Below are 144,179 nucleotides of genomic sequence, written 5' to 3'. Positions count from 1 at the left end.
TGTTTTTGAACGTTCGCGAGCTGACTTTGGTTGCGGCATACCTTTCTGCTGCATTCCTTCTGGCCTTCGGACAAGGTATCTTTGACATTTAATTTTCTTTTGTCGCGTTTCTCGACTTTGACTTTGTATCGAACTGGCAAATGTATCTGACTGGCAAATGTCAATTAACAAGGTGAAATCTGTAGCAATTGCAGTAACTAGAAAAAAGCAACCATCAAATTTCTTGCATAACATCAATGGCACTCCACTGGCCTTCGTCAACGAACCCAAATACTTAGGAGTTACATTAACTAACGATCTTAGATGGGGCAAACACATCGACAACATCACTTCAACTGCACTACGAAAGCTGTTTTTTCTTAAAAGGTGTCTTCGTCTTGCGCCAATAGAAACTAAACTTTTAGCTTATAAAACGTTCGTTAGACCTGTTCTAAAATATGCTAACACTGTTTGGTTTCCCCGAGGTGTAACCAATATTTCACGACTTGAAAGAATCCAACGTAAACAGTGAGGTTTGTTCACAACAGGTACAAAAAAAGTGACTCACCAACAGGACTAGCTGTTAACTCCGTGCTCGAAACACTATCAACAAGTGCAAAGCGCGCGCGATTACAATTCCTTTATCAGCTTCTTAATAACACTTTTAAGATCGATTCATCAAAGTACATTTCACTGTCACAAAAACGTGCATTAAGAAACCAGCACGCGTATACGCTAACCGAATATCCTTATTACAGAACACTTTCAAAGATTCTTTCTTCCCGCTGGTAACAAGATAATGGAACCGTCTAGACGCATCCATAGCTAACGCTGATTCATTTTCAAATTTTTGTTCTGAACTAGAAGGCGCGTTTTAAAACTAGAGTTGTGGTTAGAAAGCTTTTCTTAATTTTTGTCTATTTCAGGAAGTGTACGATGTGTTTTGAACATGTTTACATTATGTTTATCTATCTGAACTTGCATGCTTTTTCTTTAGGTTACTTGTGGAAATCTGTCAAACTTCATTTCAGTTTTTCTGTGCTATGAATTGTCTAGATTATAGCTGTCCTTGCACAGCCGCTTTTAGAAATGTTATCCTTACTATGACAGAAGCCAACAGCCACAGAAACCAAGGGGCACAGGGGATTTTTAATTAATTTATTTATTTTGTGGTGTTGATCAGTTCAGAATATTACTGGATATATTATCGCTTAAAGCTAATTGATTAGAAAATCAGAAGAAAAAACAACCACATGCCGCCGGTGGGATCCGAACCCACGAGAAATAACAACCACATGCCGCCGGTGGAATCCGAACCCACGAACTCCGAGTTCGTGGGTTCGGATCCCACCGGCGGCATGTGGTTGTTTTTTCTTCTGATTTTCTAATCAATTAGCTTTAAGCGATAACATATTCAGTAATATTCTAAACTGATCAACACCACAAAATAAATAAATAAATTAAAAATCCCCCCTGTGCCCCTTGGTTTCTGTGGCTGTTGGCTTCTGTCATATTTATAACGAGCCCCTCATTCCCCTTCGCTTGTTTGCTTATCCTTACTATGTATGATGCACGTAATGCCCACCTGCTAAGCTCTCAACCAGAGACTGGCAGTATTCCCCCAAAAATAAAAATAAACAATAAATGTGTGCTTGTGCTTCGTTAAAAGGAACCTATTTGAAAGGCACCGTTTTGTCGTGTTCCGCGCAGTTTTCGTGGAGTCAGTCGAAGTCCCGCTATGGCGTAATGTCGGCTCACTTGTAATATCAATATTGGACCATCGGGTGCTGGATCTTTACTCTTTTAATAAGGCATCATAAAATGTACATCAGTAGGTTGAATTCAAAAGCACGATCAGGGCTTGGATTTCCAAAACACTTCAGAAGCGTTTCCCTTCGCCAAGCCTCAAAACACGCAGTCCTCGCTGTCTGATACGTTATCAGCGAGGCGTGCACTTGAACCTTGTTTGACGAGCAGAACAAGATGTGTGCGTTCACAATCAGCTGTTTATAGTGATAGTTACATTTTAAGCGCTTTTGCCTCACGAGTCAGGCTAGTTACTTGGAGGTGGTACTGATTAGAGCACTGTACAGGCTTTCGTTCTGTGGCCTGAGCCCGAAACTCAAAGTCCGAGCCCGGTCCAGGCCCGGGACTCTACATTGCCTTTCTTCTGAGCCAGGTTTTGGGCCGGGCATGACCCATTCCCGCAGAAACTCAAGCGGTAAATTGCTCACTGTGTGCAAATATATACTCTTACTACACAAGTAGAGAACAGGCCGATAAAGGCGCTCAAATTGCAGGAACGCTTTGAAAGGATGGTTTGGTAAACACAAAAATAAGAGAAGGTAAGGCGGGCTCGCCCACCCGGTTTGAATAGTGATGTATGTAAATACTAAATAGTCAGGCTTGTCCGTAATCGGAGGACCACACACTCCCATTGCCCAGGAACGTCCGGCTCTAAACGTGCGGAATGACTGCAACACATTTTAAGGCATTTTTAACTCGCGTTGAACCAATATTTCACATTTATTAACCTCGCCCTCAATGCTTGTTCCGCTAGCTCTTTTTCCCTCTTGTTCACCGGCCGCCGCGTTGGCTCAGTGGTTATGGTGCTCGGCTGCTGACCCGAAAGATGCGGCTTCGATCCCGGCCGCTGCGGTCGGATTTCTATGGAGGCGAAATTCTAGAGGCCCGTGTGCTGTGCGATGTCAGTGGACGTTAAAGAACCCCAGGTGGTCGAAATTTCCGCAGCCCTTCACTACAGCGTCTAACACAGCCTGAGTCGCTTTAGGACGTTGAACCCCATAAAAACCAAACCAAACCAAAACCTTTTGTTGACCGATAGGCTAGGAGGCGCACATGGAGTACAGGCTAGGAAGATTGCGTATACCTTTTATAGCGCTTGTAACGGCTTGCTCATGTTTGCTGTTTCTGCTTTACCGAACAGACGTGTCCAAGCCAGATGCCTGCTCACCGGAGTCAGCGTTTGAATGCTACGACCAATACCGCCTCGATTTCAGGGGAGCCCAAGCCCTGGCCGCAGAAGGCAAATACCAAGATGCGATCGACGGGAAGTGCAGGTACGTTCTCTATGGGTGTGAACTCTCAGGATAAAAAAAAGTAAAGTCAGTGGCGTCACTCTTTCAGACAAGAAAACTTGCTGTGGATGGTAACTTTTCTGCTGCCTCCTGATGTACTATCGCGCTCAATATGAGTTGCAACGCGCGGTCATCGACCGGGGCTCGTTCCGTGGTGTGCCTCCTCGAAACAGTCGCTCGGAATTCTGGGAGAAACTGCTGTTCGAGGAAACAACAGCACCCCCGCTCAGGAAAAAGTTTCTCCCAGAATTCCGAGCGACTGTTTGGAGGAGGCAGACCACGGAACGAGCCCCGGTCGATGACCGCGCGTTGCAACTCATATTGAGCGCGATAGTACTCCCGTTGCCAAAAGTATAAGGCCAAGGGTGTTTTTCCTTCGTTTTACTCCGTGTGGCCCGTTATCCATACCCGGCGTTCTAAATTCCTTGGAGGTACACTCTAAACACGAATATTCCTATATGGGACTCAAAAGAGAGTAATCTGTCCTGTAGCGCACACCCTTTTATGTAAGGGAGAGCGCTAGTGGACAGATTACTCTCTTTCTACTCCTTTATGTTTAGAGTGTTAGAGGAAGTCTGGTACTCCCTCTTCGAAGGTTAGGACCACCACGGATATTACAAGAGCGCCGATACGCGGCTTAGAAGCAAAGTCCTCTTGGTTAAAACTTTTGACAGAGGCTATACTGCTCACGTTGCATGCGTCTAAACAAATGTTGCGTTAATACGTTACGTTGGAAACCTGCGCGAAACGTATTGGCAAGCAGTGCCATCTCTGTGAAAACTAGCACTGCGCACTCATGTCTTAATTAAAAAAAAAAAATGAAGAGATTCGAAGACAAGGTAAAATAAAGACAGCGTTATTGAAGAAGTCGCCAAGGTTTGTTATATATAGAGTGGACGTCATCAGGTATGCGGAAAAAGGACGGTTCGAACAATCGGACCTACTGCATTTATTACGAGTTCAGAAATGAGTATTCAACAAACGTCGCTGGTTATGGAAGCGATTAGCCTAGAGAAACAAAACTTAGTGAATCTTACAACCTCATCGCACGGAGCGTTAAGAGTTCTGGCCCAGATATATCATCAGTGTGTAAAAACTGCCCTTTGCATCTTTGTTTTGTTCCCCCGTAGTGTTGTAAAAGAGAAGCTACCTTGCCACAAGCAAATATCTCTCTGCCCCGTCACGAAGACGGCCAACTTCAGCCGCCAAGAAGAAGGTTACCAGGCGCTGAGGGACATCATCTGCACTGACACGGAGGCACTGAAAGGTGGGTCAGAGCGTTCGTCTCCGTACTAATAACAGATGAATGGGAAAGCAATAGGTGTGCATAAAAGAGGGGTTGTGGGTACTTTATAAAACATAAAAATCTCTTAAAATGAACAAAGCAACACAAAAGAGATTAAAAAAAAGAAGGATATCAAAGCCTAAAGCAAAACGAAAGTTAGTACCTCGCATTGCCGGAGGTAGATGTGGGCAGCAGTGGTCGAGTTTAGAGTATGATATCCGAGTGGAATCGAAATCAGTTAGGGTCCATAATGGGAAGACCACAGCTTTACTGCAACTCCGGTGTTGTTGGTTTGACAACCGGCCGCCGCTTTTGTGCTGCGCGCAATTTTTTTCAACGCTGTTTAATGTCTCGCGAGTGAATGTGCACAGTGAATATAGTGGTTAATTTCCCGGTGATCTTTCGACCGGGAATTACAGGGGAGAAAAATAAAATGATATGCCAAAGGCGTTTTACTTATTTGCTTGCCACCTGACGTAAAGCGCACGCAAAAGACGCAACTACATGACGCTGTCGCATGTCACACTTCCTTGCAGTGATATCGAAGCTAGAATGAGAAGTGACGGCTTCCAGTCTAATATGGTTGGTTGTTAGGAGGTGTGAGAACAGCACTTCGCACTCTAAGCATGAATACGCCTACGTGGGAGTAAAAACGGAGGACAGCTTATTCCGTATTTTTACTCCCTTCTGTTTGTCTTTCCACTTGACCCGTGTCGCTTGGAGGAGAGCCTGGGCAATCACGTGCGCATTTTTTTTTTTGCTTTGTGTGGGGTGGGAGGGGGCTTTATTGATGCGAAACTGCATCTTTTTCGAAAACTTACTGTGCGCTCAAGTGTGTGTTAACCTGCGGCGGCACCATGCGCAGATTCCTACACTGCCGGTCTTTGTCAGGACGTCGACAAGCTGATCGAATGTCTGGTGGAGCGGAATTTTCGCTTGCACGAAGACGACCCTCCCCGCAACGAGAACATGCGCCTCTGCAGGTGAGTAAAAAAAACAAAAAAGCGTAGGTGGAATCCTCTCCGGAACCATGTCCGGAGCGCTCTAACACATGCCGCTCACAGCGTTGCTTTGAAGGAATTGAAAATCGGTTTTTGATTAAAGGAAATGGCGCAGTGATTGTCTCACATCTCGGTGGACACCCGAACCGCGCCTTAAGGCACAGGTTCAGGGCCTGTTTCACAAGCCACAGCATTCATACACTAAGATGAGGAAAGCACCGTTGAAGAAATCTATGTCCTAGAGGTTACCAGGTGTAGTCTTCTTCCCGACGCTTTGGAATTTATTCATAACGTCCATGAATGCAGTAACCGTTGAATTAACGCGTTCCATTCCTATTTTGACTTGTTTGCTTGAAATTAGATGCCTTTATTGATAGGCCGCCGCATTGCTCAGGCTCAGTGGAGGTGCTCAGCTGCTGACCCGAAAAGTGCAGGTTCGGTCCAAACCACGGCGGTCGCATTTAGATGCGGCCACTACAGCGTCTCTCATAGACCGAGTCGTTTGGTGACATTCAAACAATGAAATCTAATTTTTATGCGAAGCATACTAAAATAGCCCAACCCAGCTCCTCGAGCGTGGCGGTGTCGTTACCCTCGATATGCGGCGTGCTCGATATGCAACTCGGCGACAATATGCTTCGCATCTGAGTAGGCTTAACCTAAGCTAAGCCTCAGCCATTTTTTTTTGAGTGAATAAATTAATTCAGCGAAGTTTCACAGGTTTGTCGGAAGTTATGTCGTATGCATTTTTGTTTGCTGAGCAGCTTATTTGAAAGTCCAAGCGATACGAAATCGCCTTTGTAATTGCAAAAAGCCATCGCAGGGAACATCACGAGCGGCATTACAATTTGCACACGACAGCAAAAAAAGGAGATATTGTCTTGATATCTCTACAATGGAAGTTATTTAGCAACGCAAGTGTGCTTCTTCGCTGAAAAAGCAACTTAAAAACAACCCCATACTGGCACTAGACTGAGCTAGAGCCTGCTTCGTTAGCGTTAATAGTAATTATGGATAAGAATGAGTGAATTGACTGACGAATGGGAAGCTCTCAGTCATTGATCTATATCCTTTTCTTTTAAAGATAAACGCAGAAGTCTATGGTAGGAAAGCACAAAAATATGAAATGACAAAAGGAAAAAGGGATGAAATTAAAGAAACGCGCAGGTCTCCAGGATTTATGTCTCCGCCGCAAAATTGCACGACTATCACTTTTTCATAAACTTTATCATCATCCATCACTTCATAACGACTTTTTTTCTTTGCCTCCTTCGGTTTTTGACCGCCGCGATCATCCCTTTAAAGTTAGGCGTTTCACGTGCAGAACATTTAACTATGCGCATTCATTTTTACCACGCACAATATCTGACTGGAACACTCTGCCTTCACATATCGCAACCACCACTGGTCCTGATAAATATTTTAAAGTTATATCTTCAATAACTACTGCTTAACTCTTCGCATACATTGTTATTTTATTTGTTCATGGCTTCCTTTTTTGCAGGGTATGTTACTAAAATGATTCATTGCATTAGTGTTCTGTTTGTATAATTTTAATACTGCAGTAATCTTCGTTCTTTGCCGCGCTGCCATTCTTTTGATTCTTTTGCCTACTTATGTCATGCAAAGTGCCTTATTTGTGCTTTTGTTTTGATTCTTTTGCTTACTTATGTCATGCAAAGTGTCTTATTTGTGCTTTTGTTGTTTGTTTTATATTTGTGATTTTGTTTTATTCTGTTCAATTGCCTGTGCTCCCCCTCCTATGTAATATCCTCTCGAGGGCCTTTACGGGTATTCTGTATAAATAAATAAAAATAAATAAATTGTGTAAAAAACAGGTCATGTCTTGATGTAACATAAAACGGCCTAAATCGTAGCCTGTATAACCCATATTATGCTAAGCAAGATATAGGGTGTCCGTTGTTTATTATAGCCTGGAAAGAGGTGTCCACTGATGGAAGTAGAAACCGCGTGCTAATGGGCCTATCCTATGGAGTTACCTTTGTAAGTCCGGACGCCATAAAAGTGCTAAGCGTTTAGTGCACGCCTTCAGGAGAAACCAAAGATACTCACAGGCATTTCCGTCTATCCAGACGTTTGCAAGGTTCCCTGGGCTGCTACGAAGAGACATTCAACACGTCCTGCCTGTTCCCTCTGGAATCGGCAAAGCCTGCATTCGCGAAGACTCAGGAGGCGTTCATTTTGCTCGCCGGATGTGACGAGCCGAACGGGTCCGCACACCTGTTCGCGACTCCCCAAGGACTGCTGGTCGGACTAATAGCCCTTTCTCTTGCTCGCTTGACTGCTTCGTGATGGCGGTGTTATTTAGCAATTGAGCTGACAAAACTTGTATCAGTCTTTTTTTTTTTATTACTGACGTCTCTACTCCCATCTGGTGTAGTAGGCTGAATTTCGTGTACGGCTTTTATGAAGGGGAAGGTGGAGGAGGAGGGGGAGGAGGAGGAGCATGTAAGGCTTTAATAAAGAGAAGAAGAGTTGTGCGAGCTTATGGGTGGGGTCCTCAATCCAGGGCTCCACTGACTTGAACTGCCCTGAGGACCTGTTGTGTGAGGGCCCGTTGGTCCTCCAGGTTATCGCTGGTCGGCAGCGCCTCCTACCCTCAAAAGACGTGTTCTCCGTCTGTAGATTGTTTGGTTTGGCTCTACATCCCCACGAAATGTGGAAGAATGTAGGGCGGGCCTGGAACCAGGGACATGTGTCAGTGTATGAAGTCGGATGTATGAGATGTATAGTCTATGGAGGTTTGGAAATGTGTTCGTCTGTATCTTCCGCTAAGAGACGGAATCCGGGGTGTCTATTTCCCATGAGGTGGGGGGAAATGTCTCCTTTGAAGACGCTGAAACTCGAGGACAACTTTGCAGTTAGACTAGTTAGTTAAGAAGGCATGTGCCTGTCGCATTAAGCGGACGTCCTTGCCATAAAAGCTCGCTTTCATTGGAGAGCCTTCTTGCATTTAAAAAGCTGTGAAAAATTGGCTTTCAGGAGGGACAATATTTAATTACTGCAACCCCTTTTTAGCGTGATCGAGTCCTTTATTATACTTGTTACTTAATCACCTTCCCGCTCGCGTTCCACAGAGCCCATTTTGAGCGAATTTTCATGACGTCACAACAGAATTGCAAGCGGCGCAAGCGAAAGTGCAAGCGATTTTTTCTAGCAGTAGGTCAGGGATCCATTGAGTTGTCTCCTATCCATAACACGCTGCTGTGTTTATCTTGAGCAACCTTTGCCCTTTGAGCCTCTGAGAATTGGCGTTGTTTGTAAAAGCTGTTAAGCCGTTTATACCCGAGTGCTGTTGGAAATAAACTTATTTACTGCGAACTCTGTATGTTTAATTACGTACACGCGCTTGCATCCTTGAAGACACGTTCAAGAAATGAAAGGCTGCTGAGTACTTTATCTTCACAAGTTTCATGAACTGTCGCATTAAAACATGATACCTTAGCCCATGATTTGAGACGGGTACCTTTCTGTGGTGTATTTCGTACCACTTACATTACTCGTTGACGTTTCGTATTTCGTAGTAATTATATTAAAGGTTTCAGTACGACGTTACCGCAGCGTGACCATTACCGCCAGAGCTAATGCTTGAATGGGCTCGTTTGAGACGGGTACCTTTGTGTGGTGTATTTCGTACCGCTTACATTACTCTTCGACGTTTCGTACTTCGTAGTAACTATATTAAATGTTTTAGTACGGCGTTACCGCAGCGTGACCATTACCGCCAGAGCTCATGCTTGGATGGGCTCGTTTGAGACGGGTACCTTTGTGTGGTGTATTTCTTACCGCTTACATTACTCCTCGACGTTTCGTACTTCGTAGTAACTATATTAAATGTTTTAGTACGGCGTTACCGCAGCGTGACCATTACCGCCAGAGCTAATGCTTGAATGGGCTCGTTTGAGACGGGTACCTTTGTGTGGTGTATTTCGTACCGCTTACATTACTCCTCGACGTTTCGTACATCGTAGTAACTATATTAAATGTTTTAGTACGGCGTTACCGGAGCGTGACCATTACCGCCAGAGCTCATGCTTGGATGGGCTCGTTTGAGACGGGTACCTTTGTGTGGTGTATTTCGTACCGCTTACATTACTCCTCGACGTTTCGTACTTCGTAGTAACTATATTAAATGTTTTAGTACGGCGTTACCGCAGCGTGACCATTACCGCCAGAGCTAATGCTTGAATGGGCTCGTTTGAGACGGGTACCTTTGTGTGGTGTATTTCGTACCGCTTACATTACTCCTCGACGTTTCGTACTTCGTAGTAACTATATTAAATGTTTTAGTACGGCGTTACCGCAGCGTGGCCATTACAGCCAGAGCTCATGCTTGGATGGGCTCGTGCCGGTGCTTGCGCAACTTGCTTTAGCGACATGTGCCGGCTCACACCTGTCGTTACGTAATCATTGTTGGTTGCGCGCGTAAGCGGGTCGCGACAGCAGCTTGCGCATTGCACCATGCTAACACTCTGTATTACTACACACTGCACCTATTACTTCGCGCTGATCATATCAGAGGTTTACCGTAGCCGACGGTTGCCTTGGGACGTTGAACACCACATGCAAGCACATGAACTGACACGCTGGTTAACATGCTTCCTTTGGTTAAGGCCCACCTGTACAACATTATCTTTCGGCCAGAAGGTCAACTCTGGAGTTTTCGATCACGACATACGACGCCGACGCTGGTAACCGCGGCGAATGACCTGTACGAACTACTTCTGCATGTTGCGGTCACATGTACTGTATATAGTTCAGTATGCCGTCCAGTATGAGTGTTTTAAAAGAACGAGTAAAACTGCGCAAAGAGCAGGACATGTTGTTAGGCTAGTTGGTTTGATTCCGTGCTTTCAGGGCTCAGCGCACGAAAACGAAGCACAAGAACAAGAAGGACGACAGGACGGAGCGCTGAACTAACAACTTTTATTTCGAAAATAGGGCGGTCCAGCTCCGTCCTGTAATTCTTGTTCTTGTGCTTTGTGCACTGAGTCCTGCACTGAGAGAGCAAAGAGAAGAGAAGAAAGGCACAAGTAAGCACAGACAAGGCGCAGGTCTTTTTTTCGGGGCTTTTTTGAAGAGTAAAGCGAACTGAAATCGAATTTTCTTCAATATGCCCTTGCCATGTAGTAATTCTATATATGCCCCACACTAGTTCTTGTGCTTACTTGAAGTGCCCTGTCCCCAGTGACGGCGCCAAGGGGAGGCGACGGGTGACTATCGCCACGTCAATGATTATCCGGGTCACAGAAAAATCCACCGACCGCTTCACTGAAACCCTTAAGAGGCAGAAGTTTAGTGATACTGCAGCTCGCATTTAACTCCTTCGATTCCGGCCCACCACATTTTGTTCTTTTATTTTATCTTTTATAAAAATCAATGCCACAGAGACAACCGAACAATTTATGTCTCCTGTTTAGTTCCAGCTACGCCCCACACCACCACGAATGTCCTGAGCCGCCGCGGTGGCTCAGTGGTTGTGGCGCTCGGCTGCTGACCCGAAAGACGCAGGTCCGTACCCGGCCGCGGCGCTCGAATTTAGATGGAGGCGAAATTCCAGAGGCCCGTGTACTGTGCGATGTCAATGCACGTTAAAGAACCCCAGGTGGTGGAAATTTCCGGAGCCCTTCACTACGGCGTCCGTCATAGTCTGAGTCGCTTTGGGACTTAAACCCCATGAACCAAACCAAACCAAACCAAACCAAACCGAATGTCCTGACGCCGTCTCTGTTCCGCCCACTGTTCCGCCCACGCCTCCAGGCGCCGTCTACAAGAGACGAGCAGGCCCGTCTATTATGCACGCAGGCAGACATGCTTCCTTTTGCTATGTGCGCTGGCGATAAGCGCCGCTCCGACGGGGCATCCGCTTCAGTGACGAAATGCCTTCCATCCGTATGCGGCGCGGTGCGGTTTTTGCAGCGCAGCTGCGGCAAAGGTGGACGCGTCGCGCTCGTGACGACGACAGCAGTCGCCGCGGTGACTCAATGTCTGCGACTGTCCGCCCGCTGTCTCACGAGCGGATGCATTCGACAGGTCATAGACAGTTGAAACCGAGCTGCAATTTATCTGCAGTGGCGGTACTTAGTTGCATACGATTAACAAGCGGCCTATGTGGGCACGAAAAACGCCATCGACAGCAACTATGCGGCTGAGGTTATATTAACTCTATGGCGGCTGACCTGCTTCAAGCGCTGCGTAAGCTGTTTTCAAAGCGAACTCACAACCTTCCCTGGGAGGGATTTTTCTGTTCGAGAGGAACACATGCTGATATCTAAAGTGGAGTACTTTTTATGGTAGGTTGCGAACGCAGTATAGTGGGATATAACTCTAGAGTGCATTGGGAATGCTCCTAAAACATGAAGGAAAGAAGGAAACCTCCATGCCTTAAAAGGACACCCTCCAGCCAATGGCGTAGACCGATTGCCGTGACGTCACTGTCCACCCCATTTCACGGAGCCCCCTGCATCTTTGGAAAGCTTGTCTGACAATATTCTGTTTCGAAGCCAGTGTCAAGACGTTGAAACGTTTTGTATGAGAAAGGAATTTTAATGAGGGAAAGGTGGAGAGGTCGGCCGGTGGTAACATGACCCTGGCCTGCTACTCCACACAGGGGAAAGGAAAAAGGAAAGTGCGAATGAAGGCTGATGATGGCATAATGCAATGAGTTTCACGGGTGATGTCTACACACACACACACACACACACACACACACACACACACACACACACACACACACACACACACACACACACACACACACACACACACACACACACACACACACACACACACACACACACACACACACACACACACACACACGCGCACACACACACACTGGCTGTCACTCGCATCGCGGTTAGTACATGCACATAAAACTCATAAAACTGGTGTCTCCAACACAAACACCGACACATGTCATTAACCATGTAGGTTGTGCACAGGCAGTCACAGACGAGTATCCAGGCCTGTTTCACACAAAAAGTTGAGCAGGGCCTTTATCACACGCCACCAATCAGAACGTCTCGTCCTGGCGCCCAGAAGAGTTTCCTCAGAGAGAGGGCGAGAGTCCAGTTGTTTCACGGTCGCCTCCAATGTTCTTCTTGCAGCAGTATAGTTCGGGCACTCGCAAAGAAGGTGTTCAATAGTCTCTGGAGTGTGGCACTGTGCGCAATTTGGGTTACTTTCGTATGAAATAAAATAATGAAGTATGTGGTGCGCAAGCCCGACACACATAAATAAAAAAAAAGGTTAACATCCCCTACAAAGATGCAATGATGTTAGTAAACTCTAAGCTTAGAAGTAAATGGCAGTCTAAATAGAATACAGTAGTAAATAATTAGCTACACACAGAAAAACCTACCGCAGAAGAATGGAAGTCATGCTCACATCAAGAGCGATTCATTGAAGTCATTTTATTTGGCCTTCGCATTGGACACACACGCCTTACACGCAGTTTTATTCTTGCAAAGGAATGCACTAGCATGCGAGCTGTGCGGAGAAGTGGGCACCATAAACCACATTTTACGCATGTTCATGCGCAAAATTGGACAAACTGAGGAAATAACACTTTCCACTTTTTTATTCTGAACGTGTATACGTTTTCAACCCTGTTTCTCATAGGAGAATATGCACTTCTGGGCATGTCTTGTGTTTTTACATCTTTAAAAATAAGCCAAGTTTCTTAACAAATATGAGATTTTAGATATAATTTAGAGGTTCCCCACAAAGTCAACAAACCCTACCCTGCGGTTGGCACATGATAGCTTAATCGCTTATGTGGCTTAAAACACAACAATACACTTTTTATTAAATTTTGCACATATGCCTATTTAAAATTTATAATGCAGAAATTTTTAGCTGCGAATTTAACTGAATAGCTTCCTGTAGGCGTGCATAGACTTCCGGCGGGCAAATATTTTTGAAATGAACTTTTTAAACGAGCACGCCGAATCGGCAGCTTTGAACGCCAGCCTGTATGCAAGGCTGCTTAACTATCTTTCGGGTATTACTTTTTTTTATGGAACTGAATGCGACTATAAAATTTTATTGCACCCGCAGTAACTGCGTTTCTGACTTACTGTTCCGTCCTAGACATACGGTCCGAATTTTTGTAACCGAGTAGCCTGTTTCTGAGGTAACACCCTGTTGTAGTCGCTTAACGGACAGTTGATACTTTTGACAATCGTTAAAAAGGTTCTAGAGAGCTGCCTTTGTGGCGAGACTTGTTTGTATTACGACGCACTTCAGTAAAGTGTTTCTGTCGTCAAGAGGAAGAAAAATTCTCCCTTCACCCACTGGGATTTGCTTATGTGCCGCGGTGTGTGGCTCGTTCTGGATAGCGGTAGCAAATCTCTCGAAGTTGGGAGCAACTCTCGTCCTCAGTCCTCCGGAGCATGTGATTTCCAATGGAACAAGACGGACCAACTGAACGGCTTAGAACCAAACCCCTTGGGCTCTATATTTTTGACAAAGGCCATAAGTGTACTGAGCAGTACAGGATCAAATCAGTTAGCATCAGCGCCATTGTTCATCAGATCATGCCGTTACAACGTCTCTGCTTCTACAAATTGGGCATCTTGCATTTAAACATGTATCACCGAGACTTCACCCTAGGTATTTTTCTGGCTAATATAATCTCCAACAGTAATATTACTTGATTTTCAAATAATGACAACCTATTTCTTCCGAAAATTTGCACCATATATGGCCAGCAAACAATACAATTCTCAGCAATTTCATTGGAGCTTCCCAGACACTAACATTAGGCAGTTCATTTCGTTTGACCGGATCAAAATTAAATTAAGAAATTTAATTTAATTCACGCTGCATAGTCTTAGCATGAACCTTGTCCTCGCCTTTAGGTTTCACTGTTGAATACTCACGTGTATTTTGTATGTTTTAGAACTGAGCACATCTATTAAATATTTAAATTTTAATGATTCACGGGGTCGCAGTTAAACTGCCGGTCAATTTTCTCTGAAGCTTTGAGAGGAGTCTCACCTGCGGTGTTTATTTAACCTTGCGACCTGCTACTGTATATTAACTGCACGCTATTACTACGTATAACAAAATGAATAAAATTTGAACTTGAATTCGAATTTTACACAATAGTAAAATACGAGTGAAATACGGGCCATAGCCTGTTGTTACCAAAAGTTTTTTCATCATCATCATGATGGTGATGATGATTAAATAATAATAAAAAAACTTTTGGCAACAACGGGCCATGGCCCACCGGGCCCTGTATCACTTCGCTGATCAACCGCAACAGTAAGCTCATTCCGCTTTTTAATGTTTGAATATATCAAACAAGCCAGAGGTATCAAAATTCTTGAGCTTATAATGTTGTCATGTGAATGCTTCTTGTTTAGGTCGCAAGACAAACTTTAACAACGAACTACTTTTTTGGTGCAGTGGAATTGTGGGTGGCGGTGATGAAGGTAGGCGGAGCTTCACTGCAGACTGAAGTTGTATCGGACCATTGACTATGTAACCTAATTAAACTTGAGTTTTAAGAGACCTGAACTGACCGCCGAAATCCGTCACAGTTGCTTTTACCCTTCGGCAATCATTCCTATGCCTACACTAGAACACCGACCATCTCCATCTACCGATGACCTTAGACTCACGTTATCAAACTATGATCGGCTGCAACTGAAGCCTGCACTGAAGACCCACCCCCATTCATGAACGCCACGCTCTATCCCCCCCGCCGACAAGGAAATAGTCCATTAGCTTTTATTTTTATCTAAGCAAAAGGCTTTTTTATCATAAAACGAGAGAGTTAGTTCAAGAATTTTGATGCGTCTCACTTATATAGTAAATATATATATATAGTCACTTATATAGTTAAATATAGTAAAGCATTGAAGAGTTTGTTTAGTTTACTTCTGTGATTTAGCGGAGTAACACATGACCACGTGGGCAATGACCCATTGTTGCCAGCTGCGGTTTTCTTAAGTTGTATCCCACCACAGGCACCGTATGAGAGGCCTGTGCTCTCGATGGCGCTCAGGATATCCACATCAGCCATCCGGTTTCAAGGGACAATATCTCCGCGACTTCACGCACGCGATTATGACGCTCCTTTCCTCTATTTCGTCAGCGTTTACTTAACGCCTCTTTCCTTCCGTACCAGCTCTTCGCTATAACCGAGTCTTCCATTGCTTGCACATGGGGCGTGGAGTTTCCTGCCGTAGGTGGTGGCGCGTGGTTTTTTCATGCTTACTTTTTGATCAGGCTAATCCCATTCTCGCCGTAGGTGTGCTGTCGCAATGACAAGAGCGAACCACGGAGCGCGTAGGCGCCGCGCCGTTCCCATTTCTGTACGTTGCTGTCATTTTAATATTCTGTTTATCAAATAGTAAATCCAAATAGTAAATAATAAATCGTATCGTAAAAGTCTTCTAAAGTGTACGGCCATAAATCTGTAGATTGTCTATAGACTATCTATAAGATTTGTATTGCTTATAGACTAGTCTATAGAGATATATATACTGAAAGTCTTTAGAATTTGCAGACAAAAGTCTGCAGACATGCTATAGGCTGTCTAAATAAATTTTTGCAAGGGAATTTCCTGAAACTAGCGTTGAAATATTCAGCTACACAGCGGAAAAAGGGTTTTCAATAAGAACGATTCTCGTCAGACTTTCAGAACGCATTTTCACACAGCGTCAGATAACTTATTAATTCATGTGTATTCAAAATAATAAATTTCTGTTTTTCATTTAAATTTTTTAAATTGAATTGAATTCAATTTTCTGACATGTAGCAGTGGTCAAAAGTTTCCGGACCTCACGGCCTTTTATCGAGCCTCATAATGGAGCACTCATGTTACCCTTAAAGACCAGAGCTCACAAAAAGGCAAGGACAAGGGTTCTTCTCACCTTTACAGCGGTTTAGAGATTGACGGGTGCTTCGAGTGCTTCACTACATGATTGGAAAGCGAACTCGGTGGCCTGAGGAATTTTGACAGAGGTCGCACATAAAACTTCGACAAAGAGGCTTCGGAAACTTTGCGCTTTTACCTTAATAAAAAGACGCAAACAAGAAAAATATAGCATTCGTGCATTCTCGAAGATTTCGACTACTAAACCGCGTTCAGAAACTGTCGGGCAAGCTCCATGCGGAGTGTCTGACGAAGAAGCGGTTTAAGTCGGAAAAAAGGAAAGCATAAAATCGTGTTACATACCAACCACTCAACAACGTCACTTGTGGCGACTGCCTGAGATACAGAAAAAGAAACCATAAACAAGTAACCTCAACAGAGTAGTTTAAGAGTACGACATGTGAGCTAGTAGTGAATAGTGAAATAGCCTGTTAACCATACTCGGCATTGATCTGCGTCTCTTTTTAGAAAGCACAACAACGTAAACTGTTTGTTTCGCTTTGGCTCTTCCGAAAAGACCCTGGAATACTTTTACTATACTTCTCCCCCACCTTGCCTGTACGACTGCAAACTTTCTGGCCAGGCCAGAGGATTGCGAGAGCAGCAATCCCCCATATCCTCACCCAAACTCCGTACGAGTTGGCAGCCTCGATAGCCTATATAACAAAAAAGGAAAAAATAAACGAACCCAGAAAAGAAACATAAGCAAACACTCCTGTACCCTCGGAGCGCTGGAGACGTGCCTACAGCTTCGCTTCAGGCCCTACCAGAGCAAACAACTTGATGGCCACAGGAGCGTACTAAGATCTCGAAACAAAAATAAAGATTTCCTTTCAAGGCTGCGCAGAAATAACTTTTGGAAGCCTTCGAATTTCGGGAAAGCGCTGAACCGTCTGTTGTGCATGTAGGGGCGCCTGCAACCGCGGTTTTTGACGAGACCAGAGACAGCTGTTAGCTAACCGTACTAACCGTAATATCCCTTGCAGTACGTTGCTGCTGTACCGTCCCCGTGTGCTAAAAGAACACCGTGAACATCAATGCAGAGATAGTAGCCAAACTCATATTCTTACAGCTTTGTTTATTGATTTAGCTAAGCAATCTTCCTATGCGGTATGTAAGACAGGGACGACGGCAAGGAGAGTGCACTGTAGTTGCGGATCGACATTCAGCTGCCAGCAACGAGAAAGTTTTGTTGTAAGTCGGCTTTAATTTACGGTTATACCCAGCACATATGGACACGTGAGCGTCGACTCTTCTTCAGGGCTGCCTGAGTAAGAAAACAGCGCCGACCGCCATGCGCCTTTTCTGCCCCAAACCACGTGAGTGGTACTCACTGCTTTGCAATTTCTGTGAAATACAAATGCAACAGCGGCATTCTTAAGGCGCAGTGTTCCGAGCGGCATGCAGATAATTCTCAACGCAGTTCCACTACTTGCATAGTTCTCATGAAGAAAGGGCTGAGGAAATAATGTCTTCTAAAGGAGTCTAGGTTAATAATCGTCGCTGCACAGTACGAACCCACCGCACAGTGCAACTGTAGTCACATTGTTCATATTATGTGTTTTTAAAACCCTGTGATGGTATCTGGCCGTGGTATATTAATGCGAGAGCATTATATAGCTCTGTCATGTCAGCAAAAAGTGTCCGCAATTTTATTCCAGACGATTAAGTCGTTCTCTGAAGATAAATGCGTGAAAGTGTGATTGTGACAGATAGTGTGGGATAAAATGTTGCCGTGGGAAAAAATTGGTTGGTGAGGTGTAATTAGTAAATTAATTAAACGCGAAAAAAAGCGAAAATACACACTGAGACGTCAAAATAGCCGTGGACGTTGATATAGTACGTGGACGTCAGAACAGCCACGGACGTTGATATAGTATGTGGACTTTTTGCGTTCGCATTGCTGCAATGTGGGTCGCCGGAGTGATTTCAAAGTTTTTTTTTTTTCGCCGCGCCTTCACCGCTCGCATGCGAGCCTTGAAGAGCTCGTTGGTCCTCTGCTTTCTTGTCGGCTGTTTCTCAGTCATTTCTTATTATTCTCTTGTTTCGTTATTCTCAGTTGTCCTATTCTATATTCATTACCGCGCAAACCACTTCCCTTAGCCTTGCCTACTGATCAGAACTTCAAAAAAAGTAAATAAAAAAAATCCACGCACCAATACGAAGCTGCGCCTCGACCGACAACTCTGCTGTGACAGTTCAAGCGTAGCAGTAGTTCAGAATTTGGTTTAGCCGTTATGAGCACTTAATTACGAAAGCTGACCGCGGCAAAGTGCGGTTAAACACAAAAGAGGGGTCGGAGAAACTCTACACGTATGTAGCGGAATCAGAAGGTGTGTTGTGACGTCGCTTGTACAGCTGAAAGAACACACACAGCTCATCTCACATGAAGTATTTGTTGAAACATTTAAAAATTTTCTGCACTTCCTGAAATACTATGCCTTACATCAAACTGGTCAACTTCGATCCTGAAATCAGTGGGCAAGTTTACTCCACAGAAGGGTAATAGTACTCTTGTGTGGACAGTATATGTATAGCACTGAATACTGCACAGATACATTTGCAATAGGGCGTTACCTTGTACCACCAGAAGGGCAACATTATCCATATTCTGAGTGCATAAGGTTCCACCTCAGGGGTGCGAACTTCGCTTTCTTTATGATGGATATAAGTTTAGTCTTTGATGAAGTAACTTTGCACTTCTAGTAAGGCAAGTAACCGGGGGGGGGGGGGGGGGGGGACTCATGTCATGTCATGCAGTTCATGTCCTGAGTGACTTAGCAACGCAACGTCATCAGCAAATCGTAGATTACTTAGGTACTCTCCATTAACTCTTATCCCCAACTGTTCCCATTTCAGGCCCCGGAATACCTCCTGTAAATAGGCAGTGAATAGCATAGGCGAGATCGTGTCTCCCTGCCGGACACCTTTTCTTATTGAAATATTATTGCTGACTTTATGGAGAACTATGGTATCTGTGCAATCGCTATAAATATCTCCCAATATTTGCACATAACACTCTTCTACACCCTGATTCCGCAATGCCTGCATGACTGCTGAGGTTTCTACTGAGTCGAATGCTTTCTCGTAATCAATGAACGCTATATATAGAGGCTGGTTATATTCTGCGCATTTCTTTATCACCTGATTGATAGCGTGAATATGGTCTATTGTCGAGTATCCTTTACGAAAGCCTGCCTGATCATTTGGTTGACTAAAGTCCAAGGTTGTCCTGACTCTATTAGCGATTACCTTAGTAAATACCTTGTAGGCAACGGACAATAAGCTGGTCGGTCTGTAATTCTTCAAGCCCTTGACGTCTCCTTTCTTATGAATTAAAGGGACACTGAGGAGAAATTGAAGTTGGCTTGTGTCGACAGAATACCAGCTCCTGATTACAAAAACGCCACTCATACTGACAACAAAGCTCTTGTAACGTAGAAAAGAGCAAGAACCAAAATACAGGTATCGCCGCCACAGGCCAAACTCGCAAGTACAAGCGTCATGACGTCATATAACAAAACAGTGTTGCTGGAACCAATGGTTCTAGCAACGCTAGGACACGAGAAGCACAAATCACTGAGGCGCAGCCAATGCATGCGCAAATCTCCTTGACGTCGCCAGATGGCGCCACGTGCCGGCAGCTACGCGCTCGCCTGAAGCATCGGGACCAATCAGCGCCTGCTCGCCGGCGTTAGGCGGGCTCCCGGTATTCCGCTAGCGGTATCAAGGTACACGGTATGCTAAAGGTGTCTATTTGCGAGAACTTCGTTGACGACTTCGAGAACGAGATCCATCGTAACGCTCGCAAAACGCCGGTGCAAACGTAAGCGAAGCGACTGTAGCGACGGCCGCAATAGCCGATAGATGCCTTCAACGTGCGGCCGGCGGTAGCTTTCTTTTCGGCTGCTGCTAGGCCGCACTGCTGGCAGCCAGAAATCACGGAGTCTGCATCACGTCATGTTTCACGTCACTTAGTCCTCTGTCGTCATAGCCGAATCCCAAGTTTGAATCACAGCGGCGGGAAAAACTTTTTCGACTTCGAATCCAAATTTCTTAGAAATAAATGCATTTTTCGCTGCCGGCCAAGTGGCAACAAAGCCATGACATGCCGAACTATCGGATTTTGCTATAACAAATATATTAATAGTGCTCTCCTCAGTGTCCCTTTAAGATAATGTTAGCGTTCTTCCAAGCTTCTGGTACTCTCGAGGTGACAAGGAATTGCGCATACAGGGTGGCTAGTTTTCGCAGCACAATCTCTCCTCCGTCCTTCAACAAATCTGCTGTTACCTGATCCTCACCAGCTGCTTTCCCTCTTTGCATTGCTCCTAAGGCTTTCTTTTCTTTCTCCTTCGTTACTGGCGGGATGTCCCATCGCTGTGCTCTACTGCCTCTCTCAGTAACATTCCGATTGCAATCGCTACTGCATAGATTTGTGTAAAACTCTTCGGCTACTTTAACTATCTTATCCGTATTGCTAATGACATTGCCCTCTTTCTCTCTTATCGCATACAACTGGTTTTTGCCTATGCCTAGTTTTCTCTTCACTGCTTTTAGGCTACCTCCGCTCTTTAGAGCATGCTCGATTTTCCCCATGTTAAACTTCCTGATGTCGGCTACCTTGAGCTTATTTATTAACTTCGACAGCTCTACGAGTTCTATTCTGTCTATGGAGTTAGGCGTCCTCATGCTTTGCCGTTTCTTGATCAGATCTTTAGACTCCTGAGATAGCTTCCCGGTATCCTGTAGAACCATCCTACCGCCTACTTCTGCGGCGCACTCCGTAATGATATCTGTGAGACGATCGTTCATTGTTTCAAAATTACGGTCGTCATCATCAGTTAAAACGGAATATCTGTTCTGTAGCAAAATCCTGAATTCCTATACTTTCCCTCTTAATGCTAACTCGTTAATAGACTTCCGCTTCACTAATTTCCTCCGTTCCCTTTTCAAATCTAAGCTAATACGAGACCTTACCATTTTGTGGTCGCTACAAAGGACCTTTCCGAGGATCTCCACATCCTCTACGATGCCAGGGTGAACGCACAGTATGAAGTCTAATCAGAAAATACGTCGCAGCTCGTGAGTTGGTAGACCATATCGGAAAAAGTGCAAATGCGCTTGTACACAGTACAACGCTGACAATATATAAAAATGAATGCGCCTTCCTAGATCTGTTTAGGAATTTTTCACGTCTCAAGTGTAGCTCCCCTCGCATAAGCACCTTCTTGTGGCGCATCTCCAGGCTCTTGCCGTTCCTATCATAGCTGTACATAATCACCCAGTATCGTTTATGAAAAAAAAGTGGCAAGTACCGCACCGCACCCAGCAATTCTGGACAAAAGCATTTTTCAAATGGAAAGCGCGATTTTTTCGTGCATTGTAAGATTTTACTATAACAATCAAAATACCCGCAGGTCTCCCGTCGGCAGGCTTGCATTTTGTTTTTTTTTTTTTTGCTGTTAACGTTCCTGCTATCGTGCTATCGTCAGAAACGTTCCACCATTGGTTTTCTGTGCACGTCTCGGGCCGCGGCCAGTCTACCCTGACCTCCACCGTCCTGTGAGGGCCAAATTTGGCCAATCAGATTCGAACCGCAATCCCTAAACCAGATCGTGGCGAAGAGTACACTTTTCAGTCACGAATCCGCCTACTTATTCACAGGTTACTGCGGCTATAAGATCTTGTTTAAGGGCAGCTGAGTGGCAGTTATGCTTGATGCTCCACTGTGTTAATCATTTCGTGAACCAGCAAGCGCTGATCGCTCGTTGTACCTTGAGTGTAACTGAATTAATTTTTGCGCGTGGATTTTTGTCCAGTAACTTTCCCGAATACGCATGCAGTGGAGAAAGATTGAAGATCGTCCATTTGTCTGCGCAAGAATTAAAGCACATGAATACTCGTCAAATGAGGCAGGAGACATACAGTCCGTTTGCGTAGCGTAGAGGTTTGCGAAAGAAAGTGTAAAATGTTACGACCGAGAGTAAGGAGGGGTGATGAGATAATGGAATTCGCTGGGACAGGGTAAGACTGATTCGAGATCTGTTCCGGACGCCTCTACACTGCGATAAACGTAGCCTGAAGGGGGGGGGGGGGGGAGGAGGTGATGATAATGACGTCAGCTTTCCAACATACTCAAAGATGGCGAGAGGTGTTCGCAGGAATCAAGGCTGTCGCCGTTCTATTCATGAACCGTCGTACAAAAGCCTGCTCTCCCTCCCGGTCTGCGCAACACCACCCGCGGTAGGCTGCGTGGTTAAAAATAAACTGATCCATGCTCTGTTCGTTCGCAGCGACTCCCAAGGCCACGCGGTGGGAGGGGCCGCCGCTGGTACTCGCCTCGCACGTACTACGCATTGCGCGCTCGCTCTACTCACACTCCGAGCAGCAACAGTTGCGCAAAGGCTGACTGCTCGCAGTTGCTCGGCCGGCGGGATCGATAACAGCCGCGTGGTTTTACGGCCGGCGCCGTCGGTGCAGTGCTCGACTGAACGCGACGTCCGCGCCCTTGGATTTCCACGTGCTCGAGACAGCGCCGCTCTGTTCTGCGCCGCACGGAGACTCTTCTGCTGGGTGCTTTGCGTCTGCTAACCATCCGGCGCTGCATCTCTTGGAAGCTACTGAAGGAGCTCAAGTGCGCTGGAGAGCACGCCTGCCGGCAAGTGACGCCCTACAAAAGGTAAGCCCACACCGGAGGACGTTTTTTATTAAAATTTTTGCAACAATATCAGTGTGAAGTCATTTATCCGGAATAAAAGGCTTCCCCATGGATGTCTTGGTATGGGGCTACAGAAAAATCCCGTGTTCACCTGAAGCGCAGTGAGTACCTTGACGAAGCATGCGTAGAATGAATGAATGAATGAATGAATGAATGAATGAATGAATGAGTAAAACTTTATTGTGGAGCGATACATTGTGAGTGGAGTCCTTAGTCAATGACTTAATTGCAGACAGCTGCTTGTCGCCCCCCGTTGGACCAGTGCTTTCTGATTCTCCTGGCGTCAGCTGATCATCGTTCCCTCCCACTGCTCGCTTGCAAAGATTTTGATAATACCTAGTTTCTGATTCTTTTGGCGTGCCCACACAGTGTGATATTGATTCGGACTTTCCTCACAAAATGGACAATTATCTCAGCAGAACTTCGGATGTACCCTGTATAGGGAGCTAAGATGTAGGTACGCATTAATCCGGTGTTTTCGTAACCCTACCTCTTCGCCTATGCTAGCCAGGAGAGTCTCGTGAGCACGTGTCCGTCCATATTAAAGTGACCATTCCTATCCTTTTGGAATTTTTCTTCGGGATTGTTGCCGCCTTCTTGGTAACTCTTGTGTCTATAGTATGAATGAGGCCTTTATGGAATGAGACACATGAGGGGGAGTGGGCTACACCCTATCCTGTTCTTCAAACCCTCTTTTAGCTAACTCTTTCTGCCTTGGCAATCAGGGACGGATTTAATGGGCCAGTGTACGCAAGACCCTGTCCCCTGAAGCGAGAAACTTTCTGTGCAGCCGTATTGACACTAATGTATTGTTCGAAGGAAGTTCAAAGAATGCAAGGTGGATATAGGGCAGCCTCCTCCAGTATCCTGTACCCCACCCCCAATCGCTCGCGAATGCGTCCGTCACGCTGACCATACGTAGCACCAAACAGTCCGCACCTCCGACGCGGGAAGCCAAGCGAAACCTCGTCACGGGTGTTAAACGCTTGTGTCGAGGTCGTCAGAGCGAGATATGAAAAGGAGGAAAATGATAAGGGTAGCATCAAAGAGGTAATCAGGGCAAACCAAAGTTGTCGTTTGACGCTATGTCAAAGCGAAATGTTTCGTGACTCATGGGTGGCGTGGACGGGATGTGTCACCAGGGGCTGTGGACTCATGAACTGTCGATCATCCAGTAAATGTGTAATTATGATTTTTAATGATTAATAATGACTGAATGGAAAGTTTAAATGACCGAATTACTAGACTAAATAATTAAATAATAAGGCAGCTAACTCCGCTAATTACTCCGAGGGGAATTCACAAAAATGGTGAATTAGTAGTAATTCCTCCAGAATGAAATGAACAATAATATTAACCAATCAATTAAAACGATTTAATTGAATAACTCATGAAATCGTTTTCGCCAATGATTAGTGACATTACTAAGTAATTGAGGAGGCAACGAAACTTCAAATGCTCTCGTACTTCCGCACAAGGGCACCTTTAATTTTTACTGCGCTCTGAAGTCAAAGGGACTATACTCGCACTTATTTATTATTTCTATTCTATTCTGTTCTTTCTTATTTCTTATCTTAATTCTTTATACAACTTCTCTGTTCTGGGATCGCCAATGAGTGCTCCCGATACTTAAACGCGCAATAAGGACAAACTGAAATAGCCTTGTTCTGGCTGATTGCCGCGCTGTAGTAAAGAGGCTGCTTACACTGAAAACTGAGCGTTCATAACCTAGAAAAAGACCACGAAATAAAATCCAGACATCGTCTCCAGACGCCGTCTTCAGAAACGAAGTGCAGAGACGTCGGCGAGCTATCGGTAGCCGGTCGTTCAGGCTAGATCACACCGCCACCCGCTTCGCGCCAGCGATCACGGAATCCTTTTCATCACCAAAGTCAGGAGTTTGTATTGAGGGATGGAGAAGAAATTCACAGGGCGTCTAATTACATTGTGTGTTGGCAATGAGATAGCATTAGAAGCAGTATATGCCTTTACCGGAAATGACGTCACTTCCGATCTGTTGACGCCACTTTTCTTCAGCCAGTGTGAATTACTCGACGCAGTGACGTCACTTTTCTTCAGCCAGTGGGAGTTATCCGGCCTGGTGACGTCACTTCTCTGCAGGCAATGGGAATTATGTGGCCTGATGACGTAACTTCCCTGCAGTCAATGGGAATTATTTGTCCTGGTGATGTCACTTTTCTTCAGCCAATAGGAATTATCCGGCCTGGTGACATCACTTCTCTGCAGCCTATGGGGATTATCTGTCCTGGTGACGTCACTTTTCTTCAGCCAATGGGAATTATTCGGCCCGGAGAAGTCCCTTCCCTCATGCCTATGGGCGAATTTTATGACTGACGCCGCATGATTCAGTTTGAATTCCAATGCTATGACCAGTGAATGTGTCCTCTGCAGCCGAACTACCTTCAGTATATACACAGAGGGCCAAACAATCGATTTTTACCGAGGTCAAAAATTGTGTGGCGCTGTCCTCCGTGTGCATTTAACATCGCGAACCTTTCTGACCTCTGCTCCACATTCACTTAATTTTTTTTTCTTCTCTCGATGTGCGCAGATTTCTGACGACGTGAGGGCTGAACCAGCAACCATCTCACATGGACCGGCGTACCGTTACAGGGCTCTCCATGACAGCCTTCAAAGCGTTCGTACTGCTCAGCTGCACACTGCTGGTCGCGAGCGAGCAAGGTTGGTTCATCGTCAGTTCATCGTAAGTTCAGCCCGGTAGCACAACTACGAATCCACGATGGTGGTACAAGTAACTAACATAATGAACTGTAAGGATGGTCTGCCACTGCAAAAAGTATGGAGCCCGACGGGTTTGTTAATGGGCCGTGCAACGCCAGCGGCTCAAATCGAAATTGAGACTCCTCCGGATGCCACAAGAGTCCCGCTTTCACTACTTAGAATTAAGTGAAACGCTTGGGCTTCGCGCTTTTGACAAAGGCTATTTCGCGCAGTGTCCGACGGTTCAAGTTGGCAAAAAGCTTTCAGAATTTTCACCTCTCTCCGGAAGTGTTAACAAAGGATGTACATGTGGAGCACTGTGCTCTGTAACGAGAAGAGTACGCTGCGTTACGTCTCGTTACATTACATGTAACGTAGTGCAACGCAATGTGACGAGAATGCGCTATGTGGCTACGTGTAACTTCAATATGTAACTTGACGTATGGAACATCCCGAATCACCTTAAAGGGAAACTGAAGATGTATTAGAATTCGATTAGCTTAAAAGAGTTGAATGTTTTCAACACGCAGGTAAAGCCTGCGAAGTCGTTTTGCCCTAGCATTTGAAATGGCGGCGTAATCACCGAACGAAGCGGCGTCGGCGTTGAGCCTTCTCTGCAGTGCACAGCGACGGCGAAGGCTCCGATAATGACGTCACATAAGACGGCGCTACGTTTCCACCATAGGAACAGTTGTTTCATGGAAGAAAACGAACGCCATTGAAGGGGAATCTCACAAAGCATTGTTTCGCGGCATCGTACGGGTCACAGTAGCTTGCAGCGAAGGCAGCGCACATCTGAAGTTTCGGCGATAATGACGTCACAACGAGCTTCCTCGCACTTCCCCAACGCAGTGAGGAGAAGCCTGGAAATCATCACGGGTTTCATCGACGATTACGCCACCATTTCAAATGTTAGTGCAAAAAAACTTTGTACAGGAGCTCCGTGGATTCAAATTCTTGAGTAACCTCGAATTCTCAGAAAACCATTTCAGCTTCCCTTTAAGGAAGTTCTTATAGCAAGGGGGATGTTCGAAGACGACGCGCCTTCTGGGAATGTGTAACTCTCGCCACACCAGTAGATAACATATCATATCCTCGTGGACAGCATTCACAGACAGAAAAAAAAAAAGCTAACAGGCTCTCCACTTGACTGCAGAGTTTACAAGCACTCAACTCTTCGGTGTCTCTCCTGTTCTCATAGAAAACGAGGGATCCGGCTGACCGGCTGCGCGATCGCGTGTATATTGTCCGATGGTTCGGCTTCTTCACTGATGTGGTAGCCGGCCAGTTTGCATACAACTACGAGGCTTAAAACGTCGCTGTCTTGAAGAACAGAGCAGCGACGTTCGCTACTCATCGTACTGTTGGCAATCCGTAGCTATGCCTGTTTTCCTGAAAGCTGGTACTACCGGAGTTCAGGCGCGAAATGTGGGGAGAACGGGAGAAGCAGCAGGGAGAGGCCTCTCCCCATCAAACAAATATTCGAGTAACGCCTCAGCACAAAGGGCGAGAGCTACGAGCTCTTATTGTTTTGCAGGCAGGGGAAGTCAGGGGGTGTTATGTGTTGGTTGAAAAATTACGAAGGGCACTTAAGTTTGTTTTATTTTGATTTACTTGTTTTCTAAATTTTTCTCTTCATTTAATGACACACCTACTCATTAGCATACAGTCTAATGCAGCCTATATACGAGGTTCACCTTTGTTCGCCAAGAAGCAACACAGTTTCGGGGCCAGTGGGTTGCATACTAACTAAAGAAAAAAAATGAGTTGCATACTCGTCTCGCAGTCAAAAAGTTCTTGGTTCTACTGCCAGCCCCTTTGGAGGGAATTTTATTTTCCTTTGACACCACGGTGACGTCATCCGGCATTTTTGGAACCACTACTTCTGGTCAACGCCGACGCCGGATTTCTTTGTAGTGGAGCCATACAATACTTTCGCATTAAAGTCTGAATTGTTTGGCAAAAGTGCCCTTTCTGGTCTTGACCCTGAGTGTAGGCGAATTACATGGTGCTTTCCCATGATGAGCATTTCGGCCATGAAATTGCGCGCTAGCGATGCCTAAAAGAAATGTTGCCATCAGAGCCCGTGAGCTTCATGGCCACAGCCGAATTCATTCGGATGAACGCTATACCAAATAATACTTATTTGACCTGTAGCCAAAAAGTAATCTTTGTAAGCACTATAGCGCCTACAGCTCTGCGATTACCGTTAATTAAGTGCACAGCGGAGATCCTGCTTGCGCCTCACGTCTTCCACTTTACTCTTCGTGTGATTTGAAAGCAGCTTTCGGCTCTTAAAAATAATAAAATCACGTCGTTGCTTTTCTGCACGACCATGAGCATTCCACCGCGCAACTTGGCATCCCTGAGAAAAGTGTGCAGCTATAATGTCATTATAACGCATTCATGGTTCAACCAATGCGTTCAATTCCTTGTTCTTGCCAGCTGCCATAGCCGAGTGGAATGTCCTTCCAGACAGTGTTGTGAATGAAGTTAATTCCCGAAAATTTAAACAGATGTTAATTGATTTATTCCACAAATAATTCCTGTTGAAGGCCCTTTTTCTTTCTCTTTTTTTTCTTTCTTTTTCTTTTGTTTACCTACTTACTCGCTTGTTTTTCTTTTGAAGTGTTCACAGCTGTATCTACATGTGTCTAAGTTTATGTTCCAACTTTGTTCTTTGTGACTTCATTACTGTTCGCCCCACCCCCCCCCCCCCCCTTATGTAATGCCCCCTGGGGCCCTTAAGGGTAAATAAATGATGATGATGATGAAATGAGGACTGATCTGCTGGACCTCGCAGCCAGCGGAATACCACGGGCAACTCTCTGATTGCTGTGAGCAGCTTGTAGGCAGACAGGTCTGTTGTCCAGGCAAAATTAGGACCACGTAACTACTAAGAGCGGCCTTGTTGGGCGCCCAGGAAATAAGGCTGGTGGTATATTCATTTCGCTTGAGGTCAGCAGTAAGTATTCTCTTTTTGTATCCAGTCATCTTTTGCAGCGCACATCGTATACAAATACCGAGCAGAGGCGCCAGTCAAAGCCACCGAGTCTTCGAAGAGGTCGACAAGAGGCGGTTCCGCCCTATATACTACTGCGTTTTAGCTTAGCACGGAGATTCCTGCCTAGTATGTTTACTTTCAGATAGGCCTTCATGGCTTATACACACACGTGTCCAGATAAGGCCAGCAGGACGCTTTGCCGGGCTGTGGTGACGGTCATGGTCATGTTTCCGCGGTCTCCCCTCTCTCTGCTTTCAGCTTCACTTATGATTCCGTTGTAGCTCTTAAATATGTCTCAACCTTGTTCTTCCGCCACCTCTTCCCCGCGAATTACGAGCCGTGTCTCTCTGCTGTTTCGTTTCATCCCTTTGTGCAGCACCTATAGGTATAGCCTTTGTCAGAAATGTAGAGCCCTATGTGTTTGCACCTAACCCGTGTAGTGAGGCTCCAGTAGAATTCCTGGAAGTCCTACCCATTGGTGGGGGCAGGACCAAAGAACTTCCTACCGTGATCAGGAGATTTTAATTACTAAGGTTCCACTAAAAGCCTCAGGTTATGGCTCATAAGCAAACCCCTTGGGCTCTAAACTTTTGACAAAGGGTGTACAGAGTCGATCACACTTGTCTAGAGCGGTCGAGCGGTGCCGTCCGCTGGAAATAATGCGAAATTCTAAAGAAGGCATTGATCTTCGCGGATAATACTCGCGCTGGGGAGAAGCCTAATAGACGTGCACCACACAGACACCAGCGCCTTAGCCCCAGCAAAGCAACTGCGATAAGATTTGACTTCATTTGCTCCCCAGCACACCGCTCGAGTGCTCTAGACAAGTACGATCGACTCTGTACAGTGGGAAAAACATGTCTAGAACGACCGAACTGTGCGTTCCGCAGCTTCTAAAGCCGCTGCGACCAGGAAGGCAAAATACAACGATGAAATCCTGAGTTTAACTGCACATTCCTACACCCAGACCATTTTTAATCAAATGTTATCGCTAGATATCACGTGTTCAGCCCGAAACACACCCATAACGTGTTCTACACAAACGTTTTGAACTCTGTACGTTAGCTATAGGAGGCGCTTTGTTATTTTAGACGGATTATGTATACACGGCACTAGCACATGTCCGCGTCATCAAGCGTTCCAGGGGCCGTGCCACTGAAACAACGAAGCTGTTATCTCCTCGGGAAAAAGGCCATGAGCATGCAGGAGAGGGTTATCACCTCACTCGAGAGGCATTTGTGAGGGCGAGATAAGAGCCGACGCACCCCGTCGGGAGTTGCGTCACAGGCCGATTTCCGAAGGGGATATGGTTCGGGCGGATACAGTACGGCGACAGATGCACGTGAAAACGCAACGCAGCAGCATGGCAGTTTTTGTTCACCCAGGGAAGCTGGTTTTCCTCGCCCTATTTCTTCCCACGGCTATCGAGATTTCACTGGCTCAAGGTACCGTTACTTTGTGCTTTCATTTCATCTTGTACGTATAGCTTTGGTATCGCGAATTCTCTTCTATATTTTTTTATACAGCAGGGGCCGATGCGTTGCCAACTCATTGAAGGGGGTGGTGTTTGGTTTTGTTTTTGTAGGGATTAACGTCCCAAAGCGACTAAGGCTATGAGAGGCGCCGTAGTGAAGGGCTCCGGAAATTTCGGCCACCTGGGGTTCTTTAACGTGCACTGACATCGCACAGCACACGGGCCTCTAGAATTTCTCCTCCAAAGAAATTCTAGCCGCCGCGGCCGGGATCGAACCCGCGTCTTTTTTGGGCCAGCAGCCGATGAAGGGGGTGGTGTGGGGAGGCTCTTATTATACAATTCGTTTTACGAACTGCTTTGGCATAGTTATGCGGGTTAGTCAGATTTTCGCATGGAAAATTTCTCGTTTCGGGGGAGGAATCACCCCTTCCCCTCCCCTTATTTCCGCCCCTGTTCTGAAACGTTATAGCAAGGGGCGATTTGCTTTCGCCGAAAGTGTGAACGCTATAGGGAGGTTTGAAATGAGGAGGTCTGTTCAGAAGGCGGTTACATCACTGCTTGCACCCACACGTTCGCACGGAAACGTCATGAGGTGGCGGGTTGAAAAGCTGAAGCGGCGAAAAATAGCTTCAATTTTTAAGGCGGAAGCCCTTAATGTCTCATCGTTGTAAGCAGCAGTTGTCGACAAAAAATGTCACGCTTTTCAATTGGTGGAAACGGTCGTGACGTCACAGTGCGCGAATTTCAAACGGGGCCAATTGCACTTTGGCTAGTAACCATACAACCAATTGAAGGGATCGTATAGTGATGCTCCAAGTAAGTGGGACTGAGCTTAGTTAATTGCTTAATTACCCAATTAGCCTAATTAGCTTTACTAGTCAGGCCATATAATAAATAAAAGCGATTAAGAAATTGGTCGAGCTCAGGAATCGAACCCCGGTCTTCGGCGTGAGAGACGAGCACGCTATCCACTCCGCCATGCCAGCTCGATGGTTTGGAATGAACAAAGGCGCGTCTAGTGAATACGGTGTCTTCACATACTGCCATCCTCCTCCCTTCCCTTCCGGCGAGGTTTAGGTGTCCACCGAGATATGAGAGACAGATACATTTCCTTTCCTCAAAAACCAATTTACCGACGAGTGAGGCGTACAACCGAATGGGCGATGGCGTTCTATGGACTCCTTGGCAGCGTTGCAAGACGCTGTCGCGTTCCACACTCAGGAGCGAAGCATAACATCTTAACCACACATCACTGACCACACGTTAGGTCAAGAAAGTGCCCCCCTGAATTTTGACGGGTGTCCACCGAGATATGTGAGACAGTTACTGCGTAATTTCCTTTCCTCAAATACAATTTTCATTTTCTTCATTACGGCTCCTCTTTATCTATCTTCTTTCACTCCCACCTCCCTTTCTCTACGGTGCGGTTCAGGTGTCCACCGAGATGACAGAGAATTACTGCGCCATTTCCTTTCCTCAAAAAGCGTTGCGTTCAAAGGGCAAGGCATCGCGCCGAAGGGGTGGTGGCGTTCCGTGGACTCCCTGGCAGCGCTACAACGCGCTGTCGCGTTCCATTCCTAAAGGCGAAGCTTAAGCGTCATTAATTAGCAGTTAATTAGTATTCAGGTATTAATAAGTAATTAACAATTAATTAGTGATTTGCCATCACCTAGCAATTAGTACTCAAATATATGTGACGCCACCAGTGCCACAGAAACAGCGAAGGTGGTGCGGAAAACGCTTCCGCCTCTACCCACTTTAGACAGTCAAAGTGCCCCCTGAATTTTTTACGCATTATATTCCTTAATCTCAAATAGGCATATTTTTAGCTTCCCATTGAGCAACTCATCGATTAGTCCGCTCTTAAGACAGAGGATAACGAAATCGTAAGTTACCCTCGGGGATAGACATCATGTTCCTTTCAGAAAATAAGAAACGCCTGTATTAGTGCGGCCTGATAAGCTGCGTACGGAAGAGACACGCCTTGTTGCCTGATAGCGGGGTGGCTTCACTTTGAGCCTTTGCAACGAGTTTAATCTTGCTCTCATTCGGCGATAAGTTTCGGATGCTCGAAAGGTAACGGCTGTTGACTTCGTAAAATAGTGTTTAAGATGTAAAATTTACGAAGTACCGTGGAGACTTCAGAGACGTACCGTCAATTGACCAGACTGTGCGGTCATGTTATGGTTGCGATGAAGCATTTTTGCCCTGTATTTATAGGATCAGATATGAAGTAAAACGAATCCTAGGAGTTCAATTTTTACTTGAGTACAGTGAAAATGACATAAATCTGAGGGAGCCGACGTTCCGCCGTGAAACTTTGGCACCAAGGGTGTATCCTGATAACCACGTGACCGCAAATCGGTTTACGTCACCTTATTCTCTTCAAATCTGCCGAGCCTATTCGTAAACAATCGATTAGTTGAGTTAAGTTATGATCTTTCCTCCGTGCTGATTACGAAGAATGTTTTCAACGTATTCAATCAATGAATCAATCAATAGAAAACCGGCATGTTTTCCCTTTGACGGGTGGGAAATCTCTCGCAATGCGGGGGCGTTCATTACTGCGTTTTTAGACGTACAGGTGCCGTCAGAATTAAATGAAACGCAATATTGACGAAAAAATTTAATCATTGCCCCCTCAATTGATGCATTCTTGAATACATATGTAGAGACTAATTGTGATTGTGCGAATTGCACTGTGCACTAATAAATGTGGACCACGATGGTTTAGATAAAAGAAATTAATTTTTTTTCGAAAAAGTTACCTCCATTTACTTTTGACGGCGAGTGTACATGCTTTGAGTGCGTACAAGCGTGTACACGTGTATTGACGAAGAACTAATCCATACGTCTAGATATCCATAACATTGCGCAACAAAACACTAAGTTCTCTCAGCTGCGATCGCTTATTTTGTCTGTTTTGTACACTCGTCGACCGCTGTGCGATCAAGCGCTTTAAATACAGATTTTCATTGTAGAAAAGAAAAGGTTTTTGGAGATGAGTTGTCAGTCCCTTTAACTGAAAGTAATGCCTCACGCCTGACGAAAGCTGTCACTAGCGACATATGGTCAAGTCATTTGTTAATGAGAGTAATGTCCACCGAACTCTATGAACATTGCAGTCAGTCGTCCTTTGTTGGGAAGATGACCTCCGAACACTTCCGTTATATTTTCACGTTGTAGTGACGGCAGTCTAGCGGTCAGGAAATCAGCAACAAGACTTGCAAACGAAGCTCTTTATTTGGGCTGACGAGCCCGCACAAGAACTGAAGCACTCGGCGGCGGCGTAAGCAACAAACGTGCTCGTCAGTCGTCGAACTACGAACGCCCGCTGCTCGCGGCATCGCTCAATTCAAAGCCGGCAAGGAAACTTCGAGATAACAGGTCAAGATCATCTACAGTAATCTGGAAAAACGTAGATGCTGCTCTTCATGGCTGTGATCAATCGAGATTAGTCCGGTCGCTTCTCGCGTCACGAACAATAACGATAACACCCCTTTCCTACGGCCTTGAGCGCGAACGAACGGACACACAATGATACGTGGCAATATATATCCAGGCGAGTCTGTAATTAATTCTGTGATTGCCATGAAAGCGAGGTCACATGTCCTAAAACGTGCATCTCTGTGGTATACTTCGCACAAACGCTCCAGCCCACTTGTTTAACCTATTTATATCCAGTACTCCAGTTTTCACAACGATCCTGGCGTTCACGCGGACTTCATTCGTCTGCGCGAAGATCGTAGCGGACTCCCCATATTTCGTCCAAAATTACAAGTCGGACAAAAGTGGCGTTTATATTTGAAAAACTCTGCTTTGCACGTCGGACTCTTCAAAACAGAGCGAACCAGGGCGCTTTCCAACCTCTTCATGCGAAAAAACCCCAGAGGACAGCAAAGAGTTGTCCAAGAAAGAACAGCCGTGGTCCACTGGTAGGGACACTGCGAAACCTGAGGTCAACGAACCGCTTATGAATGTTATCTTCAACATCTACGTAGGCCCCCTTCCAAAGGCGCTTACACTCCCAATCACTTATTCCTAAAACCTAATCCTCATATCCGCTGGTCGTGACTTCCAGCTTCACTACTTTCTCTCACAATTTAGTCTAGCTTGCTTATAACGCTTGTGACGAACCTAACGGTCACTCGAACGGCGTTCCTTGTACCCGAAGTTCGTAGTATGTAGACTTGCCATATTAGAGGGCATTTGTGGATCTTCTTTTAAGTAGACAGTATCGTGGCGCCAACGCGGTAATGTTCCCTTCGCTGCTAACTATCTTCTTTAGGGACATGATATAACTAACCTGAGTTGAAGCGTTTACGGCAGCTGGCGACAGGTCCGCCTCCTTGTCTTCAAAGTATACTGCGCACACAAAAGCAAGCACGTGAAGGTAGTACACGCAACAAGCGCAGACTCGTGGCTGAATTCATACGAAAGGAAGCACATCTTGTATGCCTTCAAGCGTCATATCTAGGACAATGCGCAGTTCAGATATCTGCCTTCTTTCGAAGACATCGTCGGGTCGCCGCCTTCTTGCCCGACTACACATCCAACACACCACTCTCATGGAAGAGCGCGTACGTATTCCATCCCAGTGGAGATGCGCCCTCCACGTGCGCCCTCTTCCCGCGAACATGGACCGTGAGGACCATAATGGCCGGCGCCTGGCGCGGGCGGAAGCCCTGGCCCGCCACTATGGATCGAAACCCGGCGTATTCTACGTGGATGCCTCCGGCCCCCACCATGGGGGATGGTTCACGGCCGCAGTCGTCCACGAATCCAAAACAGTGAACGGCCTTACTTTCCGAGCCCGTGACATAACACACGCGGAGGAGGTCGCCATTGCTTTGGCTGCATCTCATTCCAATTCAAAAACAATTATTTCCGACTCGCGAGGGGCATGTCGGAACGTCGAGCAGGGCTGGGTACCGTATCTAGCCTACCGCATTCTCCAAAACAGCGTCTATACCGGGGACCCCGCTCACCGGCGTATCGTTTGGGCTCCTGCTCACATGGGCCTTGAGGGAAATGAGGCAGCTGACGCCGCCGTCCGCGCGCTCTCTCACCGGACATTCCCCTCCGACCCCGACGATCAGGAACTCGAATTCTCTCCAGCTTACTCGTTTAAAGACATTTCTTTACTTTATCAATCTGGCCATAGTCTTTATCCCCGCCCGTGTAAAGGTCTCTCAAAGGCGGAGGAGCGGCTTCTGCTTCGCCTATATACAAATACTTTGCTGTGCCCGGCAGCTCTAAAACACTTTGACCCTTCTTTCTCTGGCAGCTGTCCGCACTGTGCGGAGAAGTCTTCGGACATCTACCACATGGTGTGGGCCTGCCCCTCCAACCCTGCTATCCCCCCTCACCCCAACCCAACCCGGGAGGACTGGGAGGCGACCCTGCTCGGCTGCTCTGACCTGCAGGCCCAACGGGCCCTGGTCGCGCGAGCCCGGGCAGCGGCCGACGCCACTGGGGTCCCGAACTAGGGACCTCCACCTAGTACTTGTGAGGGCTGGCCCCCTTTGGGTCAGCTCATACCTCACCTCCCGAAGTTTATCTGTAAATAGATGTTTTCCACCACCACCACACCTTTTCGATAAAGGCTGATCGAACGGTCACTTACACAATCATTCCCACGCTTACCGATGAGAAATTTTTTACCGGAAAAAATTTTTAAAGAGAAGCAGAGATCAGGTCGCACGTGAACTTGCCGAGGCGTTTGTAAGTTTGTAAGTGGGATCGACTGGACCTCGCTTAGGTTTGCTCTGCCATGAATTGTTCCCCCGTTCTTTATAATGCAGTCATGTTTTCTTTAAAAGAACAGTGAGGACAAATTCAGGTTAGCCTATGTCTTCCAGAGCCGCTGCGGTGGCTCAGTGGTTATGGTGCTCGGCTGCTGGCCCGAAAGACGCGGGTTCGATCCCGGCCGCGGCGGTTGAATTTCGATGGAGGAGAAATTCTAGAGGCCCGTGTACTGTGCGATGTCAGTGCACGTTAAAGAACCCCAGGTGGTCGAAATTCCCGGAGCCCTTCACTACGGCGTCTCTCATAGCCTGAGTCGCTTTGGGACGTTAAGCCCCGTAAACCAAACCAAACCAAACTATGTCTTCCGATTACCGCATCCTACCGAAAAAGAGGCTTCTTTCCCTGAAAACCAAGTTAAACGAGCGAAAAAACCCCCAGAAAACTGACGGTTGAGTTGCGTAGTTAAGTCAAATCCGAACAAGGTGCGCTAGTACTTCGCTTTTAACTTCAGTTCCGGTGTTAGGATACATTGTTTAAGGATGGAAGTTGTTCGGATAGCGTTAATGGATTAAAGGGTCCCTAAAAAGGGTGTTCGAGGTTGCCTATAATACTCTTGCATTATGTAGAGTACAGGCCACCGAATATTCCTGCCGCGTACCGGACCTCAAAAGAGAACCGATCATTTACAATATAATTTTTAAAATTGCCGCTTCCGCGTCTCGCGGCGACCTGCAGTGCCAAGCTTTCGCCCGAATCCGCGCGCAACGCGCCATGCCGCGCTCTTTACGTCACCAGCTAAGGGATGATGTCATTGGTTCGCCGTGAAGCCTCTTTCTGACGTCACGCCGCTCCCATGGCCGCGGCCTGAGGCCGGAAGAAAAGGCCGGAGAAGCAGTGCTCAAGAATTTTAACTCTGTTGATTTCCGTGCTTCGACCGAACGGAAACAAGCTGTCAAGCTGCTGAACGAGATGAATCTGGACGCTGTCAAAAACTCAGTGTCAAAAGCAGGCAGAGATTTTCTGGAAATTTTCCTCACTGGCAAAACGCGCAAGCTGGACTGCCCGCTACGTGCGATTGTGTCCGAGAGAGACAGTTGGCAACGTTCTGTTAGCTCCTTCCTAAAACGCCACCTCGACCAAGTTTTGGGACATGATCCGTTCCTCATCCGTAGCTCCAGAGACCTTGTGCTGGCTCTGGAACAGGGAATGCGCTCTGCTTACACAGCTATTTCCGTTGATGTACAGGGTCGTCCACTCTTAGTTAGAACGCGCTACCGCGTGGCCGCACTCTTCAGAGGGCCACCGCATGCGACACAGTCGCTCATCGCAGCAAAGTGGCGCAGGAGAAGGTTTACCTGGACATGGTGCTTCGCGTCATCTGCCACTTCGCTTCGATGCGCAGCCGTTTCAGACGCAGTGACCCTCCAAAGAGCACGGCCATGCGCTAGCGCATTCTAACTAAGAGTGGACGACCCTGTACAAGATCTTTTTTATTCAGTACTGCATGAAGGGTTGTACACTGCTGTGAGGGATTGCATTCAAGAGCATGGTGAACTAGTTTTTCGTAATACGGCTGGCATCAGTACCGAGCATTTTTTAGAGCTTTTACAGTTTTACCTGAGTTTTACAGCCACTTTTTACGACGGACGCTTTTATGTTCAAAAGTCCGGAATTTGCATTAGGTCTTCAGTTGCTCCCGTGCTGTGTGACATTTTTATGGCCTTTTTAGACAGACGCTTAGAAAAAGAGCTTTAAAGCATCCTGTATCACGTGTGTTTCTTTATGTCGATGACTTTCTAGTGATTCTAGACAATTCTTCTAACTATGACCTTGACAGTGCTGTCACTAACATTCTTAACGCCTTCTCCTCGGAGGGGCAAGGCTTGCTTTTTACTCATGAACTGATAAGGGACCACCGCATCCAGTTTTTAGACCTAAATCTGCACTTCACTGACGCCCACGTTTGCTGGTCGCATAGCTCAAGGTGGAATAAAAGTCTACTACCCTATAAAAGCGCTCATTCCAAGCTAGTAAAACGTGGCATCATCATGTCTGCCTGCCTCGCTGCCCTGCAGAAATCCTGTACCCACACCATGTCATCCAGTTTTCAGTGTCAAGTTGTGCGCATTCCTTCTGCTGGCTATCCGCGTCATCTACTTCTTGGCACCTGCGAAAGCCTGCTTCAAAGGCTAAAATCTTCACATGAAAAAGATAAAAGTTGCTCGGAACCCAAGCCACCATTTGTCATGCCGTATTTTCATTGCCTTTCCCATAACATCAAGAAGGTAGCGGAAAGGTGTGGGATTCACGTTGTTTTTTCGGCACCCTGCAAACTGAAAAAAGTGTGCCCTCTAGTGACTGAAACAAGAAAGGAACCCACAACTTGCAAGAAGAACCACCGGAGCAAGTTCACAAAATGTGCTTCCGAAGTTGTTTATGAAATACCTCTGTCATGCGGTCGTTTCTACATAGGCCAGACTGGCCGTTGTTTTAATGAGCGCGCTTTGGAACACAGGCGATCCCTCAGCAGCGGCACTGGCAGCAATCTACCCTTGCATTGTAAGAGCTGCGACACCAAAAACTGTTCTCCTTACCTGGAAAAAACCAAGTTCCTTTCTAAGGCCAAAACAAAAACCGAAAGAGAAGTTATCGAGGCCTATTTCATTTCTAAAAGGGGCGATAAGTGTGTTAGCGCGCCTTCTTTATCTCTCTCAAGGCAAGAGAACAATTTCTTAGGTGGACACATCCGAGCTTTTCATGGGTCGTAACCACACATGGTCTTGTTGACACTGTCATTGCCGTACGCACGTTGCCTTTGCTTCTGCTTGTCTCCTTGTTTGCTGTGATAGCCTTTATAAGCACCCTGCTTTCGCTAAATAAAGTCAGTTGGAAGTCTGCGCTTTGTGTGTGTGTATTCGTGCCTTATTTTGTGCCGTCGTCTTCGCGCAGTTCTGTTTCGCTCTAACCATGAACCGACTAGCCCAACATCATGTCTTACTTCTGTATACCGAGCCCCTCATACCCCTTCACGTGTCTGCTTAATAGCTTAAGGAGGGCCTCGGTTCTGGCAGTCTTGATGCCATAGGAAGCCTAAAAGGGTTCTCACACAGCTTCCACCCTCGCCGTTCGATGACGTTCCACGTCACACCAGCGGTAACTCAGGCCGTTCTACGTCCGCCGCTTACGGACGTGGGTGGCGCTGATGAACACTCTCAAGGTTAGGTTACTTGTAAACATAAATACCCCCCGAAGGAGAAGATTTGACAGCTGTCGCCGTAGCTCAGAGGTAGAGCACCGGACGCGTGATTCGGAGGTCGTGGGTTCGGTTCCCACCGGCAGCACGTGGTTGTTTTTTCTTCTGCTGTTCTAATCAGTTATCTTTAAGCGATAGCATATTCAGTACTATTCTCCATTGATCAACACCACAAAATAAATAAATATAAAAATCCCCTGTGTTCCTTGGTTTCTGTGGCTGTTGGCTTCTCTTAAAGGGATATAATGTAATGAAGACAGGACTGGCACATCACAGTTTCAGCAAAGTTCAGCGCACAGCAGAGGACTCAAAAGATGGTTGGTTGGTTGGTTGGCCTCAAGTAGAATGGCACATACCCACTACGGGGGAGTGGCCACGACACAGGCGGTGAACTGTTGGAATGATTAGGAGCTTTAGAGGAAAAGGAGTATTAATAAATTATAGGCTGACAGATTGGACGACGCAACGAAAGGGGTCCTGTTAGCTGGGAGATCGAAGATGGGACGACGGCTTTATGTGCAAATTTGAATGCATCATATGGAATGGATCAATTTTGTATTGACTGAAAGAGAGACAGAAAAAACAATAAAAAATGAAATGAAATAAAATAAAACAAAAATATAATAATAATAATAATAATAATAATAATAATAATAATAATAATAATAATAAATGAAATGTTTGGTAATCAGAAAAATGAAAACAAATGGAAAAATAAATACATAAAATTTACATTAGCATGGGAGTCGCTGTGTTTCTAGAAGAAATTTTTTAACTGCACAGCGCGCACTCCTGTTGCTTCGTCCAAGCGAAGTAGCGCCAAAGGAAAGAACAACCTCAGTGGACACAGGCAGACCCAGCTGGTGAAACGGAATTTCTAATAGGCGCCTCCTCAAAGAAGAGAATCGGCGGCAGAACAGCAGGTAGTGATCCACTGTCTCAGGCTCGGCACAAAATGGGCACAGTGGAGAAACCGCCAGACCAGATCTGTGAAGGTAGAAATTTAGCAGAGGAACTCGGCATCGCAAACGCGTGAAAGAGACCTCCAGTCTGCGCGAACTCCAGTCTTTGCTGCTCCAAGGGTGCAGAAGGTGCTTATATTTGGGAGATGAAGTAAGCGCCGAGGCTGAAAATTCCTGAAATATTGTGTAACTGCGAAACCTCACCGCAGCTGTATATGCGCAGGTTGGCAGGACAGCAATTATTGGGCCACAGAGAGAGGCCCTTGCTAATTAATCAGCAACCTCATTTAACTGAATGCCCACATGACCCGGTACCCAAAGCAACCTCACCGAATTCAGATGGAGCGGGATCAGCTGCTTAAAGAGGCGTAATGTCCGAGACTCAGAGGGTGATGATAATGAAAAGCAACTAGATAGAGAGTCCATCATAACCATGACTTGGGAAACAGCAGGATCTAATTTACGTAAGGCTAGAATAACAGCTAATAATTCGGCCAGATAAATTGGAGTGAAGTCAGGGAGACGGAGAGAAAAGGACCATCCCAATGCAGGTGAAAAAATGCCCACACCTGCCTTTTCACGATCCTGCGAGGCATCGGTAGCAATGAGAATATGAAAAGGAAAGGACCTTAGGTGGTCCTGTAACAAACCGTGAAGGAGAGGAAAGGGCTGGAGCTTGGCATTCGATGGGAAAATGTTATCAAATGCAATCTCGACTGAAGGTGAGATGTTATGCAGTGGATGGATATCTGTGAGCTTAATGTTTAAGGGATCGAGGAGAGACTGCACGAAACATATCTGCGGAGTATGCAAACGAGACCAGGTGGCATTTAAAAAGACTGCGGGTTGACTAAGAAATATTACATTGGATGTGTGGAGAGGAGAGTCGCACAATTTTAAAAAGGTTTGGACTGTTAAAAGGCGAAATCTGGCTAATAAAGATGGAATTCGCGCCTCAAGGAGCAGGACAACATTAGCTACATACTTTGGAAGTCCCAAGCAGAGGCGCAACGCCTCACGCTCCAAGAGCACAAGGGGTCGAAGTTTATAGGCAGGAGCTCCTGAGAACAAAACACATCCGAACTCCAAAATTGGGCGGACATACATTTTATAGATCAGCAGAAGTGTGTGCCTTCTCATCCCTGACCTAGCGCTGCAAAGCCGACGCAGGATGCCAATGGCCCGAACTCCTTTTACAGAAACTTGTTCAATGTGAGCCCGCCAGGAAAGAGTAGAGTCATATATCACTCCAAGATACTTCACTGTTTGAACCTGAGGAATTATATGATTTCTATAAGCAACGCAGATATGTACAGGATGAGAAACCGGGAAGACCAACAAGGCGCATTTGTTCACATTGAGGGACAGATGAATACTTCCCAACCAGTTGTCAAGATGGCTGACTCGCTGACCGAACCACACGCACACTTCGTCTTCGCCGACCGACACACGCACACTTCGTCTTCATCGTCGGCGCGCTCATATGAGCACGCATATACGTAAAATTCCGAGCAAGCGCCCCCCCTCCAGCAAGTCGAAATCACTGGCAAAGTAGGGGGGGGGGGGGGGGGCGCTATCTCGGAACGGCGCCAAAATTCAAGATGGCGGCGATTTTTTCACGCCAGAAAAAAAAAGTGCACTGCACATGGATTTAAGATTTTATTTATCTCCAGCAACATGAACTTCATTGAGTGAAAGATTTATGACTGCTATGTCAATCACTCTCAAAACTATCAAAAGTCTCCTCCAAGTCAGTCGCAAAAGAAAGTTCACAGCATTCCGCTTGAAGCCCACCCCGGTCTTCTGGCGCCATGGCTACAGTGTTTCCCAACTGCGCGTTGTTGACTATTCTGACAGCCTCTTCAGAGAGAAGCCGGTTACTAACTGCACGTCCTGCCCTTGTTTCCCGCTCGAAGAGCGCATCGTCCACGAGTTCACTGAAAACTGGGGCGCCGTTACTCAGCTTCGATGTTTTGCTCTCCCGCAGTTATGCTGAAGCATCTTTTTGAAATTTTCATTTCATTTCATTTCATTTATTTTTTTTAATAAATGAAATGAAATGAAATTGTCCCATTCCCGTATCCGTATGCGGTCGAGCTTGAAATGCCGAGACGTTTGGTGCAGGTTTCTTCCGTTTTATCGATGCCATTGTACGACCTCAACTTTCTTCGCCACTGAGTACGAATGCACCGGCATCGCGAACTCGACAACGCCAAAACAAGACAAATGGCGCGTGCAAACGAGCATGCGAATGGCTTGAAAAGCAGGATTGGATTGGATTCTTGAACTGGATGGGGCAGATCAGTGTTGCTTGGGCGCGGTACGTTACAAGAAGGCGTGCGGGGGGGCGCTTTCCCGGAAAGGCGCGGAAATGTGAAATTGACAGTGAAGTTAGGGGGGGCCCTTGCAAGGGTGGGGCGCTTGCTCGGAATTTTACGGTATATATATATATATATATATATATATATATATATATATATATATATATATATATATATATATATATATATATATATATATTGAAGAACGATGGATAGCTGGGCGAGTTTGTAATAACACATCGTGGGAGGGAACAGCGCGAACAAGAAGACAGACGAAGCAAGAGGACACAAAGACGAGCGCTGACTCGAAACTGAATTTTTTATTGAAAAGAGAAAACATATATACATCTTAATCACGTTAACAAACAGAGCAAAGAACATTGGTCTAGCAGAATCAATATCAACAATCTCACCATATGCCACGTGGTGAACTCCGAACAAAGGCACCCCTGAGAACCCAAAAGAACTCTTGTGCAAAAAAGTCTACATTGGTCAGACAGGCTGCTGTATTAACCTTCGCCTGAGGGAATATCTTAACTCACTTTCAGATACCAGATAATCACATCTTAAAGATCACTGCCGCGATTGTGGGAAAGAAAACGATAAAAAGAAACAGAAAAAGTGCCGCCCTTTGGTCACAAAAACTAAAATTATGTTCACCGGGATAAAATGACCAGGGAGATTATGGAAGCTTATTTCGTAAGGAAGAAGGAATCGCAGTGTATCAGCCAGCCTTATTTGGCATTAGTTGGCAAAGAAGTATCGTTTTTAGATAATTCGTGACTTCTTTCATTTGGGTTCTCAAGGGTGCCTTTGTTCGGAGTTCACCACGTGGCATATGGTGCGATTGTTGATCTTGATTCTGCTAGACCAATGCTCTTTGCTCTGTTTGTTAACGTGATTAAGATGTATGTATGTTTTCTCTTTTCAATAAAAAATTCAGTTTCGAGTCAGCGCTCGTCTTTGTGTCCTTTTGCTTCGTCAGTCGTCTTGTTCGCGCTGTTCCCTCTCACGATATATATATATATATATATATATATATATATATATATATATATATATATATCCACATCACGTCAACATCACGACGTTGAATCGAGTGGTGGGAAAAAAATGTTTCATTCTCAACTCCAAATTTCTCAGCCAAGAATATTTTTAAATTCCGAACGAATGTCAACAGAGCCACGAGAAGTTGAACGATTCAATTTTACTAAGAAGAAAATTAGGTCACGGTTTTCCTTTAAATATTCTGCCGCTTTTGCCGCTTTTTAAGCGAGGCTTGTTTACACTCCTTTTTATAACTTTACTTTCCCTTTTTCCTTATGCCTAATGGCAAACAGCTCGAATAAAAAAAATATTCCGGGTGCTTCAGAAGTGATTGAACGACATTATTTCATGCTATTTTTTTCATCATTACAGGAGTGGTTCCTTATGAGTGCGAGCCACGCACCGTAAGCCTCTGCTACGATGGCTATCATCGCTACCTCTCGGATCCCAGAGCGCGGCCTGAGGACATACGCACGAGCGATGAAGACCTCGATAAACAGTGCAGGTATGCCAGCATATAAATCCCTTCTTAAGAACACACAGCCGGAAGCACTACTTCACGAGGTCACTTGAAACGGACTTTGTTTTATCCTTGACCTTGATAGTGACCTTGGGCAAACCACAAATAAATAAATAAATAAATAAATAAATAAATAAATAAATAAATAAATAAATAAATAAATAAACAAATAAATATTGCTGTGACTGGTATTCGAACCTGTGGCGGCGCGAGTTTAGCTGGCCACTGCACGACAGCGCTTGGGTAGCACGTTAAAGAACCCCAGGTGGTCGAAATTTCCGGAGCCCTCCACTACGGCGTCTCTCATAGCCTAAGTCGCTTTGGGACGTTAAACCCCATAAACCTAACCTAGCCTAACCTCGCCTCTTTTTTTTCTTTATTGTTGGGTATCGCCTCAGCCGGTCAAGCTTCGTGCTAAACTTCAACACACACAAGCGCTGTGCATTGCACATTGTCTTCTTCATCCACTAATTCTGCTGTCAAACTAATATTCGCGTTTAGAGCTATATGTGGCGGCAGTGACAGATAGGTGTGCGCTGCATGCGTTGGCGTGGACAACGTTGGCGGTGCGGAAACACGGCCCTAGAGCAATGCGCATTGGCGTTGTCAACATTGCAGCAGAAACGCGGCACTGGAGCATAGGCCGCCGGAGTACAATGGGCAAGTTGGAACTGACGATGAAAAAGTTGAAGACGCGCATAACTGGTACGTGGCGGTGGTGTCCATCTGCAAAAAATTGGCAGTGGCTTAGCTCTGCTATATCAGGATATACGTAGGGTGAGCAGTGACGTCACGTGGCTCTGCACCGGCGGCAGCAGCGGCAGCGGCGAGCGCGCGCGACGAGGCGCGCCAGCTGTGCGCAATGACGTCACTCGTTCCTCGCGCATGCGCACTATGGTCGACGGAGGGAGCGCGCGAAACGGCGAGACCGTGGCCAATGTAGCTCACGCTACAAAACTGTGCTTTCCCGCAATATTTCATGCTTAGCAATACTGAACCGCCAGCCAACTTTTTTTGTGCCCTAAACGGACCTAGACAAATTTTTTGGGGAGGGGTTTTTTTGTTTTCAAAGTTCTTAACTAGTGGCAAATAGAAATATATATATCTTGCGGAAAAGTTTAGAATTAGTGAATTTGGTTGATTGGGGATATGGTTGATATTCGCTTTTCCCTTCGTCGGCATCCAGATAAGCCCATTTCTGAGACATTTTCTTCAACCGTTTCCCGTTCGTATTTTTTTTTGTTTGGAAGGAAAGGGGAGATATTGTGAAATCATACTTCGTCAGCCCATTTGTCGGACTATGCATTCCATCATTCCATAGGTTACATCAATACTCGCCGTTGCATCCTTAGTACCCATTTCATGGCCGCATCATATCTTCGTTTTTTTTTTACCTCTTCCACACTGCTCTCCTTCTGTCTTTATCTCCCAAATTCCCCTCCCTACGCAGAGTAGCATGCTAGCGATTTTTAAACGCCGGCTAAATTATCTGTATTTCATTAAAGAGTCTCTCTCTCTCTCATACTCTGCAGTTAGACTTTCTACCGTAGAATTCAAATCGTAAAATGGATTAAGCACATATAGGCTAACTGTCGGATAATCAGAATTTGTCATCATCATCGGCGTTACTACGCCCACTCCCATGTCGCCCACTCCCAGGCCTCTCCCATGTCGCTCCAATTAACCCTGTCCTTTGCCAGCTGCGGCCACCGCATCCCCCCCAAACTTCTCAATATTAAATTTTACTGCTTACAAAACCAGAAAATTATTAAGATCGTGTTTCAGCTGTGTAAGCTAGGACTGACAGCTTTAGTATAGAGGGCTTTATGCAGCCTACAGGTCATACACATGACGCACACGGGATACATATGCGATGCACACGGGATACACAAATTGTTCAGCAGCATGTACCATGATTTTCAGCATACTGTCTGCGGGTTATATATAAGTATAAAAGCTGTAATTTTGCTGACTGCAGCATGTTTTGCTTCAATATTGGCCAATATAACATTAAGTTCCCGACCCAGCTCTATATGGAAGTTTTGTGGTACCTCAGCTGTGCTGCTTTCATCGAGTGGCTGACTAGCTGCACGTGTGCTTAGTTGAAGTAGTCGCTGTTTAGATTTCCAATACACAGAAATGGGCGAGTAAGTGGTGGAATCTTGTGAAGTGATGCCTTGCCACCTTATCAATGGCTTGGTTGAAGGCAGCCTGCGGAAGTTTGTGCCCGATGCCCGATGAAGAGATTAGCAACGAAAATCTCGAAGGGAATAACGAGTCTTTCCACATATAAGCGACAGATTTTTATGTGCTTCGAAAGCTCAGATCATATTTATCAACGCGTGCTCTGGCCACTGCGGACTATGTACTGGGTGCGGAAAATGTAGTAAAATAAATTTGTTTCCACTAAAAATTTAACTCGGTGGGTGCGAATCGTATACCGGAAATTACAATGCGCATGATACGCACACAAGAATGCGCTTAGTCTTCCTGTGATCTTTGCACAAAATGACAGAGAATGTTTACAGCATTCGTATGCAGTGCGAAAGCGCGGCGTACTTCACCCCTTGTACTGTGTCATCTGCTTATAATGCGAAAGCATCTCTTGCCTCATGAGTGGCGTGGACAGGATGTGTCGCCACGGCCTCTAGACAAGAATTGTGGACTGAGCGTTTCCTCTTGAACTGTCGATCATTGGGTATAAAAGTGTAGTTATGATTTGTAATGGTTATTAATGATTGAATGGAAAGTTTAAATGACCGAATTACTAGATGAAAAAATTAAATAATAAGACCAACTCCGACAATTACAGCGAGGGTAATTCACGAAATTGGTGAATTACTAACAGTTCTTCCAGAATTGTGCGAACAATGAAATTAATGAAGTAATTAATTGCACAAGAACGTAAAAACTAATTATTGATTTTAATTAGATGTAAACAAATTAACTGCTACTTAAGTAATTATTTTAATCGATTAATTGATTGAATGATTAAATAATTACTATTAATGACTAATTTTAAAACACAAATCATCGCTCTGCTGGCGACCATGGTCAGGTGAGAACTGCAAGTTTCTTAAGAAGCCTGCAATCGCGATCCGCTCCTTCTTTAGAGATGAAAAGCACAGGATGTTAATGCTCACCGACAACCTTCCCAAAGCGCACCAAGCCATGGTAGCCTTCTCAGAGTCACTGGACATCTAAACCGCGCCTCATGTCTTGGCTGAGGTGTCCACCAAAAGTAAGACAATTACTACAATTTTTCACTCTTTTCTTAAGCAAATTTTGTTCATTCATTCGTTTCTTTATTCTCCTCGTTGGCGCCGTTTAGATCCCAGTAACTTCGCCATTTCAGCATTGCATCTTGTCAGTAAATCCTCTTAATTAGGTAATGGTGTAACGACATTCCTGTGCATTTCAATATAGGGGCAGTTTCGAGATTTTTTTCACATTTTCCCACCGGCGTCTTGCAATGGACACATTGCCCTGCGCCGCCGCGGTGGCTAAGCGGTTATGGTGCTCGGCTGCTGACCCAAAAGAAGCGGGTTCGATCCCGACCGCGGCGGCTAGAATTTCTTTGGAGGAGAAATTCTAGGGGCCCGTGTACTGTGCGATGTCAGTGCACGTTAAAGAACCCCAGGTGGTCGAAATTTCCGGAGCCCTCCACTACGGCGTCTCTCATAGCCTTAGTCGCTTTGGGACGTTAAACCCCATAAACCAAACCAAACATTGCCCTGCGACGTATTTCGTAAATAGTACACACTGTACAAGCTTTGCCAGTCACTTTCCCAGTGGCTGGCAGTTTTGCACCGCCAGCACAACTAATACGAACGCAACTTCAAAATAGAGATTAAAGATCCCTGCTGGTGGATAACCTGCTTTCTGTTGACTTGTAAGTCTACCTTTGGCGTCCTACTTGCCATTTATCTGTCTCTCGATAATGACCTCTAAAAAATATAAGGGGACACTTCAGCTCCATCTTAAGTGTATGATGCGATAGCTTAATTGGTTAATGCCCATATATGCAGAATTGGTCATTCTCTACTTAACATTCATAGACCCATTGGAGTTCTTATACCAGGCCTGGCGTATTGGTGCAGCGGTTAAGCGATGCGCCACTGCCCTCCGACGGCGGAAGCTGCCACCGGTGGGGCCTCTGTGACCCAGGTTGCTCTTGCCGAGTGACCTCTAGCGACCAATGATCAATTTAACCTCCAGCGGCCACGGTGCGCAGTTTTCTCAGAATCCGGTTAGCAGGTTGTGATGACGCCACAAGGTTATGCGACCTAGGTATCTCACCTGCCTTCTATAGGCTGCTTTTCTGGGGATATTTCGGGGATTTTCCGCTCATGGTCAACGACCGCGTCTACGGTGACGCCGGAGTTTCTGCGACACGAGTTCCTTAACGTTGTGCTAATTAGGTCAAACCTAAACTCCTCACACTGGCGAGGGAAGGTGTGGAGCTTGGAGGGATGCTTTCCTACCTAGTTCACAGTCCAAAACTTCCGAGTGAGCCATATTATCATCTCTGTGCATTGTCTGTTCATTGTGCGACGTCAGTGCACGTTAAAGGACCCCAGGTGGTCGAAATTTCCGGAGCCCTCCACTACGGCGTCCCTCATAGTCTTAGTCGCTTTGGGACGTTAAATCCCATAAACCAAACTAAACCAAACCAGACTAATGTGCTTCCTTGTATCTTAGAAGTTTGTGATTGATTATTTTTAGTCTTAAGAGGACACAGGAAAGCATGAATTCTCCTCGTAGCCAGTGCGTTTGTGTGAAAGCGTTGTCATCTGTTCCTTTTTCAGAGAAATCACGGAGAAGGAGCCTTGCCACCAGAGGATAGCACGGTGCCCTGAGGAAGTGAGAACTAACTTCAGTCGCCAGGAGAAAGGGTACGAAGCCATACGCGACCTCTTGTGCGACCACAAGGCTGCCCGAGGTAAAGAGTTTTGAAGCTTATTTATTTATTTATTTTTTATTTGAACATACTGCTAGCCTCACATTTGAGGCCGTTTTAGGAAAGGGACATGTAAGGATCGGTAGCGTTCGCGGGGGTCATTGGAACGCGGCTGGGGGCATTCAAAGCGGAGCGTCTACTTTCTTGGAACGCGGCCGCTCGCGAACGCGCCGGCAATTACGGGTGTCCCCCCACCCCGCGGTACCGATTCGCACACGTGCTGGCACGTATGTGTATTTGTGTTTGTTTTATTTTTATTTTGTGGTGGAGGGAATGTTCTCCGCACGTACTGGCACGGCCGTGCGTTTGTGTTTGTGGAAAGGGCGTTTTGCCCTACAGAAGCTGGAGGGCTGTCCATGCCCTTGAAGAGGCAATCATGTTAATAGTGCAACATGATTGGAAGTTACCGAATGTGGGCTGGGCCTTTAGGGCTTTAAAACCGGGCCCCGGAGCTGGAAGCGGGGTTCTGCGCTAAGGTGAGATGCTACGCATCTTCGGCAACGCCGAGTAGGGGCCGCCCCTAATATTAGCCAGATCCACCTTTTTGTTGTTTGGTTTGTCTTCTTGCCGCTTAATATGTGTATAGTGCCTCAACTTGATGTAATGTAAATATCTGTATATAAACCTTGAAGTCTTCGCCTTACCCCTGCGTCTCAACTCATCACGAGAGCGTCTCTGACGTGGCATCCCAGGTGCAGAGATCAAGCTTCAATCTTCAAGTTAGATAAACCGTCTCTGGCGGGGCACCCCTGGTGCGAGGAAGATAAAGAACCTGTGGAACTTTACTGGACACATTACACATTGAAAGCAACAAACTTAAAGTAGGCACGGTCATAAGCAATTTGAACTGGTGAGGCAGTAGATATGCATTCTATCTTCGTTTATACAAACGCTAAAAATGGGCATAAAGAGGGCTAAGTGATAGGTTAGAATATTTAGCACACGAAAACAGCGACAAAAAGCTATAAGTGAGTACATATTCAAGGAGCAAATGATAAGACGCATCATCTTTTTACAAATATCAAACAAACAAACAGACAACCAAATCAAGATGCCATCATGAAAAAAAAAAGACAGAAGCAACATAGCGCGCATGCATCCTGGTCTAAACTATACGGCATAAGTTGTTCATGAGTCAAAACTTCTGATCATTTGGTCTGTTCCTAGATTCATTCCATCGTTGACCAATAATTGGTCGCTGTATACCGAAGCACTTCAATGAACGGGCTGCTGTGAACTTCACGGAGGTATAGTGTACAGGACTGATAAAAAGTCTACAGGTCACGGGCTTCGCTTTAATCGAGCCTTGTATTGGGATATTTAAGACACCGCGATAACCCGTTGTGTATATATTCTGTACGAATTTGTAACCGCTCACTGCCTTCTCTAATGCCCTCCAAGGGCCATGAAGGAACCTGAAATAAATAAATAAATAAATAAATAAATAAATAAATAAATAAATAAATAAATAAACTGAACCTTTGAGGGATGAGTAGGAGTTTCGCTTTCACCCTAAGAGCCTAAGAGCCCTAAGAGTGTCATAGGCATAGTAAATGCGCAACAATGTGGCTCAAAAGCAGAAGCTCTGGCTTGGGAATGTTTGACATACCCTGTATATGAAAGGGTCAAAGGTCGCACGAGAGTGCAAAGCCATAATTCGTATCTCTTTCGGGATTATTTCATCCACAATTTAGGGCACACGAGGTGCAACGAGCAATGCTCATGCTTAATAAACTGTCATAATCAAAATCCCTCTTCTGGACAAAATGCCGCGAAATCTTTTGTCCTTCACTTCTTAATTCTTCAGTACTTCGTGTTCCTTTGTCTTCAGTCTTACTTCCCTTAGTGTTACAAAGTTACAGGCAAGGGCGTCCGCAGAACTTTTACCAGTGGGGGGCACCCGATGTCCGGGGAAGGGGGAGGCGGTAGGTACGTTTGTAGTTTTCTCTACTAGGGCATAAATAATATCCGTAATTCCAGGGGGGGGGGGGTGCAACCGCCCCCTTCGCCCCCCCCCCCCCCCCCCCTCCTTGTGGACGCCCATGGTTACAGACGAATAATACATGGCGTACGGCGTGATGTAGCGGTTAGTTTCTGATAACGCGCATTGCACTGTATACTCGGCCTCGTACAAGTTAGCATCGTTGTTATCTAGAACAGCATCCGTACGACAGCGCACTCTCTCGCACTTGGCGAGGTGGATGATGCTATTTCTTGCTGTGATTGCTCCTTCTTACCGCCGTAAGTCACTCCGGAGCCAGTCCGAAAATATGACTCTTGGCTCAGGATTCCGGATAGTTTCTTTATCCGCTAAGAAAGAGGGGTTTCGGAAGCGACCCTAAGGCTTGCAATCGCAACTAGTGAGCTGTGCTAGCTTTGCGGTCCCAACATCTCCCCTTGATTGGTCCCCTGGAAGCGTTTTAATGATCGTCGTCAAATTGAAAAGAATGCTAATGTTTCACGAAGGAGGGCAAGTGCGCAATAATATGTCCAACTTTAAGTGGACCCCTGAACCGTGCTGTGGAGGTAAAGATGAAGGAGGGAGTGAAAGGAGGCGGAGAGAAAGAGAGGGCGTAGTGGAGGGCTCCGGAACAACTTCGAGCACCCGGAGTTCTTTTGCGCTGACATCGCACAGCACACGGTTGTCTTTATTTGACGGTATTTCAAAAAAACAAAACAAAAAACGCGGGATGTTCAAACGGGTAAACCCTCCTTATGCCAAACCCTTGTCTTTCACGTAGTTAGGTCCTCGCTGTTTGTTATTAGTGCTTTCATTTGCACAGTATATCTTTAGGGCCCTTCGTTTCCGGGTTTCATTTCTTTTTTTTTTTTTTTGAAATTCGGAGGATAAAAATCGGGCGATACTTTTCGAGCTCATACTGGGGTACACAAACGGGATTATTCAGCAAAAGGTACCATATTTATGGTTTTACCGGGGCTATATTTTGTAGCAGAAGACAATCCACTATAAGCTCTCATTTTCGTGCGGTACATTAAATCCTGTATTTTTCGCACATTGTTCTCCAAACAATATGAAAGTAGCCGGTTGCACTGAAAACCTTCTATAAAGTAAGATTTTTTTTCTCATTTATTCTGACTTCCGCGTGCACGTTCTCATCTACTGCGCAGCACTTCTGCGTCCGTGAAACACCCATCTGTCTTTCTTCACTGCAGCAACATTCATTCAACGTCAATGTGATCATTTTAAACGTAGAAGAGCGTTGCAGAAGGACACCGTTAGGGTGCGCAGCGCGGGGGTCCCAGGTTCGAACCCCGGACCAGAAGGACCAAAATTTGTTTTTTTTCGAGGATTTACTTGCACTCGAGGGGTTGCTTTGCCTGCGTGCTTTCGAATGCGCGTGTATTTTCGCAGGATGCAGCCAAATTTTGTCGAGCCACAGCAGCGAGGGTAACCGCGTTTTCGAAATTCTAATTGATATGGCTATTACTAACGACCGGCTACAAATCTCTGATTGCAACTAGGCCTTTCACTCTACTAGTTAAAAGTTATTTATTAAAAACTTGTTAACCAGCCTACTACTTAAGACGATTCACCGGTTTTCTGGTATTTGCCAAGACTGCAAATACTATGCCGCAGAAGCCATATTTTTGTCCCAGAAAGCCTATCTTTGAAAATTTTGGAAAGGGTTCACTTAAACACCCGATATATCCTGAACAGAACTCGTCGAATTTATAACAGAGTTTACCACTTACCGGCATCAGTGGCCAGTACTATCCAGAAGTGCCCAGCCCCTGTTCTGAAAGTCTGCCATTTATGCCTACCGCATGCCGCCGTATGCGACGAGAGAAGTTTCTATTTAAAAAATTTCTTCCGTGGTCTCACTCATCGTGTTGATGCTCAAAAGGGAGTTTTCTGTCGAAGTACGCCCTTGCTGACTCCCTCAGGCTGATGTTGTGTGGTGCGGTGGAAGATTAGGGCAATACTGTGAGCAGTGTTTATAATTTATTTATAAGCTCAAAATACTGCGGGCTATAATACGCCCCAAACAGGAGGGGCATACAAATACGACGAAGCATAAAGGCACTACCATAAATAAAAATGAAAAAAAAAAAAACACATTAGAATATTGCTGTAACCTTCCGCGATATTTTTTTGCACTCTTGTTTCTGTCACAGACTACTACAATGCTGTAACCTGCCAGGATAGCGCGAAGATTGTTCCTTGCCATGACAAGCACAAGAAAGACTTCGCTTCAGTGTACGACAAAAATATCGGCTGCGGGTGAGTACCTTTCTCTTCCCAGATCCGTTACGATTACCGCTGAAATTTACCGGCGCCTGGTCAGTTCAGTCAACGCCTCGTAAATTCCATTGGCAGTCACATATCGTTGGCTTTGCCAATGGGATCCCTGTGGACACCTCTGTTCATTTATTTGTCGCTAGGTGGCGCCACTAATCTAGGGGTGAAGCGAGGGCTTACGTCATAGGAGGATCTTTTGGCCGAGCTCCTGGCTCCCATAAAACGCCGTTTGGCATTGGAAAACAGAGAGAAAGGAGAAATTTCATTGGAAGTTTAGCTCCTGTCCGGGCCTTTCGCGAAATAAATGGGAACAACTTTGTTCGTTTATTTCTGCAGCCCATTATGCGCTCCATCCTATCAGTGCATGTTCGGAGCAGCCGCGATGACTAGCGAATGAAAGAAAGGAAGAAAGGGTGGTAAGAGTTGCGAGTTAGCGCTTGTCTGCGTCGTTTACTTTCCGTCCCGTGTGTTCCCTGTGCGCTATTTTTTACATCATGAGGTAAGAAGGGGCTTTTTTGCCGATAGAGGCTGCTTTTATTGGGGGGGCACTTTAAAATAGTTGTTGTGGCTTGTGCACGTACCTTAATTATAATTATCGTTAGCAGCCTAACTACGTCCACTGCAGGAGAGAGGATCCTCTCCTATATCCCTCGAATTAACCCTGTCGTGTGCCAGTTGTGGCCACCCCATCCCCGAAAACTTCCTGATAACATCCTCCCACCTGACGTACTGCCGCCCCATGCTACGTCTCTCTTCTTTTGGACTCCACTCCGTTAGCCTTAAGGACCATCGGTTATCTTGCCTTCGCATTACATGCACTCCGCCCTCTTCCGATCTCTTAACGTTACACCTATCATTTTTCTTTCCATAGCTCGCCGCGTTGTCCTTATCTAAAGCCGAACCCTCTTTGTTAGCCTCCGCGTTTCTGCGCCATAGGTGAGTTCCGATAAGGTGCAGCTGTTGTATACTTTTCTCTTGGGGGATATTGGTAAACTGCCATTCATGATTTGAATGAGCTTTCCATGTGCGCTCCACCCCATTTTTATTCTTCTTCTTATTTCACACTCGTGATCCGGATCTGGGGTCACTACCTGCGCTAAGTAGACGTATTTCCTTACCACTTCCAGGGCCTCACCACCAATTATAAACTGTTGTTTACAACTTGCAGTGGCATTCAGTTGTCTCTGCGACCCATGCTGCGCTACTCTTTCACGTGCTTTTTTTTTTTTTGCCTTTACTTTTATGCACCACATTACGCAGGTAATGGTGAGGGCTGATGTGAGGGCTGATGTGAGAGGTGCTGTAAGGACTGATGTGAGGAATGATGATGAGAGGTGGTTCAGCTTAATTTTGGGTGAACCCTTTCTCCTGCCGGGTCAACCCTTGGATACGTGCCTTGACTCGCCACAAACAAATTGATAGGGTTTTAACGCACTTAAACCGAGTGGACGTGCGAAAGCTTATGTTCAACCTGATTGGCTCATGGTTTTGCTTTTCTGGGTCGTCAGCACGTCTGGCGACGATATTAGACTCAAGTTAAGCTCCGATCGAGGTTCAAGCTGATCTTATCTGTTCGCGCCGCGATAGAAGTTGATGAAGACGACGACTTGCAATGGATAGCGTGAGAGTTTAGTTTAGTTTAGTTTATGGGGTTCAACGTCCCAAAGCGACTAAGGCTATGGGAGACGCCGTAGTGGAGGGCTCCGGAAATTTCGACCACCTGGGGTTCTTTAACGTGCACTGACATCGCACAGTACACGGGCCTCTAGAATTTCTCCTCCAAAGAAATTCAACCGCCGCGGCCGGGATCGAACCCTCGTCTTTCGGGTCAGCAGCCGAGCACCATAACCACTGAGCCACCGCGGCGGCCATAGCGTGTGAGTATACGCTGTCAAATTCGGTTGTATGTTTCCAAATTCGTACAATCCGCATTCCATCTTCTGCGCTGAAGTGGCTAACTTATACCACATGGTAAGGGCATGCTAGAAGAATGCAGGTATTCCAAGAATCAGATCATTAACCCAACAATTAAAGACTGGGAGGTGGCCCTGTTCAGCTCACATTCAGAAGACCAGTTTTTGCTGGTGAACCGGGCAAGAGCGGCGGCAAGAGACAGTGAGCTTTGCTCTATACATTATACGTTTCTTTCTCTCTCTCTGTTACAGTTTAGCACGAGGCGTGGGCTGCGGCGAAAGCATAGTGCTCTCGTGCACTGATCAGTGAAGCTTGTCTTTTCGCGCCGCCGCCGCTTCGAATTACAGTCGCGGGTTCGAATCCCAGTCGCGGCAGTGTTTATTAAGGCGAAAGCCTTCAATGGCTCATCCTCTCGCCCGTCCGTCCGGCGTCACATCGAGCGCCTGGGTTGTCTCATCGACGAGCGCAGCTGCCAATCTTCGCCGACAGGTGGAGCTGTCGGCGCGGCGGCGTCGAGCGCTGCTCCGTCGTCAGTCGGTGTGCGGCAGCTAGTGGAGGAGGATGGCTCCCAAGCGGTGCAGCCGTAACAAGCATAGGCAGTCATTGGCAGTCGAAGTAGCAAGACAAAGGCTTTTGCCTAGCGCACTTTAGGCTGCCAAAGTGCCCCCATAGTTTTTTTTATTTAGTTCTATATTTATTCAACATCAAGATCGAGGCTTCATCGATGAACCGGCTTTTGCAGCTTTGGTCGGTTAGTTAAGCTTTCGCTCTAAAAGGCAGTGATCATACTTGGCAAAGAAAGCTGTCGCAGCACTTCCGTTTATTCATATCACTGCACAAACTCTCGTGTGAATGCAAGGATGTGCATTTGGATTACCGGCCATTAGGGCATGTCACGGTCATTGCAATACATTCACTTCGATAAGTAAAGGACAATACATGCGCACAGACACTATACGCACAAGTGTATGAAGAGTTTAAGTGATAAATCATTTTACAGCTCCCGTTGAATCATGTATTTCCATTTTGAAAAATGTGACCATTCTGCTGCAGCTGGCTTTGCCACGCCTACTTATTCCAGCCTCCTTAATGTTCGGCAGGCCTGTTTTCTTGGCTGTATTGCATATCGTTGATATATGTGTAGTTAATATTAATATTTACCGGTACTCGCCTATGGGGCAGAAACGTGGAGGCTAACGAAGAGGGTTCAGCTTAAGTTCAGGACAACGCAGCGAGCTATGAAAGAAAAATTATAGGTGTAACGTTAAGAGATCGGAAGCGGGCGGAGTGGGTGAGGGAACAAACGCGGGTTAATCACATCCTAGCCGAAATCGAGAAGAAGAATTGAGCTTGGGCAGGGCATGTAACGCGAAGGCAAGGCAACCACTGGTCCTTAAGGGTAACGGTGTGGATTCCAAGAGAAGGCAAACGTAGCAGGAGCCGGCAGAAATTTAGGTGGACGGATGAGATTAAGAAGTTTGCAGGGATACGGAAGACGCAGCTAGCAAAGGAAAGGGTTAATTGGAGAGATACGGGAGAGGCCTTTGCCCTGCAGTGGGCGTAGTGAGCCTGATGATGATGATTAATAATATTAATATTACGGCCTATTTTATTTACAGGATTGCGCAAGCCGGGATAGCCTGCTACGAGAGTTCGTTCTCATCAGACTGCGCGTTGTCGCTGCAGTCGGCCAAGTCGGTGGTCATGAGGAGCGAGAACGCTCTGCTACAGCTCTACGGTTGCGATGGATCGGCGGCGTCATACTTGGCTCCAGGGCAGCTTCTTCTGGCTGCGGCAGCTCTGATCCTTCTGCGCTGGACTAGTCTGTCATGAAAATGGAATGCGAAAATTGAATAAAGAATTTTGCCTGTCACGCCAAAACAAAAAAACAAAAAACAGAGAACTTAGTGTTTTGCGCCATCGGATGATTCGCACCATTGTTTTGCTCGAACTGAAAGCGGCCCGCTTCAATCAGCAACAGTTTCTCCGCGAGTTTTCTTCTGTCCTTCTGCTCGCTTACCCAACAGTTCTGGAGAAAAGCATTTTTGAACGGGAACCAGTTTATGGACGCAGCTTTCTCATACATAGAAAGATTTCACTATGACAGTCAATACATATCCAGCAATTCTGGAGAAAAACATCTTTGAACGGAAACCACTTTATGAACGCAGTTCTTTCATACATTGTAAGATTTCACTATAACAGTCAATGCATACCCAACAATTCTCGAAAAAAAGAATTTTTGAATGCGAACCAGTTCATGGACGCAGTTTTTGTTTCATATAATGTAAGATTTCACTATAACAATCAAAATATCCGCAGATCTCCCGTCGGCACGCTTGCATTTGTTTGCTATTAGTGTTTTTGATGCAATCAGAAGTGTTCCAAATTGGTTTTTTATTGCATTTTTAACTGCTCGATGCGAGTGATGGAATGCTCTGAAAGAATTATTTTGCTACACATCGGAATAATGGACCATTACCTTCAATATTTCAATATCAATATTTTAGAACATTCCAATATTAAAAATTTTTGTCCAAGAATGTGGGGACATGGGTTCCTTCTGAGAGCCTCCAAAATAATCTTCTCAACTGCGTTGAAACAAGAGGACGCTAAGATTGGTGGCAAACCTATCCTCTTCCTGCAAGTTTCGTGGAAGCTGCGATTACTGTGTGCAACAGCTCTCTTCGCACTGCCTCGGTGCGCATAATGGCAGCGGTTGGCAACCACAGTGCAGTGGTATTACGCAGAAATCAGCCTAAGGAGAGCGCAAGCATGGAGGAAGAGACAGCGCAAGACTCTTTAAAATTTATTGAGTGAGAGAAGCATATCAGAGAGCACCTCACTGAACTGGTTTATACACTAAAAACGCGAATATGCCTATATGGGAGTAAAAAGGGAATAAGCTATCCTCTAGAACACTTCCTTTTATAAAAGGAGTGCTCTAGGGGATAGCTTATTCCGCTCTTATTCCATCCTGTTTAGGGTGCGTGTCCTTATACACTCTAAACAGAAAAGAGTAGAAAGGGGGTAATCTGTCCTCTAGCGCACTCTCTTTTATACACTATAAAAGGAAAGGAGTAGCAAAAGAGTAATCTGTCCTATAGGGTACACCCTCACATATAAGCGCTCCCTTATATGTAAGGGTGTGCGCTATAGGACAGATTACTTCCTTTCTACTCCTTTCTGCTTACTGTGAGTGCACTAGAGGACAGATTACTCCTTTTCTACTCCTTTCAGTTTAGAGTGCATACGGACATACTCTCTAAACAGAAAGGAGTAAGAACGGAGGAAGCTGTCCTCTAGCGCACACCCTTTTATTAAAGTGTGTGCGCTACAGGACAGATTACTCCCTTTCTACTCCTTTCTGTTTAGAGTGTATACGCATATACACTCTAAACAGAAAGGAGTAGAAACGGAATAAACTGTCCTTATAAAAGGGGGTGCGCTATAGGACAGATTACTCCTTTTCTACTCATTTCTATTTAGAGTGTATACGGACATACTCTGTAAACAGAAAGGAGTAAGAACGGAGGAAGCTGTCCTCTAGCGCACACCCTTTTATTAAAGTGTGTGCGCTACAGGACAGATTACTCCCTTTCTACTCCTTTCTGTTTAGAGTGTATACGCATATACACTCTAAACAGAAAGGAGTAGAAACGGAATAAACTGTCCTTATATAAAAGGGGGTGCGCTATAGGACAGATTACTCCTTTTCTACTCATTTCTATTTAGAGTGTATACGGACATACTCTGTAAACAGAAAGGAGTAAGAACGGAGGAAGCTGTCCTCTAGCGCACACCCTTTTATTAAAGTGTGTGCGCTACAGGACAGATTACTCCCTTTCTACTCCTTTCTGTTTAGAGTGTATACGCATATACACTCTAAACAGAAAGGAGTAGAAACGGAGTAAACTGTCCTTATAAAAGGGGGTGCGCTATAGGACAGATTACTCCTTTTCTACTCATTTCTATTTAGAGTGTATACGGACATACTCTGTAAACAGAAAGGAGTAAGAACGGAGGAAGCTGTCCTCTAGCGCACACCCTTTTATTAAAGTGTGTGCGCTACAGGACAGATTACTCCCTTTCTACTCCTTTCTGTTTAGAGTGTATACGCATATACACTCTAAACAGAAAGGAGTAGAAACGGAATAAACTGTCCTTATAAAAGGGGGTGCGCTATAGGACAGATTACTCCTTTTCTACTCATTTCTATTTAGAGTGTATACGGACATACTCTGTAAACAGAAAGGAGTAAGAACGGAGGAAGCTGTCCTCTAGCGCACACCCTTTTATTAAAGTGTGTGCGCTACAGGACAGATTACTCCCTTTCTACTCCTTTCTGTTTAGAGTGTATACGCATATACACTCTAAACAGAAAGGAGTAGAAACGGAATAAACTGTCCTTATATAAAAGGGGGTGCGCTATAGGACAGATTACTCCTTTTCTACTCATTTCTATTTAGAGTGTATACGGACATACTCTCTAAACAGAAAGGAGTAAGAACGGAGGAAGCTGTCCTCTAGCGCACACCCTTTTATTAAAGTGTGTGCGCTACAGGACAGATTACTCCCTTTCTACTCCTTTCTGTTTAGAGTGTATACACATATACACTCTAAACAGAAAGGAGTAGAAACGGAATAAACTGTCCTTATAAAAGGGGGTGCGCTATAGGACAGATTACTCCTTTTCTACTCATTTCTATTTAGAGTGTATACGGACATACTCTGTAAACAGAAAGGAGTAAGAACGGAGGAAGCTGTCCTCTAGCGCACACCCTTTTATTAAAGTGTGTGCGCTACAGGACAGATTACTCCCTTTCTACTCCTTTCTGTTTAGAGTGTATACGCATATACACTCTAAACAGAAAGGAGTAGAAACGGAATAAACTGTCCTTATATAAAAGGGGGTGCGCTATAGGACAGATTACTCCTTTTCTACTCATTTCTATTTAGAGTGTATACGGACATACTCTGTAAACAGAAAGGAGTAAGAACGGAGGAAGCTGTCCTCTAGCGCACACCCTTTTATTAAAGTGTGTGCGCTACAGGACAGATTACTCCTTTTCTACTCCTTTCTGTTTAGAGTGTATACGCATATACACTCTAAACAGAAAGGAGTAGAAACGGAATAAACTGTCCTTATATAAAAGGGGGTGCGCTATAGGACAGATTACTCCTTTTCTACTCATTTCTATTTAGAGTGTATACGGACATACTCTGTAAACAGAAAGGAGTAAGAACGGAGGAAGCTGTCCTCTAGCGCACACCCTTTTATTAAAGTGTGTGCGCTACAGGACAGATTACTCCCTTTCTACTCCTTTCTGTTTAGAGTGTATACGCATATACACTCTAAACAGAAAGGAGTAGAAACGGAATAAACTGTCCTTATAAAAGGGGGTGCGCTATAGGACAGATTACTCCTTTTCTACTCATTTCTATTTAGAGTGTATACGGACATACTCTGTAAACAGAAAGGAGTAAGAACGGAGGAAGCTGTCCTCTAGCGCACACCCTTTTATTAAAGTGTGTGCGCTACAGGACAGATTACTCCCTTTCTACTCCTTTCTCTTTAGAGTGTATACGCATATACACTCTAAACAGAAAGGAGTAGAAACAGAATAAACTGTCCTTATATAAAAGGGGGTGCGCTATAGGACAGATTACTCCTTTTCTACTCATTTCTATTTAGAGTGTATACGGACATACTCTCTAAACAGAAAGGAGTAAGAACGGAGGAAGCTGTCCTCTAGCGCACACCCTTTTATTAAAGTGTGTGCGCTACAGGACAGATTACTCCCTTTCTACTCCTTTCTGTTTAGAGTGTATACGCATATACACTCTAAACAGAAAGGAGTAGAAACGGAATAAACTGTCCTTATAAAAGGGGGTGCGCTATAGGACAGATTACTCCTTTTCTACTCATTTCTATTTAGAGTGTATACGGACATACTCTGTAAACAGAAAGGAGTAAGAACGGAGGAAGCTGTCCTCTAGCGCACACCCTTTTATTAAAGTGTGTGCGCTACAGGACAGATTACTCCCTTTCTACTCCTTTCTGTTTAGAGTGTATACGCATATACACTCTAAACAGAAAGGAGTAGAAACGGAATAAACTGTCCTTATAAAAGGGGGTGCGCTATAGGACAGATTACTCCTTTTCTACTCATTTCTATTTAGAGTGTATACGGACATACTCTGTAAACAGAAAGGAGTAAGAACGGAGGAAGCTGTCCTCTAGCGCACACCCTTTTATTAAAGTGTGTGCGCTACAGGACAGATTACTCCCTTTCTACTCCTTTCTGTTTAGAGTGTATACGCACATACACTCTAAACAGAAAGGAGTAGAAACGGAGTAAACTCTCCCTATATAAAAGGGGGTGCGCTATAGGACAGATTACTCCTTTTCTACTCCTTTCTATTTAGAGTGTATACGGACATACTCTCTAAACAGAAAGGAGTAAGAACGGAGGAAGCTGGCCTCCAGCGCACACCCTTTTATTAATGTGTGTGCGCTATAGGACAGATTACTCCCTTTCTACTCCTTTGTTTAGAGTGCATACGCACATACACTCTAAACAGAAAGGAGTAGAAACGGAGTAAACTGTCCCTATATAAAAGGGGTGCGCTATAGGACAGATTACTCTTTTTCTACTCCTTTCTATTTAGAGTGTATACGGACATACTCTCTAAACAGAAAGGAGTAAGAACGGAGGAAGCTGTCCTCTAGCGCACACCCTTTTATTAAAGTGTGTTTGCGCTATAGGACAGATTACTCCCTTTCTACTCCTTTCTGTTTAGAGTGTATACGCACATACACTCGAAACAGAAAGGAGTAGAAACGGAGTAAACTGTCCCTATATAAAAGGGGGTGCGCTATAGGACAGATTACTCCTTTTCTACTAATTTCTATTTAGAGTATATACGGACATACTCTCTAAACAGAAAGGAGTAAGAACGGAGGAAGCTGTTCTCTAGCGCACACCCTTTTATTAAAATGTGTGCGCTATAGGACAGATTACTCCCTTTCTACTCCTTTCTGTTTAGAGTGCATATGCACATACACTCAGTGAAGTTCGCGGTGCCGTGTTTTGTTTGCTGCATCCGGTCGCTTTATGGGAATGCCTATTAAGTCCCTTTTCTTGGGACCTCCGCACAACCGCACAGAAAGGGGTCAGTGAACCCAGCGGGAGAAGGGAGGCGCCGAATGGCGGGGGACTACAGGAGACGTCAAACTCCCCTCATGGACTGAGTCGTTAGGCGGCATCCTGTGTGCACGTGAGTACGGCGAGGCTGACCCGCGCCACAGTGCGTGGCTCTTTGTACCATGTCTGCAGCGGCATGCTTTGACATATTGTCACGCTAGCTGCAGGCATGAGGAGCGACGACGAGAAACAGATGAGTTGAAATGGCGTTCCTCGAACTTGGCGGCAACCGGACGTTGGGAAAGCGAGTGTTCGCGAAGCTCGCAGCGGGAAAGCATAATTATCCGAAATCGTGATGGTGGAAAGTGTGCATATGTGTACAGTGTCGCGATGAGTTACCTTCTTTCCCCAATCATTCATTGGTTGTGTTATTCTTTCCCCAATTGCTGATTGGTGGTATTTTCCTTTCCCCAATAAGTTATTGGGTGGATGTTTGTATAGTACTTGATTGGTTATTCTCCCACCGAGGGCGGGGACATGGGATTTAAAACCCGCTGCTTCGGCAGGACCGAGGGCTGGATTCGTCACGTAGAAGTACGAGCCAGTCAAGTGTAAATATGTTTTCTCCTTGCTTGTATCTTCCTTTGTGCTTTTAATTGTTATAAAAAGTTTAACCTCTCCAGAAGTGTCCTCTTGCAATGTGATTGAGCAAAACGAATCTTCAAGACGTCAAGAATCCTACAACAATCATCATTAACTAAATTTCCCTCTACGAGATCAAGAGGGAGAGCAACTCACTCTAAACAGAAAGGAGTAGAAACGGAGTAAACTGTCCCTATATAAAAGGGGGTGCGCTATAGGACAGATTACTCCTTTTCTACTCCTTTCTGTTTAGAGTGTATATGGACATACTCTCTAAACAGAAAGGAGTAAGAACGGAGGAAGCTGTCCTCTAGCGCACACTCTTTTATTAAAATGTGTGCGCTATAGGACAGATTACTCCCTTTCTACTCCTTTCTGTTTAGAGTGTGTACGCACATACACTCTAAACAGAAAGGAGTAGAAACGGAGTAAACTGTCCCTATATAAAAGGGGGTGCGCTATAGGACAGATTACTCTTTTTCTACTCCTTTCTATTTAGAGTGTATACGGACATGCTCTGTAAACAGAAAGGAGTAAGAACGGAGGAAGCTGTCTAGCGCACACCCTTTTATTAAAGTGTGTGCGCTACAGGACAGATTACTCCCTTTCTACTCCTTTCTGTTTAGAGTGTATACGCACATACACTCTAAACAGAAAGGAGTAGAAACGGAGTAAACTGTCCCTATATAAAAGGGGGTGCGCTATAGGACAGATTACGCCTTTTCTACTCATTTCTATTTAGAGTGTATACGGACATACTCTGTAAACAGAAAGGAGTAAGAACGGAGGAAGCTGTCCTCTAGCGCACACCCTTTTATTAAAGTGTGTGCGCTACAGGACAGATTACTCCCTTTCTACTCCTTTCTGTTTAGAGTGTATACGCACATACACTCTAAACAGAAAGGAGTAGAAACGGAGTAAACTCTCCCTATATAAAGGGGGGTGCGCTATAGGACAGATTACTCCTTTTCTACTCCTTTCTATTTAGAGTGTATACGGACATACTCTCTAAACAGAAAGGAGTAAGAACGGAGGAAGCTGTCCTCTAGCGCACACCCTTTTATTAAAATGTGTGCGCTATAGGACAGATTACTCCCTTTCTACTCCTTTCTGTTTAGAGTGCATATGCACATACACTCTAAACAGAAAGGAGTAGAAACGGAGTAAACTGTCCCTATATAAAAGGGGGTGCGCTATAGGACAGATTACTCCTTTTCTACTCCTTTCTATTTAGAGTGTATACGGACATACTCTCTAAACAGAAAGGAGTAAGAACGGAGGAAGCTGGCCTCCAGCGCACACCCTTTTATTAATGTGTGTGCGCTATAGGACAGATTACTCCCTTTCTACTCCTTTGTTTAGAGTGCATACGCACATACACTCTAAACAGAAAGGAGTAGAAACGGAGTAAACTGTCCCTATATAAAAGAGGGTGCGCTATAGGACAGATTACTCTTTTTCTACTCCTTTCTATTTAGAGTGTATACGGACATACTCTCTAAACAGAAAGGAGTAAGAACGGAGGAAGCTGTCCTCTAGCGCACACCCTTTTATTAAAATGTGTGCGCTATAGGACAGATTACTCCCTTTCTACTCCTTTCTGTTTAGAGTGCATATGCACATACACTCTAAACAGAAAGGAGTAGAAACGGAGTAAACTGTCCCTATATAAAAGGGGGTGCGCTATAGGACAGATTACTCCTTTTCTACTCCTTTCTATTTAGAGTGTATACGGACATACTCTCTAAACAGAAAGGAGTAAGAACGGAGGAAGCTGGCCTCCAGCGCACACCCTTTTATTAATGTGTGTGCGCTACAGGACAGATTACTCCCTTTCTACTCCTTTCTGTTTAGAGTGTATACGCACATACACTCTAAACAGAAAGGAGTAGAAACGGAGTAAACTCTCCCTGTATAAAAGGGGGTGCGCTATAGGACAGATTACTCCTTTTCTACTCCTTTCTATTTAGAGTGTATACGGACAAACTCTGTAAACAGAAAGGAGTAAGAACGGAGGAAGCTGTCCTCTAGCGCACACCCTTTTATTAATGTGTGTGCGCTACAGGACAGATTACTCCCTTTCTACTCCTTTCTGTTTAGAGTGTATACGCACATACACTCTAAACAGAAAGGAGTAGAAACGGAGTAAACTCTCCCTATATAAAAGGGGGTGCGCTATAGGACAGATTACTCCTTTTCTACTCCTTTCTATTTAGAGTGTATACGGACATACTCTGTAAACAGAAAGGAGTAAGAACGGAGGAAGCTGTCCTCCAGCGCACACCCTTTTATTAAAGTGTGTGCGCTACAGGACAGATTACTCCCTTTCTACTCCTTTCTGTTTAGAGTGTATACGCACATACACTCTAAACAGAAAGGAGTAGAAACGGAGTAAACTCTCCCTATATAAAAGGGGGTGCGCTATAGGACAGATTACTCCTTTTCTACTCCTTTCTATTTAGAGTGTATACGGACATACTCTCTAAACAGAAAGGAGTAAGAACGGAGGAAGCTGGCCTCCAGCGCACACCCTTTTATTAATGTGTGTGCGCTATAGGACAGATTACTCCCTTTCTACTCCTTTGTTTAGAGTGCATATGCACATACACTCTAAACAGAAAGGAGTAGAAACGGAGTAAACTGTCCCTATATAAAAGGGGGTGCGCTATAGGACAGATTACTCCTTTTCTACTCCTTTGTAGAATAAATTACTCCCTTTCTACTCCTTTCTGTTTAGAGTGTGTACGCACATACACTCTAAACAAGGAGTAGAAACGGAGTAAACTGTCCCTATATAAAAGGGGGTGCGCTATAGGACAGATTACTCCTTTTCTACTCCTTTCTGTTTAGAGTAGGTGCACTAGAGGACAGACTACTCCCTTTCTACTCCTTTGTAGAATAAATTACTCCCTTTCTACTCCTTTCTGTTTAGAGTGTGTACGCACATACACTCTAAACAGAAAGGAGTAGAAACGGAGTAAACTGTCCCTATATAAAAGGGGGTGCGCTATAGGACAGATTACTCCTTTTCTACTCCTTTCTGTTTAGAGTAGGTGCACTAGAGGACAGATTACTCCCTTTCTACTCCTTTGTAGAATAAATTACTCCCTTTCTACTCTTTTGTGTTCAGATTGTATATGGACAAATATAACTTTGATGATTTAGATGATCACCCTATAAAATGTATGTCGTTCTGGCACTCGCGCTTTAAATGTGTCCAGATTTGGTTGTGTGTGCTGAGTGTTATGGCAGGTCAAGAGAGCACCCCGTTCATCACAATCTAAGTTTGTGAACATTAATTTACAGAAATGTGCAGGCAGCCTGACTTGATCCGCGGGGCCATGTAGCATACATTTGCAATAAAAAAAAGGAAACCTGCTGTCTCTTTGGTTACACACTCCTGAAGCTGCTCCTGCGAGGGAAACTCCAAGGTTTTAAGCAAGGTACATAAGAGAAGTGATACCGATCAATTCTTAACAAAAGCATTTTTTGCGCGGCTAACAGCTTCTGACCGCAATTTTTCATATAATGTAACATTTCAGTATAAGAATCAATATATTCCCATTGCTTTTCCACGGCAATTTTAACTCCACGATGTGATCGAGGGAAACATGTTAAAAGAAAGATTTTTTTACTCATCAGAAGTAAGGAGTATTACCTTCAATATTTCCGTTACAATATCTTAAATTTTTTTAATATCCAATATTTTGGTCCCAGAATGTTGGACATGATTTAGCACTCATTATTTAAAAGGCCAGCCCTTGCTATTTTCGAGTTGGATGTCCGGTGTGTCGTATAGCCCCAGTAGAGATGAATCGTTAACAGATCTACTGATAATTGTACCACTTGTATGCACTTTACAATCCCGATTGTTTTTCGGTCAAATTAATGCATGATGAATTTGTTTCCTAATGCCGCCGCGGTGGCTCAGTGGTTATGGAACTCAGCTGCTGACCCGAAAGACGCGGGTTCGATCCCGGCTGCGGCTGTCGAATTTCATTGGAGGCGAAATTCTAGAGGCCCGTTTACTGTGTGATGTCAGTGCACGTTAAAGAACCTCAGGTGGTCAAAGTTTCCGGAGCCCTTCACTACGGCGTCCCTCCTAGCCTGAGTCGCTTTGGGACGCTAGACCCCAATAAACCAATAAACCAACCAATTTGTTTCCTAATGTAAGCTGACGTAAGCAACTGTCGCCCGGATGACGTTCGCTAACAAGTCTTCTCTTGTGCTTTCGTGGACAGCTCGCGCGACCCGACCTTGGGGTTCGGACGGACCTAACCTTTCGCATCTGCCCACTGCTTCTCCCGCAAACTTTTAGGAGCACGCGATGATCCATGCTCCACTTGAGAACGCTGTACGATCGTTAACATGCTGCACTCTCTCCCCGACAATCTGCACGACGCTGTTGTTCCACACGAAAGACGCGAGCTTCACCCGCACGTGACAACTTCGGTACTCCAGGAGCGATACGTCGGCACTGTAAGGGATACGTCAGCACCCCTTAGTGACCTGCTATGAAGTTTTCCATGCCGACGGCAGTGCCCTGACAAAGCCTATAGCGACCGAAGGCATCAACTTTGAGACGACTTGAGTGCGGGGTTTCGGCGTCGCCAGTCGGAGCATTGTCATCGACACGAGCATCCCTACTCCGTTGCGGAGGCTGCAACATATTGCTTAAAGCAGCGAGGGACAGCTCAAGCCAGAGTGTGCGTATGAGTCTGACTTATTAGTTATTAGAAAAAAAAAATTGGCAGAGGCTTAGTTTGGTTAGGCCTAGTGGATTGCGAAAGCAAGGACGCTGAACTTGTAGATGCAGCCAGATCAAGAGATGCTGCACGCATTCGCCTGGCTGCATAATATGCACGCCGTTTCGTTGTTCCTGCTCTTCATCCGTTTCTTCCGCACGCCGCCGCTTCTTAGCTGCAGCACATCGTTGCAGCTTCACCTTATACACATCATTCGACATATCGTGAAGGATTCGCTGGGACGACTGCGACGAGCCGAGTTGGGGGGACCGCTTTTCCACAGCTGGCACGACGTCACGTACAGCGAGCGCCCCTCGCGGCAGCGGCGCGCAGCTGCGGCAAGGAGGATTCGCTGGGACGGTCGCGACGAGCCGAGTTGGGGCCCCGCTTTTCCACAGCTGGTATGACGTCACACATAGGTCACGCTAAAGGTCAATGGTGAATTCTCCGGGACGACGGCCAAGAGCGGAAACCTCGAGCAGTATTGCTTTCGCAATAAAAAAGTGGCGCAGTCGCAGCATACAGGACACTGGACTATGCAGTGAACGCCCCCGCATGGCCGCAAGGATTTTATTTGCTGCTTCCTTTAATTAAAGGGCAACTGCAGCGATTTTCTGCCCGTGTTGAGTTAATGGTTGATTGATATTGCTGAAGGCTTTTTCTTCACAGTACGCGACACAGTCTCCTGTCACCACCCTAATCCGAACAGGTATGCGCCTCGACACGACAGATATTATAATGCCGCAGGAAGCAGAATTTTGATGCCTTTTGCGCTCTGAACACCGTGATGCAAGTGGCATATCTCATGAAACAAAGATATGCTATGATTATGCGGGCGACCGAACAATACTGCTAATACACATTCCCTCTATTGCACGTATCGTCTCGAACGCCTCAATTAGCCTCAATTATTTTCGGGTTGAATTTACGCAAATAAGACATATTCTAATCTACTTACCTCTGCTTGCTTCCTCTTCATTGCTCTGCCCTTCGGAATATCGGCGGTTTAGCACGAGTCGCTTACGGGAGCAACGTAAACACAGAATCCGACTTCAACCAGCGCCTGCTACTCGCGAGACCAAACTGTTCCATCATAAGAATCTTGTCTTGGCAGCAGTCCCAAGTGAAACGTTCCGTGCACACACGCGTTCGACAGTTCGGGGACCACAGCTGAAGCTTCGCATAGCATGGATACATTTATCGTGCACCTCTCTGTCGTTAGGGGTTTTGAGGTCAATCACTGCCTTGCTTTTCGCTGAGTGATTCGTATACATCCCACAACACGGCACCATCCACCATCAATGGCTGCAAGGACTTCAGTGCACTAAGTGCCAGATAAACCACAAGGTGAACCAAGCCGCCGCCCGTCTGCGCTTCGACAGGCTGTTCCGAGTAGCGTCGCCATCCCCCAGCCCCGTGCCAGGCTGTTCTAATCATGACCGCAGAGCGCAAGTCAACAGGCGAACCCAGATCTATTTCTCGGAACTGCGCCGACTTCAGTCTTATCGGCAGCAAGTCATGCCGAGTAAAGCCGCTGCATCGTCACCGTCGTCTGCTCTATGCCACTTGCCAACCAGTGACGTCTGCGAGCACAGTGCTGGCCGTAAAACACCCATGTTGGACAGTGCTAGACGCGAGTACGGGGGGGGGCGGGGGGGGGGGGGGGGGCTATCTTTAAAATTACTTTGTGAAAAACCTAAAGCGTTCATAGAAGTGCTGTTTGGCATGCAATATCTTCACAACGAGAAGAACTTGATACAAATTTCATATACACATGTTAGCACCGAAAAGTTACCAGTTGCCCTTCAAGCTCGCATGCAGTCAAATCGCAATGTTTGCCGGCCATGGAGCTGCGATGGAAAGGAAAATGTTTCTGAGTAATGAACGAGCCAAAACAATCATTCGGCCTTGAATCCTACTGAATCATGTTACGGTGGAACAGTAGGACGCTTTGATCAGCAGTAAAAGTGCAATTAAGCAAGTTAGTCCTACAATAAAGAAAAACACAGACTTTAGGAGCCAGATGTTCAGAGGAATGCCCTAAGCTGCAGTAGATTTCTAGTGAGGCAGTAATTACACTTTGGCATCTACCCAAGCGCCAACCATCCACTCATTGGATGGATGCCAGTGAGTAATTACTCCTTTATTAGAAACCTACTCCACCTTGGGTGATTCCCTTAAACATTTGACCAACACTGTTCCCACTTCAAGTTCTTGATCAATTCGCTCTCGCCTTACCATAAGCTGCCGCCCCAGTTAGCTCAGTTGGTAAAGCGACTGCTCCCGTGAAGCAGTGGTCCCGGGTTCGAACCCCGGAGTAGAACCAATTTTTCTTCAACTGCGAAGTTTCTGAGAACGCTGTATAGCTTTCCTTCGTAGCCATATGGCTGCACTCGGGTGGATGCCAATGAGTAATTAGTGCCTTATTAGAATCTTTGCTACATGAAACTTGACTTTCAGAGGCTGAGTTGAACTATTTGGGCTTGCTGAGTGCTTTGACGCGCTTAGCAAGGCAAGAGCAGCCCGCTATCGCGCGAGGCGTTGGGAGTCTCCTGCCCAAAGCGCATAACTAGTTGGTTCCCGAGATAGGTTCTCGTCTACCATGCTCTCGGAGAGATTTGCTATCACACGCGTCCTGCAGCGGATGTAGGTCAGGCGGATGCGGATGTTTGCGGCGCCATCACACAAAGTACTGCGTCGTCGAAACAGCATGGCGTTTCCTCCACACCCTAGAAAGCTGGCCTTTATTGTCGGACTTCTGCCTGCCGCACTTATGTCGGTGTTGGCGCAAGGTACCATCGTTACATCCTCTCATTTTTCTCTTTATGGATCGTTTTCCCGTTCTTTCCTTGTCTGTTTAGATGCATGTGGAGATGCAGATGTATGTAGGTTGTATGTAGGGAACCGCTGCATCCATGTAGTTATATGCCTCTTGTACACTAGAAGACGCTAAAGTACTCGTATATTGTTGACTGTTGACATCTGGTGACATCAGTAACTGTGTTCGAAAGCTATCGTCTGCATCCAACGGTGGGGTGGTCTAGCATACAACGAAATGAATTATTCGAAACTAATGAAAGCCATTCTCTAGGTTTCAAATAAGTTCCGAATAATCGGTAGGAAGATGGCATAGGGTACGCCGTGCTTTCTATTTTTGACGACTGTTTCAAATTCATGAGCCACTCCGACGCTGCACAGCATGTTGTCGCGATCTGCCTCGGGTCAAAGTAGGTTCAGGGCCACGGCGCTCTTCAGTCATGTGGCGGCGTTCATAATGCTCAATAATGTAACCTTCAAGGTTCACTAAATCCTTTCTTCATGCCCGATATCGGGGGCCATGGTTCATACTGTCGCCCCTCTTACCAAAAGATTGGGCGCTATACTTTGTTCCTTATCATCATGAGCAGCAGAACAGAATCTTCTAATGCTTACGGCATGGCAGTCATAACGTGGATATACTGCTTTCGTGTTGCTTGTCCTCCAGAGGAGATTAGTATTGCGTCTTTCGACCTCTAGAGCTTTAATTCCTCGTCTCGTACTATTCAGCCACCCCTAGCCGTTTCTATGTTTCGCATAAATATTTATTTTGCATGAAAGTTTGCACAAGTAGCCAATAATCACAAAAATATTCTATTCCTAATCAATTCGGTTCTTAACTGCACTAATCTTATTCGGTTCAGTAGTATAGCTAGCTTATTCGTCAACACTGCCTCATCGAAACTGCCTGTGACTATTCCTACCGACGGAGCTCTGATAAAGCACGCTGACAGGTTACCATGGAGTTGGCATGATTTCACATTTCTGAAACGAAAATCGTTACTAATGAAGGAAGAAAAAACAGGTCCACGCTAATTTACTGGCGACCGTCAACTCAAACAAGTACTGACACTAGTGAAAACTTTCCTTTGAGTCCTTACAGACTCGAGACCAACTCTGCCATTTCGAGGCTGCAACAAGACAACAGTCTTGTTATACAGGGTACGAAATTTCTACAATACTTTAAGAGCCGTAATATTACATATTGCCGCACCGTAAAGCGATGTAACGAATTGTAATCGAACTCCCCACTAAAGGCTGCGAATTGTGCTGAAATCCATGACAGATTAAGTGTACATCGTGGAGGCTAAAGAAAAGGGTTCAGCTTAAGTTAAGGACAACGTAGCGAGGTATGGAAAGAAAATTTGTAGGTTTACCGTTAAGAGACCGCAAGCGGGCAGAGTGGGTGAGAGAACAAACGCGCGGATTAACGACGTCCTAGTCGAAATCAAGAGGAAGAAATGGGCTCGGGCAGGGCATGTAATGCGAAGGCAAGATAACCGCTGGTCCTTAAGGGTAACGGAGTGGATTCCAAGAGAAGGCAAGCGTAGCAGGGAGAGGCAGAAAGTTAGGTGGGCGGATGAGATTAAGAAGCTTGCGGGGATACGATGTCCGCAGCTGGCAAAGGACAGGGTTAATTGGAGAGACATAGGAGAGGCCTTTTCCCTGCAGTGGACGTAGTCAGGCTGATAATGATGATGATGATCCATTCTCGACAACAGTGTTGCAAGGAATGACGGTGGTGGTCCCTGAGCTTCCATGGCCAGGGAAGGACACTGAAATCGCTGATGAAATGGCAGACAAATGCATTCAGTACCATATGGAGCACACCACAGCTATTAGCGGGTTCCATCTCCGCTGAAATGCAGACAGCGCCACGATATGGCTACCCCAACCGGCGGAATGAGGCAGTAAGCGAATTTGAAATGGTTCGTTCAACCCGTCTTCACGGCGCTGAAGAACGTAAACAATTTATTGGTGTTGCATAAGCTGCTAAAATTGGATGGATGATAGTTGTATTCGTCCTTACTTAAACTGTTGGTTGATATTATGTTGAGATTGTACAAACATGCCTGCTGAATGATACTTCCTTTTCACTGTACTTCCTTTTCTACCTCCCTGCGCAGTTTCAGAACAGCCAAACTGCGCCCCGCACTCATTGTCTCGCTGCTACGAAGACTACCGCGTCCTGCTGTGGGGATCCGGGAGGCAACCTGGCAATGATGGATACGCGGGAATTTGCAGGTACAAGCACTATTAGTTATAAACACAATATGAATCGTGAGGCATCAACTATAGGAACCGCTATCACCCGCGTGCGTATTTATTATCCCCATGATTCCTTTAACGACGAGACCAGAGATACGTATGCAATAGGCTTCTGTTATTAAGACATCGGCTTACTTTACTTCATATTCATACCGTCACCACCAGTGATGCTTTATTCGAGGGATTTTTACCTCCATCGGGGAATCGTCGGTAATAAATTGGGTCTACATGTAAAACATTCTCGGATAAAAATTTTGGATATTGCAAATTGGTAAGGTACTGTTATGGAAATATTGATGGTAATGAACAATTCTTCCGATGTGTAAGAAAATCTTTCTTTTATTGTTTTTGCATCGCTCCCATCGAGCAGTTAAGACCGCCATAGAAAACCAATGGGGAACGCATTGACGATAGCAAGAACTTTAATAGCAGAAAGATGGAAGCCTGCCGTGCGGAGATCTGCAGATATATTGAAATCTTACGGTATATTAAAAAATTGCGTTCATGAATTCTTTCCCGTTCAAAAGTACTTATGTCCAGAATTGTTAGGTATGAGACAATCTACACAAGTTTACAGGGAATTTTAGGAAGAGAAATTTTTTCCGCTGAACTTACTACCGACTAGCTCGAAAATTGCTACCTTTAATGCACGACATCAAGGACGCTGAGAATGTGTATGTGGCCTGGCGAACACTAATAGACCGAAAAGACAGTGGTTCTATCTTACATTCTCTGTCGCACGACTTTAGGCTCGCCCTTGTACTGCGTGCAAAGCCAGCCTTGTATCTGGCGGGGTGCTTCTTACAGTGTCGCTACATGGCCAATTCCGCATATATGGGCATTAACTCATTAATGCGGTCGCATCATGCAATTAAGGCTGAGCTTAAGTGTCCACTACAATTTCTCTTTCCTGCATTTAGAGCCGGGTTTGTGTTTTCCCTGGCCCTCATCTGTATCATTAGCTAAAAAAATGTCTTCCGGAGAAAAAATTCCCCACATTTTCCAGCCAGTTCCCAAAATTTCAAGAAACGGGAAAATTCCCTTTTTTTCTCTTGTCCATACTTGGCATTCAAAATCTCCCTCCGCGCAAGAACGGAATGGAATCTCAATGGTTCAACCGCAAACCATTCCACAATCATCATCATAATTCCAGCTGCGCCCACTGCAGGCCAAAAGCCTCTCTCATATCCCTCCAACTAATCCTGTTTGTGCCGGCTGCGGTCATGTTATCCCCAGCAAACTTCCTATCCTCAGCCGCCCACCTGACCCTGTGTCAACCCCTGCTACACTTGCCTTCCGTCACCTCAAGGAACCATCAGTTATCTCCTCATTACTTTACACGCCTTGCCCGTTCCTGTTTCTTCTTCGTAGCCGCTATCTTTATGATTTGTTAAAAATACTAGAACAATAGACTGGGACGAAGAGCACGAAGCACACAGGTCGAGAGCTAATCTTGTCTGTCCCAGTCTATTGCGCAAGTTTTTTTTTTATTCAACCATGAACCACCAACTAGCGCATCTTTCGTTTTACTCCCCATATCTCGCTCCTCTGTCCTCAATTTAATTCTAAGCCTTTTCGTTAGCCTCAAGTTTCTGCCCCATAGGAGAGTTCTGGCGAGAGGCAACTATTGTGTTGGTACGTTCCTCTTGAGAGACACTATACGCTGCTATCCATGACCTTAGAATTCCTGCCGAATGCAGGCAACGAAATCATTATTCTCCTAGCTATTCCTCTCGCATGATCCGAAATTTGTGGTCATTACTTGCCCTAGACGGATGTTACCCCTTACCAGCCCAGTTCCTTTGCCATCTACAGTAGTCTGGCGGTCACTTCCCACACTACTAAACACCACTTAATTTTCTTCATTTTATTCATCTGCACCAGAGTTCTCCATTTCAAATGTGCAAATTAGCCTTCTCCACGTCTCACAGCATTAGTCACAGGTTTATGCTTTATTTTACACCAGAGACGTAAAAATAAAGAGCCGTTGTCACCGGGATATATCGTCGTGCCCGGAGGTGATGAAAGCCAATTTCAGCCGCCAGGAAAGAGGATACGAAGCTCTGCGCGACATTGTATGCGACCAACAGGCCTTCCAAGGTAAGAATGTGACCTAAGCGTCCGCATGAACTGAGAATCTTTGTGTTAGCAAAGCGTCATTGTTACCATAGTACGCTCATCTGAAATGCCCGTCATCTGCATAGCAATGTAAATTGCAGCCTCCCTCTTGGACTGCTGTTTGGCTGAAATAGGTGCAGCATATTTTGTATCTTTAGTACTTCGTACTGTAGCGCTCTGGGACTTCGCTCCTCGCGAACTTTCCTCATGCGACCTCTCGTTAGTGAACCGATACAGGTTTAACTGCAGTCCATTTCTTACGCCTCATGTCTGTTTTAACAAGTGCCTATAGCTTCGACCACGTCTACTAGTTGTAAGAATGTGGGGCAAATTCGAAAGACAGGTTTTGTGTGCATCACACAGAGCAGTGTACGGTATAGGCGCATTAAATTTACATCATCTGAACCCAAAAATCCTGCTTGTCTTTCTGTGCCCATTTTTAAAGCCTCGGCAACTAGTATTTCCGCGTATGTCGTGGAAAGGTAAAAGACGAGTAGCGTGTGAAGCACACCATGTTATTGTCAGGCTTCGTACAGCAGAGTGACTGTGGTAGCGAGAGCGCCAGAAAGCCTCGTTCGAGCACGAGCGTTTACGTCGTCCTATGGCCGCAGTACACACACACAAACAAGAGAGGTGTCGCAGCAGGCGGGCTTCCGGTGGGTATCACTTAATACGCTGGCTTTCGCACGGCAGACGAGGACACGTTTAGCGATCCTCGATTCAGCAACGAACTGAAGAAAGGTGGAGATGAAGAAAGAGGTTTTTAGAAGAGAACGAGCTCTAAACTGTCTCAGTGAACGTCTGAACAGCTCCAATCCTCGGAGGTGAAGTAAAGGAAAGGAGAGGGGCTAAAGATGTGAAGTGCGAAGTGCTGCTCCCCAAGTTAAACATCAGATTATGACACAACTCTTGAGGTGCAGCTAGAGTTCTTTACGGCTATCACTGCCGCTCTGTGCCGGGGAAAGGAAAAAGGCGTGTCTAGTCGCTATTTTTTTTCCTTCTTTTCGCTTCTTTCTCTCATTTCGCCCTTCGTGACTGCGCCGCAGACTATCGGGATGCCAAGTCGTGCCAAGACGGAGCCAAGTTGCAGGCTTGCGAAGACGAGCAGCTGCCATCATTCCTGCCAGAAAACCCTGCTCAAGATATGGATGACTATGGCTGCAGGTGAGTTTTCTATGCACTCGAGGCGGTAGAAATCCCCCCAAAATTTGGGAGTTCAGCAATAGTAGTTACTAATAGCACGTGTCACTAACAACCCTTATAAAAATTTCTATAGACAGTCCATAGACTGTCTATAGACTTTAGTCTATGAAGTCTATAGACTGTCTATAGACAAATCCTTTAGACTGGTCTATAGACAGTCTAGATTTATGGCCATACACTTTTAGTAAACTTTTGTCTATAGACAGTCTATAGACAAATGTCTACTGAAAGTCTATAGGTCTATAGGAAGTCTATAGACAGGTCTATAGACAGTCTATAGAAGATCTATAGACTTATGGCCATGCATTTCCTATAGAGCTGTCTATAGACACTTGTCTATAGACGACCTATAGACTTATGGCCATAGACTTCCTGTAGATTACTGTCTATAGACAGTCTACAGACAAAAGTCCACTGCTCCAGTAGACATATGTCTATAGACTGTCTATAGACATTCCATAGGTGTGTGGCCTGGCAGTGCTATAGACCTTTGTCTATAGACAGTCTATAGACCTCTGTCTACTAAACTATTAGTAGACCATTATCTACAGAGTGCCTATAGACTGTCCACAATCATTGCAAAAGGTCACCACACAGAGTTCACACATGAAACAATCAATATACTTACAAATTTAGTTTATTTCCATGCTATCCAGGCTGGGAATATGCAATACATGCACCAAAAGAATGCACCACAGTAACATAAAAGTTGAAAGTAACAGTCCGGCTAGTTTCCTCAGAAGCATTCTTGTGGCCTGTTTACTGCAGTAAATCCTCCGGGCATGTTTACCTGTACAGCACAAAGGAAAAAAATAATATAAGAGGTACTGAAAAAAAAAGTTCCCATTCCATCTCTACACATGTGCTTTACAATGCAAGGCATATCCTGGCTATGCCATTCTAGAAAGGCAATCTTGATCTTTTGGTTTGGTTTTATGGGGTTCAAAGACCCAAGCCGACACAGGCTACGAGACGCTAAAGTGAAAGGCTGGGGAATAATTTCGGTCACCTGTGCAGAGTACACAGGCCTTTAGCATTTTGCCTCTAGGCCTAGGCGGTAAGACCGCCTAGGCCGGAATCGAACCTGCATCTTTCAGGTCGCCATACGAACATGATAGCCAATGAGCTATCACGCCGGCTCAATCATTTCAGTAAATACACGACACATTTTAAGTGTCGTCATAAAACATTGAAACAAAGACCCCTAATCCCTGGAGCACTCTACTCTGAATCCAGTACTGATATTGATTTCTGTATGGCAATACTGTTACAGCGAATACTGATCTCTTTATGGCAATCCTTTTACACTATTTGTAACAGAAGACTTCGAACAATTGTGCCACATATCTGCATTGACTCGCAAGGGGCTGTTAAGCATGCCACCTCCATAAAATACAGATTCAGTGCACCTTACAGAGGGATCCAAAAAGGAGAATATTGCAGCATTTATTCTTATAACCGCTATAGAAGAAGCGCTTCAGAATACCCTGCGTGAATTAAGCCTGGTACACCCGGCCAAATGTTTAACTGGCTCGGGTGTTGCATCGCTAAATGCACCTTGTAAAAAATGTGCCTTTCGGCTACACTGCTGGCATATTCATGCTGTAATTTAACGAGTGAAATGTCATTTCGTGGTTCGTTTTGGTTCATATAATGTTTGAGTGCAGTACTTGCGTGTTTAGATCAACGTTATCAGAAACATTCGTCTGCCACTACGAACAGCTGAAACAATCGGCATACGCAGCAATGGATCTTGTCCATATGGCCTCATCCTCTGGGTAAAGTACCACTTCTTTCATGGCGGACAAGTCATTTACCCAGATTAGTGCAAATGCGCCACAATAACCATTGCTGCGTATTCCGCTTGTTTCGGCTCTTCGTAGCGGCAGACGATGAAGATTTCTGATAACTTTGATCTAAACATGCAAGTACTCCACTCAAACATTATATTAACAAAAAAAAAACTATGAAATGCCATCTCACGCATCAAATTACAACATCAATATGCCAGCAGTGTAGCCAAAATGCACCTTCTTACAAGGTGCATTTAGCGATGCAACACCTAAGCCAGTTAAAGATTTGGCCGAGTGTACGTAAGCCGATACTCAAACGGGCACAAGCTATACAAAACCAGCAGGCAGAAGCAACCAGTTCACCACACATTTTCGCCTATAACTTGAAGCACAAAGACGGAACAGCATACTCGTACATCTGCGCGCGCTCTTAGAAACAAGCGGGTTGCAGCGCTTCCATGCCGCGCTCATTATTCAGAAAACTAATACAGCACAGAGAGGCTGCAGCTGCGCCGTTTCAAAAGCAGTCGCGTGGTTGAGACAGCAAATTAGCGTCACGATAAAATACCGCCTGAAATTCACTTAGTTTTTCCTTCAAGTGCAGCTCCAACAGCGCAGTAAAGAGGTGTGTTTCCTGCATGGAGGCAGCCTAACCCAACACTGCTAGAAAAATCAGCGAAAGCATTTAACGTGCTCAAAGTAGGAAGTATTTCAATGAAACAATTAACGCCTTCAACAGGCGCAGCTATAATAACACGAGAGCTTAATTTAATTTTAGGCGCAAATAAGCGGCGAGTCACATCGGCTCTTTCGTAACGTAGCCGTCTGAAATCAGAAACACATACTTTGCCTCTCGCGCCAATGGTATTCGAGAAATCTGTGCACGCGTGAGCGGGATTCATGAACGAACCACTCGGAACGAAATGTAAGCCACCTCTTGTCGAGCCGACCTTTACCCAGCTTTCAAAATGAAGTGCCCGCAAGCCAGCGGCGGCGGCCAACGGCTCTGATGACAGACACGGACGAATCCATACGTGTGCAACGAAGGGGAGATGGGATGGAGCTCGTGGGTTCTTCGCGGTGTTTGAGCACGCCGGCCATTCGCGCCGGCAACGAATTTTATTCACCCATCACACTACAAGCATTCCTCCAGCGCCGCTTGAATACAACTTTGACAAACGTCTCGCGCTCCAGTCTATAGCGTTACAAGACACCTTTGCTGAAACGGCGGCGTCTACGACGCGCACCGAGCGAGCGTCCATACGTAGCAAGCAATGCACACCTCAAAAAGAACAGCACTCCATGGTCCAGACAGGCGATAACACAAAGATAAGAAAATAAATGTAATCCACCACTGAACGAGACTGTATGTAAGTACGTTTTCGGAGGTGCAAAGTAAATTGAGCTCACAGGGCGCTAAATAACACACAGTTCCATTTCGGCCGTCATTCACAGACTAAACGACATTTCTGGATGCGCATCTACCTTGAAACACGAAAAATCTAGTAGACAGCACGCGAGGAGCGGCTTATCATCAAGGGCATCGCACAGACTGCCTTTCCGCGCGTTAGTAAAGACAGCGGGACAGAGATAAGCGGCATTAGTCGAGAACCCGATGGCTTCTGCCTTAGAAACGAAGACAGGACGTTTGTAACTGCGCACATAATCTGTTCTGCACAAACAGCTCTGCTTGGAGTGGTTTAGGAGACCAAATGAATAAAATATAAACGTGTAGACTTACCGTAAGCGGACGATGAAGCTGGATTTTGAAGAAAACGTAATCCGCGAAAAACATCCCAACGCCATTGATGCAGCCACGCACAGGGTTGTTTGCAGCCCGAATGATTTTCCGCCGTCTCGCGGTAAAATGGGTAAAACGTGAAACAGAAACCCATTTCACGGTCGTATCTTTATCGCTCGCACTCTTGCCGTGTGCAGCTTGATCTGATATCCAAGACCACAGAAGGCAATTGGTTTATAAGCTTAAATTCTTCGCTTACCCTGTAAAAATCTTATTGTTTTCGTGAAAACAGAATCGAAATCTAACTTCTTGTCGGTATACGCGCCGCATCTCCCACCGAATAGTATATGGTACAATTCTCAAATAATAATTATAAGGTTGCTTAGCATAACGTCTTTTTTCAGTGTGTTCGTGTTTAGAAAATTGATATGCGCCACATCAGCGTGACATCGGCTCCGAAGCAAGAGGTGCAAGGGTAGGAACGAAAAAATACTGGCTTTGTGATTGTTGCATCGCAGCACTTATTCACGTGAATACAAACTGCAAAGGTAGAAATGGCAGATGTTAATCGCACAGAGGACCATGCAGGCTCTGAGATTAATCTAAAGTGTTTCTAAGGGAAGGGCGCTTCCTTGAATTCTCACACCTGTGTTTTCCCCTTTATTTTCAGGACGTTTTAAAGAGGAATGTAGAACCTTTGATGAAATGTGTCTGATTTCAGCGTGTTGGACAGTAACGATCGAAAGATGGAATGGAATTGTGTTGAGCGATTCCTTTAAGGGAAAGCGTATTCGTTCGATGTAGTACAGTTTGCGGGCGCCCTTACATCAAGAACGGCTGCCTTTCCTCGGCTTACTTGTTGGCATTAATATCTAATTGTATTGACAATATACGTCACGGTATAACGAAAAAGAGCTTGTCAATGCTCCTGAAAACAATATACAGGAGGGTGTTGTAATGGCCTTACGCAATACTTTTTAATTTCCGTAATAGCTAAGGAGGTGGGGGACTCCCGACATAGCTGCGGTCACTAGATGCAGGTCCCCTCAACATGAAGTGCAAAAATGAATTGACATTGTTCTGGACTTAGTCGAAAGTCAGTGTATCGAACATTTTTAGATAAAATTACGATTGTTATAGACTGGTCTATAGGCAGTAGACTATCTATAGTGTACAGTCTATAGCCGAAAGGAAATTGAGGTAGTTGTAGACTGTAGTCTATAGAGAGTCTATAGACCGTCTATAGACAAAAGGAAATTGAAGCAGCTATAGACCTTGGTCTATAGAGAGTCTATAGACCGTCTATAGACGAAAGGAAACTGAAGCAGTTATAGACTTTAGTCTATAGACAGTCTATAGACAAAGGAAATTGAGGCAGCTATAGACCTTAGTCTATAGCGAGTCTATAGACCGTCTATAAACGAAATGAAATTGAGGCAGCTATAGACCTTAGTCTATAGAGGGTCTATAGACAGTCTATAGACGAAAGGAAATTGAGGCGGCTATAGACCTTAGTCTATAGAGACTCTATAGACCGTCTATAGACAAAAGGAAATTGAAGCAGCTATATACTTTAGTCCATAGATTTTCTATAGACTGTCTATAGACAGAAGTAAAAGTCTATAGGATGGCTATAGAGTCTATAAAAAGTCTATAGAAAGTCTATAGACCATTTTTATAAGGGAACGGAAAGAAAAACCTCCTCTTGTCATACTGCCCTCAACGGAGATCGGTTACCTTCGATGAGGCCTTGTGAGCGGATATGCTGAAAATGTGTTAGAGCGAAAATTCTTTATTGGAGAGATTCCGCGGACATCAGTATGATCCCTCACACCCTTCATTTAAAAGTGCACTAAAGAGGAATCTGCACTCGTATTTGTACCGCCGGAACTCATCTACACGTTCCGAGCGTTCTTAGAAACTTCGAATTATTGCCCTGTGCGGCCGATTTCCCTGATTTAAATACGATTGAACGTCCCGGCTCCCGCCTTTTTTTTTTTAATTCCCCGCAGACGGTAGGAGGAGTCAACCAACCTTTCAATCAGTCCAGCGGCGGCTTGCCGCTCTGCCATCAGCGGAGTGATACGCAGTGGTCGGCGAAAGCAAGGAGTCCACGCGTATTTTTATTTCCGTGGGCCTAATTTACATCTATGTAGTCTCTGACTAGATTTATTTATTCACGGAACCCTAAAAGAAAACAACAAAGTCAAAGCGAAAGCAAAGCCGCCAGCGACTGCCTGAACGGCACTCCATGCGTTGGTCGACTCCTCCCAGCGTATGCGGGGTATTCGAAAAAAAGGCGGGAGCCGTGACGTTTAATCTGATTTAAATTGGGGAAATCGGCCGCACAGGGCAATAATTCGAAGTTTGTAAGAATGCTCGGAACGTGTAGATCGAGTTCCCGGGGTAAAAAGACGAGTTTAGATTCATCTTCAGTGCACCTTTAAATCGATTGTAGTACTAACTTTTCGGCTAGGTCGCATTGAACGTTCGCGAAAATGGCGCATTGCTCAAGAAATCAAGCATATACGAAGGGATTTTAAGAACGAATCGGAGTCTTCGTGCAAAGCAGGGTCTGAAGGTGCTTCTTCATGCCCAACAACTCCATTCTGTGAATTCACCGTTACAGGAAGATTTCACGAAACAGATGGGCTGAATGAAGAGCAAAGATGTCCGATTTTGTTACGTTACAAAACCGGTACTTTTACTTTCCAGGCTTTTCCAGGCCGCGACGACATGCTACGACGAAGCATTCAGGTCGGACTGCCCGATGTCCTTGAAGTCAGCAAACGCAGCGTTCATGAAGGGCCAGAGAGCTGTCCTGCTTCTCACAGGCTGCAACGGATCGACGTCGCTATTCGCGGCTCACCGGCAGCTGTTGCTGGCTGTCGTGGCGTTAGTTCTGTTGCGGTCTACCTCGTGGGGCTAACGCGAGAAGCGTCACTGTGTGGTCGCTCTTGAGTGAAATAAACAGTCAAAGGATGCTTTTTCTCAGGCAGTCATCTGAATCACAGTCATTAGGCGGGGGCAACCTAAAAATAATGGAAAATAATAAGTCCCTGCCTACCATCTGGATCACAATAGTAACGAGTTTTACGCAAGCACGTCTGCAGTGGCTGAAAGAAGATCGCTAGCGGTCTCGTTTTAGAGCAGTGCTGCCCGGCGCCAACAAAAAAGAAATACATTTTGATGTTGATTTATTTTCAGCTGTACAATGGCAGCTTAAACAAACAGCACTCAGGTTAACTCGCTTGATCAACACCAGGTAGGGTGGTGACATCTCCGCCATTTTGAATCACGCGCTCATTTAGCCGCGTCAAAATATTTCTTCGGAACTCAAGATTTCGATCGACAGCTTTGACACATGTGAGCGTTCAATACCAATTGCATGCGTCGATGTCTTAGTTCAGGATAAATTTTAGCACCATTCTCGCCATTGCAGTAGTTCGCGCAACCTCTGTGATTCAAAATGGCTTCTTTATATATCGAACAATAGGTGTCACCACCCTGTGTTTCCTGGGAGTTTTGTCCCAGAGAAGACGAGTTCCAGGCCAGCGGGAAATTGATCCAGTGGAAAACCGATAGGTAGCCCGCTGCACTGTGCCACAAGAACAGTGCACGGACCCTCATGTGAGAAGCTTCTTTGAATGCTCAGAAAGCAAGACCCCTTCACCGCCACTACACTACTAGCATTCGAGTGCGAGCCGTCCACATTCTGTCTCCAAGGTGGCGTGGCCTTGCTGAGAGAAGCTTCGTACCGAAAAGAAGCGGTGTACGTCATGAGACACGTCTCCGCAAAAAAATAAAAAAATGTTGGAGGACTCCTATGCTGCGCTTATGAGTTGACGTGATAGCGTACGCCGTTTGGTGCGTCATCTGATGCTGATGCGACTCCTTAGATTTTTAATTGCGTAACTTGATTAATTGATCAATTACACACTTTTAATTTTCTTCATTACCGTCATCAAGCATTGGCTTTCCATTCTGAGTATTTTGACATCTTTGAACCCCCTTTTACTATTTTTTATTATTATATTTCTTAAGTTAATCAATTAATTACAATGATTTCATGAACTCTTCATCGCCTATCACACAGCAATAAATTATCAATCACTTGAGCCAGAAATTGCTATGATGGTTTTTTTTTTCGCAGCCCCCGACTATTTCCGACACGCGGTGCCGACTACTACTACTACGCCGACGGCTTGTCGGCCGAAAGAGCTGCATTCGCTGTCAAGTTGTTGGGCATATATAGGATTCAGTCGAATCTTAGCAGTATTCAGGACAGGTACGACTGGTTGTGTCCCGCCAACGTCGCACACTACGTAAAAGCCTTAGAGGCGCTGCTAACGACGCAAGACGCCACTTAAAATGCCACCGACACTTTTAAAGCCTATCGTATCATCGATAATATCTTCTCCGTAGATTGGAGTTTATTTACCTACCAGCGTTCCAACATACGGCGTCCCTCATAGCCTGAGTCGCTTTGGGAAGTTAAAACCCCATAAACCAAACCGAATATCGACTTCTGTGTTACCAGGATCGCTGCAAACAAATGGAAGTTCTCAGAGGAAATGCGGCTGAGGTTACGTAGTTCTTTTTGGAGATCAATTCAATTCACTTCTTTATTATTATCATATCTTGAACGCAATACATAACATCACTGTCTTTATATTTAGCCAAAGGCTAGTTATAGATCCATGCAATAAAAACAAAGAGATTATTGAGGACAAATGTTTTCTACTGCATGCCAAAATAATACAAATATGGATGGTGGAAAAATGCAAAGCGTACAAGCAAGTTGGTTCAAATTACAGAAACACAGAAGGGCTAATGACAAAATATAGAAGAGTGTGCAAGGGCTGATGACAAAAAACAAAGATATGAGAGCAAGAGCAGCATTCTTTATACAAAACAAACGCAGTTACCTTAAAAGTGATTATTCGATGATAAATGTGAATAGCAGACCCAACATCGACAATACAGAAAAAAATAAGAGACGGGCACTAACCGATTTACATTGTAAATTGTGTAATTATTTGTTACAGAAAAAAGGTCTTCAGTGAAATAGAAGGATTAGACGTTGCTAAGACTGCACAAGGGATTTTATTCCAAATTTTTGCCCCGTGCTTTTCTTTCCGTTGCTTTGCTTTTTCCCATGCCAAATTTCATACCTCTGCACACTATGTCCACGGTCATTTAGGTGCTTGTGTGTATTGTAGCGCTCTTCTTGCAACTGGAATCGTCTTTGCAGGCTGCCATGCTGTTGACAGGCACGCGGATAAATGCATATAAAAGTTTGCAGGACACATGCGTTATTGGGCCCTTTCAGCAATCTTGGGTTCTTTTTGCATATCATTCCGCAAACACGGGCACTGTTTTTCTTTACATTTATTTTTGTTTCGCCACAAGACACACAGGGCCTCCCTTAAACCAAACCGAACGAAAATTCCTCATTGGTCGTCGACGGGTAGCGCTCCCGGTTCACAACACAAGGGTAAGCAATCTAGTCCCGGCTCGACCATTTCTGTTTTCAGCGCAATTGCTTTTGTTTCTTCAGAGAGAAATGGTGGTGGCACAGCGTAACAGTGGTGGAAGGACGTCACGGCAATGTACACCCATGAGAAATTGTGTACGGACGTCATCCCAGTCCTACTGTGTGATCGATGTGGGGGTTATGGGGTCTGGGACGTCGTCGTATGTCTCGGACAATCAGGGAATTTCGTGACGGAGAATGGAGGGGTTTTGGTGCGACAGCTCTAAGGATATCGGATTAAAAAAAATAAATGAATAAATCACACTGGGATTGGCACGCTGGCCGTAACCCCTCTGCCTCTCCACTTTTGCCGCCCTCGTTACCCTCCGAATTGTGCGGTGGTTCTACAACCAACTGGCAGAATATGGCAGAATATGCACGTACAAAAGGTATGCTGTTGATGGTTAGCGATGCAGTGCGCGAGGTCAACCGTGGAACGCAGCGTGTGCGACGGGCCGCGTATTGCGAAGAGCGGTCAGAAGAACGACAAGGAGCAGGACAAGTAGCGCCACCGGCGGCTACCGTCGGAACTATCCTTTGCATGCAGAGTAAAAGTGGCTGTTAAATTTCTATACTAAATGTGCGAGCAGCCTGCTGGCATCCAGCTATTGAGTCAGTGACCATAAGCACTGCGAAGTAACCGTGCCCCCAGCAATATTGACATGAAAGAAAAAAAAATATTTGCGACCATGGAAAAGCTTAAGCATAGTATAAAGCAATAAAGATATTTATTTCAAAGGCGCACACACTCGTCAGACAGCAAAAAAAAAAAAAATGTGACTGGGCGTTTTTCCTTCTCTTAACGCGAACTACAGCGAAAGCTGAAGTGGCGCCAAATGATGATGCCAATCGCAGTGTCCAGTGACTCTGGGCACGGGTGTGGGATGTATGTTGCCTTAATGTCGTGACACACGCATTAGTGCCACGGGAAAGGTCTAGCCTTCATTTGCCTTTTGCTGAAAACTTTGGGGCGGTGGGGGGGGGGCTAAGGGTGTAGAACGGTTGGAGTGCGTTCACGCATGGTCGCTCCCTCACCCAAGGCGGGCACCTGTTGTGACAGGTGCAGGGAGAGGGGGTTTAAGGATGTAGCAGGGGGCAGTAAGCAATCATGCAGCACAGAAGTTCGGTCACCAGTTTGGAGTGGGTGGTTGTAGCTTGTCCGGACACTGATAGCGAATGTGTTTTTGCCGACTGAAGAAGATTATAATAGCTATCGTCATCATAAGCATCATCAAGCCCCGACTACTTCCTGTGCAAGACAAAGTCCTCAACCATCGCCTTATAAATTACCGTGTCTTGCGCCCGCTGTGGCCACCGTATACCTGTTAACTTGCTATAATTTCATACGCCCACCTCATTCACTGCAGCCCTTACAGTATTTGCCCTATCTTGAAATTCGTGCTGTTAAGAGCCGCAGCAGTGGCTCAGTGGTCATGGCGTTCGGCTGCTGACCCGAAAGACCCGGGTTCGATCGCGGCTACGACGGTCGCTTTTCGATTCAGGCGAAATGCTAGAGGCCCGTTTACTGTGCGATGTCATTGCACGTTAAGGTACCCCAGGTGGTCTAAATTATCCGGCGCCCTCCACTAAGGCTGTCCGCATAGCCTGACTCGCTTTAGGATGTAGAACCACAGACACCCAAACCATTAAGTTAAATAGACCACTTGGACACAAACTAATAACCGAAGTAAATATTCGTGTCCGTAATCGCACAGCGCAAAACTCGCTTTTGTGAACGGGAGTGGGGTGTAGGGAGGGGAAGAGAGTCGGCCGGTTTTATTGAGTTTTTACATTTAACTGGCACGAAGCGCCGATCCACCTCAGCAGAGCCAGAGTTGCTGCTGCCACAAGCAGAAGCTGATCTGAGGCCGCGTATGGTCTTGTCGATCCGTTGCAGTCGCTGAGCAGCATGAGAGCCTCCTCACCCCTGAAATACGCTGCCTCCGCCATGCTCAGTGGCATACCGCATCTCGGTGAGAATGCAGTCTCGTAGCACTCCATACCGGCTTCCGAAAGCCTGCAAATAATAATAAGTTGCGCAAGTGTTTAAAGGATTAACCGTCTTTTACTTGTTTTTCCTAGGATCATGAAAAAAATACTGAAAATGAAATCTGATCCAAGCAAATTTTATATGCCGTGGAGCAAAAAAAAAAAAAACGAAGAGATCATGCACTGCAGCAATCAGATGCAGTTGCAACAATATCCTGCGACAGCGGCTGCATCGCGCATATACATAAGAACAATGGTTTTGTTTATAGGGTTTAACGTCCCAAAGCGACTCAGGCTATGAGGGACGCCGTAGTGGAGGGCTCCGGAAATTTCGACCCCCTGGGGCTCTTCAACGTGCACTGACATCGCACAGTACACGGGCCTCTAGAATTTTGCCTTCATCGAAATTCGAACACCGCGGCCGGGATCGAATCCGCGTCTTTTGGGTCGAACAAGAACAAAGAGCCCAATGCTAATTACCAGTGTATGTATCGTTGCTGGCAGAATTAAACGGAGTATACTGGAGCTTTCTCGCGTACATGTGCGCTACCACTGCAGACACTGTTGAGCACAACCATATATTGACGGATTTTCCTCACATAGTTATAACTCATTTATGAAACCCTCAAGTCACAGAGTACATTCCTGAGGAGAAGGGCAGTATGTAGTGATAATCAAATGTTGAAGCATATTCTATTTTTTAAGCGCATTTTAAACAACTTGGTGATTTAAATAGTTCACTTTAATCTGAAAAAAACTTATTACAACAGAAAGCACAAGCCAACGATTATGGTATCGCGAGGAGAACAATAATAAATGGTTACTGCGTGGCCAGGCTGGTTACAGCGTTCTTAAACTCGGCTGAATCACTGGGGGAGATTAATGGAGCAGTCATTAATGCGAAAGCATTATATGGCGATGTTGCGTCAGCAAAAAGTGTCTCCAAAACGTGTCCTCAAATTTTGTCCGCACGATTACGTCGCTCTCTTAAGATAAATGTGTGAAAGTGGGATTGTGGCAGACAGCGTGCGATAAAATGTTTCCGTGGGGAAAATTTGGCGTATCAGGTGTCATTAGTGAATTAATTAAAGGCGAAAAAATGCGAAAAGTACACTTATACGTCTAAATAGCCGTGGGCGTCGATATATTTCATTTCATTTCATTTATTGGTTTTGTTTGGCCAGTACAGAGACTGCAAACAAGGGAGAGCAAGCTAAAGGCGCCTAGTAGCGCCTGACAGAGGCCTGCCCTCCCCATGTAAAAAAAACAAAACAAAGTCGCACTTGGCAATGGTACAAAGTTTCCATAAGTAACAGAAACTAGAAAAACAGCGGATATATTGACAACGAAACAGAGATCAGGCATGCATAGAGCTAAGCACAACAAACTAAGATCAAAACATAACAAAGACAAAAACTGATTAGGTAGAAACACACCACAACTAGCTATAACAAAAATATTCATGAACAGTTTTCCTAAATCTGACCTCGGACATATTTTGTAGTGACAATTCTGTTAAATATGGATAGGTGTTTAATGTATGAGGAATTATGTGAGTTAGTTTTTGGAACCCATAGTTAGTACGGGATTTTGATGCATGGTATTGAGGGTGCCTAAGACTGTATGCTGTTTGGGCAATTAAATATGTGCTCTCGAAAGTCTGCCAGTTTCCTTTCATAAGGTTTCTGATATAAACAGCAAGCTTCTTGTGGTAAGCCGCCGTGATGGTTAGCAGTCTATGGTTGAGGAAGGAAGGACCTGTGCTCTCACTGTAATGTAAATTATCAATCGCTCGTACAGCTCTTTTTTGTAAAGTAAGTACTTTCACAAGATTGGTTGAGGTAGTCGTTCCCCAGATCAACAAACAATATTGTACATGCGAAAAGACTAGAGAGAAATAAATTTGTAGTTTGAATTTTCGAGGCAGTATTGTGCGAAATTTATTTAGGATACCAACAGAGCGAGCCATTTTAGTGCAAACGTAGTTTACATGATCTGTCCAGAGTAAATGTTCTTCAAAAATGACTCCAAGGAACATTGTAGAGCTGACACGAGTTATAGGAGCTTGTTCGAAGTGAATTTGGAAGTTGTTCGGAACTTCCTTATTTTTGGCTCTAAACAGTATGTACTTTGTTTTCCTGACATTAAGCTCTAACCTATTTGATTTTAACCAAACAGACAATTGGGATAACCAACTATTGGAGGCTGCTTGCAAAATATTACTATCTTGCCCTGAAAAAAATACGTTAGTATCGTCTGCATAGATTATAATGTTGTCTGCTGGACGAAGGTTGACGATATCATTAATATATAATAAGAACAACGTTGGTCCTAGAACAGAGCCCTGTGGCACACCAGACACAATCTGACCGATCCCAGATGAAATACCGTTAATGATAGTTGTTTGAGATCGGTTGTCAAGGTAGCTAGCAAATAAGGTTAAAGGAACGCCGCGTATTCCATAACACTGCATTTTTTCAAGCAATATCTTATGGTTAACCGAGTCAAACGCTTTCCTCATATCAAGGAATATGCCAACTGTTAGCAGTTTACTTTCTATGTTTTCAATTAGCTTTTCTTTGATTTCCAGTAAGGCGGCCTCAGTTGTTTTGTTTTTTTGAAATCCGTACTGTTGCTTGGAGATGATATGGTTTTTGTCGAGATATTGAGAAAGACGTGTGTTGATTGCAAGTTCTGCAATCTTAGAAAAAACTGAAAGAATGGAGATCGGCCGATAATTATTTAAATCATTAATTTCACCCCCTTTGTGAATGGCAGTGACACGAGCTATTTTCAACTGATGTGGAAATGTGCCTGTCGTGAACATTAGGTTAACTATATGTGCTAATGGTATCGCAATGACATCTGCTACTTTCTTGGTCGGGACTGGAGCTATGCCATCGACACCTGGAGCACTATTACTGCGTAAGGAGTGAATAATGGTAATTATTTCTGAGTCAGTGCATGGTAACAAAAACATGGAATTACTTTGTTTACTGGTTATATAGACTGAGGCATCTTGATGTGAACCATCAGTTGATTTTGGCGGAAAAACAGATAAGAAATGCCCATTAAATTCATTTGCTAGGTCAGCGCCATCATAGTTCGCGCCATGAATGTGGAGTGAGACGGGTGCATTGGTTCTGTTTTTACCTAGAAGATCGTTAAGTGTATTCCATGTTCCCTTCGAGCCATCAGACATGGAGAACTTTCTCGCGTAATAATCACTTCTTGCTTTTTTAATGTCAGCGCCTAACTTATTGCGGCACGTTTTGAATTCACGGAGAATGTCAGTGTCTTTTGTTCTCACAAAACGAGAAAAACGTCTGTTCTTTTCCTGTATGCGGTCATATAGTTGTTTTGAAATCCACGGCTTTCTTGATTTTCTATGAGTTCTGCGCGTTGCTTGCGGAAATGCAGTATTGTAGTGTTCTTGAATAGTAGATATAAAATTTGTGTACGATTGGCATGCATCCTCCTGTCTTAAAATATTACTCCAATCTGTGCTAGCACAAAGACGTCGAAACTCTGATAAGCTGTTTTCATCAATTCTTCTAAATGTGGAAGATTCCGGTTTACTCCTGTGTTGTTTTGGTTGTACACGGATGTGTACACGGATAGTACACGGATGTCAGAACATCTAGGGACGTCGCCGCAGAGATGTGAAGGTTATTTGAAATTCCTTTCATTACTGGCGCCAGAACAATACGAGCTCTAGTATATTACTGTATTGCATTGGATACAATTACTTTCTTGCTGACGATTGCAGAAGGGAAAAAGGAGGGATGCTGAGTGAACTCATGGTGGAGAAAAGTGATCAATTGCACGTAAATACAGATATTATCATTAAATCTTCAGCTTTCCTAACATTGAAACATTACGTATTTGTCTCCTTAGGGAACCTACAAGGTTCGGTATCGTTTTCTTTATGCTTTTTAAGTTGCACCTTATAGTTAGGCCTAGAACTTTTTTAAAGCGTTGTTTATTGCCTCATGAAATAAAGCAGATTTAGCAGTTACAACAAGGCACTCTTTATCTTAATACGGGGTTTCTTAAGTTCAATTATTAAAGTTTATTAAGTTAATCACTCGTCTAATTATTGATCCACATGAGGGGCATAATTTCCGCCTTCCTGTACAATCCAGCTCAATAGTCTGCACCGACGTATCTCTCACCGTTCTTAAAATGAAAAATCTCCAAATGTTAAAAAAGTCAGCCTGTATAGTGGCATGCTAATGAGCTTCCATTGATTTTCAGTAGCCACCGTTGTGCGAGTCACAAACCACATAAACTTACTTGCAGTCAAAAGTTTTGGAGTTTTCTGGCGTGATGCCCTCCATGTGCATTTTGTGGCAAGGAAAAAACATGTCCGGATCTTGACACGACCTGGCCGTGTAGTAGTCTGGAGTGTAAATAAGAAAAAAAGGACGAGGGCGGGCTTCAGAGAAAACAAACACCGAAAAAGTATTGCAGTACACCATCACACATTGCACTCACTACACAACGTCAGCATGAAGCAGGAAGCGGGCATGTGCACAAGTGGAAACTCCGCAGTCAGAGTAAGCCCGAGGAACAGAAAAAAAAAATTGTAGGGGACAATTAAGCTCCGCCTAAAGGGTATGAACCGGTGGCGCAATGGATTAATTCACATAAATGAAGAAGGGCATTTTCTATATTGCAATCATATATTCCTGGGAGCCCTCATACCCCTCTTGCACAGTGGTGCAGCGGTTAAGCAATGCGCCACTGCTCTGCGATGGCAGGTGCTGCCAGCGGTGGAATTTGTGCGTCCAAGGTTGCTTTGCCCAAGCGACCAATCATTAATTTAACAAGAGACGCGGTTCATGAAATTTTTGTTATCAAATAAATCGTAATGAAATTAAGTGTGTGTATAATTTCTTTCTGTTTTCAAAAATATAATTAGTTTCAGTATATCTCAATTAGTTCTCATATTATGGGAAAATACACTTTCTGCATTTCATTTGCATTGAAATGGGGCTGTAGACCAAGACCTGCCATCTGGAGCTATGGTAATTACGGTAACACAATTATAGTAACATAATTATGAAGCCTAACAATAATAGTTACAAAGTTAACTATTCAGTATTAGTTAACCAGCCTGCTGGTTAGCACATATTAGAAGTACTCTGATGTACTACACCACTTAAAATGCTACGCCGGAAAAGGCGCTCTTCTGGCAAAAAAAAAACTACTTTTAAAAAGCTTGCAAAGTTTAGGTTAAAAACCCTGTTCGTCACCATGACATTTCAGACATGCTACTACCTCATAGTTCCAGCTTAACTCGAGTTTTAATTATTTTCATTCCACAGCTCAACCTGTGACGTCAAAAAAAGTTGCTTGGACACTTTGGCAACTAAAGTGTTGAGAGGCGAAAGCCGAGGACACTATGCCGTGACGACTTCCGGTGGATGTGACGTCACACCGTTTCCGTGGATAATCGATACCCCAGTTGTACATCTTTCGGAGATATTGCCACGTATCATTGTAGTGTTTGTTCGTTCACGCTCAAGGCTGCAGGAAATGGTTGTTATCACTTTTGTTCGTGGCGCGAGAAGCGACCAGACTAATCTCGATTGATCGCAGCCATGAAGGGCTGCATCTAGGTTTTTCTAGATTACTGTAGATGATCTTGTCCTGTTATCTGGAAGTTTCCTTGCCGGCTTTAAATTGAGCGATGCCGCGAGCGGCGGACATTCGTAGTTCGACGACCGCCGAGCACGCCTGTTGCTTACGCCGCCGCCGAGTGATTCAGTTCTTTTGAGGGCGCAAGTCAGCCCAAATAAAGAGCTTCGTTTGCAAGTATTTCTGGTGTCTTCCTGACCGCTGGACTGCCGTCACTATAACGTGACATCTGGTGGAGGTGCTGGGTAGCCTCCCATGTTCCGGACACCCCCTACAAGTCGAGACGCCAGCCCTTTGAGTCATCTACCGCAGGACCTGAGTCCAGTCCACCGCGCAAGCCGACGCCTGCAAGGGGACGCACCTGAGTTCGGGACCCTGCCGGACCCTACCCGGAAGCGAAAGCAAGTACCAACGTCCATCATGACCTTGCCCCAGACGACCACTCCAATCATTCTGCAGCAGCCCCGGGTGCCACCAACCTTCGACGCTTCGCCTGGCGCCGACCCCGAGGAATGGCTGGAGCAGTTCGACCGTGTGGCTGTCTTCAACAACTGAGACGACGCCATGAAATTTAGGTACGTCTTCTTCGCCCTGGAGGGACCAGCAAGAGTCTGGTTCGAGAATGAGGAAGCCAGCCTTGCCAACTGGGAAACCTTCAAGGAACAGCTTCTGAAGACCTTCACAAACGTCGTGCGAAAGGAGAGAGCCCAGCAGCTGCTACAGTCTCGCATACAACACCCAAACGAGACCGTTGCAGTGTATACTGAGGAGATGAAGCGTCTCTTCCGGCGTGCCGACATGAACATGAAGGAAGAAGAGAAGGTGAAGTTGCTTATGCGAGGAGTTAAAGAGCAACTATTTGCCGGCCTCGTTCGCAACCCACCGAAAACCGTCGCTGAATTCGTAGAAGAGGCATCCACAATGGAGAAAACTCTCGACGCCCGAGCCCGCCAGTATGACCGCCAGCAGCGCTTTTTGTCAGCAAGCTGCATGGACACCGCTAACAATGATAACCTGCGGGAGGTTATACGTGAAGTTGTGCGAGAGGAGCTCCGACGGTTGCTGCCAACGGGAACGCAGCCGCAACTTTCATCGCTCACTGACGTCATCCGGGACGAGGTTCAACAGGCCTTGGGTGTGACGCCGACACCCACGCAGCCTCTGCAGCCCCCAGCCATGACTTACGCCGCAGCTGTGCGCCGTCCTGCACCTCGACGACGGGACCCAAGCCCCTATCGCCCTCAGCCAGCTGCGTTGGACCGCCGCCCACTCGCCCCAACCCGCCCGTCCTACGAGCGACGCGCGCAGCCGAGGAAATGCGACGAGTGGAGAACTCCCGACCAGCGCCGCCCACTATGCTTCCACTGTGGCGAAGCCGGTCACGTCCTCCGGCACTGCCCATACAGAAGACTGGGCATCCGAGGCTTCTCTTACGACGCTCCACGGCCCCGACCCGGCCAGCGACCAGCCGAAATCGAGGAGTTTTTACGTCGGGAAGAATACTCATCGCCGAGCCGCCTATCACGTTCCCCGTCGCCATCGTCCCCGCGCTTTGTTTCTCCTAGCCGAGGTTACGCCGTGCGTGGACGCTCCCCCAGCCCACGAAGGTTAAACTAAATAAAGCAGCCTCTGGAGGTGAGGTTGCTTCTAAGCGCAATGACAAAGATCCTCCATCGACGAGTACTCAAGACCATGCCTCAACTACGACGACAACACCGACGACGACAACACCGACGACGACAACACCGACGACGACAACGCCGACGACGACGACACCGACGACGACGCGGCCAGACTTGAAGCTTTTACCGCTGCCCAGTGAAGTAACGTCGCAGTACGCCCACCGCAGCCTCACTACTCGACGAAGCCGAGATCGGACACCGAAGACAACGTACAATACTAGAACGCGAACAAGTGACCTTGAAGTTACGGTCGACGGTCACGCGGTTACTGCGTTGGTGGACACGGGAGCTGACTACTCTGTCATGAGTGGCCCACTCGCTGTCCGACTCAGGAAGGTGACAACAACCTGGGATGGCCCGCTGATCCGCACCGCAGGTGGCAACCTGATTACGCCGTCAGGTCGCTGCACCGCGAGAGTTACTGTAAATGGGAGAACCTATGCGACAACCTTCCTGATCCTACAGCAATGCTCGAGAGACGTAATTTTGGGAATGGACTTCCTGAACGAACATCGGGCGATCATCGACCTTCGATCTAAGTCGATCAAGCTTTCCACGGAAAAAGCCATACCTGTTGCGACGAGCGCGACTCATCACGTTGCCTTAAACGTCCTCGATGAAGCATTGAGCGTGCCGCCCCGATCAAGTGTTCTCGTCGGCATAGGTACTGGAGACATCGAAAATGCCGAAGGTGTTATCGAGGGGAACACCCAGTTACTCCTGGATCGAGGAATGGGCGTCGCGAGGGGAGTCGCCGAAATCCGAAATGGCCGAGCCCAGGTGTTGCTAACCAACTTCACCGAAGAATACCGACATCTAAACAAAGGTACGACGATCGCTTTCCTCGACGAGCTGGCAGACATCAGAGACGTATTTGCCCTACCCGACCAACCTGCAGAACTATCTGAACAAGGCCATCAACCCACGTTCGACATCAACCCAGCATTACCCCGGAGCAGACAAGACCAAATACGCAGTCTTCTTCAAAGGTACACCGATTGCTTCTCATCAGCATCGAATGTGCGACGAACCCGGCTTGCCAAGCACCGCATTGTCACAGACGAACACGCACGACCACTGCGACAGAGCCCCTACCGCGTATCGCCGTTAGAACGCCAAGCTATCTGCAAGCAAGTTGAGGAAATGCTTCGTGACGACGTCATCCAGCCATCGAGGAGCCCCTGGGCAGCACCGGTCGTCCTAGTGAAAAAGAAAGACGGCACCCTTCGCTTTTGCGTCGATTACCGCCGCCTGAACAACATTACGAAGAAGGATGTCTACCCCCTCCCCCGCATCGACGATACACTGGACCGGCTGTGCAACGCTAAGTACTTCTCATCGATGGACCTGAAGAGTGGCTACTGGCAAATTGAAGTCGACGAAAGAGATCGCGAGAAGACTGCGTTCATCACGCCAGACGGACTCTTCGAGTTCAAGGTGATGCCATTCGGCCTCTGCTCTGCCCCAGCGACGTTCCAGCGAGTAATGGATACGGTGCTCGCAGGCTTGAAATGGCAGATTTGCCTAGTCTACTTAGATGACGTTGTTGTCTTCTCCTCAAGCTTTGAAGACCACCTCAGAAGGCTTCGGATAGTGCTGGAAACGATCAAGTCTTCAGGCCTGACACTGAAACGAGAGAAGTGCCACTTCGCTTACGAGGAGCTGCTGTTCCTTGGTCACGTCGTAAGCAAGGATGGAGTTCGCCCAGACCCCAAGAAGACGGCTGCGATCGCAGAGTTTCCACAGCCTAATGACAAGAAGGCTATACGCAGATTCCTTGGATTATGCGCTTATTACCGGCGATTCGTCAAGAACTTCTCGCGCATCGCTGAACCTTTGAGCCAACTTACCAAGGCTGACGTGCCTTTTAAATGGGAAAGGCCGCAAGAGGAAGCTTTCAACGAACTGAAGCGCCGCTTACAGTCCCCTCCTGTGCTCGGGCACTTTGATGAAAACGCCGAAACCGAAGTTCATACCGATGCAAGCAGTGTGGGCTTAGGAGCGGTCCTCGTTCAGAAAAATGGCAGACAGGAGAAGGTTATCGCATACGCTAGCCGTTCACTGTCGAAAGCCGAGGCCAACTACTCGACCACCGAGAAAGAATGTCTCGCCATTATTTGGGCCACGTCGAAATTTCGCCCCTACCTGTACGGACGACCATTCAAGGTTGTGAGCGATCACCATGCACTGTGCTGGCTAGCCAATTTGAAAGATCCCTCCGGCCGCCTTGCTCGTTGGAGCCTGCGCCTTCATGAATTCGACATAACTGTAGTCTACAAATCTGGCCGCAAGCATTCCGACGCAGACTGCTTGTCGCGAGCCCCCGTCGACGCAGCACCGGAAGAGGAAGACGACGACGCTTTCTTAGGACCGGTAAGCGCGAGCAGTTTCGCGCAGCAGCAGCGCTCGGATCCTGAGTTGCAAAGCCTGGTTGATTATCTGCAAGGCAAGACCGCATTGCCTCCCCGAGGGTTCAAGCGCCAACTGTCGTCCTTCGTCCTTCACAATAATGTCCTTCTGAAGAAGAACTTCGCGCCCAACAGGACAGTGCATCTTCTTGTCGTGCCCAAAAATCTCAGGCAAGAAATTATGCAGGCATGTCATGATGAGCCGACTGCAGGGCATCTCGGGATTGCTCGCACGTTGCACCGCATCCAGGAGAAGTACTATTGGCCGCGGCTAGCTACCGACGTTTCGCATTACGTGAAAACGTGCCGTGAGTGTCAACGACGCAAAACGCCTCCGACTAGACCAGCCGGACTCCTGAACCCCATACCACCGCCAACTAAGCCCTTTCAGCAAATCGGGATGGACCTACTCGGCCCCTTTCCTACTTCATCATCAGGTAACAAGTGGATCATTGTGGCCACCGACTACATGACCCGCTACGCCGAAGCAAAAGCGTTGCCTAGTGGTACCGCAACAGAAGTTGCAAAATTTTTTGTCGAACAAATTCTCCTCCGACACGGCGCACCCGAAGTACTCATCACAGACAGAGGAACAGCATTTACAGCGGAACTGACGCAAGCCATTTTAAAGTACAGCCTGACAAGTCATCGGAGGACAACTGCCTATCATCCGCAAACCAACGGACTCACAGAGCGTCTGAACAAGACCATCGCAGACATGCTCTCCATGTTCATCGACGCCGAACACAAGACGTGGGACTCTATTCTGCCCTACGTGATCTTCGCCTATAATACTGCCACCCAGGAGACAACCAGGTTTACTCCATTCCATCTGGTATACGGCAGGAAGCCCACAACAACACTCGACGCAATGCTCCCGCACGTTTCCGACGAAGACAACCTCGACGTCGCCGCCTACCTTCATCGCGCCGAGGAAGCCCGAAGACTTGCACGGCTTCGCATTCAAGACCAGCAGCACACCGACGCCCGACGCTACAATCTGCGCCGACGAGACACGCATTACAAGCCAGGTGATCGGGTTTGGATATGGACGCCAGTTCGCCGCCGCGGATTGAGCGAAAAGTTGCTGCGACGCTACTTTGGCCCGTACAGGGTTCTCCGTCGCATCGGTGACCTCGACTATGAAGTCATCCCCGACGGCACGACAGCATCTCAGCGACGCCGCCCACGCCCGGAAGTCGTACATGTTGTACGCCTGAAGCCATATTATGAACGCTGAAGGACTCGAAGTTTCATTCTCCGTGTTTATTTTCATTTTAAAGCATCGAGACGATGCTTCTTTGGAAGGGGGGTAATGCCACGTATCATTGTAGTGTTTGTTCGTTTACGCTCAAGGCTGCAGGAAAGGGTTGTTATCACTTTTGTTCGTGGCGCGAGAAGCGACCAGACTAATCTCGATTGATCGCAGCCATGAAGGGCTGCATCTAGGTTTTTCTAGATTACTGTAGATGATCTTGTCCTGTTATCTGGAAGTTTCCTTGCCGGCTTTAAATTGAGCGATGCCGCGAGCGGCGGACATTCGTAGTTCGACGACCGCCGAGCACGCCTGTTGCTTACGCCGCCGCCGAGTGATTCAGTTCTTTTGAGGGCGCAAGTCAGCCCAAATAAAGAGCTTCGTTTGCAAGTATTTCTGGTGTCTTCCTGACCGCTGGACTGCCGTCACTATAACGTGACAATATTAAGTGTTAATCACGCTTAATTACACATTTTCCCATCTAATTTGACACAAATCCGACGTTTTTCCGACCATTCTGTGACAATTTTCACTATGCCGTGATGACTACCGATGGATGTGACGTCACATCGTTCCCGTGACTGTATCGACGTCCACGGTATTTCGACGCAATTTCGACATTTTGCCTATAATAAATTAACTAATTAATCTATAGTCATAAAATCTGGCTTCTGGGTTCATTTTTTCCTCCTCTATTGGTTTTATTCCATCTTTTTAGTTCCCGAGTTAGACGCGTGTGACTTAACGGAAGACCGTATGAGCCATTAAAGGCTCTCGCCTTTAAACCCTCCCGACCAAGGCTGAATTAGTGTAATAACGTGCACTGCTTTCCCTCCGAACTTTCCCGTTTGAGGCTTCTCTTCACAGGTGACGCTTATCCTCTCTCCGACCGCCGCCACGGCCCGAAGGCAGCGGAAGGCGCGCTACAGAACGCTTTCGCTGTCCCGCAAGCCGCTCACACCAGGAGGCGATGTCGTCGCAGGACGCGCACCCGGGAGGGGAGTTATCCAAGAGAGCGCATAGTGCTAACACCTTCGAGGATGGACCCAATGGCGCAGGGGAAGCAATACAAGAGCAAAACGCTGAGGCAACGTATGAGTGTCGAGCGTTAGGAATATCGAACAAATATTGCGTCATTAGCCATCTCCGTTATATCCAGTGCAAATGTTTCATTATATTATTTATTTATTTATTTATTTACAGATACTGCAGCCCCGATGGGGCTATTGCAGGAGTGGGAATTTCGCCGAAATGGGCGTTTGAAGTTTTAAGAAGTCGCGGTTTTGGGAACCAAAGTCGTCTGTGCGAATCCCTATACTAGGCTGCGTATTGATTCGACTAGTAATCTTATGCTCCGCAACGCGCTGTATCATATGGTACACTCCGGACATTCTACGCCAATTAGGCGGTCCACAATCTGTGTATCAATGGTAACACCCACTGGTACCACTTGAACTCCTCATACACTGGAGTATATATAGATGAACGAATTTATACTACTATATGCGGGGTGCCCCGCTGCTATAACACACTAAACAACCTGCCAGCCAGCGCTGTACACCCCCCCCCCCCCCCCCTCACACTGGACTGGCTTTAGTCCTTCATGGGCCTCATTGAAGTTTCTTCCAGGAGACCGTGCCACAATCCGTGTGACAGCTCACGGTGCGAAACCTCACAAGGGCCTTGTGGTTTTCATCCATATCTCGAAAGCGTTTCGTAGCGGCTTACCTTAGGTATAACTACGCTTAGTATTTTCTACTCAGTTCTTCCGAGATCTCTTGACTCATGCCACGCCTCTTGAGCCAATAGACCAACATGAACGCGCGTACCGATTTGTGGACCATACTCCGCTTCCGCACAAAATGCCGAGTACACCCTTGAGCGCAAAATTAATCTAAACAAACATAACCTGAGTTGCGTGCTTAAAAAAACGCACCTAATTTTCTCAATGAATGAGCTGGTTTTGTGTCACTATATTTATGGTTGTCTGTTTTGTAACTGAATTTTCCGTATTTTGTTTAGCAAACAGCCGGTTATATAAATGACTATCGCGTTGGTGATGATGTCGAACGGTTTTCTGTCTCAAGAGTCGCGTGGTCGTCAGATGTCTGTTTGGGTTTGACAATTTTATTGTTCCCTTTCCCATTGTTCATTTGTTACTCATGTTCTTCAAAGCATCTTTTTATTAGGAAGTCCTCTTCGTACTTGCATTCACACGAAGCGTTTCGTGAGGTGACATCTTTTCATTTTAAGTTATTTTAGTTTTCTGCTTTCTAAAGTGGGTGTCAAAGTTGGTGCTTTACGTTGGATACCACTTAGGGTAGTTAAACAGCTTTTAGAGCGAAAGGTTATTATGGGAGGAATTTAGGGGCCATAAGCGTGACACCACTAAAATGTCACTTGCAAACAGAACTTCCTCATCGCCATTAATAGTAAGCTTTCGTACACATACTCGACATTAATAGTAAGCTTTCGTATACATACTCGACATTATTAGTAAGCTTTCGTATACATACTCGACATTAATAGTAAGCTTTCGTAACATACTCATGCATGCCAATACACTGTAGCGCAGCAAAAGATGAGGACACAAGAGACGAGAGACGAACACCACGAGCGCCTCTTGTGTCCTCGTCTTTTGCTGCGCTACAGTGTATTGGAACTATGTACCAACAAGCCCAAAAAGCCACGAAACTCATGCTGCACGATTGCTGCTTTTGTTCTTCGTTACCTTTACTCTTGATGGTCTGATGCCCTTCTGGAAGCACATCAAGTGACGATTACTTTCGGAAGCTGACTAAATCGACTTTACCTCACATCGTTTGTTAGTGGTCGTTAGATCATTCAGCGTTATAAACGCAAATGTGAAGACTACCCGCAAGACTGAGGCATGAAGGAGTTAGACGTGTAGACGTAAGAGATTGATGGAGGAGACTGACATGGTATCCCTTCCCAACAAGAACTCAGATTGCACTGGAACTGCGGACAATGCCACTCAATTCTTTCCAATTTTATAACGCTGACCTTGCGTAAAAAGATGCCTATACGAATAATGCGATTATGCGAATTATACGAATGAGACTTTCAATCCGGTACGGCTCCTCTTCTGTCATGTGCATTTTATCTCGAATAACATCGTAAACTAGTCTGTCCGCTACCAGGCTTCAATAAAAAGGAACCAGTTGTTAGCCAACGAACAAATTAATGCGCGACGGAGGAAATATTCGGTAGTATAGAAGTTGTAGAGCAAGTTCTCGCGTCTTTACCTCGGATGGCGTTCTCGTCGCAGAATAGGTCGCGCAGAGCTTCGTAGCCTCTCTCCTGACGCCTCAAGTTACTCCTCACTTCCTCAGGGCAAAGTGATATCTTCTGGTGGCAATGAATCTTCTCAGTTATTTCACTGAAAAAGAAAAGCAGCCAGAAAAACCTGCTCTGTACAAAAATGCATACTCTCGAAAATTCGCACCTTTCTGGAAACCCGGTAGATTGAGTAAGAACAGCGCGGTTTGTAGCTGGGACGAAGGAAGATTCACAAGGACGAACGCTGATTTTGTGTATTTTCCATCGTCCCATTTTGAAATCGCGTTGTGTCTACTGAATGCATTACCAACTCGCAAAAGCTTCGGTTTTATTCTATAGATTGCCGGGAGGTGCGCTACTGATCATTGGCGTGCAACCGAACACTACAGGCTGTTTCATTTGATTCAGTGAAAATTGTTCGTTAAATGCCGTGTTACCTACGCAGCGTGTTTTTTAACTGTCTGGCCTCTCAAGCAGCACAGGTAATTGGCCCAATATTAATGCGAAAGCCTTTAATGGCTCATGCTCGCGGTGTCCGTCCGTGCGCTGGAATCGTGCCAACTGTGGCCTCTCCTCCGCGCAGCAGCGCAACCTCCTCCCCTCCTTAGCGACCGGTGCGCCGGTGGGGGGCGCAGCTGTGCATATCAACCGTGACGTCACTCAGTAGCGGTAGAACGAGCGCGCGCGCGTCGGCGGTGGCAGCTGCACGGCCGCTCCTTCGCCAGTCGTCTCGTTGCAGTCGAGTGAGTGAGACGCATGGCTCCGAAGCGGCCCAGTGATTCCGCGCCAAGCGGTTCGGGAAGCGGCAGTGGGTTGACCACAAGGCTTTCGCCAAGCACAGTTTAGAATTTCCAAAGTGTCTTCGATAATTTTGGAAAGGGTGGTTTCACTTTGGTCATTTGTAGGCCCAGCTTTGCCAATACATTACCAGTATTCGGCCGATTACCTATGCTGCTTGGGGAGGCACTACGTAATTCGTTCAAACGTATTTGTTCATATCTTCCTCTTTACAGAATATATTCTGATTACTGCTTTACAAGCACAGAATTCTTAATAAAATTTAATATTGCAATACTGTAAGGTACTGCTAATGGAACTATTGAAGGTAATGGTCCATTTTTCAGATGCCCAGCAAAATCTCTGTTATAAAGTTTTTCCATCACTCGCATCAAGTAGTTACGGCTGCTAACGAAAAACAATGGTGAACATTTCTGACGATGGCAAAAATGTTGATAGCGAAAACAATACGTCTACCGATGAAAGACTTGAGGATACGAGGGGCGTTCAATAAAGATTTCCCCTGACTCACTTGCAGGATGATTGCAGGATGATAAAACTGCGCATGTGTAATGACTTAAGTCCCTATAGGTCACGTGCTAATACGCAACTCTTAACTAATAACGGTCTTCCTTTCACAGGTGCTGAAGTGGTGTGAGGTGTGATAATGGATACAGTGGAATACAAAGCGTCATCAAGTTCCTGTACTTGAAAGGCCGCACTCCAAGGGAGATTTTCGATGAGACAAAACAAGTTTATGGGGAGGATTCCCCATCATATGGTGTAGTAAAGAACTGGCATCGTCAATTCAAATGCGGTCGGACTCTGGTGGAAACAGCTCCGATTGCAGGGTGACCTCACTCCATTATCGATGAACACACCATCCAGCAAGTAGAGGCCGCCATTTTAGAAATTCGCCTCGTAACCGTTCGAGACCTAACCCAAAATATCAAGATTAGTGTGGGGTCCGTGGAAAAAATCATTCAGAACCATCTTCGCATGGGTAAGGTATCCTCTCGCTGGGTTCCCCGGCTGCTCACACCTTTCCGAAAGCAGGAACGAGTCGAATGCTCCCAGGCTCTTTTTACCATGTGCCATGGAAACGAGGAGGACTTTTTCAATAGACTGATTGCACAGTATGAAAGCTGAGTCCATTACTATGATCCGGAGACTAGTGTCCAGTTGGTGCAATCGAAGCACTTGGACTTACCGCCTACAAAGAAGGCACACGCCCAGCCCTCGGCGGGCAAGGTCATGCTCAAAGTCTTTTGGGACCAGCACGGAGTAGTCTTGATGGATTTCCTAGCAAATGGTGCCACGATTACTGGGGCATACTATGCTTCACTGCGGCGGAAATTGCGGGAGTCCATCAAAAGCAAGAGACGTGGCATGCTCACCAAAGGTGTCCGCCTTCTGAAAGACAATGCCTCAGTTCACAACTCTCATGTTGCCCAGATGGAAGCACGCTGCTGCGGCTTTGAAATTCTACCGCATCCCCCTTATTCACCCGACCTCGCACCATCGTACTGCCTCCTCTTTCGAACAATGAAGTCATATTTGAAGGGCAAGCATTTTCCAGATGATGAGACTCTGATTTCCGAAGTCACAACATGGCTTTTGGAGCTACGTGTTTACTTCTACAAGCAAGGTGTTTACAGATGCATAAAAAAATGGGAGAAGTGCGTGTCCCTGGGTGGCACCTATGTACAGAAGGACTAATAAATCTGCAAAGTTTCGTTGCTCTCCGTCCAAAGGAAGTGGGTCAGGGGAAATCTTTATTGAACAACCCTCGTATATTGATTGTTACAGTGAAATCTTACGGTACGTGAAAAAAAAAATGCGTTCATAAACTATCTCCCGTTGAAAAATGCGTTTCTCCAGAATTTCTGGGTATGCTTTGGCGTCACTATTTTATTCGAAAACACGAAACACCGTGCACATTAGGAATACAGCCTGGCTTACTTGGAAGTTTTGCTGGGGAACTCAGTATAACATCTCTCTTGCTGCACGCTCTACCCTACTAGTATGACAAGTTTAAATTCAGCCTCATTCGCAGGGCATGGAGGAAATATTGATGACGAAGTATCCTCGGTAACGGAGAACTAGAACGCTAAAGACGACCTCAAACGACAACGGAAAGTCGGAAATATATTGAGGCTAGGAGGGCAAAAAGTTGGGCATGTTGGCATTGATTCATACTGGATACTAAAGCACAAAAAGACGAGCACACGTAAGAAAGGTTACACAGGACAAGCGCTTACTACCAACAAAAGCGATTTATTTCCGCGCCCAAAACGACTTGGCAAACGGCACTGGCAACATGGTGTGCCCGTCTGTCCTCTGCGCAAGGCAATCAACATCTTTGGCGGGTGTTTTACACTATGAAGCACCCACCCCTCTCAAGTTGCTTGTTGCACGGAACGCATTCGCCTCGCTCTAAATGTGAATGAAGATTCATGTGTACAACAGGCGGCCAATCAATTTTTCTCTCACCATGACTGCACCTCAATTCTTCCTTCTGGGTTATTGGTTGCTGAGCTACCCAATGAGGTTGCTGCTGACCTTACTATGGCACAACTGATGTCCGCCTGCAGTATATGTTCCTGCCCCATTCCGTAGTGGAGAGCTCCGGATAATTTTCGACAGCTTCGAAGGAATTTGTTAAGGCGCAAAAGTGTCAAAGAGGAGGTCGTACAGAAGAAAGGAAAGGCGGCCAAACTATGTTGCTCTCATTCGTCACCATTCCATAGCGAAGTATTCATTTTCTGTACTTGGAATTTTTTAAACGCAATTGTATCAGCGTGTGGCTTCTGCTCCACGTACTAATTTGCATCGGCCTATGCGTACTAGCATAACGATGATTTACGTGTGCGTACTTGCCCTCCACTATAAAAGAGTGCCCTCCTATAAAAAGTTGGCCTTCAACTTTCCTCAGTATGTGGCATGAGAGATAGCTCGTGCCAATACAGTGTGCATCTAATGTTAGTATTTCTGCTGTTATGTCGCTTTTTCAAATGCTCTGTATGGGGACTTTAGCACACACAACGCTTTCTCTGGGAGTGATCAAGTTCACCACCGCTGCTGCGTGTTAGAGGGAATTATCAACCTTAGTGCTTGAGCATTTTTAACAAGGAATCTGCTCCACTTTTTCAGCTGCTTTATTACTCTAGTTGATAAGACATTTCCCCTTGCCTTGCGCTATCCCTTTACTTTACATAGTCCACAGTGCAGACCTCAGTTCATTTCCAGGCTTTTCGTTAGCTTACAAGTTTTTACCTCATAGGTGAATACTAGCTGGTTGCAACTGTTGTACACTTTTCTTTCAAGGGATATCGGTAGCTCCAGTTCAGAGCTAGAGAGCGTGGTAAATACACTTCAATGCATGCCTATTATCTGGCAGTTTGTTTCTTAGAGGCCTGATCTTCGCTCATGGCTAAGCCTAGATAACGTCCGATAACTCACTGCCTATCACAGACTGCAGAACATTACTTTCGTTTTCTTAAGTAGGCTCAGAACTACTGGACGGGGATATATCGCCCCACGCAGCAATGAGGCGTTCTGGACGAAGACGAAGATGGGGATGAGTATTGCAGATGAAGAGGAAGTGGCGAACTTCACGCGCGGTGCCTACAATATTAGTAAAGTTCGATCGTTTTGTTCCGCGTGTTTAGGTCCTCAAGCAAGCGCTTCAGTTCTTCCGGTCATTTTCACATCAGGACAATATCATCAGGAAATTGAAGTTTTTCGAGGAGTACTCCATTATCTCTTACTGCTAGCTTTTTTCGTTTACCACTCTGAATTCTTATTCAGTTAATAAGTGCAATGACATCGAGTGTCGCGACTCCTAATACCATTCCTGACTGGTGTTCGGCCATTTTTTCAGTGTTGAAATATGGCCGCTGTGCAGTCTTGGAATATTTCCTAGCATAATTACAAAGCCTTCATTCAGGTCTTGGTCACGTAATTCTTTTGAGAGAGAACAAATGTGATATGTGCCCTATACCTGCACCATCTCACGAGGACTTCATTCGGGATGCTGCCTTCGGTGTCGTTCACCACATTTCGCCTCCACAGATGGGCACTGTAGTCGCGGTAGCAGTGACGCACCTGTTCTGGTGCGCATTCAGGTGGCAATGCTTCTGTTTAAGGAAGAAAAAGCAGGAAAAAGCCCTCGTTCACGCTTAAAACACACCGCGATGGAAAAACTAGATATATAGCAGTTTTTTTAGCGAAGGGGAACCAGACTTTTTTTAAAATAGGCTTTTTGAGATATCAAGATGCTTTCAGCGGTGTCGTAATCCCAGTGTTTTTCGCACATCAGAAAGGAGGTGGATGATGTTAACCTGTGAACTGCTAACTAATCTTGAATAATTACCCTTTTAAGTAATGCACTTAGGCACTCGTCATTATTAGGGATTTATAGCCGGTCGTTAGTAATAGTCATATAAATTTTAAGAATTTCGGAAACGCGACTACCCTTGACGTTGTGGCTCAACAGGGATCCACCGCAGCGCGCCCTTTCCAAAAAGCGCGCCACGAAGCGACGTCATTCGCTACGCGTCGCTGTGTGGAGCAAGTTCCACGTGACTTTCTCTGTCTCGCGCCTCCACTGCTGTGCTCGCCGCTGATGACGGCGCGAGCAAGCATAGGAAAGCATACAGTTTCTTACTATTGCCTAGAGGGAAAGCTGGCGGCGCTGCACTTCAGCCTCCATGGACGCCCAAAGCATCATGGGGCGGTGAGCTACTTGTTGCGGCACAGTCGTATTTTTTCGGGAGCACGGAGTGGCACTACTGAGATGTTTCATTCCGAAAACGCTGGTCTTGTGTGCGCAGACGACTTTCGCGCGAACGCAGTGTGCAAACGCCATAGTAGTGAAAACGCAACGACACACGACGCCAATAAAAGGTTTCACTTTTCTGAAGTGCCGTTAAAAACCTCTAATAGTGTTTAAGCAACAACATTTATTTGAAAACATATTTACTTTTAAAAGTGCGCTTGTTAATTACGAAATATTAGTTTTTGTATTGTTCAATATTTGGCCAATAGGAGAGCTAGCTATCTGTTATTTTGGGCAAATTTTGCACTTACATGCTTTTCTGCTCGTTTTGTTACAGTTTATTGACAGGATATTGAATTTTAGGATATTCTTGATTATCGAATAGCGTTTGTTTTTGCATTATTTTTTGGCCAAAAGTTGCAGTTCCGCAACAAGTAGCTCACCGCCCCATGATGCTTTGAGCGCCCATAGTGGCTGAAGTGGTCTCGAGGGATCTCCGGGGTCGCCATGCAAACTCCCATAGACGGGCTGCCAGCTTTTCCTCTAGGTAATAGTAAGTAACTCTATGTAGGAAAGAGACGGTCACGTGACACGTGCGTCATGGAGTGACGTGAGTGTTCGACGTTGATTTGCGCCTGCCGTGCTTTTCGAACAGGGCAGGAGTCGCCGATAGTTGGTTGTTCCATTGCGCCAATGTTAATCGCGCATTCGAAATTCTAGAAAGTGATATGGCTATTACGAATAGACTACCACACGAGCGTTTAAGTGTAATAGTTCCTATAGATAAAAGATACCTATTGAAAACCACTTAACCAGCTTAGAAGTTAACATGATTTACCTATTTTCTGATGGCCGCTAACACTGGTGTTATAACCACCTGCAGAAGCCGTCTCGGTATCTCAAAGAGACTATTTCTAAAAATTGTTGTTCATCTGCTGAAACAGCCGGCATATTATGAGTAAAGGTAGATCGCGAGAAATGTGAATTGAAATGAAAGACGCCTTTTTTTTTTTTATACCGGTCCTTAACACGATCAGTTTTGCTCTCACATCATCGCAGGCGCAGGCCCGCAAAGAGGCCTACGGGCCTATTAGTCATGAAAATCAGTTCCCAGCGCCAGTATGCAGCGTTAATAACTGATTACAAACGCTTTTGTACCGGCAGGCTTGGTCGCGGTCGGCGCCAGCGCTCAAGTTCACCCTGACGTCACTGTTAACCAGCCAGTTTGGTATTCCACAATACTGATGACGTCGGCGTCGCTGGCACGCACTGGTTGTTCCTGTGAACAACCACTGGGTTTGGTGACTTCACAATAATTGGGGCAAGCGCACTTTTGTACTCGGAGCAGGTGAAAGTGCTGAGCGTTTCTTCGGACGACATTCAAAATCGTATTATATTCCACTCAACTCCTAAAACTGAAATTTGCTACAAGGCATCTTCTTACGCCCATGAAGTAAATCATATCGTTTGTTTGTGTCTGAAGTTTCGCGTCTGTACCCCTTTAAGAAACATCATCCGCGTAACACCTCGAGGATTTGTTACTCTTTTGAGCCCAAAGACTAAAACTTTCGTCGTTAGTAGAGCAGTGCACGGGTTCGAGCCAGTCCGAGAGCCTGCGTCGGCACGGCCTGTCAGTCGGGCCGAAAAATGCGCTGTTTCATCGGGCCCAGGCCGGGCTTAGGCTCCTATGTATAAGGCATGTGTCTGCGTTTTGGTCTAAAATTGTACGTTACACTTGGGGCGCTCTAGCAGCGACCACGACTAAACAGAATCATGGTGTGAGTTGAACAAAAAAAGATTACTCAACGCTTACTTGCTTATTGGTTTGTGTCTGCTGTAGTCGCATTTTTCTCACGAGAGAAACAACAGTGTAGTGTGCCAACTGTGACAGGTTCCGCTACCGCCATGCGCCGACACTGCGCTGCGCCTGACGACGACGAAGTTATGCGCCGACACTACGCTGCGCCTGACGACGACGAAGTTGCCCCGCTCTCTTGGTGCTGGCTACGCCCGTCTACGCTGCCAGATCCTGCACGGCGGTTCGGTCTCTTGAGGACGCCTAATAAACGCACCCCTACAATTGGTGGAGGTGCTGGATACAGGGCTGGACGGTAGTTGCCGAATTCGGCAGTTGCCGAATTTCCGAAGCCCACCTCACTGAAGCAGCTCCGTAGCTTCGTTGGCCTTTGCTCTTATTTCCGTCGCTTCATCTTGAATTTCGCCATGATCATCGCTCCTCTGACCCAGCTACTCGCAGGCAGCTCCAACCTCTCCGCTTGGACGCCTGCTTGCGATGACGCCTTCGACACCTTGCGCCGCCTTTTGGTTTCGCCTCCCATCCTGCGCCACTTTGACCCGACTGCGCCTACTGAGATCCACACTGACGCCAGCGGTATTGGACTGGGTGCCGTTCTCACTCAACGCAAACCTGGCTTCCGTGAATATGTGGTCGCCTACGCCAGTCGGACCTTGAGCAAAGCGGAGGCCAACTATTCTGTTACCGAACGAGAATGTTTGGCCATCATTTGGGCTATTGGCAAATTTCGTCCCTATGTCTACGGTCGCCCGTTCTGTATAGTAACCGACCACCATGCCCTGTGCTGGCTGGCCTCTCTCAAAGACCCGTCAGGCCGCCTAGCTCGCTGGGCTCTGCGATTGCAGGAGTATGACATTCATGTCATTTACCGCTCTGGCATCAAGCATAATGACGCGGACGCTCTTTCCCGCTCGCCGCTACCTAGTGCTTCATCGCCTGCTCCTGTGTCTGCTTACGACTTGTCCTCGCTTGCCACTGCCGACATGTCCACCGAGCAGCGGAAAGACTCTTGGATCGCCACTCTTATTAACTTCCTTTCGAGTCCTACGACTGATAATTCGTCCCGTTCCCTCTTACGTCAAGCCCGTCACTTTTCTATTCGGGACGGTCTCCTCTATCGTCGCAATTACCTGTTCGACGGACGCAAATGGCTCCTAGTGATCCCCCGCCATCTACGCACCGACATTTGCGCCGCTTTCCATGCGGACCCCAGTGTGCACACGGCGGCGTGTTGAAAACCTATACGCGTCTGCGTCTCCGATTCTACTGGCGTGGCATGTACCGCTTTGTTCGCCACTTTGTGCGATCTTGCCCATCCTGTCAACGGCGTAAATGCCCGCCTCACACCTCGCCTGCTCCACTGCAGCCGTTACCCTGCCCTGCCCGCCCGTTTGACCGCGTTGGCATAGACCTCTACGGCCCCCTCCCTCCCACTCCCGCTGGTCACCGCTGGATTATCGTGGCCGTGGATCATCTCACACGTTATGCTGAAACATCTCCATTACCATCTGGCTCCGCCCGCGACGTGGCTTCCTTTCTTCTAAAGAACCTGATTCTTCGCCATGGTGCTCCTCAAGAACTGCTCAGCGACCGTGGACGCGTATTCCTGTCTGACGCTCTTGAGGCCCTCCTCAAGGAATGCCGCATTATCCATCGAACCGCTTCGTCTTACCACCCTCAGACCAACGGCCTGACCGAGCGTTTCAACCGAACCCTCAGTGACATGCTGTCCATGTACGTCGACGCCAACCACTCCAACTGGGACCAAGTTCTTCCCTTCGTCACCTACGCATATAACACTGCGACACAAACCACCACTGGATTCTCTCCCTTCTTTCTTCTGTACGGCCGCGAGCCCCCCTGCACGATGGATACTCTTCTTCGCTACCAACCCGACATTTCCGAGTCCACGCCACTGTCCGACGCTGCCAGGTACGCCGAAGAATGCCGCCAGCTTGCTCGCTCGTTTACCACCCAGACCCAGTGGCAGCAAAAACATGACCGCGACACTTCCGCGGCCTCTACCTCCTACCCTGCCGACTCCCTTGTGTGGCTCTGGGTGCCTCCCACAACTCCCGGCCTTTCGCGGAAACTGCTGCATCGGTATCATGGTCCCTACCGGGTTCTCAAGCAAACATCTCCGGTCAATTATATTGTTGAGCCTGTTGCACCCGCTGCGGACTTGCGTCGCCGTGGCCGCGAAACCGTCCACGTCGACCGACTGAAGCCGTACTACGACCCCTCTGTTCTTCCTTCCCCTTAAGACGCCAGGATGGCTCCTTTTCACCGGGGGGAAACTGTAGTGTGCCAACTGTGACAGGTTCCGCTACCGCCATGCGCCGACACTGCGCTGCGCCTGACGACGACGAAGTTATGCGCCGACACTACGCTGCGCCTGACGACGACGAAGTTGCCCCGCTCTCTTGGTGCTGGCTACGCCCGTCTACGCTGCCAGATCCTGCACGGCGGTTCGGTCTCTTGAGGACGCCTAATAAACGCACCCCTACAAGTGTTTTGTTTTAAGGGTCTGCTGCCCGAAATGCCTCAAGAACGAAGAAATCCCGGAGCTAAATTCTCTTTGTAAAGTTCTTTGTTGACGCGGGGAGTGAGAAAGCTTAAATAAGTCTTTTATAGAATGAATTTAATCAAAGTCACTGACAGCGTGATGTTCAAATAGCTTCGGATGCGCACGCCCGGGCACGGCGAACGATACAAGAGAAGAAGTTGAATCGCACTTTTCAGTGACTGAAGAGCGACAGCGGTTGGCAAGTTCGAAATCACAGAATCGAGCAGCGGTCTACACTACTGCGGAGTTCTTAGTGGAGCTTGTAACCTTCGGCATACGGCGCATTTACGAATGCGTCAACCTGCTAAACTATATAGAACCGCTGTCTTGGGCTGTTTCAGCTATTAGCGCGCGCACGCCGTCGATTCCACACCAAAAGACGCTCCGCACCTCCTCGGTTTTCTCTTAGTGCTCGCGACTTTAAGCCTCTTAGAAATCGCTGGAGAAGGACCTTCATTCGATTGCTCGAAGGGCAGCAGTTTTTTCCAAGACCGTCTTCGAGTGCGTGTCTTCGGCTCCCCAGAACACATAAGCTCTCAGAAACGCCAGTGATGAAGAGTGTACTGGTTTAGGCCGCTTCGGGTCTTTTAGCACGCAGTACGCAATAAACACGAGCTTTTGGTTTACGTCTCTATCGAAACAAGGCCATTTTGCTGCCATTAATTCGACCAACCATCGAAACCGTGTTTATCAAGAAGAAACAAATGTCATATCTAAGGCTGTGAGGATGTTTTATTATTTAGACATCGGGAGCTGTAATAAACGATAGTCATTAAAGATCTGTGGGTAACGCAAAGTAGTTTATTACATTCATAAGCAACCCTTTTCATTCGGGTCTTCTTCGGAGCTAATTGCAGACGATATCACTATTTAAAAAGCCACACGGACGAACCCTCCTCATCTCCTCTTTTTGTGTTTACGAAACCAATTTATTAAAGCGTTACTGCGATTTGAGCACCTTTATCGGCAGTTTAGTCACTTGTGTAGTAGTAGTTTACTTGCACGCAGTGAGCAATTTACCTCTCGCGCTGCTACCAGAACGCGCAGCGAGGTAAGAGATAAAAGAATACGTAAGAGGCCTAGCCCAGTCATTAGACGTTTTTAACCTACCGGAGACGTTTTAGCGGAGATGTAAACCGGTTTACCGTATACGCCTTCTCCTTGCGCGCAATGTCATGGATGCGGCCAGGCGGGGCCTGTACGCGTGCGCAGCAGGCGTCCCGTAAACCGGTGTACGTCTTCACTAAACGTCTCCGGTACGTTAAAAACGTCTGATGATGCCGCGCCTCGGCAACGTTCTACTTTTACATGCTAACGGATTGATGCATGACGTGATTCAACTACTTTCTATAGAGAGCTTCTTCTGAAGTGGAATCACGTCAAGCTGCTCGAGAATGTTCATTTAAGGGGGGAACCGAACGGTTCTTTTCTCATAACAGAACAGCATTTGAAAACGCAATACAACTGCGGCATAAAATTCTTCTCAACAAGCGAGCTCCTTCATAAGATTCCAGACTGCGCAATTTAAAAGATGAAGATAAAGACATCAATGCACCGGTACCTTGAGACAGAGCACTTCCAATGGCGGCCGGAAGAAATCCGATAAGGAAAACGAGTTTTCCCGAATTAAAACGAAACGCCATGGTCTGTCACTCCTGTTCACGCATAAGTGCAACTCAGAACGCCTCCTGAAACAGACCGAGAACTCACCTCCTGAAGAGGCATTGTTCGCCAGCCCTTATCTAGAAATACTCTTCACGGTCGGAAAAAGATAACACAGGGTATCGACATTCCGCCGTTGACACAGGTTTCGAAAGCATCCTGGTGTGCGGGTTGGGCAGGACGGATTGCGGACAGAAGAGAACGTCACCTGTTCTCCGGACGCAAGGCCGAAATGCCCGCCCTGATCGAATCTGTACAACAGCAGCCCGTCGATTGCAATGCAAGCTTGGTGGACTGACAGAAACAGACGCACAGACAGACAGACAGACAGACAGACAGACAGACAGACAGACAGACAGACAGACAGACAGACAGACAGACAGACAGACAGACAGACAGACAGACAGACAGACAGACAGACAGACAGACAGACAGACAGACAGACAGACAGACAGACAGACAGACAGACAGACAGACAGACAGACAGACAGACAGACAGACAGACAGACAGACAGACAGACAGACAGACAGACAGACAGACAGACAGACAGACAGACAGACAGACAGACAGACAGACAGACAGACAGACAGACAGACAGACAGACAGACAGACAGACAGACAGACAGACAGACAGACAGACAGACAGACAGACAGACAGACAGACAGACAGACAGACAGACAGACAGACAGACAGACAGACAGACAGACAGACAGACAGACAGACAGACAGACAGACAGACAGACAGACAGACAGACAGACAGACAGACAGACAGACAGACAGACAGACAGACAGACAGACAGACAGACAGACAGACAGACAGACAGACAGACAGACAGACAGACAGACAGACAGACAGACAGACAGACAGACAGACAGACAGACAGACAGACAGACAGACAGACAGACAGACAGACAGACAGACAGACAGACAGACAGACAGACAGACAGACAGACAGACAGACAGACAGACAGACAGACAGACAGACAGACAGACAGACAGACAGACAGACAGACAGACAGACAGACAGACAGACAGACAGACAGACAGACAGACAGACAGACAGACAGACAGACAGACAGACAGACAGACAGACAGACAGACAGACAGACAGACAGACAGACAGACAGACAGACAGACAGACAGACAGACAGACAGACAGACAGACAGACAGACAGACAGACAGACAGACAGACAGACAGACAGACAGACAGACAGACAGACAGACAGACAGACAGACAGACAGACAGACAGACAGACAGACAGACAGACAGACAGACAGACAGACAGACAGACAGACAGACAGACAGACAGACAGACAGACAGACAGACAGACAGACAGACAGACAGACAGACAGACAGACAGACAGACAGACAGACAGACAGACAGACAGACAGACAGACAGACAGACAGACAGACAGACAGACAGACAGACAGACAGACAGACAGACAGACAGACAGACAGACAGACAGACAGACAGACAGACAGACAGACAGACAGACAGACAGACAGACAGACAGACAGACAGACAGACAGACAGACAGACAGACAGACAGACAGACAGACAGACAGACAGACAGACAGACAGACAGACAGACAGACAGACAGACAGACAGACAGACAGACAGACAGACAGACAGACAGACAGACAGACAGACAGACAGACAGACAGACAGACAGACAGACAGACAGACGGACGGACGGACGGACGGACGGACGGACGGACGGACGGACGGACGGACGGACGGACGGACGGACGGACGGACGGACGGACGGACGGACGGACGGACGGACGGACGGACGGACAGACGGACAGACAGACAGACAGACAGACAGACAGACAGACAGACAGACAGACAGACAGACAGACAGACAGACAGACAGACAGACGGACGGACGGACGGACGGACGGACGGACGGACGGACGGACGGACGGACGGACGGATCGACGGATGGACGGATGGACGGATGGATGGATGGATGGATGGATGGATGGATGGATGGATGGATGGATGGATGGATGGATGGATGGTTGTGAGCTCACCCAGAGTTAAAAAAGGCAATGCCAAGGCAAGCGAGGGCGTCTCCTAAGCTTTCTTTCCTTCATGGCCACTGCGGTCCTCACTGTCGACTGCGGCATCTCTCAGGCCTCGTTATCGGGTCATCTACCCTCACTGGCCATGTCTCCCTTTTTTCTGCTGCCACCGCAGTGAACGGCGCGACGTTTTCAGGGCCCGCGAAACCCAACGCTTGTGGGGCTATGGTGCTTTCCATGTGCGGTGGCTACAACCCAGCCCAATGGAGAATGATTTGCGCCGCACATTCTCGTGGCTCTCCGCACTCCGGGCAGGTGCCGCTTTGTACCATCGGAGATGGGTCAAATAGAGGCCGGTATAGGAAAATCCGGAGTGCTCCTGCACGCGCCTCAAAGAGCAGTACGCTCCCCGTTTCGTTGTCGTAGACATTATCGGGCCTTCGTGCGGACTTAGCGTCGACTCGCTGGCCATGGCGGAGCGCCGTTTGTTGGTTTCGACCTCGCGTACGTGCCCCTTGACTCCACTGAACACACTTTGGCTGATGTTTGCGCCACCTGTGAGCAACGGAGAGCCCAAAGCATATGCTTATTTTAATTGAAAAGATAGAGGAAAAAATGTTGTGCATCTGTTTCCTTGTACCAACAAACTCGATATGAGTGCACGTCTGGTCCATCCAATCCGCAACAAAGATACGAGACAGCAAGCTCGTGTTAGTGTAGCTAGGAGGCCGATTCGGCCACTTCCAATGGCGCGATTAGACCCATCAAGTCTTAAGAAAGAAGGCTAGAAAGTTCTTGAAGCGGGACATTTGTCCCTGCTTTTTGAGATAGCTGCAGGCCATATGTGAACACTTATTACTCGTGCAGCCCGGAAGGAACAAGGTACATTACCACCTACCGCAGCTGCTCAGTGAATTTGGCGCTCGGCTGCTGATTTCACGGTCTCGGGATCGAATCCCGGCCGTGCCAGTTGGATATCTATGGAGGCGGAATGCTAAAATGTCCGAGTGCTATACGAAGTAAGCGTGGCTTAAAGAACCCAAGGTGGTCTAAATTAATCTGGAAGCCTTCCCTACTGCGTCCCTCAAAGCCGATATGTCGCTTCGTGAAGTTAAGCCCCATATCACAAAAGGTATTTTACCAGACTACATACTAGTTCGACAATGTCGCGAAGTCGCCTCCGGCGATAACTATACATACTTTATTAAAGTTCTAAAAGCAGGAACTTTCCCTTTAATACGACGTGGTGACGGCGCTTGGTTGATTTGGTTTATGGGGTTTAACGTCCCAAAGCGACTCAGGCTATTAGAGACACCATAGTGAAGGGCTCCGGAAATTTCGACCACTTGGGGTTCTTTAACGTGCAACTGACATCGCACAGTACTCGGGCCTCTAGAATTGAGCCACCATAGAAAATCATTGAGTTCAAGTGAACTGAGTAGCATTCTTGAGGAGGAACACATATGCGTCATGTGTGTTCTTACACTTGCTACAGTGGCTTCATGAAAACGATCATTGTGCCTGCTGTTTTTTTCCATTACGTCAGTATTGGCCGCACGAGGAATAGTTTTTTGTTTTCTTTAGTGCAGTGTACTGCGGCGTCCATCTGAACGGCGCTGGACATGTGCGACATTCTCGGGCAAAAATTTTGATCATTGGAAAATTGTAAGATACTCTTATGAAAATGTTGAAGGTAATGGTCCATTCTTCTGATATGTAGCAAAATCTTTTTTTTTTTTTGAAGCGGTTCCATTGATCGCATCGAAGAGTTAAGACAGCCATAGAATACCAATGGGGAACGCTTTTAACGATATCAGAAACGTTAATAGAAAAGAAAATACAGGACTGTCGTCCGGTGATCTGCGGATATTTTGATTGCTATAGTGAGATCTTACATTATATGCAAAAATTACTTTGGAAATTCTCAAATGTCCTTGGCGAAAGCCTTGTGGTCAACCCACTGCATATACCATGTTGTACATGGCGCCCCAGTTGAATGGCCACAGAGTTCGCCGATATCCCTTTGAATTACCCAGAGGTGCTTGTAGTAAACGAGGGACTCTCTGGGCCGCTTCGGAGCCATGCGTCTCACTTACTCGACTGCAACGAGACATCTGGCGAAGGAGCGGTGGTGCAGGTGCCACCGTCGACGCGCGCGAGCTCGTTCTACCGCAACTATGTGACGTCACGGTTGCTATGCACAGCTGCATCCCCCACAAGCGCACTGGTTCCTAAGGAGGGTAGGAGGTTGCGGCACTGCGCAGAGTAGAGGCCACAGTTGGCACGATTCCAGCGCACGGACGGACGCAACGGCGAGCATGCGCCATTAAAGGTTTTCGCCTTAAAATTGCGTTAATCAACGGTTTCAATTTGTTGTATCCAATCAATTGGGTATAGAGAGCTGTAGCCAAGTCTATTCGAGCTCTTTGCAAGCTGACCGTGCTTCTACAGTTAAGAATAATGAACGCTAGTATCTTGGGAAGATGTTAGCTAGATGGACCTTCTTGTGTCTTCGTCATTCATATTCTGTTTGAGCCAATATTTACTTCTACGTCTACTCCATGGGCCCGATAGGCCCTCCGGCCAAATCCTCCGGGATAATGCTAATTTTGGCCACAGCTTTCGGTCACGACATACGGGACCGACGTCGACGCCGTTTAGCCCAGAGAAATACCTACGCAGAGCTCTTGCTCTGAAGAGAATAGTGGATTGCTCATCATCATCATCATCAGTCTGACTACGCCCTCTGCAGGGCGAAGGCGTCTCCCATGTCTCTCCAATTAACCTTGTCCTTTCCCAGCTGCGGCCTCTGTATCCACGAACTGATTAATCTCATCCACCCATTTAACTTTCTGCCGCCTCCTGCTGCGCTTGCCTTCTCTTGGAATCCACTCCGTTACCCCGAAGGACCAGCGGTTTTACCTTGTCTTCGCATTACATGCCTTGCCCAAGCCTATTTTTTTCTTCTTGATTGCTTCACTGACAGCGTAGTCGAAGTGGGGGGTCATTACTTTTGTATATATTTTTTTCCTCTCACTTCTTTTATTTTCGCTCAAGGCAAGTATCCGCTGCGGCCAAGCAACGCTTCACACTACTCATCGTTTACACATGCTATTGACCATTTCGTGTGTCCCAGGAACAGAGATTCGAAACGAACGAAGAACAAGCGCCGGTCACAGTTGTTGGGTCGGAGAAGGGGATACTGATAGGAGTGTAGTCGACTCCACGTCCGAAGATGAGACCTGTTGCTCGGATGTGGCGGCGGCCGTCGTCACCTTGTGCGTGTGCACGCGGCTGTGGTTCTTGAGGGCCGAAGGCAGCGCGAAGGACTTGCCGCACTGGTCGCAGATGAAAGGGCGTACGTTGCTGTGGTTCGCCAGGGCGTGTCGCAGGAGGGTGTGTCGGTCGGGGAAGGTCGCCAGGCAGACGCGGCACAGAGATAGCTTGTCTTCAATAGTGTGAGTTCGTTTGTGAACCTGCGAAGACAAGCACGAGCTGCTCAGATTGAGAATCACGTGGACGTACAGAGGGGACCACACTTAACGGGAACACTCGATCGCGCGGTTTGTGCGGCTGGCGCCTGGTGTACACAGTGTTCAGAAGAATCGATTGGTGGGCGAGCTGGTACATGACTAGATGATACAAAGCGCAAAAAGGACAGGACGAATGAAGAAGCGCTTTGTCCGTGTTGTTTCTTCGTTCGTCCTGTCCCTTTTGCGCTTTGTATTATCTAGTACACAGTGTGCCAGCTGCCCGGTGAGCCTCAGGCTGGCGCAGCTACAGCCGCAGAAACCCGGGCACAAGCATGGGCCAACTAAGAATGGCACACCCTGTACACTGCGTCTATGCAGCCTTTCCCTGAAAGTGTCCGGCCCAAAGTGTTTGCTGTCGAAATGTGCAGTGGCATGTTTACACCCCCCTCCGAAGCTGTAGAGCTGTAAAGGTACACTGATAACTTAAGTTCCCATGTATCGATTGACTGCTGCATTAGAACGACGAGGAAACCACTCTAACCGAAAACGCAACCATTATAAGCTAGAAAAGGCCAGAAAATGAAATACAAGCGACGCCATCACAGGCCGGTTTCGAAAGTAAACTGCGTGCCTCGGCACTGAATTTTTGGCTCGAATCCCAGAACACAAGCTTCACCGCCATTCACTTTGAAACGGTGGTGAACATTTCTCCTCGGTGTGGACGTAACGAGTTTGAACCAAGGGGCGGCAAAATCTTTAAATTCGATTTTCAAAACCATAAATAGTCTTTTCGCTGCCGGGCAGGAGATAACATGACCAGAAAGTGGTACAGAATCAATGTTTGTTGAAAACTACAATTTGATGAAGTTCTTCTCAGCGGCCCTCAAGGTTTACTGCCCTTATTAGTTCGTCTCATGATGAGCTTCTTGCTTGCGTAGGAAGAAAAACTTTAACCACGGGCTAAGCAGTCAGGCTCAATCCCGGCCAAGGCGGCTGCGTTTCTATGGGAGTGAAACACAAAGGGCGCCCATGTGCTGTTCTATCTCACTGCATGTGGAAGAACCCCAGACGGTCTAAACTAATGCGGAGCCCTTCACTACGGCTTTCCTTATAACCAACGTGAATACTCGGGTGGTTAAACTCCACAATTTACAATTTATTTACTATTCATCCGTCCTAACGGAGAATTCAGCATGAAGAGTCGTGAATGCCGGGAAACTTCACCGCAGACTTAAGTTGTCGGTTTAGCCTGCACAATAATCAACTTAGGTTACGTTGAGGTACATTCGTGCAGTGGCTGAGGCCTTTTATACATGAGGTCATGGAACAAATCCCAGCCACACCGGTCGCATTCTCGTAGAAGGCAAATGCAAAAAAAAACAAAAGCCTATGCGTTGTGGGATGTCCGAGTAAGTTAAAACTATTCCGAGTTATGTTGGCCGAAAGTTCTTAGAGGCTCGTACCATATCGCGTGTGAGGTTCCGGAAAGTTCACATCAACAGCTTTCATAAATTAACCCAGCGCAAGAACACATAACAGAGTACGGACGCTGACGACTGGTTATTTATTGTTTCATAAATCTGCACAGTATATGCCAGTGACATTGGAAATCACGATACGGTCGGCTGATTGACAACGCGAAAGACAGCCCGACAATCGAGCGTTTTGAGGCGTTCTTTCACACGGTCAATCGGCCGACGCTATCACGTGGTCCAGGGTCTTTGGTATATATCATGATGGTTTATGAAACAATAAGCTCTTTCCTTCGCGCTGGGTTAATCTCTTGATAGCAATGAACCAACTAGCCCACACCAACATCCTGATTCACATCGACAGCACTTTCAGACCCCTTCCACGACCTCTATCAAAACAGTACGTCAAGAAACATTACCTCAAGACTTGTCGCTACGGCGAACGCCTGCGGGCAGAGGTTGCACTTGTGGAGGGTCTCCCTTTTGTGACCGCGACGCATATGTACGTCCAGGAAGTGCTTCTTCACGTACGCCCTGTGGCAGAGGTCGCACTTCCAAGGTTTCACGCTCGAGTGGCGCAGCATGTGGTAGTAGAGCACCTGCTGCGACATGAAGGCCCCCGGGCAGAGGTGGCAACGGAACGGCCGCTCACCCGTATGACGCCGCATGTGAACGGTCAGAGATCGCCTGGTTCGGAACACAATCTCGCACGACGAACAGCGGTGGACCTCTGCCTTCTTCTGTTTCTTGGGGGCGCTCTTGCGAGTCTTAGGAACCTGTTTGCCGCCAGGACATGAACCAGGGGCGCCATTTTCTGCGTGAGGCTCTGCGGGTTGTGAAATTGACTCGTTGTTTCCCGCTTCGGCTTCAGTAAATGCGCTAACCAGTTCTGGGTAGCTTTGGTATTGATTCACCATGACACCCGGATCCTCAAGGTGGGAGGCGTTACTTGAAGTAAAACTCGAGCGCTGCTGATTCGTTTCCCCAGACGAGCAGCTTTGGAGGACGGCTTCACGTTGACCGAAATTACCGTTCTCGTTCACTGTGGTGAGATTGAGGTAGTCTCGAGAGTGATATATCTTCCCCGACCCCTGGCTCAGTTCAGGTGAATGCCAGGAACTAGAAGAATGAGCCGTTGGTCCAGGAAACCCCGTTGGGCCTGACGGGTATTTGCGGAGGACGCCGCGATTCGCAACAGACTTGGGCATTTTAGGAGTCAGTATCGTGCAATAGTCATGCTCTGGAGCTACTGTTAAAAGCTTGCGATACGCTTTCACTGCGCACGCGTTGATGTCCAGGAAAATGCGGTGATTAGCAGAGTCACGCGCATTCGATGCGGTCGATGTTTTTGTTCTGATGGGCGCGCGCACGACAATTCTTCGCCGCTGCTTTACCGAAGTCCGGAAAAGAGAATGACTGCTGGGAGGCGTAATGCGTGAGATCTTCGTTTTCGTTGAGCTGAGCCGCTCCTCTGTGTTTTGAGAACCATGTTTCTTTGGACAGAGAACTTGGTCGTCTGTTGTCAGTTCTGTGATGGAATCGTAGTCAGGAAGTAAGCTCGCAAGAAATAAGCGATGTATTTCTTCTAAGCTTGGCAGTTCACCATCGGATGGTTCAGGTTTCACGGACTGGACGCTGCACGCCGAGTTGTCGACGCACTGGCATTCGGAGCAGCATCGCTGAAGGATGGGTGTGTGTTCTGATGAAGAAGAAGCATCGCTGAGCCCGTCCTGCTTTTGGGAGACGCAACTGTCTTGGTTCCGGCTTGAGGACTGGACCGCTGCGTAAAAAATTGTAACAAATTGCCATAAATGAATCGCGCGTTTGATAGTAAAAAGCATGAACGTTGTTTTGTACATGAACATTCATTACCGCGCTCTCTGCAGCGCTGGTAAACACGAAACGCGAAGTAGAGACTATGAGCGCAGTTTAGAATTAATTTTATCCCACAACGCGGCAAACAGTGCTGCAGTAATGCAGTACTTATGACTAAAAAATTCGCAGGCACAACTTTTTTCACCTGCCGGGGTGGCTCAGAGGTTAAGGTGCTCATCTACTGAGCCGTAGTTCCCGGGTTCGAGCCCGACCGTGGCGGCCGCGTTTCGATGGAGGCGAAAATCTAGAGGCCCGTGTACTGTGCGATGTCAGTGCACGTTAAAGAACCCCAGGTGGTCGATATCTCCTGAGCCCTTCACTACGGCGTCCCTCATAGCCTGAGTCGCATTTGGACGTCAAACCTTCATAAAACCAAAACCACACCAAAAGTCTATATTTGCGAAGAAAACTTATTTACAAAGCTAAAATACAAGCTGTCACCTTCACACATCTCACTCGCGAATTCGCACACTCGAGCACTGCATACACACTGCTTTTCACTTGTCGTTCCGATCATACCACCACTGCGCCAGTTTTAATGCTTTAATTCGATAGAATTAGAAGCACCATAAGACCAAAATGCGTCGTCGGTCATAAAATTAGCCCATTGGCACTACCGAAGTGGCGTCACCGAACGGGAGCAATTCCATTGGCTAGAGGAAAGTGATGTCACCAGACCGATGATGACGTCACTTTCGGGGTAGGCATCAACAACTGCTACAGCTAAGGCACTGATAACATATAATAGAATTAGGTGCCCCTCTGAATTTTTTCTCAGCGCATTCTCTCACAGCAACGCACTTAGAAACACAGAAATCACACAAACGCACAGAAGACACGTCTTGTGATCAGATCGTGTGCTGTGCTAATAGTAGAAACTCGTGCTTCACTGTTATTTATCCAGTGTTGCTGAGACCAATGAAGTTGCCTGCAGAGCGTTCCGTGCGCCATGTTCGATAGTTCGTGCCAACGTGCACACGTTCTTTAAAAAATACTTATATCTTACGACAAACAGTAGTCAGGCTATGGTACGATGCTGCTAAATTTGCTTTCTTTTTAAAACATTCATCATCATCATCATCAGCCTGACTACGCCAACTGCAGGGCAAAGGCCTAGCTCTCCCGTGTCTCTTCAATTAACCTCATCCGCCCACCTAACTTTCTGCCGCCCACTGCTACGCTTGTCTTTTCTTGGAATCCACTCCTCTTAGCCCTTAAGGACCAGCGGCTATCTTGCCTTCGCATTACATGCCCAAGCCCAAACTCAAGAGATTAATCACTTCTAAAGGCTTCCTGCGAGTCGAGTAGAAATTTTTTCATGAAATAAAAAAAGAGTATAAACGCTTACCGCTCATGCTGCGGCGAATCTTCAGACCTGTAGAGTGATTTCCTTTGTGTGAGGGATGCAGGCGGCCACTGATCCAGGCGGGGACATGCTTGAAGTCTTGCTTGCTTGGCTCCACTGTTCACCGGCCAGATCACTTCATCTTTATTGTCTTCCACAGCGTTTCTTTGATAAGGATATGTATCTGAAGATGTTCACTCGTTTAAATGGAATACATATAAATCGCTCTTTTTGCTCGAGAGCAAGTTACTCCGTCAAGCTCGTAATGCACTGATTCATTTTTGTCATTTGTTTTTGTTTTGTATTTTCACCGCCACCTGCTCCTCAGGCCACAACAAAGACAATGGTGTTTTCCACAACCTTCCCGCGTTCAACAACTCTTCATAATTATCTTCATAATTAGATCATTGCGTCAAGGAGATTCATTTGTTAAACAAATTTCACGTACGTCAATCTTGATTGTTCCTAATGTTTGAATGTGCAAGGCACCCTGGCCCTGGCATATGCCATTCCTCCAGAGGCCAACGACTCTTGTTCTGCACCAGGGCGTTCGCGGGCCGCAAAGCGACCCTCCTGAGAACCGAATAACGCCTAGAATTCAGTATACAGCATGCAGCCCGGGACCCGTCCGAAGGTGGCTTGCTTTAGGTGAGAATAAATGCCCCGCTTATTTCTTGCGAGTATCTTTCCAGATTTTAATATTTTCACGATACCGATTACTACTGACGGAAATCACCTATGGATTAAGCGCAAATTCAAAGGCGACCCCAAGCAAATGTTTCGGGGAGGCAGAGCAGCGCCGCATACATCCCCTGGCGGGAGAGAAAGAAAACATTTATTTCCCGACCTTGGTCCGTGTCACCATCTTAAGTCGGAGAGTCAGAGACCATATCGCCCAACACGTGGGCGATATGGGCAAAGAACAGTGGCCACAGTTTTGGGCGGAGTGCAAAAGGAGTTTCGGCCCCCAGGCCCCCAAGCCACAGCATTGGGCGTAGCGCAAAAGGAGTTTCGGCCCCCAGGGCCCCAATCCACAGCATTGGGCGTAGTGCAAAAGGAGTTTTGGCCCCCAGGCACCCAAGCCACAGCATTGGGCGTAGTGCAAAAGGAGTTTCGGCCCCCCGGTCCCCAAGCCACAGCATTGGGCGGAGTGCAAAAGGAGCTTCGGCCTCCAGTAATGGGTACCTGGGAGGGCAGGGTCTGCGCTGGAGGCAGTGCACTCACTCTGTGGCACCCGAGCAGGTCCTGTATATGTTTGTGTTGTCAGGATGGGCACCACATGCACGACAGCGGGGGTGGTCGGAGCTCTTGAGTATACATGTATGGCTTGGTCGTATACAGGTCCACACGGTAGATAATTTTTTTTGCGCTTGTCTAAAGTCGATTCGCGACAAGTAACGAGCGGAGAAGGGAGGAAGTGGCGGGTGTGTTGAAGTTCTTTATCTCTTTACTTTCGTTCTTTTCAGTGCACTGCTCGCTCATCCTTGTGGCTGTAATCATCCAGCCAATGTGACGGGTTGTTCGGGGACGCGTCGCGAGCGAGAGCATGTGCCCGGTAGTTCCCTTCTATTCCCTGGTGACCGGGGACCGATTCCAGAAGGACGGGCAGGTGCGAGTTTTGGTGAAGGGAGGTTGTTTAGCTGGGTGTGGATATGTACCTACCTGTGTCGTGTTTGAAGCAAGACTTGTGAGACAGCATAGCTCAGACAGGACGGCTTTATTCCGTGATAACGGAAACGAAAAAAAAAATGCGCTCCGGTGGCTGGTGCAGCGCGCTTTAATAAGCCACCTTATCCCAGTGGGCAAGGAAAAACGGAGAGAGAGCATGACCGAGGCGATGTGGTCACAAGGCTTTGGTAGCGTTTCGCGATACCACACCGTGGAGCATGTCGGTGCCGAAGACACGGAGGCCCGGAGGATGTTGCCTGCCCATTCGCTGTCTCAGTTGTAAAGACTGCTACTCTAAAATGAACTGCGCACAGATTAAAGGACGAAGAAAGGAGCAGTTGGAAAGAAAAATTGTCGAGGCTGTTGCCATCTTGAGATCGGAGCCAGATAAGTGTGTCAGCACGCCTTCTGCGTCCATTTTCCAGAAAGATTTAGCGTTTTTAAGCATGAAATGCTTTTAGCTCTCGTTGTCGGCAGTGTGGTGACGTCACGCCGAGACTGAGAGCCAATATCCGGGCACTGAATTCCACACATCCGGGAGCTGAAACGAGAGCATCCGGGCACCGTACGAAATTTAACGAGACTCTCTTAGAGAGAGGGCCGCTTAGAGCAAGAGGGGAGCTCCAGGGCGAGAAGGCTTTAGGCGGAAAAATTGCTTCCGCGCCGTCCCCCTAAATGGCGCCGCGGTCCCACACACACGCATGTAAAAATCGGCCGCTGGGCCTTCAGCTCATGACGTTTCCCCCTCTGGCAGGCAGATGTATACACGCTCGCGGAATATTCGAACGCGCTGCATATACATTCTTGTCAGGCCTGCGTCTCGTCGTGTCCGCGTACGCTTCTGCATCGTTCTGCATTTCAATGCCGCCATCGTCACAGCTGCTTAAGCCGAGCAATGGAGCCTGACAGAAATCGGATACAGCTGACGAGGCAGGGCGGAAGAGATTCCCCAGACACTCAAAGGAAACGATTGCGTCCACATGGACCTGTGCACAGTATGTGTGGTGCGGTGTTTTAAACACTAGACCCATTTCAAGATTTTGACTAGTACCATCTACAACCAATGTGTTATGCCCGTAAACATTTCATGCTTACTCCACTCTCGGTTACGGAAGAGGCAGAGATTTTTATCTCTGTCTCTCTACGTTGTTTTTGCTTGGTTTTGCGCACGTTGGTTGTGTCATCCTTGCTCGGTTTCTTCCCTTTTGCCTACTCAATGTTTTCCTCATAGTTGCCATTGAATTGTTTTCTCATGTTTCATCTTCATTTTCCGATTGTTTGCCAGATTACACACGCGGCTGATGCATATAAGCGCTCCTGTTTTTCAATAAATGCTCAGTTGTCAGTACCACTCTGTGTTTGCGCCTGCCTCTGTCCCGTCCAGTTTTGCGGTTTTGCTCCTCACGATGACCTACCAACTGGCCTACAACCACGTCCTTCCAAGTCACGGAAGGCGGCAGCTGGCTCTCCGAGCGCACTATGATGGCGTTAGTTTGATTAGGGTGGTGAAGGATCGAAGGATGAGGGAGATGAAGACACGCGTTACAGCCATCGTCGCCCAAAGCAACGCAGTACTTCAGCAACAGGTACTCCCAATACTCTCTTCCTTTCGCCGGGCATGCAGGTCATAGAAGCATATGCAAAGAGGCGCTTGTTTATTCAAATTTAACTCGCAATTACTGCCACACGAACAGCAGTAAGAATTTCAAGCTGGGCTAGTTAACTGGTTTACATGCTTGGGTGATTAACACCGCGAAGGAACAACAAGGACGAAGTAAGAGACACGACGAGTGCTGACTTGCAGCTGACACTTTATTACAAATAAAGGCGTCGAAGAAAAGAAACACTTTACACTAATCATACCCAGGCGTCTGAAAAAAAAAACCCCAGAAAATGACATATATAGGATTAAAACAACTCTCAAGTAATATCCAGGACAGCAGCTTGGGCATGTTGGTTATTCATTTGTGACGGAACAGCGCAAAACACCGGGACAAGAGACAAGCGCTGACTTACAACTGGTTTTTATTTCGAAGAAACACTGCTTCTTATACCTTCTTCCCCCTCAAAAAAACACAACAAATGCGTCACAACCATATCGTTAAAGCGTCCAAAAAAAAAAACATCAGATAAATAATCACAGAGATTTATAATCACATTTTTAACATTTCAAATTCTTTCTTAGTCAAAGCAACAGACGGCGTGCTGACACAATCGTCGCGCAGACTCGCTATCGAAGCTGCCTCGATTATTTCCCTGACTAACTGGTCTTTGTGATTAGCCAAAGCTTTGCATTTCTGGAAAACAGGTGCGCAACTTGTTGAAGGGCAATCTCTGCAATGAATTCCCAGGTTCCGGCAAGCTTGCTCGAAATTAGTTTTGTGTTCTAGTAGCCTTTCGTTCATGCACCTACCAGTCTGCCCTATGTATTGTTTACCACATGCCACTGGCAATCAATAAACAAGGCCTTCGGTGCACTCCACAAAGGGGGTTCCACAAAGGTCGACTCCACAAAGGTCGGGTCGGAATTGACTCGTCTGCACAGACTCCTCCTAACAAACTCAAAAGTCTGTGCAGACGAGTCAATTCCGACCCGACCAAAAAGAAGCAGGGATGCACGATAAAGCATCGAACCCCCTTTGGCTTTTCCGTGGAGCTCTCGTATTCCCTCAAGTAATAACTGCAGTAATAGCTTGCCTGCTGAATAGGACATCGAGAGCCTCGAGACTGGCAGTCTTGATACCATAGGTAGCATACGAGGGTTCTCGCACTGCTTCCGCCCTCACTGTCCGGACCTACTACGTCCGCCGCTATGGATGATGGTGGCGCTGGTGAACACTTTCAATGACCAGTTATACTACACATAAACATCCCCGAAAGCCGAAGATATGCCGGCCGTCGCCGTAGCTCAGTTGGTAGAGCACCGGACGCGAAATTCGAAGGTCGTGTGTTCGGATCCCACCGGCAGCATGGGGTTGTGTTTTCTTCTGTTTTATTGATCTACGACTGATAAAAGTGTAAAAAGTAATACAAAAATTGGCAGAGGCTTAGCTTGGTTAAGCCTAGTGGATTGCGAAAGCAAGCACCCAGATCAAGAGGTGTTGAACGCATTCGCCTGGCTGCATAATATGCACGCCGTTTAGCTAAACGTTGTTCCCGCTCTTCATCCGCTTCTTCCGCGCGCCGCCGCTTCTTAGCTGCAGCACATCGTTGCAGCTTCACCTTGTACACATCATCCGACATATCGTGGAGGATTCGCTGGGACGATTGCGACGAGCCGAGTTGGGGCCCCGCTTTTCCACAGCTGGTATGACGTCACACATAGGTCACGCTAAAGGTCAATGGTGGATTCTCCGGGACGACGGCCAAGAGCGGAAACCTCGAGCAGTATTGCTTTCGCAATAAAAAAAGACATCCACTATGCCACTTGGTTTCGACGACTGTTGGCTTCCGTCATTTATGTCATAATGAGCACCTCTTTACATTCCCTTGTCTTCTGAATTGTCCTATTACACTTGTCCGAAACAAGAAGATGCGGGGGCTGGCTCTGCATGACGACGCTTGCTCAGGAGGGAACCAGTTAAAGATTTTAGAAAGGGAAGATAAGAAGGGATGTCGCGTTTCAACGGACACGGTAGGCTTAACCTCGGTATGCGGTAAAGGTGGTAATCCAGTTGAATCTTTTCCTCCAAAGTCATCGGTGTGAGAACCTATACGTGTTGTCGTCGCCGTATAATGGACTACTGCGCGCTCCAAATGATGAGAATGCCACGAAATAAATACAGCGGGACCGGATATTTCGTAATTTTTCCAGCCCCAGCCTGCCCAACGTTGCCAATGTTCCTTTGCGAATGTTTCTTTATGCAGTGGAAAAGATTCTGTAAACAAATATACGTGGTCTCTCTTGGCCCTACACTTCGCTTTAGTCGCTAATTTTTTTTTCTTGCTCAGCGGCCAAGTTTAAAAGCTGTAATGGCGTTAACGATAATTAGCTGCGCTTTAGCAAAAAAAGTAAAACATCTCAATTTATGTAATGATTGGGTGATTAAATTTAAGGTTTCCATGGTCTGTCATTTCTTGTTATAGATGTAAGGCAACCAGCATATCAGAAGCGTGCATTTTGTAACTCCGTGAACTCCAACCAACTCACCACTGAATCCTTTAGTCTTAGTTTTATTTTGCTGATGACGTTTCATTTAGTACAAAGAGTATATCAAAAACCACAGCGCCAAAGGCATAGAGCTACGCCCGTAGATGCAATTAGTAGACGTAAAGCAACACTGTCCAGATGCCATCCTCTCGCAAAAAAAAAACAAAAAACTTCGTGAGCATTCGTGCTTGCTACACGAAATTCCATGTCTATCGTACCCCGACGTCCTTTCTTTTGTGTTTTCTTTCTCCGACAGTGGGGTGGTAAAGTACTCGTATCGATTCGGAAATATACTAAGACCGAATTACTAATCGCACCGCAGAATAAATAAAAAAAGACCATTTCTGTGCGGGAACAATAAAGTCTAAGTGGCTTGATGAGATTCACTGGTCACTGACCATGGTCAAACAAAAACAAAAATGCCGTCGAACCCTTGACTAAAGTCTAAATGGTATCTTCTGTTCTGTTAACAAATGCAGCCTCCCAGAACTTGACGCAACATTAAGGCTAGTTCGCTTGTTGCAACCTGTTTTGTTGCAGACGGAAAAGCAAATAAACACACAAAGGCAAAGTTATGAAAGAAGACGCGTTTATTATGACTTGGCCACTGCCCGCCCCGTGAGAATGATCCCTAGCGCGCCAAAAACGAACGCCTGCGATGCTGTGACGGTTCCCGTCCCGCTGGAGAGAACGTCACACAGGAATAGGTTGGACACTGCGGAGAAGTACCGCTTGAAGATCGGCTTTTCCTGCTCGTACGGGTGCTTGCACTCCTTGACGCCGTCGTCGACGCACCTGAGAGAGCCCTCGGTGAACCTGGAGACAAGTAGAAGAGAGAAGTATTTTTCTTTCTTTCTTTCTTTCTTTCTTTCTTTCTTTCTTTCTTTCTTTCTTTCTTTCTTTCTTTCTTTCTTTCTTTCTTTCTTTCTTTCTTTCTTTCTTTCTTTCTTTCTTTCTTTCTTTCTTTCTTTCTTTCTTTCTTTCTTTGAGACAATTTGCTACAAATTGGCTCAGGAGGCAATAGCAAAAGGCCCGGATGGGGCCTGACTAGGCTATGCCCCCCTGACAGCACAGGCAGCACAAGTGTACATATGATTATACATCATAAGCAGACCGAAGTACAACACATCAATACAGAGTACAGAAAGATATACACCGTCTTAGGTTACACTCTAATCTCTCTGTAGAACGAAAAGGAAAGTAACTTATTTGAACTGTAGTAATACAAAAACAATTTCTTACGTACTGCATCAAGTTTATCAGTAAACAAAAATGTTTCACATTTGAGTATTGCGTGTGGCCGCCATTTTACATTTAAAGCGCATTTGAACGAGATAGTGTTGCAGAAAAGACAGCGTCTGCGTCATTGACCATGAGCGAAAATTGCACGAAAAATCTCCAGAGAAGCAACCTAGGTGGAAGGTGGGAGACTCGCCACGGGACTGGGAGTAAACTGCCCATCATGGCAGGTTTCAATTCAATTAATGACTGCTCGGGAGAGGTTGTTCGGGAAGATTAATCTGGGTCTCATAAGTTCTACCAGTGGCAGCACCTGCCATCGCAGGGCAATGGCGCATCGCTTAACCGCTGCACCACTGCGCCAGGAGTGATATGAGAACTCCCCGGGATCTATGAATGTAAACTAGAGAAAGACCAATTCCGCATATATGGGCATTAACTCAGTAACGTCCTCACGTCATGCCCTTAAAGTGGAGCTCAAAAGTCCCCTCAAATTTTTATATTTTTACTGTTCACATATCTTAAACTTTCTGGGCCTGACAGGACACGGGGTGGTCAAATTGAAACCTTCCTGGAAAATTATGGGAAATTAGGCCAGGCAAGTAAAGTGCAACCCGTACCAAAGAAGTGCAACGGTTGTTGCCTATCGATAACTAGAGCGTGGATATTATCTCGTAATATGTAACGAAACACATATAACTCCTATAATATTTCAAGAACGAATCAATGAACGTTTAAAGAGACACTTCGAGAATTTGAAGCTCGCCTAATTGACCGATCCCCGAATTCTAGCGAGATAGACGCTGCTTGAGCTTAAAATAGATATTTTATAAGCTGGAGAATGCAAAAAATAAAAACAAAATACCCGCATCGCTGCCACACGCGTTGCGACGACTTTTATGGCGTTGGTTCTTGTTATTTTCGCGCGCAAGTGAGGCTAATTCACACTGCCAGCAACTTCCTGACTGAGTTCACAGCAAGTTTTTCAGCATCAGCGCCATAACTCTGAACCACTTTCTTGAGGAAAATGTTCCGTTTTTCTTCCAGAACTTCGACCGTATCGGGACATTGTAAGTTATCTATGACTGTTGTTCTTGCATTGTACGTAGTATTTCTGCCAAAATAAAACAACCAAACCTATTTTAACTTGATGCTTGCGTCGTTTGCAGTTGAACAAACAATGATACAGCCATAGAAAGCGAAAAAATCGATTTTTACTGCGAATAAAATAGAGAGCAAGTTGTTTTGGATGTCCACTAAATATAATGAAGAAAGATAAAAAAAATTGCGAGGACACTTTGGCAACTAAAGTGTTGAGAGGAGAAAGCTGAGGACATTATGCCGTCACGACTTCTGGTGCATGTGACGTCACATCGATCCCGTGGCTACATCGATACCCAAATTATGCATCTTTCGGATATATTAAGTGTTAATTACGCCTAATTACATTTTCCCATCTAATTTGACACAAATCCGACGTTTCTCCGACAAATCTGTGGCTATTCTCACTATGCCATGACGACTTCCGGTGGAGGTGAAGTAACACAGTTTCCGTGGCTGTATCGACGTCCGCGCTATTTCGACGCAATTTCGACATTTTTGACTATAAATTATTAACTGATTAATCTACAGTCATCAAACTTGGCTTCTAGGTTCATTTTTACCTCCTCTATCTGAAGCAGCCATTGGTTTTCTTCTATCTTTTATAGTTCCCGAGTTAAACGCGTGTTACTCGCTCTGCTAACGGACGACAGGTTGAGCCATTAAAGACTTTCGCCTTAAAAAAAAACTAAGGCAGGTCCTCTTGAAGGAAACCTTTCCATGAAGAGTTGACGTTCGCTTTTTCCAGCCAGAGCGCCTTGAGGAAGACTCAGTATAAGTGCAAGCGCCGTGCATGTTCCAGTTAAATCCGGCGGCGGTTGTATATACGGTCGTGGTACTAAAGGTGCATGAAGTGTGCTGCACTTACTTGCACCAGTATTCCCGAGGGTTCGCTCCCGGTGCCGGCTGAGTGGGGCTATCCACACACTTGTGCATCCGGTCGTTGTTGAGGCACACCGAGATTCGTACGAGCGCTGCGTTTTGTGGCAGAACACAGCAGCGCAGTTAGTAGAGCGCTGCACCAAAAGTTCACATCTTCAAAAAAGAAATTCTGGAAGCGTTATTAACTATCATCACCTTCTTCAACCAAAGCGCTAGCTGAGAAAAATAAAAGTTGCTTTAAAAATTGCGTGGACACACTGGCAACTAAAGTGTTGAGAGGCGAAAGCCGAGGACACTATGCCGTGACGACTTCCGGTGGATGTGACGTCACACCGTTCCCATGGCTATATCGATACCCAAACTGTACATCTTTCGGGGATCTTAAGTATTAATTACGCTCAACTGCACATTTCTCCATCTAATTTGATACAAATCCTACGTTTTCTCGACCATTCTGTGACAATTTTCACTATGCCGTGACGACTTCCGGTGGATGTGACCTCACACCGTTCCCGTGGCTATATCGACGACCGCGCTATTTCGACGTAATTTAGACATTTTTGCCGATAATTAATTAACTAATTAACCTACAGTAATCAAACTTGGCTTCCAGGCTCATTTTTTCCTCCTCTATCTGAAGCAACCATTGGGTCTTCTTCTACGGACGACAGTATGAGCCACTAAAGGCTTTCGCCTTAATAAAAATATGGTTGCGAGCTCTGTATTCAAGACCTGAACTTTTGTTCTTTCTTCTGTAAATGGGCCTTTTCTTCTAGGCAATTTTTTTTATGAAGAGATGGTCATTCATATTTTCAAGATTTATGAAAACGTTTGAACTGCCAAAAGCGCAATATCCGGCTGTGTTATTTCTTTCATAGCAAAACATCTTTTACTCGTTACGTTAACTTCGATTAATAATAAACTACAGCAGAGAAGAAACAGCAGCAACGAAGGGACATCTGCTCCGGTACAGAACGACCCCAGGACGTCCACCGGATGTATAAGAATGGAGCTTTGAGCCGCACCACCGGACGTTACTGAACTTCCTTCGAGAGACCAGTGTGCTATTTGGGAGCAAAGTTTGTGGGACGCGAGTTCCTGGGAAAACGTTTATTGTAGCTTCACCTCGCTACCCAGTCGCTCACCTCGCACCCCAGGCCTTTAATAACTTCATACGATATCAGGCGACTGTGTAGCGAGGTGGAGCTACAATAAATGTTTATCCAAGAACTCGCCTCCCGTAAACTTTTGTCCCGATAGTACCTATGTTTGTAAATAATACTTTATGCCACCAGGCACACTGTCGCAATAAAAAAAAATTTAACACAAGGACAAGGATGAGCAGCTTCGTAATTGTCTGTGTGCTCCTTCGCTGTCATTGTTTCTTCTCTGCTGCAGTTTATTACTAATAATGTACCAACTAGCTCAGCAATCCACCTTATTATGTTAGCAATAGGTTTTTACAGACTAGCTCTGGCGTATCTTCAAAGTTCTTGCGTGCAGCTAAGACGCATGTCGAGATAGTCACCTCCTAACTTACAACTCTGCAGAAAGGTACATGTCCAGCAATTTTGGGGCAAAAATTTTGAAAATTGGAAAACTGTAATACTTTTATGGAAATATTGAATCATTTTCTATTCTTCTGATATGCAGCAAACTCTTTCTTTTAAAGTGCTTCCATCGATCGCATCGAATAGTTAATACTCTCATTGAAAGCCAATGGGAAACGGTTTTGACGATAGCAAAAGCGTTAATAGAAAAAAAAATTCAAGACTACCGCCGAGTGACCCGCGGATATATTGATTGTTGTAGTGAAATCTTACATTGTATGAAAAAATTGCGTTGACAAAAGGATTCTCGACCAAAAAAGTTTTTCTCCAGAATTGTTGGGTACGCTACAGTCTGCAGACTTATAATAATAAGTTCATATTTTCCTACTTCATTAGCACAAATTTTTCGGGGGTCTGAAATACTCTACATCTCTGAGTGTCTTCCATCCACCGAGTCGAACGCCCTGATCAAATTTACAACGTAATTGTAACAGCCCATGCTTTCATTATAATTTTTTTTATAGTTACCTTGGAGGGATTCTGAGTTGCACGCGATGTCCCTGATCGCCCGGTAGCCGTCTTCAGAGCGCACGAACTGGTCTTTGAACCCTTTGGTACAGTGGCCGATGTTTTGCTGGCAAGGGGACACAGGCGTGAAGGCGCTGTAGAAAAAAAAACAACAACATGTAAGCTTAATCGGAGTCACATATAACACAGTATCGGAATTCAACGATCACAACAAGAAATCAGGCTCTGATGACCACAGGCTTGAGAGGACACAAGTAGAAACAAGTAACTAGCCGCAGTTTACATGTGGAAGAAGAAACGTGCTTTTGCCTTCGACATTGCCTTGGACACTTAGTAACTTTTTGTAACACATGTAAAGACAAGACATAAGATTATCTCGTTTCCATTGATAGGCTGAGCCACTGTATGGACACCACGTGCCCATGCTTACGACACTACGAGCCCTGAAGAGATCCTTCAGCTTCACAGACCCTGTCTACATCGCTTAATGTAAACAAATATTTTCTGCGCATGTTTTAGTCCACATGGATACAAGTGGCTGCATTGCGAGGCCTAATAGAAACAAACTATTTTTTGGGATGTGGTTCCTTTCCTTCTGCCTCCGCGGTGGCTTAGTGGTTAAGGCGCATGGCTGCTGACTCGAAAGACGCGGGTTCGATCCCAGCAGCGGCCGTCGAATTTCGATGGAGGCGAAATTCTAGAGGCCCGTGTACTGTGCGATGTTAGTGCACGTTAAAGAACCCCAGGTGGTTGAAATTTCCAGAGTCCTTCACTACGGCATCCTCCATAGCCTGAGTCACTTTGGGACGTGAACTATAAACTTTAATTTATACCTTGATATTCTATTTCTTTTTTAACTGTTCAATATGTAAAACCTCAACGAAAATCTTGGAGTTTCATTTTTAAGCTTCTCTATTTTTGTAACAACAAAAACTTTACCCATCGCAGTGTTGACAAACCTACCTCAAGGTCTTCATGTGACGTACCCATTTTTGTTTTTCAGTTCTCAAAAATTCTTAACTAATGCAACCTTTCTTTCTTGAGGTGCTAAAACCTCATTTTCGCATAGTTAAATTATCTAATAGATCTCATATTGTAATTCTTCTTGAGGTTTTTTTTTCTAGAGAGCTAAAGGGAACTGTCGAAATGAAAAATGAACGTTCCCAAGTTCTACAGTTCTGGAAATCTAGCAGAACTTTTTGCTGGGCTAGTTGGTCCATTCTGACATTGGTGAAAACAGCGCGAAAGAAGAAGCCCGAAGGCGAAACGAGGAAGTGACAGGAAAGAGCGCTGACTGACAACTGAATTTATTGAGCGAAACTCGCGCAATATATAGGAAGGCAGTGCCAAAGATAGTCAGATGCAGTCAACGTCACATGGTGCAAAGAGCTTTCCTGTCACTTCCTCGTTTCGCCTTCGGGCTTCTTCTTTCGCGCTGTTTTCACCAATGTCTACAGTTCTGGAATTGTGGAAAATATTTTCAGCCAAGACTTTTACAGAACTTTCTGCTTGATGCATACACCGTTCCTTTTTATTCTAAGCGAAATAACTTCACGTAAAAGGTTGCAATTATCGACCAGGAGATGTTCCTCACTATATATGATTTAGCCGCCGCGGTGGCTCAGTGGCTATGGTGCTCGGCTGCTGACCCGAAAGACGCGGGTTCGATCCCGGCCGCGGCGGCTGGAATTTCTTTGGAGGAGAAATTCTAGAGGCCCGTGTACTGTGCGATGTCAGTGCACGTTAAAGAACCCCAGGTGGTCGAAATTCCCGGAGCTCTTCACTACGGCGTCTCTCATAGCCTCAGTCGCTTTGGGACGTTAAACCCCATAAACTAAACTAAACTATATATTATTTGAAAGGGAATGTTTAACTTGGGCTCGAGATTGAAGCTCCCTCTGAGAGTGAGGTCCTCGAGGCACTATGCTCCGACCTACCCGCAAGCTTCGCTGTAGGCTGTCTCGTTGTAGGCGCCATCCGGTCCCGGGATCAGCTCTTGCCGAAAGAGTACCGAGCTGTACTCGCGGTAACAGATGAACACATTTCCCGCGTTGCATACTCCCGTGTCTGGCGGACCTGCAGGAAATGAAAACAACGTCGTTGAAAAACGTGTCAGGCGTAAAAGTACGAAATGTATACAACGGTCTGTATGAGTAGTCCCTTTCATCCATATATCTGAAACAAAATACAAAATGGAAGAGAACAGAATCCAAAATTATGAGATGCATCTTCTGTTTGGACCCTAATATTGCCATTTTTTTTTTAATGAACTAGACCGTTCTATAGTGGGAACCACTGCTCAAACTTTCAATTTTTCCATGCGCGTCTTACGTTGCAGGGAAAAAAACTGACTTCTCATTTGGTGATATCTTTGGTGATATCTTTGTCTCCACTAGTTGGGAAAAAATGAATTCTTTTTCTGAATCAGCAGTGGTAATTGTCGAAAATCGTCTACAGGCAGTGACCTTTGCAATGACGTTTTCTCTCTTCGTTCCGTAATGTCCTTTTGTTACTGCATCAAGTTTAGCAACAAATGTTTTAGTCCTCCTGAGCACCATGTAAGTAAATCAATGTTCACGTCTGACCAAAGGACTAAGCAATTACTGGTTGCAGTTCGAAATAAAACAAAAACGCCGACTGAAACACTGGCTACACGAAAAAAGATTTTAGGGTTAGATATACTGTTCAAAAGACAAGAACGATTCTCTTCTTAGCGTCGAAGGATCCACCTGAACATAAACTATTTAAATTCAAACGCCTTTACCCTCCCCCTCATCCATCACTCACGGTGCCGGAGTTTCGCCTTCTTCGGCACATTCAGATGAATGCAGTTATCACCCCGTCCCACCTCTTCCTCTATCGCTATCGATTGGACCCTTCCTGTCTCAACTGTCCCTGTACCCATGCGGACTTGGCCCATTGCCTCTTCTATTGCCCGGCTGCTCAGCAGTCGGGCTCCTACCCCCCACCCTCTCTATCCATCACCACCTGGCTCGACTGGCTTGGCGCTGAAGGGGAAGAAGAACAGCGGTTTCTGGTCGCCTAGGCGGTCGACATGCTCGGCCTATAAATTATGGTCGATTAAAAGTCTTTTACTACTTACTACTACTACTTACTTTTTTAAACCAACTTGCTTTTTTCTCAGATGGAGCAGTAAGATGAGGCGCTCCGCTGAGGAATGCTGCATTCTTGGAGTCCGTTAATGTTTTCTATTTGACCACAAAGGACTGTACCATTCCAATGTCTTCCTTTTTCCTTGCGTCTTTGCGAGAACAATTTGTTTTTGTTCGGGTTTCTTAACTTGATAGCCGCGATCGCCAATTATCCATGGGTGCCCTGTCTAGTGGCACGCAAAGATTTTCCACATGCAGGGCAGCATATCGAACGAGGTGCTCAAGATAGGACGGAGTTGCTAAGCTTAATTGCTTTTGAGCTTCCGCGTTGTCGCATTTGTTTGCTGTCATTTGTATCGTGCCTAAATACCCGTTTGTTGACGTCGGGTATTAGCCTAAGCAAAAACCTTTGAAGATTGTAAAAAATCATGCTGCCTTAAGCACTTTTCAGCTTGCCGCCACTTTGGCAGATTCCTAGAAACGGAGGTTTCGGCTGGCGGCTGAAGCTGTTGGATACAACTACTGAACTCTATGCTTTGAGGGCATCTTTACTCTTTGCTTGCGGTTGTTGCGACCTGTTTTTTTTTTTTCATTCTCGTTCCCATTCGCCTCTATCTTTCCTATTCACTTTCATTTCGCTCTAAGCTTAGTATCATCCTAAACTTTCACTTATAAGGTCAGCCTCTAAACTTGCTCATAATAAAACTTTTCTTCTATCCTGGTTTCTCTATAGTCTACACAAAGAAGGTAGAAATTGTGGTTACATACTTCAACTTGATCACAGAGCGTAAACCGGAGTAATTCTCCTGTGCTTTACCCCCAGCCTCACCCCCAGCTTTCGCCCCCAATTTCACCCCCTTGCGTTCACCCCCAGCCTACACCTTCAGCTTCACCCCAGCCTTCTATCTTGCACACCTGTTATACTTACTTCACAACTTACAACATATATATTAAATGCAGCAACGCCGTCCGTGCTTTCAACGGCAGGAAGGCAATAGGCAACGACACAACAACACTAGGCAACGACACAATCTGTGGCATCATTTACTAGAAGTTTAAGTTTTCCCTGATTTCTTCTTCGTTTTTGCATTTAGTTGTACTTGCTCATCACGTTTAAATACTTTTGTTACTGACTAGTTGTTATAGTTGCACTCCGCATTATTTTCTTTGTTTACAGCCGATGAGCGGTTGTGTAATACTGTTGCTTCTTTGTCAGACCTTTTTTTCCTGCACTTATGAGGCCTGTGCTCCGTATTTATTTTCTGTTTATTGCCGATGAGCGATTAATCACTCTAACTTTTATCTCTGAGCTTTTTGCCTGAGATTTTGACACTTGTACTTGTAATTTTCCTTTTTTTTGTATTCATATACCCACCCTGCTAAAATCCCTTGTGGGATTGAAGTATTCGTAAATAAATAACTAATAGCGTAAGGAAAAGAAAGAGGACGCAAAGAGAGGGATTACATACTGCGTTTACAAGCTGTTTTTTGGAACGAGCTAATTAGTAACGAAAAAAAAACATTATATTAACTGGAGCAAAATCGTGGTTTGAGCTAGTTGGTACATCTTCAAAACTTCATCAGCGCTGCGACGAAGAACAAAGACAGAGAAGGAAGGACAAGGACAAGCGCTTCTAACAACTGAAAGTTTATTTGAAAAACAGATTATATGCACGCAACTGACAACCCAAACCGCCTGCGCTTCCCGCAAAAAGCACCCAAAAGAAAGTTACGAATCTAGATACAGCAGGCGCTTTGGGTTGTCAGTTGCGTGCATATAATCTGTGTTTTTTCAAATAAACTTTCAGTTGTTAGTAGCGCTTGTCCTTGTCCTTCCTTCTCTGTCTTTGTTCTTCGTCGCAGCGCTGGTGAAGTTTTGAACATTATATTACTGTTGAAAAATATCAAAACAAGAAAGTTCTGTTGGGCCGTATTAAGTTTAGTACCGAGGTATGAGATGTACTTGCACCAGTGTTTGAAAGAAACGGTATAGCTGCCTACCACTGCGCAAAAGCTGCGAGGACCAAACGAATGGACAGGCGAAAGGTGGCGGTGTAACTGCTGAATGGCTTCGAGTGAGCGGATCTCTGCGCGAGTGACACTATAGCGCGTGACGGGTTTCAGGGATTCGGGCCCATCCAGGCGGAATTCCGGGTTATCTGCAAGCGCTGTTTGTCGATGCGTGCCCCACGCAAACAGGCTGGAGGAAAACAGAATAACCTTTTCCTGGCAGCACTAGCATGCCATATTTTCCTCACAGTTCACTAATGGCAAGCTATATCTGCGCGGATGTCACGAACGATTAGCCGAGATCATTTTCTTCAATATTTAAAACAGTTTCGAGACGGTGTCATCGTAATCTTTTGCACAAATTGCTACTTGTCGCCACTTTGTCTTCCTTGCTGGATTTATTTTTCATGATATGGCCCCTTTACTCTACGGCCACCTAAATACCTTTAAAACCAGAAAAAAATCTGAGAAATAAACCAGCTTGTACTAAAAACTTTGGTATATCCGAGAAGGTTCGAGCACGTCTATCTGCAAAATATTCATTTTTCTTTAGATTCCACCTCGCCTCTCCTTGAAACGCCACTAGCCATCGAGCTTGTAGCAATTTGGTGAAACAAATCTGTATTTGAAAGACAGCATGCTGGGGACGAAGCAAGCACTTGCGCTTGAACATTTTTTTTTTTTTGTTCGGAGGCGGTGCCATGTTTTGAGCACGTTGCATACAAATAAACAAAATCGTGGCATGGCTGCAAGAAACGACGAATTTTTTTTTATAATTATAGTCGTTCCTCCAAACATTTTACTTCTGACGGTTCTGATCCTCAAAAATTAATAAATACCAAGCCGGCATTCAGCAGAAGGGATAGAGCTTTATTTATGTGATCTCTTTACAAAGGCGCCCAAAATTCCGAAAAAGCTGCATGTTCTAGGTTGCGAGACAGCTCTCGGCCCTTAGTGTCCCAGTTGACCTCAATCTTGCAAGGACTTAATTGAAAGTTTCGACATGTAATCTATCAATTTTTTTTATTTGATCGTTACGAGCAATAAAATTGAGTATACGTATCATTTCCTCCCTGGGTAGTGAATACACGTTTTCAGCACTACTAATGAAATTTTCCATGATAAAAATATTTTTTTTGGTGCGAATATCTATTGAAACAACATATTCACATTTATGGCCACTTCCCAAGCATTCCGGAGAAACTACTCAATTATCACTGCAGCAGTGACGAAAAACTGATGCAGGAAGTTCTACGACGACTTACAGCGTACTGAAGCATATTTTTCTACTGTAAAGATACTATAACATAGCAGATGTGTTAGACATTCTAACTAGAGAAGAAACAAACCATTCAACAAGCCGATATTTTTTCCTGCAATTAAATGTTAAAGTTTGCGGTGAAATATCAAAATTTCCGATTTGGCTTAAAACATCATCCTATATATGCAGTCGTCCTCCCTTGAATCAGTGTTTGTCAAAATCTACATTAAATTCCCGCTTCCTAATTAAGCTAAGATTACTTGATTTTGTTCCCGGCTCGTCAGCATTTAAACCAAGGTTTGGAAAGAGTTTGCGGCTGTACGAGATATGCAGATGACCTACCCCCGGTTCCCGAAATTTGAAACATAGTTTGCCGAATCTCCGTTACAACCATACTTGTTACCTATCTTTTCTGTTCTCCTCTTTAAGACACTTATTTCTCATTTTTTCGTACGAATGTTTCAGCCTAAAAGTTCGTTATGGTGTAGCGGGTATTTTCCAACAGGAACTTCTGGCTAGGCCGATGTTCCCGTACTTTCGATAGCAAAAATTTATGGGATGCCTGTGCGCTGAAAAAGTGCATCTTGGGAAACTCGCGAAAGCCAATTGCCTTAAATGCCTACAGCTATGAAGGGCCACGGATGCTTCATGTGTTGCTAATATTAATACCAGGTGACTGATTGCGTGGCAACACTGCCAGAAATTTGCTCCAAAACACACTCGATCATCTCCATAACTTTTGCTGCAAACTATACCCACCTCAAACTTCGTCCCTTTACTGCGCCGATTTTGTCCTGACTACTCCTGGTAGCGCTAAGGTAACAAAGTCTTTCAACGCCAGATTAATGCGTACAAATTGTCCTTGCTTGTAGCATATAAGTCAAGTAGAAGACGAGCTATCTTGCAAAGCAGGCAGCCGCGCTCAAAATCAGCGAACTTTCTGCTTAAAGCCACGTTCGCCTGTTTGTACAGGATGGTCTCAGAACTACGTTCGGACGACTTCGATGCTTAACAGGTAGAAAATCACAGCGCCCAGCCAAACTAAGCGAAATCCTCAACAGCCACGAATTCCGAAACTCACCTTGACCAAAGACTAGCAGAGCATGCAGCGAAAGAGCACAGACGAACAGCGTTGTCGATGCGTACGATTCCATGGCTGCGACTGGCCGTTACCGATCGCGCACTGTCGATGTGTTCACTGTGCTCCAACCGCGTTCTGGGCGTCAATATATGCGATGCCACCGGCAGCGCCAACGACACAGGGACGCTTCCTCTGTCGTCTCTGCTGACGTCACACGCTGTCGACGACGCGGCGTAGGCGTCTGCGGAGTCGAACTGTCGCGTCCTGTAGGATCTGTACTTGGTGATCGCCGAAGCCTTAACTGCAAACCCCAGCAAGCACAGATAATTGGCCCAATATAGAAATGTACTGGCAAATGCCGGTCCTGTAAATGGCCATTGTGAAACTATTCATTTCCAATATTTAGCCAATTCCCAGTGCTCCTTGGGAGGATGGACCCAGGCTCTCTGCACGTCTTCCGCTGTACATTTCCACGGTCGCTACACATCCGTATGTCTCTCGTCACAGGACCCATCGGCTGTGACGGGGTTAGTACGTACGCGTAGTGCGCGAGGGGTGCTGAGGAAACTGGTTGAATTAACGAGAATTCACACGAAGGAGTGCCCTACATGTTTCGGAAGTACAAAGCATCGAGGGAAGACTTTATTGTTTATTTCTTGTTGCAAAAAAAAAATGGATCTAATAAGGAAAGCTGAACAATTCGAGTAATGTTGTAGGAATTGTTCGGTATATTCACGTATGCAAACTGAAATTACTTGCTTTATTTTGTTCAAAACATTTATTTAATTACTTCATTCATTCGGCGGATATTTCCACCGCCTGGGGTTCTTTAACGAGCGCTGACATTTCTGTGCGATGTCAGTGCACGTTAAAGAACCCCAGGCGGTCGACATTTTCGGAGCCCTTCACTACGGCGTCCCTCGTAGCCTGAGTTGCTTTGGGACGTTAAACCCCATAAACCAAACCGTTCAGGAAAAGAATGAAATGTTAGGGAGAGTTTTTGTCTAGTTGTTATGCAGGCGTTACATTTTTCTGAGCAATGAAACCAGGAACACCTGACGCTCGGGCACTGTCCGAACCTTCCTTCCCTCTACTACGCTTGCATCAATACTTCCCATCCCCACTACTTCCAAACCACCACTGGGGCTGTCTCCCAATGCTGCGAGGTGTTTACAAGTTCTGAAAAATGTGCATCAACAGGATCGAGAACACGTACTTCGATAGAACATTTCGAAAGGCACAGTACTGGACAAAAGCTTATAGGATGCTATTTGCCAGAAAATTTAGTTTTGCGCTCATATGCAAGCTAGGTAAACGCAAAGCATAGAAACATGATGGAACATGCGTGATCGATATGCTAGAATGAATACCAGCTGACTGGCAAGGGAGGCAAAGCAGATTTCTTAAGTGCATTAGCACTAGTTCCCCCACTCGCCAGCTTCGCCATTGTTTGTCTGTCCTTTCCCAGCGTGCCCACTGTGACAGGTGACAGTTCAGTTAATGATTGGTCATTACAGGTTGAACGGGGAGAACAGCCTGGGTATCACAAGCTCCTCCAGTGGCGCCACCTGCCATCGCCGGGCAGTGGCGCATCGCTTACTCGCTGCCCTACTGCGCCAGGAGCGGTATGGCGACTCTCGGGGATCTATGAATGGGATGCAAAAAATGACAAATTCCGCATATATGGGCATTAACTCATCAACGCTATAACGTCATGCGCTTAAGGCTGGAGCTTAAGTCGGAATTCGCCGATTTTCCTCTGAAATCTGCTTGACCTTGAAAGCAGAGCCTCGAACAGAACCGAAGTGCTAGAGCACCTCATTCGTATTAGGTCTAACTGCGCTAAACTATCCGGCATTTTTTTTCCCGCAATGCCCCGTCCCGTACCGTAAACATTTGTTCGTGGCTGGATTTCGCAATTTTACCATTTAGTGGTAGGCTTTCTTGAGGAGGTTTTATCATAAAGGAGGTTTTGATGGTGAAATATTTTACGGCATTCCCCAAGAAGGAGTAGATTTGTTATAAGGGAGTAATTACTCACCGGCAACCACCTAAGAGCAGCCATACATCTACAAAGGGAAGCTATATAGCTTCCTTCAGAAACTTCCTCAGAAAATTGATCCCGGTCCGAAAAATTTGTCCTGGTCCGGACCAGAACGAATTTTTCTTTAACTACGAGGTTTCTGAGGAATCTCTATAGCTTTCTTCTGTAACCATATATGGCTGCGCTTGGGTGGATACCAATGAATAATTACCCCCTTATTAGGAGGCTATGATATTGTTACGTGATGGCTGTAAGCAG

General features: G+C 46.1%; 6 protein-coding genes across 8 annotated transcripts in view; 3 read left to right on the top strand and 3 right to left on the bottom strand.

Moving 5' to 3' along the window:
- Positions 1-8,705, top strand: part of LOC149336252 (uncharacterized) — a 9,052-nt gene extending 347 nt beyond the window's left edge. Inside the window, exons 1-5 of the mRNA XM_089554682.1 lie at positions 1-75; positions 2,927-3,059; positions 4,208-4,344; positions 5,228-5,345; positions 7,457-8,705. The exon at positions 1-75 is cut by the window's left edge and continues 347 nt beyond it. Coding sequence (XP_089410808.1) covers positions 1-75; positions 2,927-3,059; positions 4,208-4,344; positions 5,228-5,345; positions 7,457-7,676 — 683 coding nt within the window. The 3' untranslated portion in view covers positions 7,677-8,705. The remainder of the gene's footprint in view (positions 76-2,926; positions 3,060-4,207; positions 4,345-5,227; positions 5,346-7,456) is intronic.
- A 13,902-nt stretch (positions 8,706-22,607) lies between these two features.
- On the top strand, positions 22,608-57,075 carry LOC149336251 (uncharacterized). Of its 2 annotated transcripts, XM_089552783.1 has the most exons (6): positions 22,608-22,957; positions 25,569-25,699; positions 43,920-44,052; positions 48,876-49,009; positions 53,165-53,270; positions 56,822-57,075. In XM_089552783.1, the coding sequence occupies exons 2-6, from the start codon at positions 25,609-25,611 to the stop codon at positions 57,033-57,035; spliced, it is 678 nt and encodes a 225-aa protein (XP_089408909.1). In that variant the 5' UTR covers positions 22,608-22,957; positions 25,569-25,608; the 3' UTR covers positions 57,036-57,075. The 2 variants fall into 2 exon arrangements, with proteins under 2 accessions (XP_089408909.1, XP_089408908.1); XM_089552782.1 differs by lacking the exons at positions 22,608-22,957; positions 25,569-25,699 and adding an exon at positions 30,028-30,187.
- A 13,298-nt stretch (positions 57,076-70,373) lies between these two features.
- LOC149336250 (uncharacterized) lies at positions 70,374-82,660 on the top strand. 2 transcript variants are annotated; one of them, XM_089552781.1, is made up of 5 exons: positions 70,374-70,529; positions 72,681-72,798; positions 74,861-74,922; positions 75,987-76,104; positions 82,393-82,660. In XM_089552781.1, the coding sequence occupies exons 1-5, from the start codon at positions 70,397-70,399 to the stop codon at positions 82,604-82,606; spliced, it is 645 nt and encodes a 214-aa protein (XP_089408907.1). In that variant the 5' UTR covers positions 70,374-70,396; the 3' UTR covers positions 82,607-82,660. The 2 variants fall into 2 exon arrangements, with proteins under 2 accessions (XP_089408907.1, XP_089408906.1); XM_089552780.1 differs by having other exon boundaries at positions 70,383-70,529; positions 74,789-74,922.
- A 1,636-nt stretch (positions 82,661-84,296) lies between these two features.
- On the bottom strand, positions 84,297-113,115 carry LOC149336249 (uncharacterized). The gene is made up of 5 exons (XM_089554681.1): positions 112,991-113,115; positions 106,271-106,406; positions 101,457-101,590; positions 91,499-91,604; positions 84,297-87,230 (listed from the first exon to the last, which is right to left on the bottom strand). Exons 1-5 carry the CDS (start codon positions 113,070-113,072, stop codon positions 86,990-86,992), a joined length of 699 nt encoding a protein of 232 aa, XP_089410807.1. The 5' UTR covers positions 113,073-113,115; the 3' UTR covers positions 84,297-86,989.
- A 5,187-nt stretch (positions 113,116-118,302) lies between these two features.
- LOC149336248 (uncharacterized) lies at positions 118,303-123,304 on the bottom strand. Its single transcript, XM_089554102.1, has 3 exons — positions 123,298-123,304; positions 120,494-121,854; positions 118,303-118,605 (listed from the first exon to the last, which is right to left on the bottom strand). The coding sequence occupies exons 1-3, from the start codon at positions 123,302-123,304 to the stop codon at positions 118,303-118,305; spliced, it is 1,671 nt and encodes a 556-aa protein (XP_089410228.1).
- Positions 123,305-129,684: 6,380 nt separating this feature from the next.
- LOC149336247 (uncharacterized) lies at positions 129,685-142,011 on the bottom strand. Its single transcript, XM_089554680.1, has 5 exons — positions 141,878-142,011; positions 136,350-136,488; positions 134,413-134,546; positions 132,321-132,426; positions 129,685-129,928 (listed from the first exon to the last, which is right to left on the bottom strand). Exons 1-5 carry the CDS (start codon positions 141,948-141,950, stop codon positions 129,706-129,708), a joined length of 675 nt encoding a protein of 224 aa, XP_089410806.1. The 5' UTR covers positions 141,951-142,011; the 3' UTR covers positions 129,685-129,705.
- Between the last annotated feature and the right edge of the window lie 2,168 nt (positions 142,012-144,179).

Source organism: Amblyomma mixtum, chromosome 7 (genome assembly GCF_055824585.1).
Source record: "Amblyomma mixtum isolate Tamu chromosome 7, ASM5582458v1, whole genome shotgun sequence".
Classification (NCBI taxonomy): Eukaryota; Metazoa; Arthropoda; class Arachnida; order Ixodida; family Ixodidae; genus Amblyomma; species Amblyomma mixtum.
This window is presented reverse-complemented; position numbering and strand designations above follow the sequence as displayed.

Excerpts from the sequence above, each read along its gene's own strand:
- LOC149336251 (XM_089552782.1), top strand. The coding sequence starts at position 30,049 with ATGGTTCGGGCGGATACAGTACGGCGACAGATGCACGTGAAAACGCAA. Across the intron at positions 30,188-43,919 it reads CGAGATTTCACTGGCTCAAG|GAGTGGTTCCTTATGAGTGC; the intron begins GTACCGTTACTT and ends TCATCATTACAG. Across the intron at positions 44,053-48,875 it reads GACCTCGATAAACAGTGCAG|AGAAATCACGGAGAAGGAGC; the intron begins GTATGCCAGCAT and ends TTCCTTTTTCAG.
- LOC149336250 (XM_089552780.1), top strand. The coding sequence starts at position 70,397 with ATGCGGATGTTTGCGGCGCCATCACACAAAGTACTGCGTCGTCGAAAC. Across the intron at positions 70,530-72,680 it reads TATGTCGGTGTTGGCGCAAG|TTTCAGAACAGCCAAACTGC; the intron begins GTACCATCGTTA and ends CTCCCTGCGCAG. Across the intron at positions 72,799-74,788 it reads GGATACGCGGGAATTTGCAG|AGACGTAAAAATAAAGAGCC; the intron begins GTACAAGCACTA and ends ATTTTACACCAG.
- LOC149336249 (XM_089554681.1), bottom strand. The coding sequence starts at position 113,072 with ATGGCGTTTCGTTTTAATTCGGGAAAACTCGTTTTCCTTATCGGATTT. Across the intron at positions 101,591-106,270 it reads GTCCTCGTGAGATGGTGCAG|TGAAATAACTGAGAAGATTC; the intron begins GTATAGGGCACA and ends TTTCTTTTTCAG. Across the intron at positions 87,231-91,498 it reads TCCAAAACTTTTGACTGCAA|GCTTTCGGAAGCCGGTATGG; the intron begins GTAAGTTTATGT and ends TATTATTTGCAG.
- LOC149336248 (XM_089554102.1), bottom strand. Across the intron at positions 118,606-120,493 it reads CCGTAGCGACAAGTCTTGAG|GTTCACAAACGAACTCACAC; the intron begins GTAATGTTTCTT and ends TTGTCTTCGCAG.
- LOC149336247 (XM_089554680.1), bottom strand. The coding sequence starts at position 141,950 with ATGGAATCGTACGCATCGACAACGCTGTTCGTCTGTGCTCTTTCGCTG. Across the intron at positions 134,547-136,349 it reads GCCTACAGCGAAGCTTGCGG|CGCCTTCACGCCTGTGTCCC; the intron begins GTAGGTCGGAGC and ends TTTTTTCTACAG. Across the intron at positions 129,929-132,320 it reads CCTCGGGAATACTGGTGCAA|GTTCACCGAGGGCTCTCTCA; the intron begins GTAAGTGCAGCA and ends ACTTGTCTCCAG.